The following is a 126,554-nucleotide window of genomic DNA, read 5'->3' on the forward strand; positions in this document are numbered from 1 at the left end:
ATTTGTGTAGTAGGTTCCAGGGAGAGACCCAGGGAAGAAGACAGAAGTGGCAGAGGGCAGTGGATTAAGTCAATGAGAAGTCATCTCTAGAGAGCACACGGGTGACTCCACTTGTCTGTACAATTATGCACGGATGTCTACATAGCACGGAGAAAGTTCACATGCCAGAGGGCCTACCAAACAAGGGGGAGCACAGCCTCCATCGAAAGTGTTTACCTTGGGTGGAGGATGAGGAAAAACACAAGCGACCACAGCAATTTGGAAAGCCAGGCTCCAGCAGGCTGGCCTGATGGTTATCTCCCTGCTCTGGGATAAGCCCTGTCCCTAGCTTTTTCCTCTTCTGTGCAAGGTGGACAGACAGCAAGGTCTTCCCCGGAGCTTGCTGTGGGAGTAAAGAGGAACGTGGCTGAGTCTACAGAGTTTAGCTCCACACTGGGAGCCAGGAGTCCTCAGCAGACAAGAAAGTCTGGAGGCTTGCAGTCACTAGCCTTGTGATTTCTCACAAACTCTATGGTCTTGGTTTTATCTTTTTTCTGACTTTCCCTTCTGTACTAACCTGGAAGTTCCACATCTACATTTAAATTTTACTAGTGATTTTACTAGTGATAGCTATAGAGAATAACAGTAACTGTATTATTCACTCATTCCTTTAGAAGGTTTGAGGATTGGACCCAGGCCCTTGCACTATGCAGGTACTCTACCATTAGGCCATATCTGCAACCCATTTTTAAATTTCTATTTTGAGACAGAGTCTCACTAGGTTGCCTGGTTGACACTAAACTTACTAAGAAGCCAAGGTAAGCTATGAGAATATGATATGATCTTTATGCCTCAGCTCCCCAAATAGGACTGCAGGCTTGTGCCACCAGGCCTAGCTGACCTTAAAATTGTAATGGATCTTAGGGATAGTGATATGGCTTAGTAAGTAAAGGTGCTTGCAGCCAAGTCTGAGGACCTGAGTTCAATCCCCAAGATCCATACCATGGAAGGAGAGAACTGACTCCTCAAAACTGTTCTCTGTCTTCCACAAAACGCATGTGCCCAAATACCCCCACACCAAAAACGTAAATACAATTTTTATTAAATCTTTTTATATCCATGTTAAGAAACAAACCCAGTCCATACACATGTAGGCAGAAACTCTACTGCCGAGTGTCAGGATTTAACAAACTACTTGAACTCAGATCAACTGGGAAATTATTATTTACCAGACACTTGACATTACTTCCCACAATGTGTTTATTTTCGCCAGAGATCCAAGGAAGTAGATGCTGTTTTTGTTCTCACTTTATAGACGAGAAGACTGAGGTTCGGAAAGAAGAGTCAATGGCATGGAAGGTTCATCACAGGATAGATGTGAAGCCACACTCTAAACCCAGGCTGTTTGGTTTTATGGTCCACAAACGTACCAGTATTGAGTAACATCTTCCCTCAGTGTAACCAAAGACCTGGCAAGAAGCAATTCTGAGAGCAGGGGTTTATTCTGGTCCACAGTTCAGGGGATGCAGGCTGGCATGGCGGAGTGCGAGGTGGCTGGTCCATCCCATCTGTAGTCAGGAAGAGATGGATGGATGTGGTTCTGATACATTCTCCCTTTTATCCCAAGGGCTCCAGTCCAGGGAGTGCACCACTCACATTCAGAATGGGTCTTCACACCCTCATAGACGCGCCTCCACAGTGGCTCTAAATCCATTCAAATTGATGATGAAAGCCAACCACCACAGAGCCACTCTGTCATGCCATCTCTGTTTCTATACTGATGAAAATACTCTACACAAAGTAATCTCTTTTTTTTGGGTCACAACACAAGTCTGGGACTTCCAGAGTCAGGATCTCTCCACATGAACCCACCTCAGCTCTGTCTCCCCTGAAGCTCTCACCTCTCAGCTGTCTCCTCTCCCCACTCTTGCTTGACTTAGCTCACACATACAGACTTCCATCTTAATCTCTACTGGTTCTTTAGTTCTTTGTGGCCCAAGCTGGCCCCCAGTGAAAGCCTTTACAAGAGCCTCTGATGTAGGAAATCTGACCAAGTGTACAAAGAGGTTAGATCCATCCAGTACACTAGCTGTGGGAATGTGGGATGAAGCCTAGACTTCTCTGAGCCTCAGATTCTTCAGTTATAAAATCAGATAATCAAGCTCAGGGCCTCATATGAGGGCCAGGAGCACATAGCGCTTAGCACAGTGCTGGATAACTACTAACTACCAACCACCATGTTGTATTGTTATAGCAGGTGCCACGTGGATCCAGGGATCCAGGGTCAGGCTTGTTCTTTTGCCAGGATTCATTGTCATGGAAACAATCAACTCCAGGAGTTCAGCCCTCTGGTCATCATGGACAGGTCAGCTGTGCCTCGGTTTCTCCTCTGCATTGGTGGATTCATCCCTAGCTATAGGTCCAGGGACTAAGCAGGTACAAGATGCTCACTATATTCCATGCTCAGACATCATGATCACATGGGCTTCCTTGGATTCTCCAGGGTTCTAAACTGGGAGGAGTTTAGATTGGCCAAAATCCACATGCAAGTCACCACATCCTGATACCAGCCCAGAAAGTCTGTATTTGTTTAAATGGCATTTGCATTTTCCGATTGTGATAGACAAATATTGTTGCACAATTACAGCATCTGAAAACACTTAAAAGTAGATGAATTCATGCCATTCATTGTCAAGTGTATTTCTAGTTCCCATCTGTGACTATTAAGCCCTTAAAAATAAGCATTTTACGACATACCCATGTTTACTGTAGACAACTAGAAAACTGGATTGGAGAAATTAAAACCACCTGCTTTCTCTATTTCCAGATACAAGTGTGAATGTTTTGGTTTGTATTCCAAACTTTCCTTTTTCTGTGTTTATATTTTTCTTTACAAATGTATATTGATTCTTTGTGAGCCAAAAATTTAGTGTCAGTAGTTTATGAGTGTTCCTCGAGTTGATGAACGTTCTAAAACCCAGTTCATTTGTTCTTTTGTCGTCCTTGTCTTGTTCTCTAGCCTAGACTGTCCTCAAATTCACGATCTGCCTACCTCATGATGTCTAAAGACTGTGTGAAAAAGTATTTAGATTTTATCCGTTGTTCACACTGTTTCCTTAGAACACATTCACGCCACTGTTAGAATGTATTTGCTAATGTGTAGCCTGCAGTTCCCATATATGAGAATTATGTATCAATATGATTTCTAAGTTGTAGAAATGTATTTACTGTGATAGAATGTCTTGGTATGAAAAACACTAAAAGTTTGCTCAATTTTTCCAAATATTTGCCAGAAAGTTGATAACAATATGTACTGCCACCGTGCGAGGGTTTCTGGCTCGTGAAACTCAGTAAATGTTAGCTACTCTTTATTAATTTGCTCCCTTGCAGTTGTGCAATTGTTTGCTTGTTATTCAGGTTGAAAGTAGTTTATTATTATTTAAATTTGTATTTCTTGTGATTGAACATTTCCCCATGAAGTCAGCACTGCTTTTCATGCTGTGCTATTACATTTCTAATAGATTATTTTTCTTTTCCTTAATGGTGTTTATATTCATGTATTTATTTATCTGTTCATTCGTTTGTGTTCATGTGTGTGCCATGTCACAAGTTCTACCTACCTTTTCCCAAATCAGTATAATATTTTTGAAAGCATGCGTTTATCTTGGCGGGTACATTCGTGGCAAGGCGCACATGTGGAGGTCAGGGGACCATTTGCAGGAGTTGTATCTCTCCTTCCATCATGCGAGTCCCAGGAATCAAATTCCAGTGGCAAGTGACCCTTGCCCACTGAGCCATCTTGCTGACTCCCTTATTGGCTTTTTAACAGCCTTTATAGAATATATATGTAAACTCCTTGTTTTCATATACCCAGAAAAGATTTGCCATGTATTTATGTATTAGTACATTTCTGTGGTCATAACAAAATGTCTCAGGCCAGGTACTTTATAAAGCAAGAGGTTTCCTTAGCTCACATCTCTGCAAATCCAAGAGCGTGGTGCTGATTTCTACTCTGTCTACCATGATGAAAGTCTCATGGTGGATAGTGCTAAGATGGTGGGAACACATAAGGAAGAAACCAAATGGCAAGTCAGAGAGATCAGTGAGTCAGGCTGACTCTGTCACTTTGATCAGTTCTTGTGAAAATGATTCACCTCAGACTGTTAGTCCTGTCCTATGACAGTGTCCCCGATGACCTATCACATCACACCACACGCCACCTCTTTTTAAAAACACAAGCATGATTTTGTTTTGAAGTTACATGTGCATATATGTGTCTGTGTGTAGCTATGTGCACTCGAGAGCAGGTGCTTTCAGAAGGCAGAAGAAGCAGTGCCCTTGGAACTGGAGTTTGAACTACAGGTGGTTGTGAGACTCCTGCCATGGGTGCTGGAAGCCAAATATTGGTCCTCTGCAAGAGCGGTATGCTCTTTTAAGCACTGAGCCATCTCTCTAGCACAAGTTCTACCTCTTACACGTTCCAGCATGTTCTAATAGCATTACATTGAGCTGCTTGGGAGACACGTTCAAATCACATGCTAGTCAGAACAGTTCATGATGGGTTTTTTTACACTTTTTTCTAGGTTACTGACATGAGTAAAGGTGTGTGTGTGTGTATGTGTGTATATATGTGTCTGTATATGTATATGTATGTGCCTGTGTGTCTGTGTATATGTATGCATGCATGTGCATGTATGTATGCATATGCATATATGTATGTGTGTGTGTTTGTGTATGTATGTGTGTGCTTGTATATTTGTGTGGGTGTCTATAGCTCTCTGTGTGTATGTATGTGTGTGTGTGTATGTGTGTGTGTGTATACACCATGTGTCTATATCTCTCTGTGTGTATGAATGTGTGTGTGTGTGTGTGTACACCATGTGTAGATCAGAAGACAATATTGGGTATTGTTCTTCAGGTTCTCTCCATGTTTTGTGTGTGTCCCATCTTGAGGACAGCGTGTTCTACTGACACAGGACTCACTGATTAGGTTAGGCTCACGGTTTTGTCCTCACTTCCCCAGTGCTAGGATTGCAGGCTAAGCCACCTTGCCTAGCGATTTTTTGACATAGGTTTTGGGGTTGAATTCAGGTAATCATGTTGGTGACTGAGCAAGCATGTTGGTGACTGAGCTGTTTCTCCAGTTCCCCATCATTATAGCAGAATCCAACAATCTCCCCTTTGTTGGTATTTTTAGAAATGTTTCCCTCAACTTAAGATGAAATATATTTCCCTATACTTTTCAGAAGCTATTTTGTGGGGTTTTTTTTTGTTGTTGTTATATTACTCAGTTTGGGACTTATATTACAAAAGGTACTGTTTTCTTTTGAATAACCAGCTTATTCAATATAACATATTAAATGATTCCTACTTTCTTCTGGTCCTTAATGCCAGCTTTATAAGAAATATGATGAGTTCTCAGTAGGCATGTGTCTCTTTCTGAGATATCTATTTTGTTTTGTTTTGTTTTTTTTCGAGACAGGGTTTCTCTGTGTAGCCCTGGCTGTCCTGGAACTCACTTTGTAGACCAGGCTGGCCTTAGCCTCAGAAATCCACCTGCCTCTGCCTCCCAAGTGCTGGGATTAAAGGTCACCACTGCCCGGTGAGATATCTGTTCTTTATATGAGCATTTATTCGCTTTCTACCAATGTCACATTACTGAATTGTTGCAATTTGTATTAGGCTTTTACATCTGACAAAGAAAAGCCCTTTTAATAACTTTCTAAACTAAACAACAACAATAACAAAAATCCATTTAATTATTTTGTTTGTATGTTCCTAAAGACCTGAGTTCAATTCCAAGCACCCCACGTGGTGGAAAGACTCAACCCCCAAATTGTGGCACGTGTGTGTGTGTGTGTGAAAGTTTTGGGGCTTGGGATCTTTGGTAGAACACTCACACACCACGCACGAAGGTTAGATCCCAGCAAGGCATGACAATAGGCACAGAGGCATCTATTTGCATGTAACTCTAGCAGACAGGGGGCGGGGGGATCCAGAAGTCAAGGATATCCTTGGGTATGAACTGAGTTGGAGTTTAGCCTTGGCACTATCTCCAAAAGAAAAGAAAAAAGGAGCTGGGCATGGTGGCGCATACCTTTAATCCCAGCACTTGGGAGGCAGAGGCAGGTGGATTTCTGAGTTTGAGACCAGCTTGGTCTACAAAGTGAGTTCCAGGACAGCCAGGGCTATACAGAGAAACCCTGTCTTGAACCCCCCCCCCATAAAAAAAAAGAAAGAAAGAAAAGAAAAGAAAGGAAAAGAAAAGAAAAGAAAAGGAAAACCTATGGGAAATCCTTACAGGAGAAGAGAGTGAACCTCCCTTACTGAGCCTTTGTAAGAGCGCTTAGAGGAAAAAAGAGCCCACACTGTAGGGAATGTTATGTAAATTCACAGAGATGTAAACACAAGTAGGCAATTAACACATGGGAAAAAAAACCCTCCCTCAGAAATGTAAACCAAAGCATGAAAGAGAAAATTTCCACCACAAAACTGGCATAGATGGTCGGTAGGGGGTCGGGATGATGCTGGCTTCCAGTATTCTGTGTTGGGGAAAACAATACACTAGAATGGCTGGGATTGCCCAACCCTCCCCAGTGCCAGCTTGGCACAGCAGATTGAGAACCTCAAACATATTCATGCTCTAATAAAGGATATAATGATAGATGTGTCCAAACATTAATCTTGAAGTATATTTATTTATAACTGCAGTACACTGAAAACAACTTGTCAAATAGTAGGGCATTGTTTAAACGGATCCTGGCACACTCAAATGCTGAAATGTGACACTGCCACTGAAAACTGTGGGGCAGAATTATTTGACCTGGGAAAATATTGATCATGTGTTGTTAAATCAGTGATTCTCAGTACATGAGAATTCCCTGCGGGACCTTTTGATGCCCAAGGTCCAGGGCCAAAGATTCTTTTTTTTTTTTTTTTTTTTTTGGTTTGATCTGGGATCTAGGTGCTTGAATCTTTTCAAGTTAAATTAAAATTTGACTTGGAGTCAATTATAGATCCATATGCATTTGTATGAAATGATATGAGCTGTCTTAGTTTCTTTTCTCATAGCCCTGGTAAAAGGCTCACAGTTCCAGATCCCCGGGAATCATGGCAGATGAGCTGAGGTGGCTGGCCACATTGTATCCAGTCAGGCAGCAGGGTGAGATGGAGGCTGTGTTCACCCAGATCCTTTGCTCCTTTTCACTCAGTCCAACACTCCTGCCCATAGAAGGACGCCACCCACGTTTAGGGAGGGTCTTCCCACCTCAGTTAACTAATAAGATTACCTCTCACAGCTGTGCCTGAAGACTCGTCACCTGGGTGATTCCAGGTCCTGTCAAAATGACAGTCAACACTAAGCATTGCACACACACATTCCAGTTTACACCCCCCCCCCATCCCGCCCATGGTAACATCTTGCAAAGCTGTAATGCAATGTCACAAACAAGATATTGGCTTGGGCTCAGTCATGATGAGAAACACTAGCACCATGAAGAAGATTCCTTGTGTTATCCTTACAGCATCTTTTCCATCTCATGTCAGTGCCACAACTCCTGTCATTTACCCTAGGGGACCGCCAATTTGTTCTCACGAATCATTCACATGAACTTGAAATGTACTGAGCTATGTATGCTCTGCTGACCTCTGTAGGGCTTTTGCTCTGTTTACCTGTGCTGAAGACGGGACACAGGTCCTCAGGTATACTAGGCAGGTTCTCTACTTCTGAGCTCCACTCTCATCTCTCAGAGAGGATAGTTTCTGTCCTGTCTTCCACTTAGGTGACACTCTCCTCTGACCTTCCAGCTGCTGAGCTCATCATTTCAGTTGCTATATATGTTTCTTAGTTGCAATATGGTCTCCGTCAGGGTTACTATTGCTGTGATGAAACATTGTAACCAAAAGCAAGTTGGGGAGGAAAAAGGTTGTTTGGTTTACAAACTCAATCACAGTCCATTGAGGAAAGCTCTGACAAGAACTCATACTCTGTAGGAAGGTGGAGGCAGGAGCTCATGCAGAGGCTGTGGAGGAGCGTGCTCAGCTTGCTTCCTTATAGAATCCTCGACCACCAGCCCAGGGGTGGCCCTACCCACAATGGGTTAGGCATTCCCCATCAATTACTAACTAAGGAAATACCTTACAGGCTTGCCTACAGCCAGATCTTACAGAGGTATTTTCTCAGTTGAGGTTCCTTCCCCTCAGTTGACTTTAGCTTGTGCCAAGTTGACATAAAACTAGCTAGCACAAACATGACCCTGTAGGTACCCTTTGTGTCTTTTAGTTCCTTGGCAAGAATTTTTATCCCTTTGTTTCAAGTATGCATGTAATTAATTATTCAAACGCTTTTATTGTAGCTGCTTTAAAATATCAGAAAATTTTGACATCTTATCAATCTATTGATTATCCTTTTGAGACACTCTTGGTTATGGACTAAGAATGAATTTGACTATAGTCACATTTTCACATACTATATTATGAGGCTCTGAGTCTTAATTTTTTTTTTGAGACAGGGCCTCATTATGTTGCTCATGCTGGCTTCAAATTTATAATCTGCCTGCCTGGGTCTCTGAATGCTGGGATTGCATGTGGGCACCACCATGCCCAGTTGGGACTGCAGGTGGGTACTGCCATGCCCAGCTGAACCTTACCTAAACTCTCTGTTTTATTGAAAGTGATCCATGGGGCAGAAGGTATGCACTTCCTTGCCTTTGCCAGGTCAGGGCATGAATCCATGTAGAAGTTCTGATGTGGACCCTAGTGATGCAGAGGGAGGCTGAGGAGGCTCCTGCTGCTGCTGCTTGTTCAGACGGATGAGGGAATGTGAGCTCTGGCTCTCCACACAGTCTCTGCTGAGCAGCAGCCAGTGATTTTGATACCAGCAAGCAACGATAAAATCACTTTCTTTCAGTAGAAGTCTTTGGGTGATGGTGGTGGTCTTGCTTTATCCCCGGGGCTTCTCTGGGGTGGGATGGGTTAGTCTACAGCCTTTTGCTGGAATAAATCAGTTGTTATTTGTTTCCTATATTCTATGCCACTATTTCCTTTTTTTCTCTATCTAGAGTAACAAACTTTTGATGGTGGTCCCTTTGGTCTATGCCAACCCACATTCATAGGATTCAGGTTCTTCAGCCTCTAGTGTGGTCAAATGACGCAAAAGAAAACCCAGGTGTGCTACACCGGCGTTCTGTGCACTGAGCCTGGCTGCTCTTCTTCTCTCAACAGAGATTTATAACCTGCATGGTTGTGCTGCTTACTTTCTGGCACCTTGACTTAAATCAGAGCTACCCCGGAAAAGCAAACCTCAATTGAGGAATCGCCTTCATCGGGTTGGACTGTGGGTCCATCTTCCTGACTGCTGATTGATTTGGAAGGGCCTAGCCCTGGGCAAGTGGCCTTGGATTAACTAAGAAAGCAAGCTGGGATAGCCATGGAACATGCCTGTAAGGAACACTCTCTGTGATGTTTGCCTCAATCCTGCTTTGGCTTCTCTTGATGATGAACTGTAGCCTGTAAGCCACATTAACTTCCCAAGTTGCTTTTGGTCATGGTGTTTATCACAGCAACAGAAAGCAAACAAGATCAGTATTATACACAATGTCTTAAAGTTTGAATGTGTGCCTAGTGGAAGGAATACAGAGAATTTCTACTCTACTTTTCTGAAAGTAAAAGTTATCAGAATGTTTTTAAAGGCTTACCAAGTGGACACACACACACACATATATACACACACACACGCACATATATATATATGTGTGTATTATTATATATAAATAATATAATATAATATAGTGTACATATATGTATATATAATTATATTTATAAATAAGCATATATTGCATCTATTATAGATAATGTGTTAATATAATATATAATATAATATATTATATATTATTATATATTTATATAATAAATAAATTATATAATTATTATATATATAATATATATAATATATTTCACACACACACATATATATATATATATATATATATATTAAGAATTAAGAATCACTGGGGTGTAGGCTTATGTGTTTGTTAATCTTGACTGCCAACTTGTTGGGATTTAGAATCACAATGGAAACAAGTCTCTGGGTAAGACTGTGAAATTAGGTTAAGTTAACCAAGATGGATGGTCATCCTAAATATGGATGGTAGCATGTCATGGACTGGTGTCCTAGACTGAATAAAAAGGGGAAAAGAAGCTGAGCCCAAGCATTCATTGCTCTCTGCTTCATGACTGGACGCAATGGAACAGGCTGCCTCCGGCTCCTGCAGTGCATTCCCCACCATGATGGACTGTGTTCCTTGGAACTGTGAGCCACAGTAAAGCCTCCCTTCAAAGTATAAGTTGTTCCAGTTAGTTATTTTGCTAGACCAATGAGACAAACAGTTAATATAGCATATAACCATTTATTATAAGTTATTACCATGGAATAGTTAAGTCTCAGGCGAAGTCGGGAGGTAGTGGAAAATTCCCTGTATGCCCTCCCCAGAATTCCCTCTCTGCCCCTGTGACATCTCACAGTCTGTTATAACACTGTTAACCCAAATGCAGACACTTAAGTTACATCTGCTTGTGTTATAGGCAAAATTTTTCCCCTCCGGTAACAACAAAACATTTTTACTAATTTGACTCCTAGTTTAATTGTGCTCATGAATTCTCTCTTTTTTTCTTATTTTTGGCTTCACAGCTCCACTCACATTATAAGCACCCTCTACAGGACAGACACTAGAAGGCAGGAACATTGAGAAGTCTTTTACTGTCCCTGAAATTCATTAGCACGACCTTCATTGAATGCTTCCGTGGAGGCCGAATCCTTGTGCAGGGCTGCATGGGATGGGATGTGAATTTCTGTGTGTTCTGATGTTTTGACCTCTTAGAAACCTGGCTCCGGAGTCCCTCTCAGGGGGCGTCAGGTTCTTAGAGACAGAAAAGCACAGCTGCAAGAGCATCTTTGACTTGCAAACCATCTAACCCAGAACCACACTCTTCCCTCTGGCCTGACCCTAGGATGCAAAATTCCTTTGCCTTAAACATCCCAGGGCCAAACAACTGGCATGTAGCACCCATTCTTTTGAGACTACTGAAATTATCCAACCCAGTCTACCCTACTACGGGCTGGCAACATTTGTGGCACTTTGGAGACCCCAAAGGTCTGTAGAGTGAGTTCTTTGGAGGCAGACCCTGAAAAGTGGACTTTTGTGCCAGTTATTTATTGGGAAGTTAATGAGTAGGAGGTGGGAAATGATACAGGGAAGAGAAGGGAGTAGATAAAGGATGCCAACTTGTAAGTGTGAAATAGAATCAGAAGGATACAGTGTATACAGCCATGCATGATGTCACAATGCTCAGTCACTGGACTGCTTACAAACAGTGGTCCTTTAAGACTGTATTGCTTAGCAATATTGTAGCATCTTAAATGTGTAGGTGCTTTCTGCAAAGCTCAAAATGGTGAGGCTGACTACTGATATAAGCCATCTTATGGCTTTTTATATTCCATCTTTATCTTTGTATGCATGATAGAATCTATCATCTACTATTACCGGCCTATATATAAAAAATATGAGAGATGGGCACAGACATATTTATTTGTATTAAAGAGTTGGCTCATATGAGATGATTCTGGAGGCTGGCAAGCCCACTACCTGTGGAGCAGCCTAGTAAGATGATAAGCTGGGGCAGGAAGCAGGCAATCCTGAGGCAGCTGTTCTTCCTAGGGAGACCCCAGGTTTGGCCTTTAGTGGGCTGAAGCTCCCTCGAGCTGAAGAGAGCAGTCTCCTTTCATTAAGTCAGTGGCTTGTAGATGTGATCTGCATCCATCCATGCCTTCATGACCACACCCAGGTTAGTGTTTGATTGAACAACTGGGTGCTACAGCCTAGCCCAGGAGACACATAAAATTAACTGGCACAGCTGTCAAAATAGTAACCACTGTGGGCCCCTGGGCTTCAATGCTGTGGGAGCCTTGGACACACATTGGGATGATCCACCCATATGAGGTTAGGGAAGTGGCATAGAATACATTTATCCTTCTTAGCCTTTGTTTCAGAAGTAGGGATAAGAGGTGGGCTAGAAAAGCAACTTAAAATGCTAGGGGAACCTCCTCAACTAAATAAAGCAAGTGCTGGTAGTTAGAAGTTGGGAGACAAGTGTCCAGAGCAACTGGGGTGAGAGACAGGCAGAGATTTTGCTATAGGAAGCCTCTGTGAATGAAGGGCAGAGAAAGGAGCAGAAAGACATACAGACATACAGGGCAGCAAGACATCCAAGGCAGTGTAGGTCATGTGAGGGTTTAGGTCTCTGTATTGAGTACAGTAGAAAGGCACTGCAGTTATTTTTTTTTCCAAGACAGGGTTTCTCTGTATAGCCCTGGCTGTCCTGGAACTCACTCTGTAACTCAGGCTGGCTTTGAACTCAGAAATCCACCTGCCTCTGCCTCCCATGTGCTGGGATTAAAGGTGTACACTATCACCACCCAGCCCACTGCAGTCATTTTTAAATGCACAAATAAGATGGATACTAGAACCCCAGCATGGGTACCAAACTCCCAGGGTTGTTCATTCCCCTTATATAAAATGGTGTGACATTTGCATATAACCTACAGACATTCTTCTGTATACTTAGCCACTCCATGATGCTTACAATATTACAGTGTAAATGGCTGTTTAGGGACCAGTGACAAGAAACTGAACTTGTCATGGATTCATACGCTATCTTAGCTTTCCATTCAAAATTGTATGGGTTTCCAGATTCAGAGACTGAGGGTCCAAAGGCCACGGCGATCAGCAGCGCTTAAGAAAGTGTTGGGCCAGGCCAGAGGGCTATGGGGACACTTATAAGAGGATGGTTAATTCAAGTTGCAGATGGCACTGTTGGGGAAAACAGAGGCAAAACAGAGACTGGGGATGTTCAGGGCCCTAAAGCAACACATCTTGGTGTTGACCTGGTGTGGTGATTTGAATATGTTTGGCCCAGGGCATAGCACTATTAGGAGATGTGGCCTTGTTGGGTTAGGTGTGGCCTTGTTGGAGGAACTGTGCCACTGTGGGGGGCAGACTTTGAGACCCTCCTCTTAGCTGCCTGGAAACCAGTCTCTCTTCCTGGAAACCAGTCTCTCTTCCTGGAAACCAGTCTCTCTTCCTGGTTACCTTTGGATTAAGATGTAGAACTCTAGGCTCGGCCAGCACCGTGTCTGCCTGCATGCTGTCATGTTTCCTGCCAGGAAAATAATAGGACTCAACCTCCGAACCTGTGAGCTAGCCCCAATTAAATGTCGTTTCTAAGAGTTGCCTTGGGAGCCGGGCGTGGTGGCGCACGCCTTTAATCCCAGTACTTGGGAGGCAGAGGCAGGTGGATTTCTGAGTTCGAGGCCAGCCTGGTCTACAGAGTGAGTTCCAGGACAGCCAGGGCTATACAGAGAAACCCTGTCTCGAAAAAAAAAAAAAAACAAAAAACAAACAAACAAACAAAAAGAGTTGCCTTGGTCATGTTATCTCTTCACAGCAATGGAAACCCTAACTGAGACACAGGCATATGGGCAGCAGAGCACCCAGTCAGGTATGGTGGGGTATGTATGTAACCCCAGTGCTGAGGTATGGAGACAAGTGGATCCTGAGGATTTTCTGAGCAGAGTCTGGCCAAAGGCTCAGAGAGACGCTGTCTGAAAAAATAAGGTAGAGAGTGATTGAGAGAGATAACAAGCATTGAGTTCAAGTCTCTGCATATATACACATGGGCTTTTTTTCTACACACACACACACACACACACACACACACACACACACACACACCACACTACACACACACACACATGATTAAAAATAAGTCTTTAAAAACCCCTCATTTTTAAGTTTCTGGTGCTCTGGCGTGGACCAGAAAGCCCGGGAAGTTGCCTACAGCCAGTCTGACCGTGAGGGTGACCTCACAGTGACTTTGGCTGATCTGTTTCCACATACTGGGATGCTTATTGCATAACCAGAAACCTCCTGTTGAAAATACAGCTGGAAGATGTAGTCAGTGGAGGGTAACGGTGGAAAACACTCGGACCTCTCAGTACCACAGTGAGACCTGGAGAGCAGGGGACTAAGACGTCACACTCCTGACGCCTGTCACCTTGAAACCGATGCTTTTAACCCTCAGGACTTCGTTGTCCCAAACATAGGATGTTTTTAAAGTTCCCACCTGCTTTTTGTGTTATATGTTGTTTTGTCCACTGAGTGAGACAAAGGATAGATTTGCCCGGTGGGGGAGGGGAGAGGAGGTGATCGGAAGAGGAAGGTCACATTAGGACTTGGCTCATTGTTCTTGCTTTTAGGAAGGCAGGTGTGGTGGGACAGCACCAGGTGGGTTCAGTGGCATTTTATGAAGACAGATTTTTTGCACCGATTCTTTCTCCCCAAACCCCAATTCTGAGAGAATCTGTCTCTGGCCCAGATGCAGAACCAGTAGACAGGACTAGATCATTATGACCAGATCATACACATGACAGGGAAGCCTACTAGGCTCCCTTTGCCACTGACATGCCAGAGCCCAGGCTGCATATTGGGTGTCTTTCAGGATGTACAGTTATTATCAACCTAAAAGCTCAGGATAGAGAAGGAGGTGTTGTACTTGACTCCTGGTGATGAACACCATGTGGCATTCATGTCCCAATCTGTACTACAATTGGCCTGCGTGGTAGGCAGAATAACAGCACCCCCAACATATCTAGATCCTAATCCCTTGGATTTAGAAGCCTGTCATACTACATGTAAGAATGAAGGCTGTAGAGGGGACACAATCAATGGCTCTTGAGAGGGAGAATTACCCTGGATTATCCATGTGGATCCAACACAGCCACAAGTGTCCTCAGTGAGGAAGAGGGAGGAAGAAAATTTAGAATTCAATAGAACCCAAGGGATGGCGTCATTGGAAAGGTCAACCAGGGGCTGGGGAGGGTGGCTCAGTGGTTAAGAGCACTTGCTGCTCTTCCAGAGGACCAGAGTTCAATTCATAGCAGCCACATTAGACATCTCACAACTGTCTGTAACTCCAGGGCATCCCATGCCTCTAGCCTCTGTGGGCACCTGGACGCATGAACACAGACATATGCTCATGCAGACACGTGTCATCCTCTCCCAGACCCTGGGCTTTTAATCAACGCCCCTGGGCTAGGTGAGTCAGCACTGTTTCAAAACCCCCATTACGATCGGATCAGCATTCCAGCCTTCCCTGTGCCTACTCAGAGAGGAGTCAATTGGTCACCCTCCGTCACCGCCGCTGACTGTGTCCTGCCGGTGGGTGTCTGCCTACGAGTGTTCTCTGACTGGACTCTTTTGCTCCCCACCTAGTGAATTATGCCTTTACATCAGTTCAAGATTCATCTCAGTCGTCCCCGTGGCACACGTTCTTGAGGTCTCAGGTCAGAAGAGGCACCTACTGTAGTCATCGGCAGAAACCAAAATCCTGACATTGATTGGTGTGTGTTGTACTCAGTCAGCTTCCGGCTGGTCTGCCTCCCGATTCAGGTGGAGATGGAAGCCACCCACACGCAGCACTGCTGCCTCAGAACTCCTTGAATCTGCTTGAGATGAAGAACTTGGGAGCAAACAATACCCTCAAAAACTATAAACCAGGGCTGTGAAAAAAAAGTACTTGCTGTGTAAACAGGAGGACCCAAATGCAGGCCTTAGAACCCGTCTGAAAACGGTATACGTGGAGCTGCACGCTTGCAGTCCCAGGGTTGGGGGATGGAGACAGGTGCCCTGTTCATTGGCCAGAGAATTCTAGCCCTATGAGTTCCATCATCCAATGAGAGACCTTGTTCCAAAAAAAGCAACATAAATAGTTCCTGAAGAAAGACACCTATGGTTGACCTCTGGATTTAAGATGCATATACAAATATGTACATATATACTCCCATACATGTGAAACCACACAGACAGACAGACAGACAGACAGACAGACACACACACACACACACAAACCAGCCCAACAACCCAGGTGTCTTCCTTTCATTCTCCCTCTTTGAGACCTCTCTCTAGGCATTAAACTTTGAGTCATTTTTTAACACACACACACACACACACACACACACACACACACACACACTTTTTTTATTTTGGTTTTTTGAGACAGGGTTTCTCTGTATAGCCCTGGCTGTCCTAGAACTCACTCTGTAGACCAGGCTGGCCTCGAACTCAGAAATCTGCCTGCCTCTGCCTCCTGAGTGCTGGGATTAAAGGCATGCGCCACCATGCCTGGCACCTTTTTTCTTGATTATAACAGTAACACACCATTGTCAAGTATTTGTGTGTGGGGGGGGGGGCAGAGAAATCAATTCAAATGAAAGCATTTGTAAACTGACACCCATTGCTAGCCAGTCTTTAGTTCTGATTGTGCCCCCAGCACTGGACTACACTCTGTGTTTGGTGATTCCACCATTAATCCCATGTACAGAGGAAAAAACTGAGTAAGGCTCAGAGGCTAGACAGCAAAGCCTAGTGCATATGCTTGAATTCTTTTGTGTCTAAACCTAAAGTCATTACTAGGCATTGAGGATGTAATTGTGAGCCTGTGTCCCTTGCTCACCACTGGAAGAAGCCAATGACTCAAGGATAAACTATTCAGGAAAGAAAAAAGATGTACTTAATAATCTAGCAAGCTGAAGAAGATGGCAGCCATCACCAGCAAATGCCATCGTATCTAGGGGTGCAGATGCAAGGACTATAAAGGGTGCTGGGGGGGGGGTGAATTATTCATAAGCAGACACCAGGGTTGTTAAAAGTTTGGCTGGGCTGATTTTCTGACCAGGGCAGCTGTTATCCATAGGTCACCGAGTATTCTTCACTCTATAAATCTGAAGGAAAGTTAGTGATCAAAGCTGTGATGCTGGCACACACCTATGGTCCCAGGACTGTGAAGGCTAAGACAGGAGGATCAGGAGGTCATGGGTAGCCTGGGCTATGTAATGAGAACTTGTCTTAAAAAATGGTTTTAAAGTCACTGGTTAGGAAGTCTTGAACTAAGAATTACAGTTTTATTGTTGTGTTCCTAGGGACAGTTACTTATTGGATACAACATATTGTTGTGTTCCTAGGGACAGTTACTTATTGGATACAACAGTCCTGTTTGCCCTGAGAGTAGGGAAAGGCAGCAAATGAGAGGCTACCTCCTTCCAGAGGAGGGGGGTGGGGGGAAGAACTGATGGAGAAAGCTTCTAACCCATAGGTGACTTCATTCAGAGGAGTCTTTTCCAGAAAAGCTGGTGGGAAGCCAACCAACCATCACACAGATCTGTGGCCTCCATAATCAGTGATTTTCAAAATCAACCGAAAGCAACAGGAGATGAAGCATGTGACATAGATCACACTTCTTATTCCTGAGCTGCTTCTGAGCGGGCCTGTCCTTAACTGCTATCACCTCTCAGCATCCATGGCACGTGGCTCACAGCCACCAGTAACTCCAGCTTCAGGGGGCCTTATGACTCTGTGGGCACTTTCACTCATGTGCACATACCTATACCACACCTACACATCCACAAGCCCACCTGCCCACCCCTAACAACCTTTGTGCTCTCATGTGCACACACCACACACATACACAAAACACTACACTCATGTCCATGCTCCCATATGCACACACGCACGCACACACACACACACACAAAACACTACACTCATGTGCATGTTCCCATATGCACACACATGCACACACACACACACACACACACACACACACACACACACACACACTGCACTTTTGTGCACAAGCCTATGTTTACACACCACACACATTGCTGGACTCATGTCCATGTCCCTCCCCACTTGTGCACACACACACATACACAAACATACACAAACCCATACATACACATCACCCCTCTTGTGTACATGTTCATGTGTCCACATGCATTGCTGCACTCATGGCCAGGTATACACACCCACACTGATGCACACATGTGCACATGCCCACCTGCACATATGCATGCCTCTACATGACTTAAAAAAATAAAACTAAACCTTTAAACAGAGAAAGACTTAAAAGAAAGAGTTACACAACAGAATGCTGACTGAGGCCTCCAGGGGCCAGCTAGGTTTCCAGAGATGACGGGGATCCTGGAGCAGAGTGACCTTGCCCCTAGCTGGCAGCTTAGCTTTTAATCACTTTGTTATTTTGTCATCCTAAAGTCTGAATTTTTATGCCATCAAATCTCTACCAAGTTTTCCTCATGGAATCTGGGCTTCTTGCAGGCCGTTGACAGGCACGTGAACTCCTCTTCCTGAAGCTGGGCACAGTGGCACACACCTACCATCATAACTCCTCCAGAGGCTGAGGCAGGAGGATCACTGGAGCTCAGGAGTTCACGAAAAAAGGGGAGACAGGAAAGTAGGAGAGAGACAAGCTAGGAAGAAGAGTGGCTCCGTGGGAGAGGGGATCCCCAGAGGTAAGAGTGGTGAAATGATAAATATATCATACATCTATGAAAATGTCATAAGCAAACTCATTCTGTATAGATATCACATGCTAATAAAGACAGGAAGGCTTCTTTCCAGTTCTAATTTCTTTTCAGCGTATATGTATACATGTTCGCATGTGCATGGACCTTTGTGTTTGTGGATAATCATCACAGGGAGGTCCCAGGTTGATGCTGGGAACCATCCAACATCTTCTTCCATCTTATTCAGTGAGGCAGGGCCTCTCAATCTAACACTGAGTTTGTTGATATGGCTAGTCTTGATTGAGAGCTTGCCCTGGGTATACCAGTTCTGCCTTCTGAGTTGGGGTTATAGGCAAGCCGCCATGTCCACCTGGCATGTATATAGGCAAGCCTCCATGTCCACCTGGCATGTACATAGGCAAGCCGCCATGTCCACCTGGCATGTATATAGGCAAACTGCAGTGTCCACCTGGCATGTATATAGGCAAGCCGTCATGTTCACCTGGCATGTATATAGGCAAGCCGCCATGTCCACCTGGCATGTATATAGGCAAGCTGCCATGTCCACCTGGCATGTATATAGGCAAGCCGCCATGTCCACCTGGCATGTATATAGGCTCTGGGGACCCAAACTCGGATCCTAACTGGTGCATAGCAAGCACAAGAATTATCCTTAGCACGATGGTTCCTGATCGTTGAAAACTCCACAGACTCTAGATTCACTCATGAGGCCAGCTGCTGGGTGCCTGTGAGGATTCTCTAGGTTAAGGTTAGCCTCTGAGAAGATTCTGGGGGAATGGTCTCCATAGTGTTTTATTTTCTCCTACAATACATTCGGACCACAGCTTCCGAACCCCTGTACTCCTCTCATTTCTCTCCCCCAGTCTCTCCTCCCTCCCCTCTTCCCAGCACCTCTACCTCCCCAGATCCACTGCTCCTCCATTTCCCTTCAGAAAAGAGCAGGCCTCCCAAGGACATCAACCAAGCATAGCATAATACAGAACAACAGGACCAGGCACAAACCCTCATATTACGGCTGGAAGAGGCAACGCAGTAGGAAGAAAAGGGTCCCATGAGCAGGCAAAAGAATCAGAGACACCCCCACTTTCTCTGTTAGGATCCCCACAAAATCCCCAAGCTAAACAACCACAGCATGTATGCAGAGGACCTAGAACAGAGCCAATGCAGGCTTTGTGACTGCCACTTCAGTCTGTGAGCCCCTAATGTGAATTGGTGTGGGAGGACCCTTCTTAACCACGGGGACACCATTCTTAGAACAGGACATCTTGGGGTGAAAATGAGCTAAGTACAAGGATTCATTCATTCCTTCTCTGCTTCCTGACTGTGGACCCGATGTGACCAGCTTCTCAAGTTCCTGCCACGGTGATGTCCCCGAGGTGAGGGACTGAACCTTGAACTCTGAGTCAAAATCAACCATTTCTCCCATAGCTGCTCTTGTCAGGGTGGGGAAGGTGACAGGAAATGGAACTAAGACAGCCAGTTTCACCACTCCTGCTCTTCAGTATTTCATTATTAGACTGATTATGATAACACATTGACTATTAGATCTGTAGTAGTTATAATGGAGAGAAGAAGGATCTAGGTGGAAAACACACAGTAAGGGATTTTAGAAGTGGTTAGAAAGAAGAGATTTTATGTTCATCATCACATACACAGAAATATATATATACATATATTACACACACATGCGCATATACACACTTGCATGCACATACACATGTACTTGAGTGTGTTCGCACACACACATATATACATACACATTTTCATGCATGAGTTTATTGACTAGTCCTTGCAATAAATAGCTTGCTTTTAAGATTCTCCCATTTATTTCTTTCCCTTTCTCAGTGTCTATTCATACTTTTGTTTTTCTCTTTTTGCTTACTGGTATTGTGTGTGTCTGTGGCCTTATATGCACATGTATGTGTGGGTATGAATGCCAGTGCATGCCTAGGCCTTGGAGCAGAATGAACTTCCAGTGTCCTGTGCTCTCAATCTTTCTCCACCTTGTCCTCTTTAAAAAAAAAATCACTTACTCATTTTTATTTTATGTGCATTGGTGTTTTGCTTGTATGTATGTCTGTGTGAAGATGTCCAGTCCCCTGGAAATGGAGTTACAGACCATTGTGAGTCACCATGTAGATGCTGGGAATTGAACCTGGGTCCTTTGGCAGAGCAGTCAGTGCTTTTAACTACAGACTCATCTCTCCAAGTGCCAACCTTGTCCTCTTAAGATGGCCTCTTTCTGAGCCTAGAGCTTGAATTTTTGGCTAGGGTGGCTGGCCAACAAGTCCCATCCATCTCCCTCCTTCCCACCTCTCACCCTAGCTGGGGATCTGAGTTCAGGCCCTCGCGCTTGTACAGGAAATTCCCTCACCACGGACTCCTCGTGCCTGTACAGGAAGCTCCCTCACCACGGAGCATCTGTTTCCCTTGACTTGTTTTTGTGCTCCCCTTGTCCTTGAGTTGAATGAATAATCTGTTCCCTTTAGAACTTGCTTGTTTAACAACATTGTTTAAGGGTAAGCATTTTTCTCTGAATCCCTCCTTAACCCATGGCTTTCTTGACATGTGGATGGTAAGGTCTTTTTTCCCAGAAAACAAGCTGTGTCATGCTAACTCCAGGGGCAGCTCAGACTTTGCAGATTTTACTGTCTCATGTCCCTGAAGCCCCTGGGGTTTCAGACACCATGCCTTGGTGGAGGTACAGGGAGTTCAGAATAGCTTTGCTAGAACCTTCTCTTCTCCAGACATTCTTGATGCACATTAGTGGGAGTGAGCACCAAAGCTCCCTTTCTTTCTCCCAAGCTTCGTTGTGCTTTCAGCTCTTGACCCAGAGAGGGGAATGAATCTCCCTTTACAGCATGATTTACATGGAGCAGAGGAAGGGGGATGTGTGGTAATGGACATTCTTTTTCCACTTGCTCTGAATTGCCCGTTATTCTTCAGAACTTTATGTTGACACTGCTGTTGAGGTCTTTTAACCACAGATGTAATTTATCCTCCAATGTGAAGTGCTTTACTTGCATATCTGGAAGAGTTCTTTTGCATTTTGGGTTGGAAACATTTGTCAGCTTGTTGTTTTGGTTTGATTTTTGAGACAGCATTTCACCATGTAGCCCAGGTTAGCCGTAGGGATCCTCCACCACCGCCCTCTGGATGTTGGGACTGTACTCTTAAGTTGCCACACTAAGCAGGACATACACTCAGCAACAGTACAGGATTTGTTCTCTTTAGAAAAGTGGGATGTGAGTTAAAGTGATGGCTTAGAACAAGGTATGCTAGAATTAACTCACACCCACATGTCCAGATGGACTTAGTACTGAACTAAGGTCTCAAGAGGCCACACTTCATACCTCCATATTCTCAGTATCTGTCTGTCTGTCTGTCTGTCTGTCTGTGACTTTCTCTTTCTGTCCCTCTGTCCCTTTGTCTCCCCCTGTGTTTCTGTGTGTGTCTGTCTCTCTGTCTCTGTCTCTGTTTCTCTCTCTGTCTGTCTGTGTCTCTGTCTGTGTGTATCTGTGTCTCTGTCTGTCTGTCTGTCTGTCTGTCTCTCTCAAGTTTCATGTAGCCCAGACAAGGTGTTATATAGCTGAGGACGACTTTACATTTCCGACCCTCCACCTCCTGAGTGCTGTGCTTACAGCCATGTGCCACTTTACCATGTTTTATGCAGTGCTGGGGATGGAATCCAGGGCTTGTATACTAAGCAAGCACACTGCCATTTGAGCCTTATCCCTCACTCATTAAAAAAAAATACTGCTTTAGGCCTTCCTCCACTGAATGTGTACATTTAGCAGAACTCTCCAGAAATGCCAACAGTCCAGACCCATTTTTCCTTCATTTATCTTGTTAACCTGCTTATCCCTGAACCAATCACTGTTGCTAGAGAAATAGAACTGTCTGGTTGGGTCATCTGGTACCCAGTACATGATTTACATGGTCACCTCATCACTAAAATCATTCTTTAATCGTAGCTAGTCGCTTTGCAGGTGTCAAAGGCTCTTCCCCATCTCAGCCTGACTTTATGACCTTAGCTCCCAGTTCACCTCCTCTCTCCCACACCCTGTGTTCTTGTTACAGCAAGCAACTCCCCAATTCCAAACAAATGTGTACTTGTGTCTCTCAGCCCATGCACATCCTGTTCCTTTTGCTAGGAATTCCCTTCTTCCCCTTACTCATCCTTTAAAAGCTCATGTGTACATTCAGGAGGCACGTGGCCGGGTCAATTCTAGTCTTCTTTGGCCTCCCGCCCATCACTGCTGCTGGCCCTCTTACCTTGGATGATACATAATCCTTGTGTCTCTTTCAAGACATCAGGACTGGACCCTGGAAGGCTAAGCTTATGTCTCAGCAAGCTCAATGGTGTGTCTGCCATGTAAAACACTGAGTTAATGTTACTGAAATGAGATGGATTGATCAGCTCCACTTCACCTATTCTCTTGATTATTTTGTCTTTTTGTTTAGTATGGACTTTTTTTAAAATCCCAAAGCCAATATATCTTTCTCTTCCCTGAGGGGCTGCCCTCAGGCTGCTAGGACCTGCTTTTTCTACTTATCCCAGAAATACAATACCTAGAGGCTCCTGTGTTCTTAAGGACAGCCCTTAACCAGTGACTGACTCTCAGTGGATGTGAAACTCCTGCTCCTAAAGGGACAATACTAGGGTCTGATCTACACTGTTTCTAAGATTTGCTTGAAGGATTGAGTCACAAGTATCCTCTATAGGTGGATACTTGTGTATCGATGTATAGTTCCAAGGGGTTTAGTTCCATGGTAGAACTATGCCTAGAGTATGGAAGGCACTGTATTCCATACCCAGCAACAGGAATACAGAAGGCACTGGATTCCATACCCACCCAAGAACATAGAAGGCACTGGATTCCATACCTAGCAACAAGAATATGGAAGGCACTGGATTCCATACCCAGTACGAAGAATATGGAAGACACTGGATTTCAAACCCAGCAACAGGCAGGCACACAGAAGGCCCTGGATTCCATACCCAGCACAGGAAAGACACCACATCAGTTGCTCCATGTAACTTACATTGCCTTTGATATCACATCCAGCTCGATTGCCTTGCCTTCTGCACCCCACTTGCCAACTCTCTCATCAGTTTTCCTTGGGGGATGTCCTCGTATCCCTTCACACAAGTCTATCTCCCTAGATGTGTATCTGGAGAACCAATCCCAAGACAGAATCTAGTAGATGACTCCTGAACAGAAGGGAAAGGATATTGAAATTAGAAATCAATAAATATCTGTGGATTACCAGCTACAAAGAAATAAGAGCCGAAGACACATGTGGGTATGTGTGTGTGTCTATGCTTGTGTGTAACTTTTGTTTGTTTAGGGGGCAGAGTCTCACTATGTATCCCATGCCAACTGTAAACTCACAAATCCTCCTGCCTGAGCCTCCAGAGCACTGGGGATTCCAAGAATGTTTTACCATGACAAGCTGGGTCTTCTTCAGTTACAATATTTGCATGTGTAGGATAGTAACCAGGGCTGCGAGGATGGCTCAGGCGGTAAGTGCCAGCCGAGTTCTCTAAGAACCAGGTAAAAAGCCTGGCATGATAGCGTGTGCCTGTAACTCTAGCAGTAGGAGATGAAGGTAGGCAGACCTCTGAAGCCCAATAGCCAGCGGGCATGTCCAAATAAATGAGCCTGAGGTTCAGCAAGTGGGCCTGTAAAGGTGGAGAGCAAGTGAGAAAAAAGATCCAATATTGACCTTGGGCCCTCATGTACATTCACACTTGTATGTGTACCCACATGTGTATAGGCATGCACACACCCAACACACACATACCCAACATACACACACCCCCTCACCCTCCACATACACGTCACGCTTACACATGCACGAACACAGGCACACAGCACTCACACACTGCCACATACAAAAGATTTTTGTTTTTTGTTCATTTGTTTGTTTGTTTTATTAAGAAAAAGAACTAAAATATAAAATGAGATGGGCTAAAGAGTAAGCAGGGAGAAGGGCCAGAAAAGAAGCCAGCATAACCTTGGGCAGGTTAGAGGCTGGCTCCTCTCACAAGCGAAAAGGGGAAGGAAGAGATGGTGAAGACAAAGACCTAGAGAGGATGGCAGCTGGACCAGTGGGAATGACAGCTTGAACGCTGGACACAGAGACTTGGAGTCCATTCACATACTCTGGGACTTTATCTCCCATGGCAATGGGGGATTGACATTAATTTATTTATTCTACAAACGTTTAATGAGAGCCTATAACGTGTGGCACACCCAGAGAGGAACAAGATGTACTACAGGATGGGTGTTCCTTCCCTGGCCTGCTTGTTCTGGACACCAGAACTCAGACTGTTATTTGGATCCGCCTAACATTATTGGACAGATCCCCCTCCAATAGTTTTAGCATTGCGTGTATGCCACTTTTCTGACCACAAGACAAAGCATCATCATCATAAAGATACAAACGTTGGACTATGCCCCCTGTCAAGCCGTGTCTTCCACGCAGGTCAACGTCTGCATGTCTTCAGTGGGCTGGGTTTTCACCACCTTGTGAGATCTGTTGGGAGGTAGAAGGCCCCTGAGGTTGGAATAGTCACTATCGAGTTCACTGTCAAGGTCAAGGTTAGACTTAAGCTGGGGTCTGGGGTTGGCATATTGAGGAGACAACAGAAGAGTACTCAGTGTAGCAGGTCAGAACAAGCTATGCTACTGGCACTGGCTGGTGACATCCGGTGGACCTGTTAAGTAAGCATCCTTTGGAGAGCCAGAGGGGCACACTGAGGACTGTTCTGCCAGTTCCCTGAGAAAGTTCCAGAGTGGTGTTTTTATGTTGAGCATTTTCAGAAGGAACTTTAAGCTGGGTATGGTGGCTCATACTTGTAACCCCAGCCTGGAGGAAGCCATGGCAAGGAGGATTATGAGTTCAATGCCATCCCGTTCCTGCTACACAGGAACAATTTGCTTCAAAACAGTCTGTGGATGCCTGAAGAGCTCCTCGCTGCATGTATCATATTTTAAAATAGAGGCAGTGAGGATCACAACACACGGGTTGTCCCCTTTTACAGACACACCGACAGCCCATTAGAGAGCTTGTTCCCTTCATTCTCTCCAACACTAGATATTATTAGCTTGTCTTCTGTAGTCCAATAGATGAATTAATCATGCCAGCAATATCTATATATATCTATCTATATATATATGTATATAGCTTGTATAGTATATATTATTGGTATAAAATACTATTGATATAGTATATATATATTATTGGTTAGTTAAATACATATGCTAATTAAGGGTGTTTCTTCTGGACTGGCTGTTCATGTCTTTGCAGCTTTTGTCACACGTGTCTGCCCATCTCAGTGATCACTAGCTGCTTGGATGTAGGTGGTTGCCTATTTTGTTTAATCCTCCCTTAAATGGTGTTCCAGAAGAAAGTGGTAGTCAGTATTATGAGGATTTTTTCCAGTATTTGTGATAATTTATTCCCCTTATTGTATAAGTAACTCTTGGGGAGAGGGTTCTATGCCCCCTTGTTCTCAAATAACTGCTGGCATTTCTCTATCTGCTCCAGCCCATTTTAACTCGAGATGGCGTTAAAGCTAAGCTGGGCAGGTTCTGAGTTAGTCTTACCCTCTCCAGCTGCCTGTTTCCTAGCCACATGGTCCTTTACCTTCAATCTGAGTCCTTCCCTGGCTCACCCTGGCTCATGTGTGTCCTCATGGAGACTCCCTAGGCAATCTGCTCATGGTGACTCCTCACGCTTTCCATACCTTCCTCTCCTTGTGGTCCTCACCCCCAGTCTCTTTATCTTTCTTTTGGCCCCTGTAGTTATCAAATGCATCCTTCCTTTGCTGGGTTACAGCAGTCCTGTCGTGTCAGGTGTTCTCCATTCACTGGCTCTCCACGTGTGTTCACTTGTCAGATGGCTATATTATGTCCACAAGTTGATTTTCCCAGAATGAGTGGCAGCGCTTTGGGAATGAGTCCTTCCATGTGAGAATGTCTTTCAGTTCTCTTTACGTATGAGTAATATTACATCTCACGTAGACACACCTCCTGGCCTTCCTGCCAGGGAGGTAAGCAGGCTAACGAGGAACAGAGGAACAAATGGCATGACTTAGAAATGAATGGAATTTTAAATGTCCAGAATGTGAGAACAAAGTCCTTAGAACAGACAAATGGTCAAATGTTGGAGGTGATGGATGTGTCAAATACCCCTGATTCCTGGCAGTGCCACTGACAGCTCATGCCAAGTAAAATAGATCGGTTGCTTATGTCCAACAGCTGATAGGCCGTGGTTAGAACACTTGCCAGTGTAAGCACAAGGACCAGAGTTCACATCCCCAGAGCCCAATAAATTCTGGGTGGGTGTGGGGGCCCACCTGTGATTCCAACCACAGAGGGCAGGGAGAAGGGGTCTGCAGCACAGCGCTGGCTATCTAGACTAGCTGTATCAGTGAGCTCTGGGTTTGGGTGACTGAGTGTGCCATTCAATAAGGTGGAAGAGCAATGGACAATCTCTCTCTCTCTCTCTCTCTCTCTCTCTCTCTCTCTCTCTCTCTCACACACACACACACACAAATGGAAAAGGGAAAACAACTTATATATAAACATTACACAATGCACATATGTAGACACTTAATTTCACTGTACTTAAAATATCATATTACATATAATAAATGTGTGGTTAATATCATATGTAATATGTATAAAAATGAATGGAGACAGAAGCTCTGCTCAGGTTTTGGAGGCTCTAAAAGCTAGGAGAGATAGGCTGAAGAGATGTCTCAATGGCTAAGCACTGTTGCTCTTGCAGAAAACCCAGGTTCAGTTCCCAGCACCCACATGGTAGCTCACAACCATCTCTAACTCCAAGTCTAGAGGCTTTGATTTCCTTTTCTGACTTCTGCAGGTACCAGGTATGCATGTGGTGCATAGACATACATGCAAGCAACCCCACCACACACACAATAAAAATATATAAATCTAAGAAAGAAATGTTCAGTTGAAAAGCCAGGACAAAAGGAGTTGCAAGCATCCAGTAAGGGGGCACATGTGTCGTTAAGTCACAGGAAGATGAGCCCTGCAAACATAGTGAGGAGAGCCATAGGAGAGAAGAAAGAAATGACTCCAAGTCCCAGAAAGCCATGCACAGGAAGTCATTATGTCGCACAGCAACAGGTCGAGAACTAGTGGACACTAGTGTGGGAGGAGCTGCTCACCGTTGTTTTTGTCATTGTGGTGCTCTTGGACTTTGCCTCATGGTTGCAAAGTGACTGCTGCAGCTCCATATATCCAACTTGCATGGATGCACAAAGAGAAGGAAGACAAGGACCAGTCACAAGTCAGCCATTTTAGCAGGAAATTGACAACTTCCTATACGTCCCTTTCTTTCCAAGGGACATTTATGTGCCTCAAAAGACTGAGCTGTGGCATATGGCTGCATTATCTCCAAGGAGAGTGGGTGGGGAAGGCAAGTGATGTAGCTGACACATTTCAGAAGGAAAATGGATTTTGACAGGCAATCTGAAGCAAAGCCAGCGTGCAGATGTCATTGCTACCCCCAGCAGAGCAAAACGCAAGCATGGGACACACTGGAATATCTTAAAATGAAGAACTTCTGTCTGTCTATCAAACAGCATCAAAAGAGGGAGACAGCCACAGCAGGCTGAGCTTTGAAAGAGGGGTCTTGGTCATGGCTTCCCTTGCCATAGGCACGCATGGTCCTCTGGACTGGGCTCATACTTGCTTGCTTCAGGTGCATTGCTCTGTGTACACAGCGCCACACAATGCTGCTTTGCTCACCAGGCCGCTTCATAACTTAGAGAAAAGAGCAAAATCACATGATTGTCATCCCATCCTTATTATTCATCCAATGACTTCACAGTGAAATGCCCACAGAGGCTGCAAGTGTGGGTGGGTAGACAGCAGGTCTCCCAAAAGGTGGGAAAGTGGTTTCCACTACAGGCAGCTATGTGCTGGTTTTGGTTGGTGACTGCCCAAAGGATATAAAGGCTGGTGAAGTCATATTTAATATTTTTTTTTAAAAAAGGCTATGGGGCTATGAAGTTTTCTGTTTGGGGCAATTTATTCTAATGAGCTGGCTAGGGCCTGGAGAGATGGCCCATCAGTTCAGAATATGAACAGCTTTGGCAGAGGCTGGGAGTTCAGCTCTCAGTAACCACAACAGGTGACTAACAACCTTCGACTTCAGGCCAGGGGATCTGACAGGTACCTCTCTTGGCCTCTGGAAGCACCTGCACCCACGTGCACATTTCCACTCAAGGCCATACAACTTTTTAAAAATATCTAAACAAAACAAAACAAAACAAAACAAAAAGAAACAAAGAAAGAAACAACTCTCACAAACAAATGATCCAGCAAGTGGAAACCTTGCACTGGGGTCACAGTTGGTCAACAGGCCTTTTGTTTGCAACCTCTGGTTTAGTTGGTTGGGGCTACTCATTCTTGGGTCTTAACTGTGACTAATGTCCCTTCCTCAGCTCCAAGATGCCATCCACACCCAGAAAGAGAAGAAAGAAAGAAAAAAAGAAAAAAACCCAAAACAGTAATTATTATAGTTGGTACATTAATCAGTTAAATACTGGATTTCAGAAATGTTAAAATGTAAAACAAACCAGGGCCCAGAGGTGGCTCAGTCTGTAAAATGTTGTAAGGAGCAAGAGACCTGAGTCTGAACCCCTGAATCCATGCAAATAGGCCAATCACAGTGAAGTGCCCCAGGAATCCCAGTACTGGGGAGGCGGAGACAGGCAAACTCCTTGGATGTCTGACCAGTCATCCTACTCAAGTTGGCAAGCTCCAAGTCAATGAGAAACTTTATCTCAAGCAACAGACAACAGAAAACCAGGATGGCGCCTGAGGAAGAACATCTGAGGTTATTCATTAATTTCCTCGTGAGGCACACACATATGAACCTACACACACACACACACACACACACACACAAACACATACAAGCTCACACACACACATACATGTGTGCTCATACACATAAGCACCTGCACAGACACACACGCAAGCATGCATGCACCTGTACACGTACACATATATATATATATACACACATATGCACCTGTACATACATGCATACGTATGCACACCTGCATGTGCACATACTGACATGCATACACACAGTTACACACACTCACCCATATGAGCATGCACACACTAACATGCACATATAACACTCACAGTATCATAAACTAAACCAAAAATAGCACAAACACTTGCCTGAGAAATGAGTTAAATATATAGCACATTTCTTATTTATCCGTCCGACTATTCTGTTTGATTGTATGGGGGTGAGGCTCGCTGTAGCAAGGCTCAGAAAAGGTCATCAGTTACCCCACATTTATACGTATAGCAGGTGGCAAAGGCAGCGCTCACAGCCAGATTTGTCGACTCTGGATCCCGGCTATGGTAATCTGTAAACAGCAGTGAGTATCACTGGGAGACCAAAAAAAATATTACTGCAGGTTGAGCAGCTGTAACAAATAGACCTGGGCACGCAATGGTGAAGCGAAGGTGCATTTATAGTTAATTAATCCTCCGTAGCTGTTTGGGGGCGGGGGCAGCTCTCCATGCTGTTTATTAGCACATGGGCCACTCTACCTCTCTAGCATGTGAATTTCAAGAGGACTTTTTCTTCTTCTTTTTTTTTTTAAATTAAATTATTTTTTTATTTACATTCCAAAAGTTGACCCCCTTCCTGGTCCCCCCTCACCGAGTTCTTCACCTCCTATCTCCTTCCTCCTGACACTCACCCCCACCTCTGAGACAGTGCTCCCCCACCTGACCACCCATCCCCACCTCACCCTCTTCCCTGGAACATCAAGTTTCCACAGGATTAATCTCATCCTCTCTCACTGAGGCCATACAAGGCAGTCCTCTGCTATACATGTGCCTGGGACCATGAGCCAGCCTACACATGCTCCTTGGTTTTTGGCTTTGTCTCTGGGAGCTCTGAGGTGTCTGTGTTAGTCGACACTGTTGTTCTTCCAATGGGGTTGCAATTCCCTTCAGTTCCTTCAGTCCTTCCCCTAACTTTTCAATATTGGTCCCTACCTCAATCCAATGGTTGGCTGTAAGTATCTGCATTTGTTTCAGTTCTGTCTGCATGCACACTATGGCCTCAGTAACAGTGTCAGGGTTTGGTGTGCTCATGGGATGGATCCCAAGTTGGGCTGGTCACTGAGTGGCCTTTCTTTCAGTCTCTGCTCCATTTTTTGTCCCTGTATTTCCTGTGTCCCTGATTAAGGCAGAGCTCCTGGGAGACCTGTGGATTGTGGGGTGGGGAGAGGGGCAAACCTGGGTGGAGGTGCAGACAGGAAGAAGGACCGGATGTTTTGGATCGCTAGCTTGCAAAGTAGCAGCCATTCGCATTCTATTCGGAACAATCGGAGCCCTACCTTTGGGGCTGGGAATGAGGTGCCACTCACGGGACAGCTATTACTACGGCTATGGAGAGTGAGAATGAATTCTCCATTATGGAGAAAAGCTACTGACTTGACTCTCGCAGAAGCTTATCACCCCAGAACAATATTGAACCACAGAGAAGCTCTGAATTTGGTGCTGAAGAAGCCTCTGACACATCTATGCTCTGGCTGCTGGTCCTCCCCTTCCATAGAAAGATGGCGGCAGTGAACAGTGCTCACTAATGCTGTTCGTTTTTATCCTAATTGGACCACTGATGCTGGGTGTCACTGAACTAGTTTCGCTTTTGATTAATTTGCAAATGTGTTGAAAATGAGAAATACCTATCAGTAGATGTTTACAGCACTAAAGAATCGGCCTGTGGATATGATAGAATTGTGTGAAGGGTCTTTGCTCATTAAAAAATGCCGATAAACATTGCATCACACATATCTGAGGCCCCATCCCCGGGAGTGTTTGTCACTGTGGAACTGTGACAAGACAGCTGAGGAGATTGGCTTAAAAGAGGAAAGGTTCATTTGGCTCAAGGTCTCCATGGTCTCACTCCACAGGCAGCTGCGTTGGTGCTCTTGGACCTGTGGTCAGGCAGAACACTGTGGTGGAAACCTGCTTAGCGCGTGACAACCAGGAAGCAGAGAGAAGGAGAAAGGGTCAGACCAGGGTATGACTCTTAGGGAAATGCCCCTCCTCCCCCAGGCCACCTACTTTTTCTAATCAGGCCCCATTCATCAATGGTCACCATTGCTGAGTTTAATGTCCTTTGATCCAGTTACCTCTGACCACTGCTGCAGGACAGACCTGAGTCTTTGGGGACCTTTCACTTCCAGCCTGTAATTCTGTATGATGGCAGAGTACTGGGTACTTTAGGCTGATGGCAGGTAATCCCTGCTTAGGTCTCAGCTGGTCCCAGGGCCTTTGAGGGAAGCCTGGCTCTGAGGGAAACAGGGACAGGGCTAGTCCCTGTCCCTCTGTTTCTACTGGCTGTGCCCTCAAAGTGTTAACAGGGTGTGTGGGTCTTGCTCAGGGCCTGAAGCTGGTCCAAGGCTGAGCATATCCCTTCCATCTTGTTCTCCTTTGTCACACTGGGCCTTTCTCCAGAGGGCTGAATTCTTAGGTTCCCTGAGTGGAAGATTGTGTACTCCGGCCAAGCTCTCTATTGGCTGGCTGTCACACTTCCTGAGGGCAGGGGGAAAGAGAGAGAAGGTGAGGGCGTCCTGCTCTCCAGAGCCCACATTCTTCCAGGAAACAGCTGGTTGACAGAGGCATTTCTAGGTATTCCATCTGGCTAGTGACGAAAAACTGAATTTGCTTAGGGGTGGAGGATCATGGGAAACCCTTTGGGAGAGGAAAGACCTGGGTAGTGAGCCAATGATGTTTGTGCCCAGAGTCACTGAGGGCCCTGAATGTGTGGTGACAGGAAAATACTTATTACTTGTCACAAGTAAAATGCACATGAAGTGCCCTTCATGCTTCAGAAGTCCAGGATGAAAACCTGACAGTGTGGATGCTTCTGGAGGTGTGGGAGACACTGTTAACCAAATATGGCTCACGGGCTGTCTTCCAGTGTTTGCCCTAAGGAACAAGATGTCACTATCCAGAAAAACATTAGTGTGTGCTGCCTAACAATCTCATATGCACATAGGGACATATTCATGCTCGCTTATTCTAGCACAGCCTGGTAATCAAAGCAGAGTTGAAGTGCTGCAGTTTGGATATGAAGTGTCCCCAGAGAAGGCTCATGTTCGGAAGGCTTGGTTTCTAGATTGGTGACATTACTGAAAGACTTCAGCTCAGAAGGCTCTGACCTAATCAGTGGATGGATCCCTGATTGATTCTTAATTTGCTGGCATTATTGGGATGTGGGTGGAAGCAGGTAGTGTGGTCTGGCTCTAGGAAGCAGGTAACTCAGAACTTGATTTTGAGAACTGCACCTTGTGTTGTTTATATCGGGCATTTTGTGATGGTATCAGAATCCAACATAGGGAGACAACCTAGTTATCTAGCAATAAGAGAAAATTGATAGACTGATTGTGGAAGGGAGAGTAAATAACCTTATTTACCCATAACAATATGAGGGAGTTAAGATCCATAACACAGGAAGGAAGACGCATGATACAGAACACATACATGCCAGTAGGACCCATAACAAAGTACCCTCAAACTCAGAGACAGCAATAAGTGTTTATCATCTTCAGAGTCTGTGTGCATTGGGAGATCAGGAGCAGCTCAGCTGGGAGGTTCAGGCTCAGGAAGTGACAATGTGGTCACTGAAGATGAGCCTGAGGCTGGAGGCATCATTTCCAAGGGGTCCTACTCATGAGCAGCCATGCTGGAGCTCTGGGTTCATTCCTTTATCAACATCAGGGCCAGTTGAGGTCCTCAGTATCCTGGCCCAGCACTCTCAGAGTGAGCAGTGCAAAGTGGAGGTGACAATGTCTTTTATGATGCAAATTTAGGCTTAGAAGCTGCACCCCTGACACTTCTTCATCTGATTGATTACAAGTGAGTTTGTAAGCTTGGTCTATGGCTAGGAAAGAGGAACAGGTACCCAGCTTTCAAAGGAAGAGGGGATCAAAGAACTGGTGGACTTGTTTTAAATTTGAATACACATGGTTGATACCATTTCTATAGTTAAAATGTTCACACAGAGACCTAGGTAGTCAGTCGGAGCTTCCTACCTCCTTGCTGTGGGAATGGTTTTAGGGGTGAATGCATGCTTAGCTGCGGTAGATTTATTTTTGAGACTTTCTGAACTATTAAGATATAAACATTGGACTGTGTGAGTCATTTTCAAAACATTTTTGGATTAAAAAAGGGTGGTGGTATTTTTGAAGTGTGGAGAGAGAGAGAGAGGGAGAGAGAGAGAGAGAGAGAGAGAGAGAGAGAGAGAGAGAGAGAGAGAGGAAGAGTCCCTGGATGAAGATGTACCTGGCCCTCTTTCTCTGGTCTTATCAGTTACATAAAATAACACACACACACACACACACACACACACAGTATACCACATACATACCATGAACAAACACCACATATATCAACACATACACATCACATACCATACATAACACATAAACATCACACATACCACACACACCACACTCCCTCCAACATATACCACATACACTAACACAATATACCACATAAATACCACACATACCATATATACACACCACATATATCAACACATGCACATCACATACCACATGTAACACATAAATATTACACATACTACACATACCACACTCCCATCAACATATACCACACACACCAACACACCACACATACACACTACCATATACTACAAGCACACTAACACACACCACACACATAAACTAACTGACACACCACACACATGCCAACACGAAAACACACTCACACACTTCTTTTCTTCATTAGACAGATAGGTTAATAGGGACAGATGTAGTCCTAGAGTTAGGGTTAAGGCTAAGTTTGGGTCTGTGACAACTGGCCTCAAAGATGGCCCCCAAAGAGTCTTGTCTCCTTATGCTCATGCTCTGGTGTAATTCTACTGTGTTCTTTCACATGGATAGGTTCCATCTATATAGCCAATCCGTCACTGAAAATGAGGACACATGTGCCATGTTTCATTCATGCATCAACTTGTCTGGGCCATGGGGTGCCAGATATTGGTGAAACATTATTTTTGGATATGTCTATGTGGATGGAAGAGAGTCCAGATGAGGTTAACATTTAGATGGTAGGCCCATAGGGTGCAGTGTCTGACCTCACATGCATTGCTGCAAGCCCCTCTACTGAAGACCCTGATACAGAAAGGTAAGAGGAGAGAAAAAGGAGACTTTAGCCTCTCTGCCTTTTTGAGATGAGAAGTTGTCCTTCCCTTGCCCTTAGTCCAAACTCATAGGGTTACTGTACTGGCTCTGATCCTTCAGACTTAGAGTAGAATCCACAACATCAGTTCTTCATGGGCTTGGACTGAAACTATAGCCCCAGCTGTCCCCCAGTGCAGATGGCCAATCAGGGTTTCCCAGCATGCACCATCATGTGTAATTGTGAGCCATTGCTTGGTCCTGCTTTGGTCTTTTAGGAACCAACAATAACACATTTCCTCCTCTAATCTGTTTCTATTTCCCCCCCTTACCTTTTTCATCTAGATTTTAGGAAAAATTTAAATCTATTCATTAGGCTTGCCAACTTGGCTATACTGTCTAGTTAATATTCTACTCACTTAGCTATACCTGCTGTTCTGGGGCTCCTCAAACTCCAGCTCCAGAATATTTTCATGCTCTATGAATTGCTTTTGAGACAGGGTCTCACTGTTGTAGCTCTGGCTGACCTGAAACTTGCTTTGGCTTCATATTCTCAGAGATCTATCTGCTCTGCCTATCTATCTCCTGGGTGCTGGGGTTAAAGGCATGCATGACCACACCTAGCTGGATATTTTCCTGTTGAGAACGGCTTTAGGGATTCAGTAGCCTCCAATCTGTGAAGACCACAGTTTAGATCATCTTCCTTAAATGCTGTCTCCTGGGCAGTAGGATGATGTTCCGGATACCTTTGCTCTAATTATTTCATCCTGTGTCCTTTGGCCTGCTTTATAAATGATCTGATCCTCCTCTGTTTGCTCGTCTTTACAGAAGGAGGCCTGTGTTTGTTCAATGCTGGCTGTTAAGATGGGTTAAACTCTGTTTAAATATTTTTTTTGCTCTGCAAAGGAATGAGGGAAAAGTTCATATTCTGTACATTCACTCTGCCCTATTAAAGACTCAGCAAGCTGTGAAGGGAGGGAGCTTCAAGTCGGGCGGACACGGCGAGGCCTTGCCCTTTGTGACAAACGCTTTTCTTTTATCTTCAAGATTGTTGAACGGCTCAGATTTAGCTGGAGCAATGACACCTTCCTTAACACACGCAGCTGTCCTGATCGGGCCGTGCTTCAGGAGGTCCTGTTTTCCCTACCTTGGCTTTACCTCCCCCCATAAGCTTTACCTCTCCCATAAGATGCACTAGCAATCTGTGTCTCCAGGAGAGCTCATAGACATATTATAGTCATTGCTCCCCCCCCCTCCCTCTCTCTCTGTATGTGTGTGTGTGTGTGCGTGCACGCACTCTCTCACACCGTGTAGGGTAGAGATCAACCTTGGTGACTTCCTCTGTGGCTTTTCATGGTACTCTGTATGTGTAGTGTATTCTCACAGTCGTGTGCAAGGGTGTGCATGCAGATACCAGAGAAAGACAAGGGATTTACTCCTCCACCACTCTCTGTCTTGGTTGTCTTTGAGAAGGGACACTTGCTGGGTCAGTGGACCAGCAAGCCCCAGGGATCCTCTTCTCTTCCTCCTATGTTACAAGTGCCTGTGGGGAGTGGGTGTGGCGGTAGTCCCAAGATGGCGCCTGGGACTGCAACCAAGTCTTATGACTTGCACCTGACTTCCTCATACACCTGAAAATAAGCCACATCCATCGTGAGAGCTGCGCAGGCTTACCATGATGCAAGATCAGGCCATTTGATGAAGGCCAATGAACTGAGATTACACCCACTGGGCTGATGGGGCATGGTTGAGGGGTTATATAAGGGATTGCGATTGGGAGCTAGAGAGAGATTCCTGCTTGCATATTGAAAGGTTCCTGAATAAACTGCTTTGAGTAGAACGCTGTGTTGTCGCTCTTTTCTGCTGGTCGGAGACAGAAGCGACAAGTGGTGACCCATACGGAGATGTTCAGAACTCATCGCAGTCAGGGCAGCTAGCTGGTAAGTTCCCAGATAAGTGGGACAAGTTAAGTTCTCAGATTGAGATGATAAGGTTCCCGGTTTTGGGACAAGTTGCACCAAGCACCATGGGGAATTCAACCTCAGGTCAAACAGTGCGCCAAGCCGTTAAGGACTTGCTGAAAGTGAAAGGAATCGGGCTGAAAAAGGAGGCCCTGGAAAACTTTCTAAAAACAGTGGATCAGGTCGCTCCTTGGTTCTCCGTATCAGGACATCTTACAGGGCCCAGTTGGGAGAAGTTAGGGAAGGACTTGAAGTTTGCAGAAGAACAGAGAGTTCTTGCTAAAGGGGTGCTGCCAGTGTGGAATCTAGTATGGAACTGTATCGAGGATAAGGAAAGATGTGGAGCGGAACTCAAAAAGGGCAATGAGGCACTTAATCAGGTGAGAGAAGAGCGATCCCAAAAGTCAGAGGCAGAAGGGAGTTTTAGTGATGGAGATATGTCTGAGGATGATCTGGAGAGCATAGCCGACAGTCTAGAGAAAGTGAAAATGAAGGTAGAACCTTTGGTGCCAGGGCCACCGTGGCTGCCTCCGTATGCCCCTGACAGAACATTGGGGTGTAGTCTGCATCCAGAAACCTGGAGGGTACTGCGAGCCCAGTGCTTTCTTGTATTTCAGGATGTACAGGGAGGTCATTATCATGAGCCGCTTGATTGGAAGATTGTTCAAAGATTAGCGGAAGGGATTTGTACTTACGGGGTCAGTGCTGCTTTTGTAAGAGCGCAATTAGCGAACCTGCACTGCTACTGCATGACTCCAAGTGATTGGCAGAATCTGGCTCGTGGCTGCTTGTCACAGGCCAATATCTAGACTGGAAGGCATTTTTCATTGAGTTTGCTGCCGAGCAAGCAGCGATCAACACTGGCAACGGCCAGCCAGCCTGGGATCAAGACATGCTTCTGGGACAAGGGAGATTTGTAGCAGCTCAAAATAATTATCCCATCCAAGTGTATGAGCAAATTAATAACATAGGGACTAAAGCCTGGGCATCTCTTCTGAATAGTGGAGAGGTGAGTGGGAACCTGACCAAGATTGTTCAGGGGCTCACAGAGCCCTTTGCTGACTTTGTGACATCTTGTAGAGGCAGGAGGCCATGTTTTTGGAGACCCTGATGCTGTCATGTCTCTACTGAAGCAGCTGATTTTTGAACAATGCACCAAAGAATGCAGGTGAGCAATTAATCCTTATAAGCATAAAGGATTAGAGGTCTGGATGAAAATATGCAGAGAAATAGGAGGACCTCATTCTAATTCTGGTCTGGCTGCCGCTGTCATACAGATGTCACAAGGAAAAGGCAGCCAGCAGAATAATAACTGTTTTAAATGTGGACAGCCAAGCCACATGAAACATCAATGCCCACAATTGAGTGGTGCCAGAAACCAGCGACCAAAAGTGCCCGGGTTATGTCTTAGATGCAAAAAAGGAAATCATTGGGTCAGTGAGTGTAGGTCAGTTAAAGATATTCATGGACAGCCTCTTGTTCCCGGATATGGTGGTGCCCAGCCAAAAAACTTGAAAAGGGCCCCCCCCCCGACCCCAGGGCCCTCAAATATATGGGGCAGTAGCCGAGGGATGGCCCAGTTTGAGGCCACCGATGCAATGGAGTCACCCCAGAGAGCAACAACAGGGAGTGCAGGACTCGACCTCTGTTCCACCACCCAATTCGTATTAACACCCCACATGGGAGTCCAGCTGGTGGACACAGACTTTAAAGGCCCACTGCCAGCTGATACAGTGGGACTGATTTTGGGAAGGAGCTCTGTTACCATGCAAGGATTAATAGTTCATCCAGGAGTAATTGATTCCGATTTTACTGGAAAGGTTAAGATTATGGTATCTTCCCCCTAGAGGCATCGTTGCCATTTCCCCTGGTGATAGAATAGCTCAATTGCTCCTTTTGCCCAGCTGTCACTCTCAATTTCCAGCCAAAGATTCAGAACGGGGAGACAAGGGATAGCTCTACTGGGACCTCCAATATATTTTGCTCTCTAAATCTTGATACCCGACCCCTATTGAAGCTCAGGATTGAAGGAAAAGCTATATCTGGTCTCCTAGATACTGGTGCTGATCATAGTATCATCAGTACCAGAGATTGGCCCTCTGGTTGGCCTAAGCAACAGTCAGAACAAACTCTGAGAGGACTCGGGTACACTCAGATGCCCGAAATGAGTTCCTGCTTCCTATATTGGAAGGATGAGGAAGGACAATCTGGACAGTCTCAGCCATATGTGTTGGCTGTTCCGGTCTCTTTGTGGGGCCGTGATATGATGACTCAGATACGCTTTGTTCTAATGTAGGAGGCTATGGCAGCAAGGCCTGTGACATGATGCTGGACATGGGATATATTCCCAGAAAAGGGTTAGGGCAATTTCTGCAAGGTAGAACCTCTCCAGTGCCAATTCACAAAAAGAATGATCGGACTGGACTGGGTTTTTCCTAGGGGCCACTGAGGGAGCATTACCTATTACATGGAAGACTGAGGATCCAGTATGGGTTCCTCAGTGGCCACTCCCCTCAGAAAAAATTAAAAGTCGCGAAAGAGTTGGTACAAGAACAATTGGAGTTGGGACATATTAGGCCCTCTGCATCTCCCTGGAATACTCCAATATTTGTTATAAAGAAAAAAATCAGGAAAATGGAGGCTTTTGCATGATTTGAGAAAAATAAATAAACAAATGATCTTGATGGGACCTGTACAGAGGGGACTGCCATTGCCTTCAGCCTTGCCCCGAAATTGGCCCATTATAGTTTTAGATATTAAAGATTGTTTTTTCTCTATGCCGTTGCATCCAAATGATATGGTAAGATTTGCCTTTACTGTCCCCTCCCAAAATCATGCTGAACCTGATAAAAGGTGGACAGTTCTGTCACAAGGGATGGCGAACAGTCCCACTATGTGTCAATTCTATGTTGATGCAGCTCTGAAAGGAGTTCGAGAGCGATTTCCAAACGTGAAGTGTTATCACTATGTGGATGATATACTTCTTGCTTGCCTTGCTTGATGAAGCTTATAGCTTTGTGGTAACACAGTTGATGGAACAGAATTTAGTAGTGGCCCCAGAAAAGGTGCAAACGGATGTTGTAGTGAATTATTTAGGAACAAAAATTATGGCAAAATATGTGTCCCCTCAAAAGATTCAGTTTCGCACAGATGGATTATGCACCCTGAATGATTTTCAAAAGTTATTGGGAGATATTCAATGGGTCCGACCCTATCTCTCTTTGACCAATAAACAATTACAGCCATTATATGATATCTTACCAGGCAATACAGATTTAAATTCTCCCAGATATCTTACTGATGCTGCCAGGAAGGCTTTGTTGTTAGTAGAACAGCATATTCAGAGTGCTGCCTTGAAACGCTGAGATGAGTCCAAACAGTTTATCTTGTGCGTACTGCAAACAGAGTTGCAACCCACTGGGGTTATATGGCAGGGAGCTCCCCTGTTATGGATACACCCAAAAATCTCCCCAGCCAAGACACTTGTTTATTATCCTGCCTCAGTAGCTCAGTTGGCTCTGATTGATATACAGCAAAGCATGCAGTTTTTTGGAGTTGCATCTGAAAGTCTAAAAGTACCATATAATGCTAAGCAAATTGAAGTGTTAACAGCCACGGAGGATAATTGGGCTATTTTGAGATGTAGTTTTCAAGGCCTTATAGATAATCATTACCCCAAGAATCCAATCTTACAGTTGGTTAAAGTACATCCAGTAATCTTACCTCGTATTACTGCTAGAGATCCATTGCCAGGTGCTCCTCTTGTTTTTACAGATGGTTCTAAAACAGGACAAGGAGCCTATTTAATAACAGGATCATCCCCAGTTACCATTCAGTTTCCCCCTGCATCTCCACAAGTCATTGAATTGCAAATTGTGATTAAAGTAGTTGAATTAATTCCAGGTCCCTTTAATTTGATTTCTGATAGCCAGTATGTTGTAAATATGCTGCAGTGTTTGGAGATAGTAGGCAAAATAAATTTGAGATATACCATTGGAGAATTAGTTATTAATTTGCAAAGAATTATTTTGAATCATCATTCACCCTTTTTTATTCAACATATTCGTGCTCATACTGAATTGCCAGGATTCCTTGCAGAAGGGAATGATATAGTTGATAAAGCTTCCAGAAAATGCATGGCCTTTTTAATGGCCTCATCTATTGATTTGACACGTGATTTTCATGCACAATTTCATGTTAATTCAAAGACTTTGTCATCACGATTTAAAATTTCTCTAGCGGAGGCGAGAGAGATCATGAAGGCGTGCAAAACCTGTGCCCCTTTATTACCTCAAGTCAGTGTGGGGGTTAACCCCTGGGGATTGCGCCCCCTACATTTGCGGCAAATGGATGTTACCCATTTTTTTGAGTTTGGAAAGTTAAAATATATTCATGTTTCCATAGATACAACCTCTGGCATTATTTTTGCCTCCTTACAGACAGGCAAGAAGGCATGCCAGGTCATTGCACATTGTTTTGAGGCTTGGGGTGCCTGGAGACAGCCTAAAGAACTAAAGACTGATAATGGACCAGCCTACACTTCAGCCTCTTTTGTTTCCTTTTGCAAGATGATGGGTGTCCATCTGGTGCATGGGTTGCCATACAACCCTCAGGGTCAAGGCATTATTGAACGAGCCCATTGTACTTTAAAAGAATGTTTAATTAAACAAAAGGGGTAATTGCCCCTGCTGGGTCCACACCAAGAGAGAAATTAGCCATTGCCTTATTTACTTTGAATTTTTTGAATGAAGATAAACAAGGGTGTGTTGCAGTTGAGTGACACGTTAATCCTGATATTTCTCCAAAAGGCATGGTCATGTGGATGGATGTCTTAACTGGTTGTTGGAAGGGCCCTGATCCAGTGTTGGTTTGGGCGAGAGGGTCTGTTTGTGTGTTTCCCCAGGATCACCAACAACTGCTGTGGGTCCCAGAATGACTGACCAGAGCAATTCAAAACAAGCAGAACGATGAGGACGGGGATATTCCTGTGGCTGGGAATGCACCTGCTAGTGAGAACTAAAGAGCTACATTGGGGAATTATGTCTGTGTTTCCCAAACCGACGCTGTTGACGCATTCGGCACAAGTGTTCCCTCGATTTTTCACATCTAATGCTTCGCTGCAGTTATCCTTTTTACCATGGGATGGGGAAATAGCGCCTGTGCAGGAACCGATGCAGCTTCAGTTGAGGGGATTGCTGTGCTTTCAAATGATTCAAAATATTTCTCAGAAATGTGTGGTTGTTGTGTGGTCTGAATGGTAGTTGCACAGATCTTTCTCCTCTGAATATGCTAGTGGGAGGGGCATGGGGTAATGCAAGTTTTTATTGGAATGGGTCTAGTGTGTTTGAAACCTCTGTATCTCAACTTGCTGGAAGGCGCAATGCTTCCTTTAAGGCTACGCCTGTTTGTTTGTGGCCTCCTTTTGTGTTTATTGTTTATAATGGTAGTTATGAGAATAATGTTGTTAATTGTAGTAGTGATATTTGTTATTATAGTATGTGCTGGAATGCATCTGAATATCATTTAGCTGTTGTGACTAGGATGCCTTGCTTTGCACCTTGGCCTGTTCAAGCTCCTTCTGCTATGACTTTGTTTAGACCTAAGAGGGATTTTTGGCATTACTGCGGCCATTGTCACTGCTATAGCAATTTCTGCCACCGCAGCCACGGCTACTGCCATATCCCTTACCTCTGTGGTACAAACTGCCGCTGCTGTGAGTAATTTATCCGCAGGTGTTGCAGATATCTCAGTACCTTAAGGACTGGCCAGCTGGATCTACAGCTGTCTCCTGCTTGAAAGAGTGGGCCAGAATTGGTGGACTTGCCCTGTGTCTGATATTAATCAGCATCCTGGCCTTTTGGTGCATTTGCCGTATACAGTTTCGTCAGCACAGAACCCAAGCCTTGATGATACAGGCTTTCACAGCAGTGGAGACAGGGCAGTCTCCTCAAGTGTGGCTTGGCATGCTAGAGAAGTAGTCAATGATGGGTAAGACTCCCTGGGCGTGTCACCAACCTAAGCTGTTTGTCTCCCAATGATGGGTAAGGGGCATTGCCACAGGGGGCAACCTAAGACAGGCATTCTCTCTGCCAAAAAGAAAAAAGGGGGAGAAGTGGGGAGTGGGTGTGGTGGTAGTCCCAAGATGGTGCTCGGGACTGCAGCCAAGTCTTATGACTTGCACCTGACTTCCTCATACACCCGAAAATAAGCCATGTCCATCGTGAGAGCTGCGCGGGCGCACCATGATGCAAGATCAGGCCATTTGATGAAGGCCAATGAACTGAGATTATGCGGACTGGGCCAATGGGGCGTGGTTGAGGGGTTATATAAGGGATTGTGATTGGGGGCTAGAGAGATTGCTGCTTGCATGTTGAAAGGTTCCTGAATAAACTGCTTTGAGAAGAACGCCGTGTCGTCGCTCTTTTCTGCTGGTCAGAGACAGAAGCGACAAGTGCCCACACCACACCCAGCTTTTTATGTGGGTGCTGGGGATTTGAACTCAGGAACTCAGAGCCTGACTGAACCATGTGCCCAGGATCTCTCTCATCACTCCTTCTCTTTTCCTTTACCTTCTCCTTTGCCTCCTTTTTCCCTCTTTCTTCTTGTGATAGTCTCACTATGTAACCCAAGCTGGTCTTGAACTCACACCTCCTGTCCCCATTGCCCCAGTGCAAGGATTACAAGCAGGAACTCCTATGTCCAGCCTTTACTTTTTTATTTGGATTGGATTTATTTGCTGACAGTAAGTTATGGCTTGGCAATCTCTGCTCCCAGTATGAGCTAAGTCTGTGTATCTTGCAGGGACTCCTATGTTTTCTAGACTGTGGTAAACCTTGTTAACTCCATTGCAAGGTGGAGGCCTTCCTCTCCTCAGAAACCTGCTGTTGCTCTGTCCTCGTTTTTTCCCTTTCTTAGCCTCAGGCTCCAGCTCTAGCCCTGCTTCCTCCAGGAAGTGTTCCAGGAAGATTCCTCTCATTATAAAACCCAGTGCTGTCCTCTTAGAGATATGTGTCTGCTGATGCTGGAGCTCATTACCTGGAGTTCTCCTGACTTGTCTTCAAGACTATAAACTACAGAGTACAGGCAGTATTCACCCATCCATCATCCATCCATCATCCATCATCCATCCATTCATTAATTCATCCATTCATTCACAATATAGGTCAGGAGAGTCAAGCACAGTGCTGAGTGTTTTCACTTTCTGCCTGGTGCCTGTCACAGCACAGCTGCTGCTGCTTCCTCCTCCTCCTCCTTCCTCCTCCTCCTTCTCCTTCTCCTCCTCCTTCTCCTTCCTCCTCCTCCTTCTCCTCCCCCCTCCTCTTCCTATTATTATCATTATTATTATGCCAGGGTCACATGTTACCCAGGCTGGCCTTGAACTTACTATGTAGCCAAGGATGACCTTGAACTTCTGATACTCTTGTTTCCACCTCCCCAATGCTGGGATTCCAAGCATATACTACGCTGGATTATAAGATGCCAATGACTGAACCCAGGGCTTCATGAATGCTAGGCAAGTACTCTATAACTAAGCTACCTCTCCAGTCCTGTCATAGACTATTAGTAAATAAATTTACAGCCAACTTCAGGGCACCATGCTTGCAGAGGTGGCTGATTCACAGAAAAGGATGTTGAGACCCCAGGGAATGGAACATTGTCACAGGCCCAGGGGACATGATACAGTAACATGACAGGAACTGTGCTTTCCTAGTCAGAGCTGGTGTCCTGAAGCTGGTCACCGGGAGCCACTGGGAAGTCACTCCTGCATACAAGGCCAATGGTAAGAAGTGAGCCAGAGATACTTAATGGCCAAAATGTCTGTTTGTGTTTGTTTTGGTTTTGGTTTTTCTGAGATAAGGTTTCTTTGTGTAGCAGCCCTCTCTTTTCTGGAGCTCTCTTTGTAGACGAGGCTGGCCTTGAACTCGTGGAGGTCAAACTGACTCTGCCTCCTGAGTGTTGGGATTAAAGGTGTGTGTCATAACAGCCAGCAAACTCTCTGATTTTTATTGTTGTTGTTTCTGATATATGATCTTGCCTCGTAACTTTGGAGGGCCTGGCACTCTCTATTTAGACCAAGCTCATCTAGCATGAATGGATATGCCTGCCTCTGGGTCCTGAATGCTGGAATTAAAGGCACCTGCCACCATGCCTGGTGTGGTCTTTGGTTATTCAGTTGGGCACAGGAAAGCACTTTGTCTATGGCTGGCTGCTCTAAGCCTGGAGTTTTGCACAAATGAGTCACTGTCAAGTGTAGTGAAGTCATAAATCTCCATATTTTGTGGTTGGTCTGCAAGACATAAAGGTACTGAAGTTGCTAGACCCTCCCTTTCCTCCCTCCCTCCCTCCCTCCCTCCCTCCCTCCCTCCCTCCCTTCCTTTCTTTTTTCCAGTACAATGGTATTAAGATCAGTACCTACCTGGCAGAACCAAGGGGAGGACTGAGTGTGGTACTGAGTGTGGTTGACATGTCCTGCATTACAGCCAAGGTTTACAGAACGTTGACACTAACTCATCTCAGAATTGAGAAGAGTGAAGCTTTTGCTCCTCTTTGGACATACATAGTCATTCTCCCCAGCCCCTGGATGTGCAAGCCAAAACCAGCACATTGCAAGCGTGTTCCAGTTCTTTCCCAGATATCCCTGTGCCTCGTTGCAGCTGAATCTTCTCCAGCATGCCATGACTGGAGATGAGGCTCAAGGGTACTTATTCCGATGAAAGATGAAAGAAACGTAAGTGGCAGCCAATCTTTTTTAATTGCAAAAATTATACCAGAGTAACAGGTGGTTCCTGGATAGCTTTGATCAATCACAAATGTGTTTATTAAATGCATTATGAGACTGAGTGTACACATGCCTATGACCCCACACACAAGAGGCGGAGGCAGGAAGGTTGTGCTTCGAGGCCAGTTTGTATTACCGTGGGGGAAACAGTTTCAATACAACACCCCCAGACCAACAAACCACATCATATGACATCAAAACCTCAACATATGGCAAATCATTTCACTGTTGTTTGCCTTCAAAAAACCAATAACTACTTCTAAATTGTTTTTGTTTGCGCTCTTTGTTGTTCATTCCTGTTGTTTTTCTAAAACAATCAGTCTCATTCTCCAGACCTGAATGTCACAGGAAACACAGACAGGGAATTGATACCTGTCTGACAGAAAAAAAAAAAAAAAAAAAAAAAAAAAAGACTTGACATACTAAAAGACTAGGGCTTGGTTTATCCATAAAATCCAAGTCATTTTTCTTTCCCATCATCTACAGAAGACATCTTTTGGATATCCTTCTAAACGTAAAGCTAGATTTCGCTAGTAAGTAGCTATCCTTGGGGACCAAGTTGAGCAGACTCTAGCCTGAACCACCTACAAGCAATTTAAGACATCTTCTCCAGACCTAGGTGTCTAGATAGAGCCTTTGTTCAACGGATTGGGCCAACTCTTTGAAGCTGCTCAACGTTCAGGGGGTGAGAGACTATGTTGCCCACAATCCCCTTCAGTGATATACCCTCAAAGATCTCCCCAAAGCCTCACTCCCAAACGCTCTGTTACCAACTAGGAACATCTTCACGGGGATCAAGCTTTTAGCCTGTTGGCCTTTTGGGTGAAGAGTGAGATCTAAATTATAACAGTGCAGCTAGAATGACTCCCAGGTTTTCTGCTTTACTAAGTGGATGAATGAGGGAGAGGCTACCAGCTGATAGGGAGGCTGTCAGGTAGGTGTAGTAAGCAGTAGGAGATATCAAGTCAAGTGCAGAGACTAGTTTAAGACATCTGCAGAAGAGATGTGGGGCTGAGGCTCCCTAAGAGTTACTTAAAGATGCAGAATGAGAATTAAGTCGGGAATGCAGCCTAGAGTGTGGCCCTGAAGATCAAGCCACAGAGAATTGCCTTTGGAAGTGAGCATAGAGGGGATTCCAAGAAAGACGATGTCGAAGGAAACAACCAAAAAAAAAGAAAAAAAAAGATAAGCAAAATCAGGAAGCTGTGTACTACATTGGCTACACCAAGGAAACTCTCAATACACTGGAAATTCCATTGAATTTTAACTACTGAAAAGTGTGTCCAGTCTCATCCATAACAGGCAGAATAAAGAGATCAATAAAGAGGTGGTGTGATTTTTAGGGGGAATGTGTTCAAAATACATTCCCTACTCGTGTAAAAATATCCCAGTGTAAGCCGGCATATTAAGTTTTTTAAGATAAATTTGTAAAATATGTTTTAAGTGAATGGAAAAATGGGGCTGTTTTCAATATTTCCCTTTTAATAATTTTTGTGGAGAAAAATAAAACAAACAGTAAAAACAAAATATGCAAAGAATAGCAGAAACAAGCAAAATCACAAAGAGTACTAGCTTCTTGTTTTGTTATTTTTGCTTGTTTTTGTTTTGTTTGTGGGGTTGTTTTTTTTTTTTTTTTGCTTGTTTGTTTTGTTGTTGTTCTTATGACAAGGTTTCTCTGGGTAGCTGTGGCTGCCCTGAAATTCAGTCTATAGATCAGGCTAGCCTTGAACTTAGAGATCCAGCTGCCTCTGCCTCCTGAGACTGGGATTAAAGGTGTGTGCCACCACCTCCTGGCTTAAGAGGTACCACTTTTTGAAAATAATTTTGAAAGTAGCTTTGAGTTCACAAAGAAGTGGAGGGGATATGGATTTGTCACATGCATCTTGTCCCCCATACACACGCAGACTCCTTCACCCCAATGCCTTACCCAGAAGCACAGTTACTGCAGTTGGTGAACTACATCATCATTATCACCCAAAGCCTGCAGCCAACATTTGACTCTCCCTTGTCTGTATCCAATGGCGAGACAACGGTGGTCTCACTACCATTAAAACCCTCTGTGCTCTGGTATCCCTCCCATCCTTTCTCCCCAGGTTCCCTGGCAGCACATATCTGTTCCTGTTGACATAGCTTTGCCTTTTCCAGCAAGCCACACAGTTGCAGTGTTGGATGGCTGCCTCTTTCACTTAGCTGCAGGCGACTGAGTTTCCTCCATGTCTTTCCATGGCTCGACAGTGCATTCCTTCTCCGAACACTGCTCCATTGTGCAGCTTATTTATCCTCTCAACTAGGGAAGGAGGCTATCCTGATTGTTTTCAATTTTGCTTCCAGCTTGGCAATTATGAATAAAGCTATTATAAATATCCTTGTGTAAATTTTTGTGCAGATGTAAGCTCTTCAACCCACTCAGGCTACTTTTTCAAAAGACCCACCAAGTTGGCAAGAGTGGAAAAGTTTAGCACTGTGCAGGAGAGGATACGGGGAAATGGGTATTCGACAAGGATCAAGGCACACACCCCTTGGCCCCGGGACTCCCCTTCTAGGAATCTATTGAGCAGAAATGCTTACACATGCGTATAAAGAATTTGTTCAAGGATACTGTCACCGCCAAAGACTGGAAACAAATGTCCTTCCTCCACTAGGGGACTCGCATGGTGGCACGGGTCTCTTATCTCAGCTACCCAGGAGGCAGAAGCAGGAGGATTGCAAGCTGAGCCTGCCTGGGTTGCAGAGTGAGTTCAAGTCCAGCCTGTATAACTCATGGAGAACCTTCCATATAGCATACTAGGTGAAAGAAGGCAGAGATTTAAAAATCACCCACACAATTTCATTTATAAATAGTTTAGAAAGGGCAGAATTGCAGGGTTAAAACAGATGAGTGTCCACATTTTGGTCTTTGTTCTTCTTGAGTTTCATGTGTTTTGCAGATTGTATCTTGTATCTTGGGTATTCTAAGTTTCTGGGCTAATATCCACTTATCAGTGAGTACATATCATGTGAGTTCTTTTGTGATTGGGTTACCTCACTCAGGATGATGCCCTCCAGGTCTATCCATTTGCCTAGGAATTTCATAAATTCGTTTTTTAATAGCTGAGTAGTACTCCATTGTGTAAATATACCACATTTTCTGTATCCATTGCTCTGTTGAGGGACTTCTGGTTCTTTCCAGCTTCTGGCTAATATAAGTAAGGCTGCTATGAACATAGTGGAGCATGTGTCCTTTTTACCAGTTGGAACATCTTCTGGATATATGCCCAGGAGAGGTATTGCGGGATCCTCCCATAGTACTATGCCCAATTTTCTGAGGAACTGCCAAACTTATTTCCAGAGTGGTTGTATGTGGACACTTTGCCTCTTCTTAGAATTGGGAACAAAACACCCATGGAAGGAGTTACAGAGACAAAGTTTGGAGATGAGATGAAAGGATGGACCATCTAGAGATTGCCATACCCAGGGATCCATCCCATAATCAGCCTCCAAACGCTGACACATTGCATACACAAGCAAGATTTTGCTGAAAGGACCCAGATATAGCTGTCTCTTGTGAGACTATGCCGGGGCCTAGCAAACACAGAAGTGGATGCTCACAGTCAGCTATTGGATGGATCACAGGGCCCCCAATGGAGGAGCTAGAGAAAGTACCCAAGGAGCTAAAGGGGTCTGCAACCCTATAGGTGGAACAACAATATGAACTAACCAGTACCCCCCAGAGCTCATGTCTCTAGCTGCATATGTATCAGAAGATGGCCTAGTCAGCCATCAGTGGAAAGAGAGACCCCTTGGTCTTGCAAACTTTATATGCTGCAGTACAGGGGAACGCCAGGGCCAAGAAGTGGGAGTGGGTGGGTAGGGGATTGGGAGGGTGGGTATGGGGAACTTTTGGGATAGCATTGGAAATGTAAATGAAGAAAATACCTAATTAAAAATAAATAAATAAATACCCCCAAAAAACAGATGAGTGCTTTCCCAGGATGAGGGGCAAGAAGAACTGCCACAGCAACTCAGGGAGCTTGGAGGAGACTCAAGCCACAGAGAGAAACTCAGGGAGCTCTGGGGAGACTCAAGCCACAGCGACTCAGGGAGAAGCAGCAGCTGCTTTCGTGAAGAGTAGACGACTGATAACTGCTTCTTTTTGCTACTCTTTAGTTATCATTCAAAATGATGGGCCGCATGACCTCTTCGTACATGTAGGTGGTGGCACTCTACTAATGATCACCCCAATCACTTTCTCTTGTGCCCTTCCCCCCTCCTTCTGGCCCCCTCCCTCTCCCAAATCATCTTTTAGTTTCAACGTGATTTATAAAATATAAATTCTATGTGGTGGTATGAATAGGAGTGGCCCCCATTGGCTCCTATGTTTGAATGTGTGGTCATCAGGGAATGGTACTCCTTGACAGGGATTAGGAGGTGTGGCCTTGTAGTCGATGTGGCCTTGGGGAGGAAGTGGGCCACTGGGGCTGGGTTTTGAGGTTTCAAATGTTCAAGCCAGGCCAATATCTCTTTCTTCCTGCTGCCTGAGGATCCAGACATAGAGCTCTCAAGCTACCTCTCCAGCACCATGTCTGCCTGTGTGCCACCATGTTTACCGCCATGACAATAATGGACTAAACCTCTGAAACTCTCAGCCAGCCCCGGTGAAATCTTTTCCTTTATAAGAGTTGCCATGGTCATGGTGTCTCTTTACAGCAATAGAAACACTAAGACGTATGTGGATAACTTACTCATATAATTTAAGTTTATAATTTTTAGTGTGTATATGTGCCTTCCTCCCCCCCCTTTTTTTGAGAAAGGGTCTTCTATTCAACCTTGGGTTAACCTTTCAGCTGGACTGGCTGGCCAGCAAACCCTGGGGACCTATCTGTCTCCACCCTCTAGCCCTGAGGTTACTGACGTGTGTCTCCATACCCTGCTTTCCTGTGAATGCTGAGTACTGTGAATACTTTAAGACCCTTTAGATTTAAATGTAGATACAGAATATGAGAGAAGATATTCTACAGTAGTCTCCCTTGCTCTCATCTCTCTTTCTTCTTTCCCCTCCACTCTCCTACATGACCACGTTTGCCAGCTGAGGACCTTCTATAAGTAGATCAAACATCCAGGAATATTTGGGCATCTTGTTTAGAAGGATTTTTAAAAAGACACAAAATTGGGTGGATAGAGAAGGAGAGGACTAATAAAGACAACTCCATTTGTTTTATAAGAAAATTTCAGTTTTGAGCTGAGTGAGCATGGTGGCACACACCTTTAATTTCAGCACTTGGGAGGCAAAGGCAGGTGGATCTCTGTGAACTGGAAGCCAGCCTGGTCTATATAGAGTTCCAGGACAGCCAGGGCTACATAGTGAGAGCCTGGTTTTGTCTTCTTGTTGTTGTTTGTTTGATTTTTTTTTTAAACCAGAACTAGATTTAGCAAAATCAGATTCAATCTAACAGCCATAAAAAGTCTTTAAACAGGCTGGCCTGGTCTGCAATGTTCAGGATAGGGGCACAGCCTGGTTAATGATGCTCAGAAGCAGGAAATTCAATAGGGTGTGACTGGCAAGAACTCAGCTGCCTGTGTGCTTATGCAGCAGCCCTTGCTGCAGAATCTTAGTATGAGATCAACTGGGTGAAGACTGCACTGTAAGGAGTTGAAAAGTCAGTGGGGTAAAAAGGAGAAGGGCCTATATGGCCATTTCCCACAAAAATTGTCTATAAAACATCTGGAATAAATTTAACCCAATCTCTGTGGTTACCAAAGCAATGCAGATTAAAATGATAATACCACGTTTTATGTGCCTGCTAAAATCTGATAACCTGAGTGCATGGAAGGAATGTTCAGTCTCTATAGAGAGAAGTTTGAAATCAAAGGCCCTCAACACGGGAAGTCTACACTCTTTGATAGACTCCAAGGCACGTACTCTAAGAAAATAACCAGCAAAGGGCAAGAGAGGATGTGGCTGTGCACTAAGCCAGTCTTGTTTAAACAGCTCAAAGTTTCAGAAATCAAGGACCGGCAGAGCAGAATAATAGTTTATTCCCGAATTTGCCAATTACTTTTAACATTTTGTTTTGTTTGGTTGTTTGTTTGAGGTGTTATTTTACTACATACCTAGACTGACTCTGAACTTGGGATCTTTCTATTTCTTCCTTCTTAGTATTAGGGATTAAAGATGGGTGCCACCATTAACAATTTCTAGTCTTTGTCATAATATAGGAGAGGACTGAGTGAGCAGGAGATAGGGACAGGGTAAAGATTTTTGCTAAGCTCTCTTGTCTACTTTTTGAATATTGAGCCCTGAAACTAATTAATTCCATTATCTGTTCGAAGGTTACATTTTTTTAAAAAGGTTTACTTATTTATTTTTATGTGTGTGGATGTGTGCATGTGTGTCTGTGTTAGTGTGTCTGTGTGTCTGTGTGTGAGTGTGTGTATGTGTGCATATATGTATATGTGTCTGTTAGTGTGTTTGTGTGTGTGTCTGTGTGTGAGTGTGTGTACATCTGTTTTGTGTATATACCTATGTGTACATGTGTGTCTGTGATAGTATGCCTGTGTGTTTGGGAGTATGTGTGTGTTTGTGCCCTCAGAGGCTAAAGGAAAACCTCTAGATCTGGAGTTAGAGGTGGCTGTGAGCATTCCAGGGATGGTGGGAACCAAACTCAGGTCCTCAGTAAGCACTCCTAACCTCTGGGCCAGCTCTTCAGCCACAAAGGTTTAAATTTTGATAAAATAAATATATTGATCTAGAGCTATCCATGTATCCATATTATACTATGCTAACATGGATGACAATATAGTATAATATTTAGTGGGAAAATAGATTGTAGGGCAAAATTAATGTACTTTTTGTTGTGTGTGTGTTTACCCAATGTGGTAAGAGTAGCCAAGAGTTAGATATTGATGATCTTTTAAATTTTTATTGGATTTATTTAGTTTTGTGTGTGTGTGTGTGCATGCACACACACTCCTATGCCATGTATGTATGTGGAGGTCAGAGGACAACTTGAGAAAGTCAATTCCCTCTTTCTATTATATAGACCCTGAAGATAGAACTCAACCTTGTTGGCAAAAAGCTTCATCAGCTAATTCATCTTGCAGCCTTAGGCAAAGTTCTTTGGTTCCCATGATTATTATCTCCTTTTATATTTCCACTTTCTAATTATTAAATGAATGAATACAAGCATGGTAGAATTAAAGACATATCCCTTTAAGACATTAGTGGAGAAAACAGTAAAATATTCAGTGTGTTGTGGATGGGCCTGGTGCTGTTTGTATTTTCATGCTAATTCCACTCTCCTAGGAGGGGTTGAGGACAAGGAGTAACTCAGGTGACTTCTTGTGAACCAATTCCCTAATGAATAAAGGAGCCAATCACTGGGCAAGTAGGAGGGACTTCCGGATTGGACAGAGGAAGAGAGGAAGCAGGAGAGAGTTAGGTCCTTTTAGACGGGGATAGCATGAGGACAAGGTGTAATTACTAGTGTCTACTGGTTTCAGTGGCAGATCTGTTAGGATTCACCACCAGTGGATTTAGATTTAATAAAACTTACCAGATTAGAATTTTAGTTGTTGGCTCAGCGATTGAGTTAACATTGTTTCTGAACTAAGTTTGTGTTGTGTTTTCCTTCACATGGTGGCTCGTCTAGGTTCAAGAGAGAAAGGTATGGTGGCAAAGTGTGGGCTTGCCCGAGGTGTATCACGAAGGTTGTGGGGGTTTTGAAGCACAGGGCTGGTGTGGTAACAACCTGCCAGTGGGAAGTTTGCGAGCTGAGTGGAGATGTTTTTGGAGCTCCTGGCCAGAGAGTCTCCAGGAGATAAGAACAGGTTGGCTATTGCCCACCAGTGCCAGTGTATGGCAGCCAGGCCATCAGGGCAGAGGGTTGCCAGCACAAGCATGGGAACATGCCGATTTTTAAAAAAATATTTCCTGCAACATCAGTGTAGACCATTAATGTTCATATCTGTAGTTCAATCTACAGTGTTTTATCCATGCTCATTTCTTTATATGAACAAATACCTTATAGTTTCAGGAGATGGTAACATTAGTATAAACTGATTACAATGTGTATAGGAATCCCCTATATTGTTTTGCAACTCATTCATAATCTCAAATAATTTCAGAACAGAAATGCTTGTGTGTGTGTGTATGTGTGTGTGTCTATGTGTGCAAGTGTATGCCTTGAGTATGAGCAGAGACTGGAGGAGGACATTGGGTGTCTTCCTGTATCACACTCCACTTTATTTCTTTGAGACAGGGTCTCTCATGGAACTTAGAGTATATCACTATTGGGGTAGGGGGGCGGTATGCTAGCTAGCCACAAGTCCCCAGTGACCCTCCTGTCTTCACTGTTCTTCCTTCCTCTCCCAGTCCTAGAGCTACAGGTGTGTGTGTGTGTGTGTGTGTGTGTGTGTGTGTGTATGTGTGTTTGCAGCTATGTCTGACTTTTTACATGGGTGCTAGGAATTTGAACTTAGATCATCAGTTATATAAGAGCTGAAGACCCCAAAAGAAATGGAGCTGTCACAGAGGAAGGGAACTGAGAGAAGTGGTCAGGATGAGTTCAGGTAGACAAGAAGTCTCTTTCTCCAGTATAGGAGGGATATGAACAAAGACAAGAAGGCTTATCAATAATGGTACAGACAGACTTATCTCTTTCATGCAAACCACTTTGAGTTTGCCCCACAGGGTGGAGTCACCTAACCTTCTGAGAGTTAAAGAGTCTAGGAGAGCTTAGAACTATAGGCACCAGAGAACTCTGGGTACTGGTGAGTCCCATAACCCAAGTGACATGAGAAAGCATTATTTTCCAACCGTCCCAGAAGGTAAGACTCACTTCAAACTTGTTAAAATTATGCATCATCTTGTTAGCCTCCAATACACCTCCCGAAAAAGAAAGCCCATGAAAGAGCATTGATAGTTTGTGCAGCGAGCCTCTGGTGGTTTGTTCTCTAAGGATTGCTCAAAGAGCACTGAGCTGAAGGAATGCCAAGCCTCAATCGTTCCAAGCATCTCCAAGGACAGCAGCCTAGATTGCACTCAGAAGCTGGCTAGAACCACACATCTCTCTCCTCATCGAATAGATTAGAACCTGCTTTTCAGGTTTGAGTCATATCACAGTTTGAAAAGCCTTATGCTAAGTCACTGCTCTTGCCAGAATAAGTCCTTGGTTGATTGGCACTGTTATATGATTGCCCCCAGAGCAGCTGATGAGACCATTAGCAGGAAGACAAAGTCTTGCTTATAGTGAGCTGGGTTGTGAGGAAAGGCAAAGAAGTACTGAGAGAAGATCTGAAGTCTTTAGACTCTGGGTCTGGAGTAGGAAGAAGCCATGGCAGAGAGCTGATGAACAGAAAGGCTACTGCAGCTGAGAGATTCAGAGTGGGTCAAGTACAAGGATGGAGAGGAGAAAAGAGTGCAGAAGGAGGTAAGTTGGGAGGTGTCTCACATTCCAGGGAATGCCTTGGGGGGTAGAGACCTACTGAGGAATGAGGGTGAAAGTCACAGAAAGCTGAGGAATGCGAAGACTTGTGAGGTCTCCTGACTGAGTGGGTCATTGAAAGTTCAAGTACAGTTTGCTCAAGATGAGAAATTGCACTTATTTGCTCAGCCACTATTCTTTAGGGGATCCATGTGACTTGGGGGAAACTCACCCAGAACAAGAATGGGAATATAACAGGGACATGGCCAATCACAGTATCCCATCCTCTGAAGACTCTGATTGTTTCACAGTGAGGCACATGGGCACATGACCCATCTGGACCAGTTAGAATTTCTTGGTGAGTCTGAGAGGAAGGATCACATTTTCTTTGACATGTATAAATTATGAAAGTAACATGGGCTGAGGTGTGGGCCAGGCTTTTCCACCCTGTGGAGAGATGTGGTCTAAGACAGACTGAAAGGCAAAATCAGAGAAACCAGGAAATCATCCCATGCTATACCGTGGCTTACCAAACACCTAGTCCTTATGACTCTTAAAGCTAGATACAGCTGCACATTTAAATTAATGGACCACATCTTCCTCTGTGTTTGTTTGCCAAAGCTATATGAACTTGGGTCTATTGCCCCTGAGAAGCTTAATACAAAGGGATAACTTGGCAGTAAGGGCTAGAGTCTTCAATGAACCTGGGTTCTGGTTGATGGGGGATGGGTGTGGCTATGGATGGAGGGGGTGTGAGCAAGAATCAAAAGAAGGTTATCAAAGGCCAAGAGGTTCAAATAGCAGAATTGAGGGTGTGTGTGAGAAGTTCTGAGAGAATGTCAAAAGCTACCTGGAGGAAGGCTTTCAGGTAGAGAAACTTCACTGGAAGCCAGCAGAACCAGTCACCTGAACACCAGTGAGGCCTGGGTTGAGTTCTGATACTGTTTGGGCTGGACATTCCTCCATCATTGAATGATCCCGGTCTCAAGTCCCTGGTCTATCTCTGATCCTGCTCCTCCTTTCAGACTTAGGGTCATGTCAAAGCTGTGTCTGAGTATCTGCTATCTTCTTTGACCTGATAATCTGTAGCCATCACCCTCAAACAGCAAGACTTCAGGTCATAGTTCAGAAAGCCAAATTGTATTTTCCGTCTAGAGATCAACTATCAACCAACCATTAAATGCTCCCATGTGACCAGTTTCTTCACATGAGGAAGGAGGTGATGCAGACACTATCTTTGCTCCCAAGAGGCTCTGTAAGTTCACCAGTTTCTACAAACTCCCCGTCATTAAGGAAAGACATTTTCTGCCTATTCCTTAGATTTTTAAGTAATGTGTGTGCAGATACTCAGAGATCTAGTTTGGTAATAACAAATCAGTACTAGAACTATCAAGCCAACAGCCGAAGGAAATGATTACCACCAGAAATGCCTTTGTTATTTTTTTTTTTCGAGACAGGGTTTCTCTGTATAGCCCTGGCTGTCCTGGAACTCACTTTGTAGACCAGGCTGGCCTCGAACTCAGAAATCCGCTTGCCTCTGCCTCCCGAGTGCTGGGATTAAAGGCGTGCGCCACCACGCCCGGCTATTATTTTGTTTTAAGTTAAAGATAATTACAGATTTCTGTCCTTCTTCTCCTCCTTCCTCCCCTCAACTCTCAGATCAAGAAGTCTCAGAATACACTGTGGTCCCAACAGTTCTTGTGCACAAAACCTGCCTGAAGCCAACACAGAAAGAAAATAGTAGCCTGCCTAAAACAACCTGTAAGTTGCTTTACCAACATCTGGTGTGTGTTAAGGTGTCTGTTAACAGCAGAAACTCAACACTGAAAAGTTCTGCCAAGCGGCTGGAGAGATGACTCACTTGGTTAAGTGCTTACCACTCAACGTGAGGACCTGAGTTCAGTCTGCAGCTCCATACCAACACCCAGGCATGGAGCTGGGGAGATGCCTGCGTGTCAGTGTTTGCTGCACAAGCAGGAAGACCTACCTTCAGATCCCTAGCATCTATGGAATGAGCCAGGTGTGGTGGTATGGAGCTATAACCCTAGGGTTTGAGGGGGAAGGTTAAGGCAGGAAGATCCTGGAACTCACTGGTCAACAAGACTGCCAATGGGTGAGTCAAGGGTCAGTGAGAGACCCTCTCTGAAAAGTTAGATAGAAAGACATAGAGGAAAATATCTAATATTCACTTCTGACTTTCACATGCACAGACAGGTGAGCCTGAACACTATTGTACACATACACATGCATATGCTACACACACACAAATAGAACTAAAAATTCAAACATTGTGATATATAATCCCAGTAATGGGGAGGCAGAGGAAGGTGGGTCTCTAGGGTTCTCTGATGAGCCAGCCTGGGCTAATCAGCGAGTCCCTAGTCAATGAGACACAACTATCTCAAAAACACGGTGGATGACACCTGAGGAATAGCACCCAAGGTTGACCTCTGGTTTCTCCGTGGACATGTGCACACATGTACCTTTACATGAGTATGTAACAAGCTAAAAACACACCTCCACACCTCCACCTCTCCCATACACACAAAGAAAACTCTGACAGTGATCTTTCATGAGCCCGGACCTCAGCAAAGAACCTAGAAACTGTCTTCTTTCTTTTATTGTATTATGTATGTATGTATGTACGTATGTATGTATGTATATGTTTTTATTTGTTATTGTGCTTTTGATGTGCTTGGAGTGGACTTGTGTTTCATGCTTGTTGTGCAAGTGCTCTATCACTATATTGTATTCTCATCCTCTTTTACCTCCCTCCCTTCCTTCCTTCCTTCCTTCCTTCCTTCCTTCCTTCCTTCCTTCTTTCCTTCCTTCCTTCCTTCCTTCCCTCCCTCCTTCCTTCCTTCCCTCCTTCCTCTCTTTTCTAAACACAGGGCTTTGATGTTAGCTAAATTGTAGTACAGGCAATTCCTGAAATTGCAGTCCTCTGCTTAGCCTCCAGAGCAGTGAGCACTGGAGGCCTGAGCCAGAAGACCTGGCTCAAAGTAATCTTATGTAGCACAATTAGAGCTATGTTCTTACCCAATAGCTTGCCCAAAGTCACATAGTTATAAGTGTTACAACTTGGATTTGAACCAGATAGCACAACTTCAGGATTTAAAAGATAATTGTTGGGTAAGTGGGTAGTTGGATAAGTGTATAATGCATGTATATGAATGGGTGCATGGATGGATATATAGATGGTTAAGTGAATGGTTAGGTGGATGGATGGATGGATGCACTGATAGAGATAGATAAATAGATAGATAGATAGACAGATAGACAGATAGATGTGTAGGAGGAAGGATGATGGGTATATTGATTATAGATGAGCAGCTGTAGATTAAAACCCTTATACATTTACTCTGAGGTTGATGGAGGCCAAGGTTAATTGTCTTACAGGACTGGCATTTTCTCACCCCAGTGCCCTCGCTCTGCTTTCTCAGGTCAGCACCTTGATTGCTTTCATGATCTTGGCTTGGGAGCTCCTCCAAGCCAGAGTGGTATGAAAAGATGGCAACGTGACGTATTATAGGAACCTGTCACCATGGAGTAGGGGTGGCTTGAGTTTTCTCCTTCTGGCTTTGTTCCTTTTCCCATTCTCTATCTGTCCTGTGTGTCTGTTACCTGTGCTGAACACTGGAGGCTCTTGGAAAAATCACTCCTTATCCTACCCTCTTCTCATGGTCCCATGCTTTAAAGCTCAGGGTACTCCCTCCCTGTTCAGAATAAGTGCAGAATCCAGGCCTGGTCTATCATGATTTCATTCCTGGACTGCACTGTTTGATTCAGGAAAGGGCCGACGGCCCGAATGCATGAATACAGCTCACTCAGTAAGTCTGGGCTTTGGAATTGCTTAAGGAGAGAATCTGTTTTTCTCTGGGGGTGCTAAGAGGTGACCACATGCTAGTACTATGACATCGTTTTGACACACTGTGTGGGAGACTATGTCTGAGATAGATCCATGGTGATGGAAGGAAAGCCCGGGCGAGAAGAGGTAAAGTGGAAGTTCTGAGCTCGCGTTTGAGGCTCTGCATCCAGCCGTCCCTGATGCTAGAGACTGTTGGACTGTTCAGTGATGAAAGCCAAAAGGTATAGCATTTATTCTTTTCTTAATTCAAACTGAAGTAGGTTTTTGTAATTTTTTTCAGAACAGGTCCCTTACTATAATATTTATTACTTTTGTAGGGTTCAAGTAAAATATTTTTAATAATGTTATTAAGAAGAACAAAAGGCATAGGGGCTCATAGAGACTGGATTGCCAACCAGACCATACATAGGATAAACCTAGCCCCTTACAAATATGTAAGAGTTCTGCAGCTGGGTCTTCATGTGGGACTCCTAAAGTGGGAGCAGGGCTGTCTCTGGCTACATTGCCTGCCTTTGTATCCCTTTTCCTCTTGTCTAGCCCCCATAGAAGATGCACCTAGTCTTACTTCAACTTGATACACCAAGCCTGGTTGATATCCGTGGAAGGCCTATTGGGATGTAAAGCAAATAAATAACTTAATAATATTTTTAAAACTGGAAAAAAAAAACACCCTGGAAAAAAAAGAACAAAAGACAACTGTCCGTCCCTGAGACCAGGCAGGCAGTTAACAAGCAGAGCTGCAGGATAACAGTTTGCCAAACAAATGCTTAGCAGGTTTGACTGGAGATATGAGGAGAGGAGGTTGGGAATATCCCCTGGGAATTTTCCAGAAGGAGGGAGAAGGAAAAGTAACAATTGGGTTGGTTTCATCTGCTCTTCCTGCTCCTTGATTCCAGCTAGACACAATGAGGCTCCTTTAGCTGGTAGCCTGCAATTACAGCACGTGTCTCAGGAATCCTGCTGGTCCAGGCCGCTCTCCACCCTGGGCTGGCCCTGCCTTGGGACAGAAGGGGCTGGAATAGTTTCTCAGTTTGCTGGAATATACTGAAGCCAGAGCTTGGACAGGCAGAAGATGTTCCCAGAGCCCGGAGGATGGAGAGGCAGCTATTTCTCAGGACTGCTTCTCTGGAGGAGGAGGGGACAAGGCAGGAGGTGTTTGTCCCTAGGACACTGCCAGATGCTTCTAAGGGTATCAGGATGCTTTTAGGGCCCACATAATGCCTGTGTTACCATCCACATAATTCTCTCTCTCTCTCTCTCTCTCTCTCTCTCTCTCTCTCTCTCTCTCACACACACACACACACACACACACACAAACACACACACACACAAGCGTGCCCAGCTGTGTACTGGTATGCATATGTGTACAGGTATACATGCTCATGCACACCCAAGGCCAGAGGACCAACCTTGGGTGTCATTCTGTTAGAGCCACCTACCTTGTTTTTGAGACAGGGTGCCTCTCTAACCTAGAGCTCTCCAAGTACATTAGCCTAACCAGCCAGTGAGTCCCAGGGATCTGCCTGTCATCTCTGCCTCCCCAGAGCTGGGGTTACAGGCATGTGACACCATATTTGGCTTTTTTACATGGATTCTGGGAGTTAAACTCAAGTCCTCATGGCTGTAAGGCATGCACTCTGCAGACTGAGCTGTATCTCCAGCCCCTGGGACCTTTGAAGTTGTGCAAATCCACGCTCTGCAGCAGACTTCACAGAAGATTTCTATGGGATCTAACAGGAAAGCAAACACCTACATGCGATGCCATTCAGGACGAGAAACAGCCTCTCATCTGCCAGTATCCATGCGCCCTCTGTGTCTCTGAACACTTCTGCACCCCTCAGCCATCCAGAAGTTTCTACCCTTCTTGGCTTCTGTAATCAGGACATATTGCTTCTGTTTGTACTCTCATTTGTAGTTTTTCTTTAAGTCAGCTCACTTTTTAAGTATACACAGTTACATACATGTATACATACATATATACATACATACATGCATATGAGGCACATATATATGTATATGTGTATATATATATGTATATATGTATGTATATATATGTGTGTATATATGTATGTGTGTGTGTGTGTATATATATATATATATATATATATATATATATATATATATGGCAGGACTTTACTATATAGCCCAACCTTCTCTCCAACTTTGTGATCCTCCTGCCTCCCAAGAGCTAAGATTATAGATGCGTCTTCATTCCCCTTCTTAAATTTCCTTTGAGTATTTTACTGGGGTAAAATTCATGGTCTATAAAGTCAACCTTTGAAGTTCAGAGGCATTCCACACATCCACAATGCTCTACAAACGCTGCCTCTGTGTAGTTCCAAAATGATTTTACATTCCCTAGTGGGAACCCCAAGTCCACTAAGCCATAAGCACCCATTTCCTCTGGGCAGCTGCCAGTCTGTTCTGACTCTCTAGAATTTGCCTGGGTTTTGTTTTGTTTTATTTTGTTTTGTTTTTTGAGTTTTTGTTTTTAAGTTGGGTACAAGCAGTTATGTCTGCTGACTTTTTCGGTTGTGATGATAGCTTTGAAATTCATCCATAGGTTAGTACTTCCTTACAAATGGCATTTAGGTGAGGAAGGGCAATCAGCCTGGAAGGCAGAGGACAACTTGCTGGAGATGGTTCCCTCCTTCCTGGGCTGCTGGGGATTGAACACCGATCTTTAGGCTTGTTGTCAAGCATCTTCACCTGCTGGCCCAATTTGCTGGCCCCACTTCATTCCTTTTTAATGACTGGATGATATTCTCTTATCATCACTGGGAGTAATTTTGCCACTCCTGGCATTTCCTTCTGTCCAGGACATTCTTCTCCAGGATAAATCTATCTGCACAAATGACTCCTTTGCTGCTCTACTTTGAAGACAAAATGTTCTCCATAGGCTCACGCATTGAGTGAGAGCTTGGTATCCAGCCGGTAACAAGACGGGGGTAAAAGGTGAAAATTATAGGAGGTGGGGCCTGATTGGCAACAGCAGGTCATGGGAGTAAGCTTTGGAAGGTGTCTTGTCCCAAGCCCCTCCCCGTCTCCGTTTCTTCTCTGTCTTTCAGGCTTCTTTGTTCTGCCTCACCTTGGACCCAAAGTAACAGATCCAGACAACCTTGGAAGGAGCCCTCTGAAACCGTGAGTGAAAATATGTTTTTCCTTCAATAAACTGCTTCTCTTAGACAACACCTTCTCTGGGGTGTGGTAGCACCTGTGCCTGCCCCTCCCCCACAGCACCCAGGGGTGGTCTCTCCTCCCACATCACTGTCCACTCACTGCTCTGCGGCTGACTGTCCCGTGCCCTGATAGCTTCTCTTTGTTTCTTTTCGTTGAGGTAGAGGGTCTGGGTAGGCAGCCCTCAATCACCAGCCCTGGGATTACAGGCATTCACCACCATCTTGTGATGGCACAGGTGCCCTGATCATGAACTAAAGTGATTTCTTACTTCTGAGAGCTGCTGCATCCGTAAGAGCTTGTGAAGTCACAGGTCTCCATGTGATCTCTCTGTCCCCTTCACCTCTGGTTTCCCCTTTTTAGTTTGTTGGTTTGTCTTCCCTGACGCCTCCTTTTAGCCCCTTTCTTTCCCATCCCAAGGGGCATTTGTCCACCTACCCACCTGTCTTAGTCAGGGTTTCTATTCCTGCACAAACATCATGACCAAGAAGCAAGTTGGGGAGGAAAGGGTTTATTCGACTTACACTTCCATGCTGCTGTTCATCACCAAAGGAAGTCAGGACTGGAACTCAGGTCAGGGAGCAGGAGCTGATGCAGAGGCCATGGAGGGATGTTCTTTACTGGCTTGCCTCCCCTGGCTTGCTCAGCCTACTCTCTTATAGAACCCAAGACTACCAGTCCAGGGATGGTCCCACCCACAAGGGGCCTTTCCCCCTTGATCACTAATTGAGAAAATGCCTTACAGTTGGATCTCATGGAGGCATTTCCTCAACTGAAGCTCCTTTCTCTGTGATAACTCCAGCTGTGTCAAGTTGACACAAAAATAGCCAGTACAATTGACCCCTTGTCAACTTGACACACAAACACATCACTAGTAAGCCTCAACCCTTACATTCTTATTCATCCCCAAGATCTAAATAACTTTAAAAGTCCCACAGTCTTTACATATTCTTAAAATTTCAATCTCTTTAAAATATCCATCTCTTTTAAAATCCAAAGTCTTTTTACAATTAAAAGTCTCTTAACTGTGGGCTCCACTAAAACAGTTTCTTCCTTCAAGAGGGAAAATATCAGGGCACAGTCACAATCAAAGCAAAAATCAATCTCCAACCGTCCAACGTCTGGGATCCAACTCACGATCTTCTGGGCTCCTCCAAGGGCTTGGGTCACTTCTCCAGCCATGCCCTTTGTAGCACACACGTCATCCTCTGGGCTCCAGATGCCTGTACTCCACTGCTGCTGCTGCTCTTGGTGGTCATCTCCTGGTACTGGCATCTCCAAAACACTGCGTGACCCCTTCAGTCCTGGGCCTTCAATTACAACTGGGGTTGCACCTTCACCAATGGCCTTCCATGGCCTCTCACAGTGCCAAGCCTGAGCTGCTGTGTGACCCCTTCATGCCTTCAAAACAAGTACCACCTGGGTGACCCTTACACATTACCAAGTTCCACTGCAGAAGGAGTACAACCTTGCCTATCTCTGGAACACAGCCTCTTTGTGCTTTCAGAAAACACTTCCCAGAAGATGTCACCTCAACGATGCTGGTCTCTTCTTAATCACCGCTAATTTCTTAGCTCCAGCTAACCAGCATCAATTGTCCCAGTAATGCAAAGTTTTTGCTTTAGTAGTTCTGGTATCTTGTTAATCACAGCTGATTCTTCAGCCCCAGCTAACCAGAACTACAGAATCTTCACAATCAAAACAGCAATGGCCCTGAAAAGAGTCTTTAATTTTCTCTCTGAAATTTCACAAACCAGACCTCCATCTTCTGCACTGTTCTCAACATTATCTTCCAAGCTCCTACACAACATCTGACAGAGCTCTTAACAATGAATGGATCTTCAAGCCCAAAGTTCCAAAGTCCTTCCACAGTCCTCCCCAAAACATGGTCAGGTTGTCACAGGAATACCCCACTCTGCTGGTACCAATTTGTCTTAGTCGGGGTTTCTATTCCTGCACAAACATCATGACCAAGAAGCAAGTTGGGGAGGAAAGGGTTTATTCGGCTTACACTTCTATGCTGCTGTTCATCACCAAAGGAAGTCAGGACTGGAACTCAGGTCAGAAAGCAGGAGCCGATGCAGAGGCCATGGAGGGATGTTCTTTACTGGTTTGCCTCCCCTGGCTTGCTCAGCCTACTCTCTTATAGAACCCAAGACTACCAGTCCAGGGATGGTCCCACCCACAAGGGGCCTTTCCCCCTTGATCACTAATTGAGAAAATGCCTTACAGTTGGATCTCATGGAGGCATTTCCTCAACTGAAGCTCCTTTCTCTGTGATAACTCCAGCTGTGTCAAGTTGACACAAAAATAGCCAGTACACCACCTAAAGATGCCGATCTCACAGTCAGAGGTGAGATCCCCACATGAGATGAACACACTGTGTTTGTCTTTCTAAGACCAAATTACCACACTCAATCTGGTATTTTTCAGTTCCATCCGTTTTCCTATGGATTTCTTTTTTCCTTATGGTTGAGTAAAATCCCATTGTATGTATGGAATACATTTCCATTATTCACTTATCCTTTTTGGATTCTTTCTCAAAAATTAGGTGGAAAGCAATTGAGAAACTCACTTGACCATCAAACTCTGGGCCTCCTACACATGCACATCCCCGCCTGGCAAAAGAAGGCCCCTGGATCTAAAGCCAGAGACCAGTGATGATTTCTTCAGGGGCAGCTTCTGAGTGAAAGGCAGTTAGCAGGGGGGCTAAGGGCTAAGCCTCAGGCACTATTGGGTGAGGCTCATGAATTCCTGGCTGTGTGGTTGGAAGAGACATCTCTATGCATCAGTTTATTTGCAAGCATATCCGTGGGGACAGCAATGCAGAGGTTGATGTGTGTGAGGCACTGTACAGAATCTCCAGCAAATACGACCTGAAAATCCATGCCATTCCTTTGGTTTTATATGGGCACACACACAGGTAAATGGTAGAGGTCCCAGGAAGCTTGAGAGAGTCCTTTCTCTCCTTCCACATGTGTATTCCGGAGGTTAAGCTCAGGTCATTTAGCTTGGCAACAAGTTCTCTTACCAACACTGGGCCACCTTGCCAGCCCAATTATTATTTTTCTTATAAGCTTCATACAATTAAATGTCAACACTGTGTTCAGTCCTATCTCAATCTGGGTATGAAAGAGTAAGACGTTATTCCTGTCTCCTCAGAGTTCCTGACAGACATGAGTGGATGAAAACTTATACCAGGGGGTGAACAGCATGCGATGCTAAGAGCTTCGGCTTCTCGGGACAAGGGAAAGCTTGGCAGAGGTGGTGAGGTTTGCACCTGTCCTGGAAGGGTGAGTGGAGAAGGAGAAAAGGTGACACTGTGGGAGTCAAGCAGGCGTGGAGATGGCTGGAGCCAAGAAGTGTGCGCACCCATCTACTAGAGGACAATTAAGCCAGATGCTGCCGGCCTCACCTTTGACACACCCTGCAGCAACTCCAGCCTTGCTGGAAGTGTTCCTGCTGGTGACATCATGCCAGAGCCGGCCAGTTCCACGAATCTAAGGACACAGTCCTCGATTGTCCTTTGAGCCATGCCCAAGTGAGTGTCTGCTGCATGGTCCCTGTCAGCACCAGTTGGAGCCACCAGGAGCTCAGCCAGGCTTATGCCCTGGATGCTTGGCTGCATCAGCACACTCCCTTAGGGGAGTGGGAATGCCATGTCACCTACACTCATCATGACCTCCTTCCTGTTAGCTGACTCCCTGAGAACCAGTGATAGAGGTGGTAACTGTAGGCACAGGCATGGGGATGAGTGGAACCATGTCTTGTAGGGTCCCCACAGCCTCTCTTTCATGAGGGGTCTACCCTGGAATCTACCAGTCTCTGTCCCTGTGTGTCATTGAATCTCTGAATGCAGGTCTTTCTGATCTGTGCATGAAGGACCTCCTTCTAGTCTAGAACCTTGGTGCTAAGCCTCCTTCTCTTTCCACCCCAAGTGACATCAGCTTTATACTTAATGCATGCAGGGATTGCATTTAGGATATGAGGGCACTCATGCCAGCAAAGCAGGCTTCTTGGGTTCAAATCCCATATCTGCAATTTCCTGGCTAAGTCATCTTGAGCAGATAACCTGCCCTAGTTTCTATACACACTTATTGGACTAGCCTAGGACCTAGCAAATGATTTCTGGAAAAGGCCAATGTTTCAATTACTCAACTGTGTTAATTCAGCTTTTATAACAGCCACAAACAAAGTATAAATAAATTGGTATGATTGCTTATTAATAAAACTTTATTTATAAACACTAGCATTTGAATCTTATAATTTTCACAAGTCACAAAATATTATCTTTTTGATATATATGTATATATTAGCTATATAAAAATTATAAACACATACATATATACACATTCATACACACATTCTCACACATACACATACTCTCAGTTCAAAGACAAAATAAAGGGTTGGGCCTGTAGGCTGGTGTTTGTTATGCCCTAGAGTAACTTATGTAAGTGCTTGGTACAGCTCGAAGCATACCACTCGAACTGAGATTATAGGAGTACCATTTGGCAGGAGTGTCCAGCTATACCCTTTAACTGGCCCTTCTCTACTGCCCTACCCTGTTTCAGAGTGAGGACATCTTACCACACCCCTTGTTCTCTCTCTACTGTGCCCTCTCCAAACACGATCCCCAGGCTCTGGGCCAACTGTCTGTCTGAGGACACAGAGGACACCTTGTCCCAGTGTCAATGACTGAGGTCAGCAACCAACTGCTGGGATCCAAGGATGGTGCTAATTTCTTCTGTCACACCCATCAGGCAATAGCTGGCCAGCCTTGCTACCCAAGATCATATGCTTGAGGTACAAGCTGGGCCAGGGTTATTGTGGGCAAACTCCTGAGCTTGGGGCTCTGAAACACCATTCTCTCTCAGGACCCCGGGAAGAGCTCACTGTTGGCCCAGGTCATTACCTTTGGCTCTTTAGCTTATAAGTGCTGAGTCCAGGTTGCAGGATATAGCTCATGCTGGAAGTCATGATGGTTGGGGCAGGGCCCATTAGGTCCTTCTGTGGATTTCCATGCCCTATCCTGTTCACAGCAGGCTGTTAGACATGTATCAAAAGCCAGAACGAGGATAGGAGGACCATTTGTGTCAGGAAGAGAGTCTCCTCAAACCATGATTGTTTTCCAATCCTATCTTAGAACTCATTGGTCAACTGAGTGTCTGTGAGCTGGGAGGAAAAGGCACTGTCCAAGCGCAAGGTATTGTATCTGGGGGGTGGTGTGCCAGGCACCGGAGCCTCCGGGGCTGGAGGCAGGCGCATAGCAGAGGTAAAAGTGGGCAGATCATCGTCCGTATCCAGGGCTGGATTATCCTGACCCTGCTGGCTGGAGGGAGTCTCAGTGGAGGGTGGTGTCCGCCTACGGGCCCACCAATCCTTGGCTTTCTGCCACTGGCGGCGGGCGATAATAGAGAAGAAGTCAATGAAGAAGACTTCGATGATTTCGATGACACAGACGACTGAGCAGCTCATCCACAGGCCGAGCTGTCCACCAAAGTTAGACAGGAGCATCTCAATCTGCAAGGGAGACCATGCTATAGGGAGACCATGCCATAGGGAGACCATGTCATAGGGAGACCATGCTATAGGGAGACCATGCCATAGGGAGACCATGCTATAGGGAGACCATGCTATAGGGAGACCATGCTATAGGGAGACCATGCCATAGGGAGACCATGTCATAGGGAGACCATGCTATAGGGAGACCATGCTATAGGGAGACCATGCTATAGGGAGACCATGCTATAGGGAGACCATGCCATAGGGAGACCATGTCATAGGGAGACCATGCTATAGGGAGAGACCATGCTATAGGAGACCATGCTATAGGGAGACCATGCTATAACTTCCAGATGGAATTTCCCAGGCTGGGAGTGCTGGAACATGCTGGCAACCCAGTACTCAGGGAGCAAGGACAGAAGGATGATTGCCAGCCAATTCAAGGCCAGTCTGGGCTACCTAGTGAGACCCTGTCTCGGTGGGGGATGGGGGGAGGGTTTTTTCCCAATTGGTCTCAGCCACAGGCCTGTCTCTTTTCACTCGGGGCTTCCTCTCTGAGGCCTGGTTGGCCTCTCGAAGCAAAACTACATCAGGTCAGATCCTTACAAAATTAATGCTCCCTGAGACCAGGTAGACAGGCATATTGAAGAACCTGGAACTTGCTGGTTAAATGGACTACTCACACTGTTGGCTGGGCTCTCCATGATGGATCTTTGGTTCAGGTCTTTGTAGAATATCAAGAGTTTGGCCAGGTCAGTCCTGCAGAGATTCCAACAAGTGGGGCTCAGGTGAGTGGGAGGACTTGGCTTCTTGCCAGGTGGGTGGCGCCTCAGCATGGCTGTCATTTCCCTCTGGCCCAAGCCTCTATCATGACCTGTGTTCTGAACTTCCTCAGACTTTTAGAACCTGGTCCCCGGGTCTCTTTCTACGCCTCAGGGTGCATTTCCTACTTGAGCCTTGTACTGGCTGGTTTTGTGTGTCAACTTGATGCAAGCTGGAGTCATCAGAGCAGGAGGAGCCTCCATTGAGGAAACTATGAGGTTCAACTGTAAGGCATTTTTTCAATTCTTGATCAAGTGGGGAGGACCTAGCCCATGGTGGGTGGTACCATCCCTGGACTGGTAGTCCTGGATTGTATAAGAAATCAGACTGAGCAAGCCAGCATGTAGCACCCTCCATGGCTTCTGCATAAGCTCCTGCCTCCAGGTTCCTGCCCTGTTGAAGTTCCTATCCTGACTTCCTTCAATGATGAACAGTGATGTGGAAGTGTAAGCCAAATAAACCCTTTCCTCCCCAACTTGCTTTTGGGTCATGGTGTTTTGTTGCAGCAATAGAAACACTAAGACAGACCTGGATCTCAGGGCACCTATTCACTAAAATACAAAACTAAACAAACAAACTAACAAACAAACAAAAAACAAAAACTGTTTCTCAACATCCAGAGGAAGTCAATTCATCCAGCCACCCTTGAATCATATTTTGACATTGGTAATTGTTGGATTGCAGCCTCAGACTCGTAGAGGAGACAGTAGGTGGTGCACGTGAGAGAAGTGTGCAGACTAAGGTAGTAGTGATCATACGTGTAATAGCATCTGACATCTACTAGGCATTTTCAATGTCACCAAACACTGGTGGAAGACCCTCGAGTGAATGAATGCAGTTCTCATAACATCTCTCTGAGGTAGAGAGCTGTGTTTTAATCATCCCCCTACTATACCAGTGTGGAAAACGAGACACAGGTTGGGCTCATTCACTGCATAAACTGTTGAATGAGCAGGTTCACAGCCAGACCCATTAGGCTTCAAGAGATCACCCTAAACTGCCATTCTAATCTCTCTCCCAGTAGGGCAGTGGTAAACTGGGAGGTTTGTGCCCTTTCACAGCCCTTACTCTTACATAGCCATCTGATAGGATGAGAGGATGGACATTACAGTTCATAGCACATCTCATCTCTCAGAGGAAGCTGAAAATAAAGGACCCCGTTTATGGAGCTAGATTAGGCTAGGGGTCACTCATCTGCAACAATTCGTTGCAAATGCTCAGCCTCCTTCTATTTTCTTGTTGTTTCATTAGTTATGTTTATTTGAGACAGTTTCTTAAGGAGTAGCCTAATCTTGCCCTGAACTCTCAACCCCCCTGCCTTGCCTCCAAAGTTTTGGGATTACTGACGGGCTAATTCTGTCTTTACCTTTACACTGATTGGTCACCTGAATGCTGCCACCTTCCCCCAACAACTCACATACCACTTGGCCCTTAGTGGGATGCTCTGGACTGGAGACCAGATTGGCTTTTACTGGGTAAGACCCTAAGGAGGGACCTAGTGATGGCCAGAGTAGGAATTTATATGCCTTGAGTCACAGAGGTGAATTCAATCACTCCCATCTTTGTCTCTGAAATTCCTGATCTCTGGCCTAGATAATTTTTACTAAAAGAATTTCAGAAATGAATTTCTTTGTGAAAAAGATCCAAGTAGGATTAGAAGATAGAATGTCAAAGGGACTATTTATATAAGGCAGGAAACACCAGCAAGTCACAAAGCAAGTTTTAATGGGCTACGGTACTATCTGCTACATGACTGAGTAGACTAGGCAAAGCTGGGCATGGTGATTCATGCCTACGATCTCAGTACTTGATAGGTAGAGACAGAGGATTCAAGGTCATTCACTGAAACCAACCAAGATCTTGTGAAAAACAAAACAAAAACCCACAAGAAGGTAAAGAAAAAAGACAAAGAAATAACAGAAAAATTGAAAGGCATATTTAAAATGTTTGTTATGATGGTATGGTCACTAACTAATTAGATTAGTGTATGGTGATCAATTAGGATAGAAACCCACACTCCCTCTGTGTCTGTTGGTTCTGCGTCCACATGTTCAACCAACCATGGAGGGGAATTTTTGAAAAGAAAAATAATAACACCTCGATTGAACAGGCACAGACGTGTTTCTTGACAGGTTCCCTGAACAATCTAAAATGATAGCTATTTCCATAGTATTTCCATCACATTGGGCCTCACAGGTACTCTAGAGATGACTTAAACGGATGAGAGGATGTGGTGGGTCATATGCAAACTTGTACCATTTCACATACAGGACTTGGGCACTCAGGGATTTTGGTATTCATGGGGAGTTGTGGAGCAGATCCCCAGAGGGTATGGAAAGACAACTGTAAACAATAGGTTTGGCCAGAGCATTGTGTGTCAGCTGAAAGTCAGCCCCAGTGCTTTGTACATCACAAGGAAATACTGTTGCATGCTTTATTCCACTTACAGACTCAATGGGCCACAACGCAAAATGTATTTCGTATGATGGATCATGGTCAAACAAAAGCCAGAGCAGGGCCTGGTTCATGATAGGAGCTTAGTAAATATTTGTTGATTAAATGATTGAATGAACGAAAAGGGAGGGCTCAGCAATGAGGAAGCAAGCTTAGGGCCCAGAGCCTGTGGCGGACAGAGGCAGAGGGAACTGGGTGGAGGGAAACTTACTTGTTGAGCTTTTTGTTTATTTGCTGGCTTTGGTCCCAGGTGAGAACATTCAGCAACCATTTCTGTGATGGAGAAAGAAATAGTGGGCTTAAGGGTACCCACTGCCCTCTTCTTCAGCCGCACACACACCCTGTCTCTGGCCTTGGCAGTGTAGGTGTATCCACCCAGGAACTCTGTCCCCGCCGCCCCACTTGTAGACTAGCTGAGGACACCAAGGGCTCCAGGGGTGGCAGGGAGTGGAAACAGAGCTTACCTCAGAAGCCTCAGATGGCCACTGTGCCAAGCTGGTGGTCAGTGTCCATTCCTTAAAGCTGTGGGGAGAAAGGCCTAGAGTGAACACAAGCTGCTGGCCTAGCTCGGTCCTATCTGCCCCAACCCTCAGGTCTACTCACCTGCAGGATTGCTTGCACACTGATTGGCAGCCCAGTTCTTCCCGGACAAAGGCCTGGTACAGCTGGTAGTAGCAATACACTGGGGGACAGGATAGAAGGTGGTATGACCTTTGGGGACACACCACCCTTCCTAGGGTCACCTGTAGAGCCTACACTGCCTCATGCTGGTTACTTGTGTGCACACCTTTTACAAATGCTGAGGGTCATTTTTGTTTTTTGGCAAGTGGGGGGATGGGGTGGTTGGGGGGTGGGAGAGGAACCAGTGCTGGTTTGTGATGTCAGGAATTAGATCATTTCCTGGTTAAAAATATGAGTTGGGAGCTGGGTGTGGAAGTGTACACCTTTAATCCCAGCACCCAGGAAGCAGAGGCAGACTGATCTCTGAGTTCAAGGTCAGTCAGGTCTACAGAGTGAGTAAAATCCAAGCCAGGCTTGGGGATAGAAAGGGCCTCTAACACTTTTTCAGACAACAAGCAATAAAGACAGGGGCTCAAGAACATCACAGGATAAGCCATTCATTGACAGGCCAAGCCATTGCTGGGCCAAGTGGATTCCTGTCCTGGGGTGTGCAAGGCTGGGGGTAAGATCACTCACTCCAGTTGGGGTGTTGCTGGTAGTTGCAGTAATTGGCTGCTGGAGGTAGAGGCTGACTGTACTGGGCACAGCCACATTTTTCCACCATCTTCGTTTGGAAGCATGAGTAAAGGCAGATCTGAAAGAGAATACCGAGGAATGTTTTTAACCTTCTTGCAGGGAGAGGCCAGAGCCCTTTCTGACCACACTGTCCAAAACACATAAATATAAAATTAAAGAAAAGGTTAAAAAAAAATTGAAGCCTACTCCCCCGCCCCCCCCCCCACAGATGCCCAGTGTGGAACATTCTAGCCTCCATCAGAACTGAGCCAAGAAGGAAGGCTCAACAAGGGGGATTGTTAGTGTTAGAGGGTCTGCTGACCAGGATCCCCGCTACCATCCAATGGACTTTACCCCATCTCCTCATAGTGAGTTCATGAGAAAGATGCCCTGGTTAAAGTTTATGATAAGGACACATATTTTCATATGATCATGTAGTTCATGCACAGTCTCTTGGAGTAATATTATACTCATCCAAAGAAGGGACAAAGACAACAGAGATTTGAGTAATTTGCCTGAGGTTACACAGAACATAGATATAAATTGACATTTGGGCCAGGTGTCTCAGCATTCAGAAAACAGGCAGGAACATAGCAACTTGGTGGGCCAGCCTGAGCTACATAATATGTTCAAAGATATATTGAACTACAAAATAAAACCCTGTCTCAGGGAAAAAAAACAAAACAAAACAAAACAAAAAACAACAAAAACAAAACCCCCAGATGCTGAGATTTAAACCTGAGTAGCTTGGCTTTGAAGCCCTATACTAGGAGCTTCCTGGTATTGTGGTCCTAATCCCGAGAGATCCAGTGTGGAGGACTGGGAACTGAGGACTGGACCGTTAGGACTGTGTGGATTAGTAGTTTCTCCGCTTTCCCCATTCACCTCGGTGTCAGCCCTCACGTGGTAGAAAGGGCCTGGACCTTCATTTGCTCCATAGGCCAAGAGAGCGTCTAGGGACCCACCTGTCTCTATGTCCCATCTTGCCACTGGTAGGATTACAAGCACATATCTGCCTTTCCCTGGGGCTTCTGAGAGTCTGAACTCATGCCCCCATGCTTTCTGAGGCAAGTGCTTTATCTCCTACGCCATCTTTCTAACCTCCCTCCCACCCTACACCCCCCCATCCCCTGCTTTGGTCCTTTTATTCTGCCAAGCTGCTGTCTGTGGGCTCTCTAATATCCTAATAAGAGGCTGACTTCAGAGTTCCAGCTTGAGAGAGTTGCTGTAACAGTCCACCACTCATTGAACTTAAGGGTTGAAAACTGTAACACCTATAGAGTCGGTGGTGCCTTATGCTATATTGATCAGATCTGTAGATATCAGCTAATCTATAGCTTGTTCAATGTGATGGCTCCTCCCATGGTCTGTCCTGCTGGGACACGGACTCCCAGATCCCAGATCATCACTACTACTACTACTTCTCCTCCTCCTCCTTTTTTGTTTAAGAGAAGCTAGAAATATAGAGTTCTCTTATGAAGTTTCCTAATTTTTAAATGTCATTCTGACTAGAGCAGCCAGCACGAAACCTGGAGGGGTCCAGGAGCTGCCAAGTCAGATCATGCTGATCTCAGCATGACGGGCAAGGGGTACAACTTCCCCAAATCATGGGGCACAAATGTACCTGGAAGCCAACCTTTTGACCCCCTCAGCCAGTGTCTCCTGCTGGAGGTTTCCCTCTGTCTGTCATTTGCCAAAGCCCATTTAGCATCAGACCTGTCTACCTTGTACATTGCGTTCCACACAAACCTCAGTGAATCAATTAAGCTCTGGTTACAGAGGACTGAAGAAGACTGGAATCAGCTGGCGCCGTTTGTACCTGAGGTCTTTGGATCAACCCCAGATATCCTCACTCTAGTTCCTGGTCCCAGACACACCTCAGCATAGATATAACTTCATCTTTTGGAACTAGGCCACACGTCAGATGAGTGCCCCCCGTCAGACCATACCTGGAGGGAATAGGCAGCATTGTAGATGTTTGTGACGGGCACATCACTGCCGTCCTCTGTGCACTGGCTGTAAGGTTCGCTCAGCTTGAAGGATTCTGTCTGCAATGGTAAGAGCACACAATCATCTATGTTGTCCAGATGGGAGGATTCCCTCTGAAGCTAACGAATCGTTTAGTTACTCACCCAAGTTTATCAGTTACCTAGTAGGTGTCTGGGGCAGTTGTAGACACTGGGACAAGTACCTTGCTCTCACTGAGCATATATGCAGGAAGGATAGACAGCCAGATGGCCAGTGAGACACTTTGTCTTACTAGCTTACTCATCAATGAAATGGGGCTGGAGAGATGAGGTGTAGTGGATAAAGTGTTTGGCTCATATGTGTGAAGACCTGAGCTTAAATCCCTCAGTTTGGAACCCACAGAAAGCTGGACACAGTAGAACCTGTGTCTGTAATCCTAGCACCCTGACCAGAAAACGGGAGGCAGACAGAAGACTCCCTGGAACCTTGTGTTCCATCTAGCCTGAAATATTACAGATTCCTGAGGTTGTCTTTGATATCTATGTGTGTCCTGTGGCATGCATATCAGTGTGTCTCGTATGTGTGCCCACACACATACACACTCACACTTATACACACACACAGAGAGATTTTTAAAATGAGATAATTTTAGATAATGCTCAAGGACACGGGGTAGAAAGGCTTAGGGGGATGAGACGGTCAACCTTTTAGACTCATCAGCAAAGCCTCAGAGAAAGAGCCCTTTGGTCGAGATAAAGACCAAAACTAAGAACAAAATTCATTATACTTTAAATAGCCTAACCTCTACTCTCCCATATACCTTATGTGTTACCGAAAAACCGTAAAATTTACTACTCAATAAGATAAGGAAAGGTCTGTTGTCCCCTCAGATATGGGCCTGCACAAGAGCCTTACAGTGCAAAATGAACTAACTTTCCACTTGACTGCTGTAAAAATACTGCTAGTTACCCCTTCTGAGTGGTGCGGACCCTCTCTGCGACCTTACTCACTGTACTTCTTGCAAAGTATTTCGGTACGTTCTCTTTCTCTGCTTTTATGCCCTGGTAAATTCTTTTCTAGCCTACGATGGTTAGTTTTAAATATCAGCTTGCCACAACTTAACAGCAGCAGGGAAGAGAATCTCAACTGAGTAATTGTCTTTACCTGGCGGGTCTGTGGCTGTGAGTGTGGGGAGGTGGAGTAGTGGTCATTGCTTGAAGTAGGAAGACTTATCCTGAATGTATGTGGCACCATTCCCGCGTGGGGCCTGGGACAGCAGAAGGGTGGAGAGGGCGAGCTGAGCAGAGAGCAGGTGGGGAGGGGGAAGCTGAGCAGAGAGCAGGTGGGGAGGGGGAAGCTGAGCAGAGAGCAGGTGTGTGTGTGTGTGTGTGTGTGTGTGTGTGTGTGTGAGCATTTGCTCTTCCCTGCTCTTCACTGGATGTGATGCGGCTCGTGTGCAGGTTCCTTCATTTCTTTGAAATAATATACTATAGCTTGGAGTTAAATAAGCCTTTCCTTCCACCAACTGCTTCTGCTCAGGGTGGGTTTGTTTTTGAAGCAAAGGAATGAGACTGGAGCACAGACTATGTCACCAACTTCCCCTTCATGGCTTCCCAAGGCACCTTTGTTACGTTAACTCAGTATAAAATGGTAGAAGGGAGCTGGCCTTGTGCAGAACAGAGGGCTGAGTGCCAGGCAGAGGGAGCAGCAATGATTGAGGTAGGAAGGTCCATGGGGCCTGAAACACGGAGAAAGAGAGAAATCTCTGGGGCTGGGAATGTAGCTCAGTTGTAGAGCCTTTATCTGGCCTGTGTGAGTTCAATTCCCAGCACAGGGGTCAGGGCTAGAGATCTCTGGCAACAAATCAGAGAAGGAGTAAGGGAAAACCAACACCCTGTTAAGAAACCTGGATTCAGCTTTCTGAATGGTGATAAGCCATCTGCTTATCTGCTGGAAGGGGGGCTGGAAGGTCAGGCAGAAGTGTTACTGGTGTGAGATGCCCAAGGTTCCTGTCCCTGTGGCAGAGCCCATTTTCTTGCCTTCTGGCTCTGGATGTCAACTTTCTTAGAAGAATCCTAAACAGAAATTGTAGCCAGCCTAGAGCGAGGGTCTGCAGCCTGCTTGTGTGTGAGAAAGCCTGCGTGTGCACCCATACACCCATGCACGCTGTTATTGTTGTAGGTCAGGGCTAAAGAGGCACAGATGGCTTGTTTCTAAAAGAAAGAATGATGACTGGGCAAAACAAAGAACAGAGAGGCACCCAGAGGGCCAGAAACAGACCAGAGGCACGGCCACAGGCTACTCTTTCTCTGTTTTGTAATTCATCTGCTGACCCATTAGTCTCCCTCAATTAACTGCAAGTTCCTGAAGGGCAATTGGCCATGCTCACTGTGAAACCTTGGAACAACAGAAGCAAGCAAAGGTGAAAGCAAAGGTGCTTCACTGATGGACAGACAGACACACATGACTGTTTTGCAACCTGTTCTTTTCACTAATGTACTAATAACAAATGAGCTTGTTTCCAGTCAGTGCAGAATCAATGGACTAAAAGCTGAATGGCAAATCCATTTAGAGATTCTGATGTTTGCCAAGGCTGGGCTGAGAAACAAGATACCGACAATCCAAACAGTAGCTCTGTCCAAGGACATCTTTTTTCCTTGTCACCCTGCGGGGTGTTCTGAGCTGCAAGCTCCTTAGAATCTTGGGGGCCAAGAGCTTGCTGAGCCAGTGTGCACAGAGCCAGTCTGCCACAGGCTCTACTTGTGTTCTGCAGCAAGAACACCTTCTGGCATCCAGGTAAGGGGGTCTGTGTGCTTAGGTGGGCTGAGTTAGGTTAGCAAAGGTGGCTGGGACTCGGGAAATCCATAAGTCCTCAAAAAGCATACAAGTCTTAGAATCCAAATGATGTCTCAGGACCCAGTGGTGTCTATTTGCAATGCTGCTTATTCCCATGGGAGCCTTGGGTGGTTCAGGGCTTTCTCCTCACTTATTTCCAATAGGTGGAGGTCTTTCCTGCAGACTCAGCTGGAAGAACTTTGCCAGGTGTGCCCTGCCACACCTCCAGATCTGATTCATACTGACTGGTCCTGAGCTCCTACTCTGTGTGGAGAGTCCTGGCTTTGACCAGGTAAAGGTCTGTGAAAAGAACCCAGGCTGCCCAAGGTGGAGCTGTGTCTCCTGCTGCCTGTCTCAAAGCTGTGCATCACCTACATCTGTCTCAGGGCCCTACAGAAGGTTGAGCAGTAAGCAAACTGGCCTCCCAGCCCACCTAGAGCAAGACAGCAATCTGTTTCCACCGTGTACATTTTAGGGTGAGACTTCTTGGGGATAAAAGATTTTTCTCTTTTACAGAAGGAATACCCTCATCCCACCTAGTCCCAAGAGGATGCATCTGAAATGGCACCCTAGACTGCTCATAGAAGCAGATCCAAGACTTAACCCTGTCTCTGACCATCTCATCTGACCATACACCAAGGGTAGGATTCTGCGCCCTCCTAGGGACCCCTTCTGCACCAACCACATGATGACCAATGGCCAATCATCTCTAAACAAACTGTAGTGACAGGTTCACTGGCTATACAGTCAGAGATAGGGGGCCACAGGGTTGGAATAAATCTGAATTCAGATCCCAATCATGATACCTCAAACTGAATTATTGGTTTCCCTAGACTTCAGGGATTTTTTTTCCTGAGAACAATTTACAATATGCTTTTGGTAATCCCTTACCCGTGATACATAGTTAATTTTAATGGTTAACCTGACAGTATTTAGAATCATCTAGAAAACATATCTCTAGGTACATCTGTGAGAATATTTCCAGAAATGTTTAACTGAGGAAGAAAGATCATCTGAATATAGCCATACCATTCACTACGTTCATCTCTGTGTCATCCTGACAGAGGACAAAATGTGACCAGCCAGTCCTGCCTTCATCACTGCTTCCATAATGGACTGTATATTCAAACTGGGAGCCAAAATCAACTGTTTTATCCTTATGTTGCCTTTGTCAGTTGTGGGACATAAAGCCATGCCAGGAAGTTTGTTAAGGTAGAGCAGGTTGAGACCCAGAGACTCGGGGAGGACACACTCGAAGCTCAGGGGACTCCCAGCTCCCTTCCAGACTCCTGACTTGGAACACATGCCATGGACCTCACACAAAAGAAACATGTCCTATGGTCATGTAGCCCTGAAACAGAGTTCTTCATGCTAATGAGGTACCTAGAGGCCCAAAGGACTTAGCCAATAAGCTTCCCTTCCCGGACATTCCTCCCTGCAAAAGATACTCAATCTCAGGGCTACGCTGAGAAATGGGTATGGTTCATTATGCATCCATTTTCCACCATGAACAAACAATAAACTGTTTAGAGCCGTAGACTGTCACTTTCATCAAGATTCACAATGGGGAGCCACAAAGAAGGCATCTGCCTTCTCTAAGGATGAAGAGAGCACCTTCATAGAGCATTGCACAGGCTTCTGGGGAGGGAGAACAGCCTGCCCTAGTGCCCTAGTGTACAGCCCCGGAATGTCTAAAACCTGTAATCCTTCTGCTTTGGCTCCTTGAAGGCTGGGGGTGGGGGTGGGGTGGGGGATGGAGGATGTGTGCCCCCCCCCAACCTGGTGATTCAGGGTGTGGCTTTCCTAGCTCTCAGAACTTTTTGTAAGCCGAATTGTTTATTTACTTAATTTTACTCTGAAGAAGGGTTTTGGTGCTGGTGCCAAGCCCTGGTCTATGAAGGGAAATGTATTTGATCTGAGATTTTTTTTTTCCCTTTAAAAATGGAACACTTGAGTTTTTGCCAGGGAAAAAACCCTCAATATCATAGTCACAGAGAGCCTCACATGTGGCTGCTAAGAGAGGGCCGTGGTTCCAGTCCAGAGTCCTTCCTCTTTGTTCTCTGCCTCTGCTTACTGGTGTGAGTATTCGTCAAACTCGTGCTAAGAAAGTGCAGAGCACCGAGCTTCGCCACAAAGGTCAGTTTTAATTATTAGAATATGTGTGCTGTCCACTCATGACCCATCTTCTCTCAGCACAGCAGCACAAGCGACTGGTGTCCCCATAGCTGACCTCTAGCCAACAACAGCAACAACAACAACAACAACAACAAACCTTTTATCCTTAAATTGCCTTCACAGATATATTGTCTGCTGAGACCTAATTGGCCACTGGTAATCTTTGCCTCAGTGGTCCACAAATACCGTTCCCCTCCCCCGCCAGGAGCAAGCTGCAACAACTTTAGGTTTTCTCTCACAGCTTATATATCCTAGCAAAAAAAATCTCTGTTTTATAGGTTTCCCTCTTATTTTATTATATTTGTTTATTTATTCACCCTACAACCCAATCACAGTCTACCCTCCAATATCTTAAACATACCATGTCTGTGGGAGTTTGCAAACAATTAGTCAAGTCTTGCCAGCTCATCAAGAGATAAAGTTTGCTGTCCACTGGTTGAATCTGGGTAGGCCACATGACTCACACTTTGACCGATGGTTATGAAGAAGCCTGATCCAAGCAGATACTTGAAAAGTGCATGCACATCAGAATTAGCTTTCTTTTGCTGACCTTGGAGACTGTGCCACCCATGTGAACATGTCCAAGCCAGCCGTCTGGTGAGGAGAGGCCACAGGGAGGAGACACAGGTGGCCCAGCAGATCCAGCACTTGACTCTACATGCTATGAACCACGCTGCTTGAGGTCAACATAGTCTGGTCTGGATCAGAGAAACTTCTCAGATGAACCCAGTTGCACTGTCTACCCCACAGACAGACCTAACACTTGGTGGTGGGTTGAAGCCACTGGTTTTGAGGATGGTTAAAAAGAGGCGAAAGTTAAGTGATACTGTCTAAATCTCAGCTCAGGATCTCCCCACCCCCTATAACTTCCTCATCTTGGCTAATGGCATTCTAGTCTATCCAGCTGTTCAAGCTAGAAACCTAAGTTTCCTTCTGCAAAGGTCTCCTGCATTGCTTTCTGTCATCAGGAGATACAAAGAGGCATCTTCAAGTCAGCTGAGTCCTCACTGTTCTTATTCCCCGTCTGACCTGATGTCGTCCCTCATTGGAAGTATTGAGAGTCACTCATTTGTTCTCCTGGCCCCACTTTCTCTTCCTCCACCACCCTGTACTCACCTATCTAAATTACGGATCTTGTCCCATCAGTGTCCTCACTGCCTGGTGACTCAAGCATTCCTTCACTGGCCTCAGCTCACCTTTCAAATTCTACCTCCCTCTTGATTCACTTCAGTCCAACAGACAGGCCTTACTGCAACAGCAGGGGGCCTTCTATTACAGAGAATGCAGGCCTTGAACTCGTAACCTTAAAGTACACAGAAGGCCTGGGTATGGGACTGCCTGTATCCTAGGTACTTAGTAGGCTGAGGTGGGGATTGGTGGGCTCAAGGTTGAACTGGGCTACATTGTGAGACCTTGTCTCAAAATAAATATAATGATGATGATAGTAATAAAGATATGGGGATGTAGCTTACTAGTAGAGAACTTGCCTAGAACACCAATAAAGTAGAGATAGATAGATAGATAGATAGATAGATAGATAGATAGATAGAACAAAACAGTAACATATATAGTCAGGTTGAAAATGTGTTTTAAAACTTTATCTTGGAGCTGGAGCAATAGCTTAGTGATTAAGAGCTCATACTAGCTGGGCAGTGGTGGCACATGCCTTTAATCCCAGCACTTGGAAGGTAGAGGCAGGCAGATTTCTGAGTTCGAGGTCAGCCTGGACTACAGAGTGAGTTCCAGGACAGCCAGGGCTACATAGAGAAACCCTGTCTCCCCCACCCCGACCCCCAAAAAGTAGCTCATACGATTTTAGCACCTTACGTTACATCCAAGCACTTACATTGGGCAGTTCACAAATGCATGCAACACCAACTCCAAGGGATCTGATACCTTCTGGCCTCCATGAACACGTGCACAACACATACATACATACATGCATACATACATACATACATGTAAACAAATCTTTATAAATAAATAAAACTGTATCTCTATTGCATATGCTGATCCTTTCTTTGACATTACTCTTTAAATCATACAGCATAATTATGTAATATTTACATAGTATTCGTATTTAGAGGGTGTGTGGACTCTATGCAAACACGGGGTCCAGATTGATCATCAAAGATTTCAGTCAATTATGAATAGGAAATGCTGGGCGAGACATATCCAAGAATTTTAATTGAGAATGTGCCCCATAAGATTGGCCTAAAGGCAAATCTGTGTTGTATTCATGTGGGAGGGCCCAGCCCTTTGTGTGTTTTGCCCCCATGGGCTGGTGATTCTGAAGGCTTAAAAAAGCAGGCTGAATAAGCCATGAGCAAGTAGCGCTCCTCCATGCCCTCTGCACTAGCGCTTACCTCCCACTTCCTGCCCTGACTTCCCTGGGTGGTGGAGTACAAGCTAAAAGATGCAATAAAGCCTTTCCACCAAATTACCTTTGGCCATGTTGTTTTATCACAGCAGTAGAAACCCTAACTAAGACTATGCATTTATAATGAACATCTGTAGATTTTTTTTCAGTGATTTACATAGCATTTATACGATATTGAATATTATAAGTTATCTAGACATGATTTAAAGCATATAGGGAAATGTATGCAAATACTGTGCTATGGATGTCAGTATTGAAGAGTCGAAGCAATTTCCTTCCAATGCCATAGGACAACTGTATACTATAGAAACAGAATACCATGATGCCAATATTTATGCAACAAAATTCAATGTTGTCATTGAGACTGGAGGACTATCTAGTGCTACGGTAGATGCTGGTGATATATCTTGAATTAGAGTAACTCAGAAAAAAATTATTTTAATAATAAAAATCAACAAATTTAAAAATTAGTAAAACAAAACAAAACAATTGCAGGACTTTTCCCTAATTGCAACTATGGGTGGCAAGGTGGTTAATTTTGACTGTCACCTTGAGTGCATTTGGAATCACCTAGAAGACACACCTCTTGTGGGTGTCTGTGAAAATGTTTCTAAAGAGGTTTAGCTGAAGTGGGAAAGCCCACCTTGAATGTGGGCAGCAGCACCCTGTAGACTAAGGTCTCAGACTGAATAAAAGAGACAGAGAAAAAGCGAGCTGAGCACCCACGTCCATCCTCTGCTTCTTGCTCTGGGCCCACTGACCAGGCACCTCCTGCTCCTGCTGATGTCCCTTCCTTTGCATCATGAACTCTATCCTCAAATTGTGTGGCCCAGTTAAATCCTTCCTTCTTTATATTGCTTTTGTCTTTATGTTGTGTACGTGTGTGTGTGTGTGTGTGTGTGTGTGTGTGTTTGTCACAATGAGAAAAGCAACTAAAACAGGTTAAATAAAGGAAACTCTTCTCTTTGTATTTTGTGATACATTATAAAGGTTTCTTTGTGTTGCAAAACAATTTGTACTCCCCATTAATGGTGGAAACAAATTGCTCAAAATTTGAAGTTAAGACATTAAAAAATTTTTAGAGAAAGAAATATACTTAGTTTCTGCTTTACATCCTGCAGAAAAGAAACCAAACTGGGTAAAGTATTAAATGAAGTGGTAAATTAACCGGAAGAAAATTCATGTCAGTGTCTGATATCAAAGAAGGGAAATCCTCAATAAACATACTGACAAAGGAGAGGAAACAGAGGGGGTGCTGTGTAACACTCAGTGGTTTTCATTGAAAAATACTCTAAGAAACTCAAAGGAAACACAAACCAGAAAAGATGTTTTTAACAAATACAACTAATTTGTATAATATATTACACAAATATATTATATATAATTATATATATATAATTAGTATTCTTCATTTATGATACAATAGTATACTGTTATATAGTAATATAGACATATATCATCTATGTGTACTTATCTCATAAAAGAAGGGGTTATTAAAAAGAAAAGATAAGTTTTCGCCAACATCTCTGCCACCCCTCCAACAAGTGTCCATATGTATCCGGAGCTGGCACCAAATCTGTTACTACTTCCACCTCCTGAGTGCTGGGATTGCAAGCACTCATTACTGTGCCTGGCCACATCTTTTTTTCTTAAAAACATGCACAGTGTTTTTAAAATGCTGGTGCGTTTTTCTGAGCATTTGTTTGTTCTATGCCAAGCATGTAGTGCACATAACTCAAGTGCCTAGCAGACATTAACTCGCTGAGCTCTCACCAGCCCCAAAGCAGCAGTTTGCTCACAACTCCACTATACAGGCGAGGTCACGGAGGTGCAGAGATTAGAGGACTAACGTGTCAAGCCAGACCCCGTGAATCCTAAATCCCTGAGACATACAGCCTTGTGAAAAGAAGCTATGGGCAACTTGAAAATAGAGGAATATTGTTGGGTTTGCAGTACAGTGAGGTTACCTCTCTGCTCCACGATTCAACCCTACACCTTCACGATGTGATAATCCACCCTTGCTCACTTCCTCTACTCCCATCACTGTCTAACCTATTGTACACCAGTTTCTGTTCCACTTCTTCCACTGAAGGCTGTCCTGGCAAAGAGCGCCAGTGCCCTCTTGGTCTCCAAACTCAGAGAATGCCTGCCTGCTCACCTTTCATCTTGCTTGACCTCTCAGGTGCACGTGGCAAACTTTCCGGATGCTCCCTCCCATTGACCCATCACAGATTCTCCCTGGCTCCTGCTTCTCTGCCTCTCTATTCCTCTGTGTTTTTTGTTTTTTTTTTCTGTTCATCTCTTGAGCAGTTCATGTTCAGGGTTCTGTTTCATGTCTTAGATGATGGCATTCATTTCCAAATATAGAATTATCTCCCAAATTTTCTTCTGAGCTCCAGGCTCAAAGCATCTACTTACTGGATATCAATTTATTAATTTTTATCATATGTGCATTGGTGTTTTGCCTGCATGTATGTGGGTGTGAGGGTGTCAGGTGCCCTGGAACTGTTACTTGTGAGCTGCCATGTGGGTTGCTGGGAATTAAACCCAAGTCCTCTGGAAGAGCATCTGGTGCTCTTAACCACTGAGCCATCTCCCCAGCCCTCCTTACTGGGCATTTTAATTTCATCTGGGTTTACCCTTGAGACACAGCAAGGTGGGCAAGTCTTGAATATTCTCTACTCTTCCTGCTTTAGACCTTAACTTTGAGTCTGGTTTTCTGTTACAGCCTCCTGAATGCTAGAATTGCAGGCATGTGCCACTGTGTCCATCATTTAAGGTTAAAAAAGCTTTACTGTATGGCTTACCATCCTACCCATGACACTGTTGTAACTGCTCTGCTCTCTATTTGGACTAGTCCTTCCTGACATCACTTGCCAGGAACTAATTCTTCAAAAATTCATTGTTCAGGAAGCCTTTTCCATAGCCTTTGTCTGTCTATCCACTCATCCTGTTGCCCACCCATCTGTCTCTCCCTCCCTCCCTCCTTCTATTCACTCATCTACCCAGAAATTACTATGGATATGTTATGTTCTAAGATCTGAGACTGGATATGAGACAGACAGCGCCCAGGTTTCCCCAGACATAAGCACTATGTTGCAAATATATGTTGATTGATCAATTGTCAGTCTGTGTGTGTGCGTGCATGTGTGTCTAGAACCCAGAATATGGTGCACAGTAGGCAAATGCTCTACCAGCAAGCTGTCTCCAAGCCTAGGTGTGTTGTTTTTCCCTTCCTGTCTTAGAGGTTGGGCTCTTCTTTTGATATTCAGAGTCTTGGACATGTTAAATCCTATAGGCCTTTAAAAAACAAGAAAAAGTTTGTTGACCGACTCCCTAAGTCTATCATCTTAACACACCCAGCAATAATAAATAATAAGTAAACAAACAAATAAATGTGAAAAATGTGAAAAGGAAGTCTAGTTTGTTTGGATTTATTCTTAGTGACTCCCTGCTGACCTCTCAGTAATCCTTGTCTTTTTGTTGTTGTTGTTGTTCCACTCGGTCATCAATCACACCTCTGACTGACTGACCTTGCTGTCTGGCTTGGATTTTCTACAGGTGTAGCTGAAAACCCAACCAGATCCTTGTTTATCATCAGTATAGAGAATGTTTGCTTAATAATATGGTGGGTGTTTCCAAGCTCAAAACAGAGACCGAGAGGGCGGGCGGGCGGGCGGAATCCATTTGCTTTTGAACTTCTGCAAGCTTGCTTAACTCAACCATTTGCAGACACTAGGAGAGAGAGGCAGGAGGCAGAAAGGCAGTAAAAGAATAAGGGAAGAAGGAGTTTGAAAGGTCTGAGTCTGTCTTCAGTGTGTATGGAAAACTGCATGGGGAAGGTTGGATGGAAATGGACACTTGTCTTCCGAGAGCTTTTGGCTTGTTGGTGAACAAATTAGTGGTACACCAGGTTTTTCAATTCCTCACTTGAGCTTGCTGAAGACTCAAGACATTTGTCTCCTTGGGAAATCAGCATTCATATAGCCCAAGCTGTACACACTACCTGTCTCTTACATTGGAACAAAGTTTCTAAACAATAAACACTGAAGCAACAGATGTGCTGTGTACCACTGCCATCCTATGTCCTCATCTTTACTGGTGAATCTTAAATCACATTTTCTCAGAGTAGCATACCCTGAACCTCATCTCCCTTGAGTCAGTATCCCAGTCTGATGGTTCCAATATATGTCTTCAAAATCCATGTGTTAAAAATGTAATCCCTAAACCCATGTGTGATTAATATTTGGGGCTGGGATCTTTGAAGAGCACTGGGATACAAGGGCATGAAGGTGGGTTCCTGTGATGCCATTGGTAGCTTTATATGAAGAGGGAGACCAACCTGATCTAGAGCACTCACTGTGTGAGGCACCTGTCCTGTTACAGTGCAGCACAAAGACTCTTTGCCAATGGTTACACCATGCTGTGCTTCCCAGCTCCAAATTACAAGCCAGACAAAAGCCTCTACTTAAAAACAATCCAGTTTTAGGCATTTGAACAGAAAACTGACCAAAACACCCAGGATATGCTCTTCTAAAGACCTCCTACCACCTGCCTCTTGTTTTTGTTCTTTGAGGTAGTGCCTTTCCATGTGGCCCAGGCAAGCCTGGAACTCCTCAGTCTTGGCTTCCAATGCACTAGGGTTATAGATGCAGACCACTATGCCCATCCTCGTTCCTCCTTCAGAACATATGGTGATTATAGTTTGTCATTTGCATCATTTCTCACTGCTGATTCTCTCCTCTGGACTCCCCTGTGTGTAGCACTTGTGAAGTACTCAGAAAATAACTGTTGGATGGCTCAATGACGGACGGGTATCAATCAAATCTCGAGTGGTTACCACATCACCTCCTAACCCCCGCCTGAGAATCACATACATTTCTAAGTCACATTTCCTGATAGCACCAACTTGAGATCATCCCAAGACTTTGACCTTTGGTACACCTTTTAGATTCTAGTTTAGAAAATCTGGCCCTAATGGCCAACTGGATTTGGAAACCACTGCTCTAGAGACTAGGTTTATGAGGCACACGGGCTGGGAGTTTACAGTGAGCCAGTAAGCATAGATACGAATACATAAATAGTCCATAAAGACATTGTTTGTCTAGTTTTTCCACTACACACAAGTAAAAAAAAAATCCATTAAGGAAAAAGGTAAGAAAAGCTACAGTGGATATAATGTCTTCTTGTCATAATGGCAAAGATTAAGAGTGAAATAATAAGCTATGTTAGTTGGTGCCTGGGGTTCATGAATGCTTCTTTTGATAGGCCTGGCTCCAGGTTACAGAACATCAAAGGCTTGAGGGTAGAAAGGGTTCTTAGTAGATGACATGAAATTGCTGGAAGTGTGATGGGCTACAGATATCTGAAAACCCCTTGACTGTATATTGGCCTGTAAGTGGCTGCTGCTGCGGCCTGCTTTCTTTACAAGGCTGACAAATCTATAGTGAGTGTCTGACACTTTGATTCTATAAACACTGGCACTTTGTTCTGTTTTTAACAAGAGAATCTCCCTAGGTTCTCTCCCTAGGTGCCATCCTGTGCTCGCTAACCCATCTAGAAGACGCAAACGCAAACTTGAACGTGACTCCTGAAATAACCAGTGAGGAAGCCATTGGAAAGCCCTGCTCTGTGGAAGATGGTACCCTTTTCCATCAGCTGCACCTCCTTAGAGATCATTCCAAACAGGATGTGGTCCTCCTCTCTAAACACAAGCCAGTGAGTCTTCTCTTACCAGGTGCATTCCTATGGAAGTGGACATTGCTGTCTCGATCTCGGTCCCCACGTCTTCGATGAAGGGGTATTCATTCTGCTGATGGACAAGCACCTTGGCTCCAGTGGATGACACCAGGAAGGGGTTGTATTCATCTTCGTTTATGTATAAGATGACTTGCAGACCTGGGAGACAGAGCAGCTTGTTGTAGTCAAAGGCTAGGAAAAAAAGTCCCCAGAGGTCTGGGGGGCCTCCAATCCAAGACCCAGGGACTTCTAGAACATACTAGGTAGATGAATACCTGACTGGAATCTCTAGATCAGTAGGACTTGTGTTTAATCTGCTTATTGCAAGTTCAAAGTAGTGGTTCACACACATCACAGTCACGGTGCTGGCTAAGAGTAAGTTTCTGTTCAGTGTAAAGGAACTGGCTGAGACATGTAAATATGTTGACAAAGGAAGTTCTACTGGGCATCCAAAGGAACCTGCAGTGCTGTGGCTGCTTACAGAGTGGAGCTGGGGAAGAGCTAAGATTTGATGGTGTATCTGGTTGCAGGTTTAACCTCTCTCCTTCTCCTACTTGCTCTCTAGTAAGACATATTCTGTACCCAGCTGCCAAATGGAACTCTAGAAATTGGAAGTCAGGTCAGATTACTGCTTAAAGCCCTTCAGCTGCATCTCTCTGGATATAGGAGATGCCATCGACTGCCCTGCCTGTCACCATCAAGGCTATGAAGATGTAGCCCGATCCAAGCCCCTACCCTCTACTTATTCCATCTCCTCCCTTTCTGGACCAGCTCCAAGCACACTGCTCTTATGTGGTAGTTTGCATATGAATGTTGCTCATAGGCTCGTATGTTTGAATTTGTTGCCTCGGTTGGTGAAACTGTTTGGGAAGGATTAGGATTTATGGCCTTGTTGGAGGAGGTGTCTCGGGCATAAGCTTTCAAACACCTCCTGCCATTCCTCGTGAGCTCTCTGCCTCCTTCTTACAGTTCAAGATAGGAGCTCTCAGCTGTTGCCTCTGCCATGCCTTTGCTTCACTACCATGGACTCCAATCTACTGGAACTGTAAACCCAATTAGATGCTTTATTTCACACATTGTCTTGGTCATGTTGTTTTATCACAGCAACAGAAAAGTAGCTGATACACCTTATTTGTCTTTCTAGAGCACCTTGGATTCATCTTCTTCTCTAGGTTCCAAACTGTTCCGGTATTTCTGAGCTCCCCTTTCCCCTCACACCCCTCTCCTGAGCCCAGCCACTCTCTGCCCTTGCTGCTTCCTCCCCACCCCACCTAGCTCTCATTGGTATTATAATTAGATCGTGACCCTGCCTACTTATTCATTTCCCAAGTTTCTCTTTCTACAGAAACCCAAGCTCCCTGAAAGCAGGAAGGACAACTGTCTTGTTCCCCACTGCATCCCTAGCTCCTCAAACTGGGGCCAGCAGAGAGCAGACAATCAGTGCTTCATAAAGGAACCAATGAACAAGTGGTCTGTGTGAATTGAAAGATGAGAACCTCAGAGCTATTCTAACGTCTTCTATTTGTAAATAAGGGAACTGAGCCCAGAGAAGGATGTGGTGTACTGGAGGCCAAACAGCAGAGCTAAGACTCTTGCCCTCTTCACTCAGTTCCCAGCCAGCCTCTTACCACTGAACCGGGCTCTCTGGGTCACAGCTTCTTACGGTTCAGGCTTCACAGTTATGATAGTCAGGATTCTGAGTGCAGATTTCCCCTGTAACAGAACCTAGCTATTCCTAACAAAAGCAGATCTGTGTAACAAATTGAATTCTATTTGCATTGAGCTTTTCAAGAATTCCCATTGGCTTGGCATGGTGCTGCAGCATGCGTGACTGTACCGTCAGTATTCAGGAGGCCAAGAGAGGAAGCTCACAAGTTTGAGGCTATCCTGGGCTATCTAGCAAGACTCTATCTCAAAATAAACAGGGGCTGGGAGCATAGCTTGGTAGCAGAGTGCTTTCCCCACCATGTGCAAGGCCCTTAGTTGGCTCCTCAGAAGCACAGAAAAGATGTAGAGGATGTGTTCTTGTGAGGAAACCAAGCCGACCGGCCACAGTCTTACCTTCCTTACCAAGTAGAAGTTAGCAGAAAAGAGAACTGTCATAAAGGATTGTGGTAGTTGTATACACAGTGTGTGTGGCTGGTGTGTGTACCCTCCCTAGACCAGATTCACTGGCTGAAATGCCAGCCTCCATGTAAAGGTATCTGGAGATAGGGCACTAATTAAGGATCAATGAGGTCTTAAGGTCCTGGCTCTAATCTGATAGGCTTGGTATCCTTATAAAAAGGTGAGACATCACAGTATCCTCTTGAGAAAGAGGAAGGGCCATGTGAGGATACCTGCAAAAGATGGCCATCTATGACCAAGAAGAGAAAGAAGTCTTATCTGAATCCACAAGTACCAGGACCTTGACCTTGAATGTCCAAATCTTTAGCATTATGAGAAATTAATATCTATTGTTGATGCCACTCAAACTATAGTACTTTGTTATGGTGGCTTGAGACCTTATTCTAAGAGCTCTGGATGGGAGGGTATGGTAGCTACTGTTATTGTTCTCAAAGGACAATAACCAAGGTCACACAGTGAGAGGCAGACCTGGGGTTTGGCTCCAGAATCTGTCATCTTAACTAAGCTAAAGGTGTGTCTGCCCGCCTAATCTCCTACTCAGCCCATCTGGGTTTAGCCCTGTTTAGATGCCACCTGCCTGGGATTAGTCACCCCAGCAAGAGTGGTTTGCCAGCTGAAGGAAGCCCAGCAGTGTCACTGTAGCTCTCCCAAAGATAAAGAAGTCAGAAAAGAAAACGCCCATTGCGGAGAAAAGAAGGAACACGGAGGTTCGTGCATGCATTGGGAGAGGGAAAGAATGCCTTTGCTTTAGGGCTAGGTGGAGAGGAATTCAGAAAAGAAAACACCCATTGCAAAGAAAAGAATGAACATGGATGCTCATGCATGCATTGGGAGAGGGAAAGAATGCCTTTGCTTTAGGGCTAGGTAGAGAGGGTGGGAGGCGCATCATGTACTGCTGCCATCATGTCTCATGGTTCCCTCCTTGCTGGCCTCCTTACCATACTCACTGCCTCCCATGGAGGTGCTGAGGATGGTGGCGTTTTCTCTGTTGTTGAACGTGTAGCAGTTCCCATACATTGGATGGTGGAAAAGAGTGAAGTTCCTATGGAGGAAGGGAAAGGTTCAGAAAGAGCTGGGCTAGGGTTTGCCCTTGTCTATCTCAGTTGAAGTTAGGAAGCATTCATTGTGTTGATGGGGGAGAGCTTTCCTTTGGGACAATGGATGAGCATGTGACTCACTGGTCCTATTTTCTCTCGGATGAAACGAACCGACTCCTCATTTGCTAGGGTTGGCAAAGCCTTGATGTAGAATTAGACCATGTTTTTGTTCTCTTTCTTAATCCTCTCCCCAGTGTCTCTATTTTGATTTGATATTATTTTGTCTTTGAAATAGGGTCTCATGTGTCTCAGGCTCACTTCAAATTCCTCACGTAGCCAAGAACAACACTGAACATCCCATACTCCTGCTTCCGTCTCCTGAGCACTGGGAGTAGAGGTGTGTACCACCATACCTACGGGTGGAACTCAGGGCTTTGTGTATGCTAAGCAAACTCTCAATCAACTGAACTGTACCTTCAGCCCTGATAAGATATTCTTCGTGTCACATGCTGGTACTCAAAACCCTCTATCCTTGAATTTCTCAGCCAACACTTGGAGCTTTCCAAACTCTCAGCCCTATGAAAATGATCTTCAGAGAAGGAGTCTCATCCATTGGCCATCATGAAATTTCAGGACCTTTACTCCCAGGATGAGAATAACCTAATTACTCAATATTTGCCTGGAATAATATGCATATTAACATATAGAAGGGCCAGAAAGGCTTAGAATAAAATAAAGGTAGTTAAACCCTTCAGGCTGGAGGGATCACCTTGTCATGTCCCATCAACTTCATAGCCACCACCAGGGATCTGATTATTATATTCAAAGCAGAATGATCAAAATATGAACACTTGGCTATCTGCCTCCCGCCCTCTATTCCTTCATCTCTCCATCCCTTCCTCCCTTCTTTCCTTCCTTTTTCTTCTGTATCAGAGTAGTGGCTCTCAGACATAGGTATTCATCACAGTCATATACAAAGCGACATGCATGCTATTGACTACCTTGGGTCATGACAGGTAATTTAATGGGTTTAAAGATATTATGATTCTATGCCAGGTACAGTTTCCAAGTGATCCTGAAACCTAGCTCCCTTGCAAGTGATTTTCCAAAGGGCAGAGCCAGTGTTCTCAAGGCCTACAGGTGGGCTCCAGATGCCTGAAAAAGGCCTGAGCTTGGAGCCTCAAGTCCTTAGAGAGTGTCCCCTCCTGACCTGGCATCACAGGACATCCCATCGAAGAAGCAGGTCACCAGCAGTTCTTCGGCAGAATAGCTCATGTTGATTTTCTTCTCTAGAGGCACCTGTGCCATGATATTCATGTAGTGAAGCTTGTACCACTCCTGGATGGCATTGATTCCTGAGCTGAAGGTGTAGGTGGCACAGTCAGAGGTGTCATTTGAGCACTGTGAAGAAGAGGGAACACCAGCCCGTCAGTCCTAGCGCTATTAGAAGGGCTGACATGAGTGACAGGTGTCAGGGTAGGTCCTTGGGAACAAATTGGTTTCCTCTCACTTCTGGAAGCTTGAAGATGTCAACTTCAAGCCTCAAGGATAAAAGAGAGTGCAAAGTCGGACATTGAGGTCAACTCCTATGGTTTCCTACTACTGTCTGCATTGGACAAGAAGCAAAATCAGTTTTTAGGGTTTGGCTGATTAATGTCACTGCCTTCCTATTGAATGGCGCCATTTCTTATCATAGACACCATCTAGAAATCTGGGTTCTAGCCCAGACTCTGATATTACATCTTTGAAGGATCTCAGACAAGGTACTAACAAGGTACTGTCACTGACAGAATGTTAGGTGGAATACCAACCTACCCAGCACATAGCAAGCCGTTGCAAGGGCTCATGCTTGAAATATTTAATTATGAGGGCTCTAGAGAGAAGCTATGGAACATTCCAGGCATTTTCATTACCCTGGGCTTGGAAGGTCTCCTGAAAGGACAAATGTCCAAAGAATTTGGTATCAAGAGAATCATGTAAATATCCTTTGAATGGAACCAGGAGGATGTTGAGGTCCCAGTAACTTTGATGAGGCTCCTTCTCTTTGTTGGAAATTTGTTTAGATTGATAGAAAACATTGCTAGATTCGAAAGTCTCATCATCAAAGCTATTAAGGTGAGGAAAAGTCCCTGTCATTGCTCTACTGGTGGCATGGAGAGGCACAGTGATGATAGACTTTGCTCAAGAGGGTAATGGAATTCATTTTCAGTGAGTAGCTGCTTCTTATTGTTACTTGAATGAGACTAGCAGGGAGATTAAAGCCCAGCCTTTGGTATCTCCTGGAGGCAAGTACTGGGAACCCTGATGCATTTGCTATGGTTTATTTTCCCCTTTCTGCTCTCTGTGCAGCATTTTCTTTTTTCTTTTCTTAAATACGTATGTATGTATGTATGTATGTATTTATTTATTTATTTAATGTATGTGAGCACACTGTCGATTTCTTCAGACACACCAGAAGAGAGCATTGGATCCCATTACAGATGGTTGTGAGCCACCATGTGGTTGCTGGGAATTGAACTCAGGACCTCTGGAAGAGCAGTCAGTGCTCTTAACCACTGAGCCATCTCTCCAGCCCCTGTGCAGCATTTTCTTTGGGGCTTTGCAACCCCCAGTCTATCAGAGAGTGATCAGGTACTCCCTCCCCCCACAAGCTTGGCTAAGTGGAATCCCAAGATTGAATCTGCATCTTGGGCATTAGCAGAAAGAGTGAGAATGGCCTCTGTAATTCAGCATCAGTATCTGAATGAATCCCAGCATTTCTTGCTCCCCGATCGCTAGGTCTTCCTAAACTTCTGTCCTTTAAAAAGTACTTATGAGTCACTTGCTCTTTCCTAAGACTTTCCACATGCTGAAGCCAGCTTGAGCTGGTTTCAGTTGCTTGCCACCAACTCACCCAAATAACGTATAAATCTTACAGTTGGCCTATTGACTGTAATGATTAAGAAGAGACTGTGAGACTACCAGCTCCCCGATCTCCCCCACACCAATGAACTGTGAAGAAGTGGGTCTTACCAACTGAAATCCCACCAGTTTCTTCGACTCATGAACGTGCATGACATTAGAAGCCTTGTGTATGATTTTCCCACTGATTTTCCGCTTCCGACCAGTGAAGAAGTCCCTGGCCTTTCCCTTCTCGTTCTCATTGAAGACCAGCAATGGGATCAGGTTGAGGAATCTGGGTGGTGTGCCTTCCCACGTGGACCATATGGATCCTGCTTCCCGGCGTTTCCGAGGTGTACTGTCTAGAACATCTTTGACCCCATACAAGGACAGCAAAGCCTGTTTTGTCTCACTGTCCAAGTCAGTCAGGAGGTCACTCACAGCACTGTACCTACCAAAATGGAAAGAAAGTGTCACGGAGAAGAAAGACCCCTAGAACAGTACTTTAGCTTCTTTATGTTTTCCATCTTGCTGTGTCAGCCCTATGTCTCTTGACCAGTCCCTTGGCCAAAGGGATGAGGGCTCTCACCATTTGCTCCATTCAAAATGATCCTCATCTTTGCCACTTCTATTTACTCATTCTTGGTCAATGCCCTCAGTCAGGATCTCTGGAGTGTTGACTTTCAGGTGCCTCCCATAAAGTAGCAAAAGTGAGGCTACCTTAATAATATGGCTACATTGCTAACCTTACAGGGGCAGGCTCCATTTCCATCCATCACACTCTGTCTCTGCCTACTGGACATCCTCCAACCAGGGCTGGGATACAAGGGATTGATTGGGCTGTCACCTCGACAACACCCAAGCTCACAAAAGAACAAGAGCTGACTACATGAAGCAAAGCATAATGACTTTTTTTTTTTTTAAATTCATCACTATACCGGGCTGGAGAGATGGCTCAATGGTTGAGCACCATCTGCTCTTTCAGAGGTCTTGTGTCCAATTCCCAGCAACCACATGGTGACTCATGACCATCTGTAATGAGATCTGATGCCCTCTTCTGGTGTGTCTGAAGACAGTGACAGTGTACTCACATACATAAAACAAATAAATCTTTAACAACAACAACAACAACAATTTGTCACTATACTAAATGATCCCAGCCTCTCTTGTAACTCTCCCCTCCCTCCCCCCTTTGCTTTCTGTAGAGGTCATGACATAGCATAGAAGCTAAGTATAACAGTTTCAGAGTCAAACTTTCTGCCTCGTTCAAGTTCGTCCTCCTAATCCAGACTCTGTGACCCTAGATAAGTGTCTTAGCTTTTCTGTGTCTCAGTTTCCCAATCTGCTTATTTGGTAGATGAAGTTTTTTACAATTTGTAAAAAAAAAAAAAAGTTGGGGGGCGGAGCTCAACTTGTTTATTATAAGTAAAAGAAATATAGCTGGGTATGGTGGCACATAGCTACAATGACAGCACTTGGGAGGCTGAAGCAGGAAGATCAAAGTTCAAGGCCAATCTGGCTCTTTCTCCAAGTATATAAATAATGTTAAAGTTTTCAAAGAAATATATACGCACATAGGTAATTAAAGGGCCACTATTATTATTTGTAGTAGCATAAATATATTTGTTAATACTTTACTCCCTCATCGTATAAGCTCCACTAGGGCAAAGAATATGTTAGGATTATTCTGTACTGTGCCCTAGAAACCAGAAAAAAAAATGTCTGACAATTTGCAAAGGCTGAGTAAATGATTATGGTTTGAATATCAGTGGAGAAAGAAGAAAGGAGAGCTGGGAATGGAGAGAGGAAGGAAGAAAGACTTTGAGGAGACTTTAGAGGTAGGGAACGAGTCTGAGGCTTGCTTTTGGCTTTGACCTTTGCCTTCAATACATGTCTCCAAACAAATCAAGCCTCTGGCCAGTCTAGCTTCTCCTGCTCTTCCGTCTCTGCACCCCACTGTCTGCGCCCGCCCGGCTCTGACAAAGTCTGCTGTATTTCTGACTGCTCTCTTAGATCAGTTTCCCATAATTCCAAGGACTCTGATGACCCATTTAGAACAGGTCCTACCACTGACAACAGGGCAGCACTAAGGGTTGATCCTGTCCAGAGCCCAGGGAGCTCAATTACTGGGCTGGGTTCTCTGAGATGAGGGGTCAGGGCAGCAAAGATGCTTCCGGAAGTCACCTGGGTGTCACTTCTGAGTCAGCCTGGCTTTGGGTGAGAGTAAGGGAGTGAACTTGGGAAGGCTCAGCTGGACTACGTATGTGTCTGGGGGAGGCAGATGCTAACCTCATTTCAGGCCCAGTCACTAAATAGAATTGGTGAAGCAGCCTCCCCTGCCTACCTGCCATAGACACAGCCATTGAACTGAAAACATGCAGGTCTGAAATCGATCTTGGCGATCAAATCAAATTTCGAAAGCCTGTGTCAGCAGCTTGGAGCGGCGCTGGTACCGCCACACTGGGGGAGGGGCTTTGGCACCTATGAGAGGCCAGATTTCCCTCTCTCAGATGCCAGGGCGGTCTCTTACTTGTAGGGGTTGATATTGCAGATAGTGACGGCAGGGAAATCCAGTTTTTGGAAGTGGACTTTGATGGAGACAGAGACGGTGTAGAAAGAGAAGACGAGGAGGGCGCACTGCCAGATAATGAGGGCCACTGCTGTCAGCGTGAACGCGATCCACAACAGGCGCCGAAGGCGGCCTCGGGACACCACGATGCGCCGGCAGCCGTGGGTGTTGGTGTTCAGGCAGTACCAATGCATCAGGTCCTTAATGGTCGGTGCCTGGGGGCCTCGAACTGGCAGATTCTTTTTGATTTTGGCTTTGATCTTCTCTCCAGGAGCCATGGTAAGGACAGGACTTTGCAGCCTGCAGAGTTCTGAAGGGACAGAGGAGCCAAGTAAGGTTGCTAGCAAGCACAGACCTGTCAGCCCATCTCTGGAGCCCGCGACTGGGAAACACTGAGCCCACGTGTTCTTTTTTTTTTTTTTTTTTTTTAAGATTTATTTATTCATTATATGTAAGTACACTGTAGCTGTCTTCAGACACTGGAGAAGAGAGAGTCAGATCTCCTTATGGATGGTTGTGAGCCATCATGTGGTTGCTGGGATTTGAACTCAGTACCTTTGGAAGAGCAGTCAGTGCTCTTAACCACTAAGCCATCTCTCCAGCCCGAGCCCACATGTTCTTAGAGGCCTTTTTCTTCTATGGGCCGGACAGGTTGCATTCTGAGCCCTTGGCCCCTTCTCCAGGATATTTGCTTTGGGCCACCACAACTGCCTCCTCCTCTTAGGGCCCCCAGGCCTAGTCTTGTGGGGGCAGGGCAATGTGTAACCTGCACATACTGGCTGGACTGGCTGAAGGACCTTTCCCTGGAGTTCCAGGGGCAGGCGTACTTGGAGCAACCCAGCCATACTTCTCTTATCAGGCAGAGGCACTGTAACCCGTGCCTTATCGCTTCCACTAGCCACTTCTTGAGGGCAGCCCTCCTGTTTTACGATGTCTCCTGGTGCCTAGTGAAATGTTCCTCCTGCATAGAGAACAAGTCAGGCAGGGTGTCTCTGGCTGATGACATCTCCCACAACTTTCCAGCAGTGGTTATAGATCTTGTTCTGACCATGTTTTCCCTGCCCCTCTCCCATGCTGCGTTCTTATAAATGAACTGATTTCTGTTTCATTTCTCCCTATCACGGTCAGTAGCACCTGGAGTCACATCAGCCCCGTGACTGCTGGCCTCTCCATACTTACAGGCACCATGCCATTTGACCTGATTTTCCCTAATTTAGAAAAGGCATCTTGATTCAATGGTAGCCTTTGGGGTAAGTATTGGAAAATGAATGAACACATTCACATGTGTGTGTTGCATCTCAGCTGCAGAAACAGCATGCCATGAGTTCATTTTAGCAATGTACAGTACATTGTACATTAGAGCACTGTACTGTGTATAGAATCACCAGCCTCATAATTATGTAATCTCTATATATAAATATACAGTAGCTTATATATTTTGACAATTATGTGAGGTAGATATACTGCTGTATCAGAGAGGTGGAGTGACTTCCTAAGGATACACAGCATGGCTCCTATGTCTACGTGGGGTCTGCAACCAAGTCAAGGACTTTGATGACCCCATCAATTTTTTCTTTTTCTTTTTCAAGATGATGAATAAAATAATGGAGTTTTTAAAATGTCATTTTCATACATACGTGTCATTAAACTTTGTTTCAATTTGCCTCTTCCCTCATTGCACCTGCTGGGCCTCGTCCTCCTCCCAAATATTTCCCCCTTCTGCTTTCATGACACATGCATTTCTGTCCTCGGACCCTCCCCCCCCCCCCCCCCCCCCCCCCGCTTACAACCTCTGTCTACTTGCTCACAGTCCCCCTTTTCATTCCTCTCGCTCTCTCACTTAAATCTAAGTTTTACATATGAGAGAAAACATCTTTTTGAGAGTGGCTTAGTTTGCTTAACCTAATGATGTCACCATCAAGTTCTCTAGGCAGGATTCTGGGCCACCAGGCTTAGTTTTCTTCCAAACTGAATCAATGGAACGTGGTCCAAAATTGGGGGAAAGTTGTGGGGCAAGGCTCTCAAGTTTACAATGCTTGTGGGCTTAAGGATTATATATAGTACTAAAGAAGGAAGCCCAAGAGCATAGCACAAGAGAACAGAGGCCAGGGGCAGCCGACCGCCCCCAGTAACCTGCCCTACCCACAGACTTACATGATTTTTTTCTAGGTTGAGAAAAACTGTCTCTTATTGACAAAATTATTAGCCCCCTGGCAAGCAGTGTGATTTACTTTATTTATTTTGAATGTTGTCATCCTTTAAAAAAAAATGCCGTGGAGCATGATAACACACACCTTGGATCCCAGTACTCAAATGGCAGAGGTAAGAGGATCTCTGTGAGTTTAAGTCACCTTGGTCTATCAAATTATCAAGTTCTAGGCCATCCAAGGCTATGTAATAAGACTGTCAAAAAGAAAAAGAAAAAGAAAAAAAGAGAGGAAGGGAGGAAGGAAGGAAGGGAGGGAGGAAGGAAGAAAGAGAAAGAAAGAAAGAAAGAAAGAAAGAAAGAAAGAAAGAAAGAAAGAAAGAAAGAAAGAAAGAAAAGAAAGAAAAGAAAAGAGAGAGATGGTCCCTCTGTCAGATGTTTGTCAAAAGGTGAATTCTGGATTCTTGGAGTTCCCATTCATCTCGTCTGCAGAGGATCAGCCAGTCATGTGAGAGGAGACTCCAGAATGTTCACATAAATATTTCAACTCTAAGGCAAAACAAGATTGTAGCTCTACTAGATTATGGGCCTTGATTCAACCCGGTGCTGCTAGAGGACTTTGAAGCTGATACACTCAGAACTCATCTCAAAGGTTAGCTCAAGAATGCTCTCTACAGTCTTCTCAGGTAGATATCATAATTTCCCTATTTCACAAATGAAACAGAGACACACAGATAGGCTAAGTAGCTTGCCCAAGGTCATAATAGAAAGTGTCCAGGCTAGGATTTGAACCCAAGAACACATACTAGTTATGTTATTGCTTAAATAATGATAGTGGTCTCAGACGACAGCTGCTGCAGAATAATGGCAGACGTCAGTTACAGCTACACTGTGCCCAGGGTTCCTATTCCAACATTTGCACCTAATTTAATTCTCACTAGACTAAATAAGGTGTTATTACTATCCCCATCCCACAGAGATGCAAACGGAGGTGTAAAGAAGTTAGGTAATCTGCCCAAGGCCACACAGTATGAAAGAATGAACGAACGAATTCTTCGAAATTCCAGGTCCCCGTTTTTTCTTCCTGACACTTCTCTATTCCCTCACCTGCCCCCGAATCTTGCCTCTGTCCCTGTCAGGAAACTGAAGCTTGGCGAGGAGTGACAGTTTGCAAGGCTCTGTTCATCCTAGAACTTGGGCACGAAAGCCTGGGTTCAGGCAATGTTTTGATTCCCGCCATGCCACGGTGCTATTCGGAAATAGGTTGAACCTCCGAAGCCAAGACTCAAGGCCCTGGGACACAGTTACCCTCACTGACTCGCTGCAGTCTGGGAAGCGACCTGGCGTAGTTTTGCGGCAAAAGCCGTCTGCTTCGTGCCAGCTATCGCAACGCTGCAGTCAAGGGCTCCACTTTCAATCAGCCCGCTTCAAGTGCTTGATTCTTTCTGCAGCAGGCACCTCTAAAGAAAAACTTTCCCGCGACTGAAAGAACAGTCGCTGTCAAACGCATGCTCTTCAAGACTGGGAAGTGGGGTGAGCTAGGCAGAGAAGATCCGAGATGCGCTCCTCCCACGCACACCGGCTCAGAAACGCCTGTCGCTCAGCTCTTGTATCACGAGCCAAGCTCTGGATGTCTCAGCATCCCGCCACCCGTGGACAGAATAATCTTTTTCTTGGAAGCCACCACGCCCTGTGGCTGCTCAAGTACCTGGAACCCCGGAATCGAACTGACCCCACGCGGCTGGGCTTACCTTTCTGAACTGAAGGGTCACGGCTGGCCTGTGTACAGTCTGGAGACGCTCCTCTTCTTCTGGCCTCATAAAGCCAAGCATCTCCAAGTGGCACGGCCAGGAGCGCCAGTGGGTCAGGCTCAGACCCCGCCCTTAGAGTTTCCTCCCCACTCAAACTCCGCCCACACCTGCCCAGGTGTTTTCCCCGGGCCACCCCCGACTTGTCTTAGCCCGGAGAAGGCCGCGACCCCGCAGTGCCATCTGCTGTCCAGAGTCAGCTCCGCGCCTCAACCCGGGCTGCGCTTCTCGCGGTGGCACCGTGCAAGCTTGCTGCCTCCCGGAGGCCACTCTGCAACCTGCATTTCCGCTGGGTCACAGCCCCAGAGTACTTTGTAGATAGAGTAAACTCATTCTGACCCAGGTCACAGGAGGTCTCTTATCTCAGTTCCAGCAGACGTTGCACACAGCCTCTTACCCCTCATCCTTCCGACCTGGTCTGGATACGCAGTTGCTTCGACATCATCTACAGTTCCGCTGTGGGCAACAGGAGCTATTTAACCAGATCACTTATTCTTTGGGCCTGTCATTGTCTTTCCATAGGGACTCACACAAATTGACTATTAAAAATAAGTTTAGACCGCTGAAACTGTGAGGGAATCCAAGATAGGTATTCAAGTTAGAATCCCCTTGAGCTGGGAAGAAACATGGCCCCACAAAAGACAGGGTGTCACTAAGTATTCAAACATTTTAGACATAAATGTGTTCATATCCACCTACAGACCTTGTTAAAATGCAGGTTCTTTAAGTTGAGGATGTAGCTCAGTCGGTAGAGTGCTTGTTTAACATAACCAAAGCCCTGGATTTGATCCCCATTATCATATAAACTGGATGTGGTGGCTCACGCTTTCAGTGCTTGATCTGGGGTTGAGGGTGAGACAAGAGGCTCAGAAGCACGAGACCTTCCTCAGCTACATAGTGAATTTGAGTCCAGCCTGCGCTCTATTTCATCAGGGGGGCCTGGGTCTCAGAAGTCTGGACCTCTGGCTTTCCATGAGATACCTCTTCTGCCTGACCAAAGATGACAACTTTTGGTGGGTAGAAACATGTCAAGCATTATTGAAGATCAATGTAAAGAAAAAAAAATCCCCTAAAATTCCTAAGCAGTATTTCTTGCAATCAATGCTTACTGTGAAGAATTAACAGTCCACCTCCCTCCCTAAATAAGTTAGTAGAATCATTGTGCTGGCTAGTTTGTTGCTAACATGAGTTAACACGTTAACTCTTGGAAGAGTTTCAGAAAATGCCTCCACAAGATTTTCCTGTAGGCAAGCCTGTGGTGTATTTTCTTGGTTGATGACTGGTGGGGGAGGGTCCAGCTCACTGTGGGTGGTGCCATCCCTGGATTGGAAGGAAGTCTGGGTGCCACAAGAAAGCAAGGGAGCAAGACGTGAGGAGTAAGCCAATAAAAAGCACTCCTCCGAGCCGGGCGTGGTGGCGCACGCCTTTAATCCCAGCACTCGGGAGGCAGAGGCAGGCGGATTTCTGAGTTCGAGGCCAGCCTGGTCTACAAAGTGAGTTCCAGGACAGCCAGGGCTATACAGAGAAACCCTGTCTCGAAAAAAAAAAAAAAAAAAAAAAAAAAAAAAAAAAGCACTCCTCCATGGCCTCTGCTGCAGTTCTTGGCTCCACGTTCCTTCTCTGCTTGAGTTCCTGCCCTGATATCCCTTAGTGATGAACTGTTATCTGGTGGTGTAAGCTTAAATAAACCCTTTCCTCTCCAAGTTGCTTTTGGTTGTGGTAGTTTATCATACTAGAAAACCCTACCTGACAATTATTATTTGGAATATATACATATATACATGCACATGTATCAACTATATATTAAATATGATGAGGGTTTTATTTTTAAATTTATTTTTCAAATTGTGTGTGTGTGTCAGAGAGAGAGAGAGAGAGAGAGAGGAAGAGAGAGAGAGAGAGAGAGAGAGAGAGAATATTCACATGAGTTCAGGTTCCTGCAGAAGCCAGAAAAGGCATAGAATCCCTTGTAGTTATAAGTGGTAGGAAACTACCTGATATGGGTGCTGGGAATCAAACTTGGGTGGTCTACATGTACACTGTTTCTAAATATATCGAGGTTTTTTTTTATAAAATGACATTACATGGTCTGCTCTCATATTACAGAAGAGCCCTGTCTTCCATCTCCTGAGGTGTGGGGGCATCTTTCTAAGCCCCTAGGCACATGTACTTAAGCCCATCAAATTATTTACTTGCTCAGTTCATTGCTATGTAAATGGTCTCTAAGTATTTACTAATATAAATTATTCCTTATATAAAATCTTGTGTATATCTCTAATTAGGTCCTCAGAAAAAATTTCTGCTAATGGAATTTTCCCATGTTAATGTACTCGGTCAGTGTAGTTCACATACCAAAAGGGATAGTTAAAAGGTAGAGGTATAAAATAGTATATACACCATAATAATAGTAGATTCTGTATAACTGTCATGTAAGTATGTGTTAAAACATACATGTATTTAAGAATATATGTATTCAAAAGAGGTTACTTCTCAATATAGGTTTTCAAGTGTTTTTACCCATTTTTGTTATTTTGTTTTGTATATGGATAAGTGTTAGCAAGGCAGAATGGGTCACACCTATAGTCAGTGTTTTGGAGGAGGCTAAGGCAAGAGAACCACCATGAATCTAAGGCCACCTGGAACTACAGAGCAAGTTCCAGGCCAGAAACACAACAACAAAAAAATAAACTATTTTAAAAACTAAAGGCTACAATGAAAGGATGTCTGTACTACTTTCTTTCTTTCTTTTTTTTTTTTAAAGATTTATTTATTTATTATATGTAAGTACACTGTAGCTGTCTTCAGACACTCCAGAAGAGGGCGCCAGATCTCATTACGGATGGTTGTTAGCCACCATGTGGTTTCTGGAATTTGAACTCTGGACCTTTGGAAGAGCAGTCGGGTGCTCTCACCCACTGAGCCATCTCACCAGCCCTCTGTATTACTTTCTTATTGCTGGGATAAAGCACCATAGCCCAGGCAACTTACAGAAAAAAAGTAGTTTATTGGGGCTTATACCTTCAGAGGCAAGTCCATGACCATCATAGTGGAGAGCCAACGTCGGCAGGAAAGCATGTAGTAGCTGAGAACTCACATCTTGAGACAATCACCACCAGGAGGCAGAGATAGCTACTTGGGAATGGCATGGGCCTTTGAAACCTCAACGCCCACCCTGTAACACAGCTCTACCAACAAGGTCACACCTCCTAATCCTTTCCAAATTCTGGGGACCAAGTATTCAAATATATAAACCTGTGGACATGCGCACACAGGCAGGCAGGCAGGCATGTGCTAGCCAAAGTGCACAGTGGGAGTCAGAGGACAGCTTTCAGAAATAGGTTTTCTCCTTCCACCATGTGGATCCTGGGAACTGAACTCAGATGATCAGGTTTGGTAGCACATGCCCTTAGTTGCTGAGCCCAGTTTCCTTTGGTACTCACCAATATCAACAGTCTCACGGAGGTCCTCCATTCCCCTGGCTTCTCTGATCTCATGGGTCACCTTCCCTAAAATCAATACCACCTGAAACTCTTTTCTACAATAGGTATAGAGGTTTGAGGTAAGTGTCAGGGTCTCAAGAGATTACAGGAACTACCAGGAGAGCCAACGCTTCTGGCGAATCAGAAGCAACACAAAGATGTGTACGGTTGCTTAGACAAGGATTTCGACATGAGTGTGGAAACTCTGTTGGATAAGGAAGCTTGCTCCCAAGCTGGCTTCTTCCTTGCTCTAGAACAATGAATGGCCTTTGGTTCTTGTGAACACCGTCTTGTGTCCGAAGGATGAGAGCAAGTTTATCTGTTCAGTCTTGTTCTTTGACGACGTCTCTTTTAGAAACTGATTACTGGGGAGTCAGGATCAGGGTCTTTGATTTTTAAAGTATGTTCTTATTTATTCTATTTCATGGGCATGAAAGTGTTGCCTGCAACTATGTCTGTAACCACATGTGTAGCTGTACTACGGAGGTCAGATGAGGAGGGTATCAGATCCTCTGGAACTAAAGTTACAGAAAGTTGGAAGCCACCATATGAGTGCTTGGGACTGAAACCCAGGTCCTCTGGAAGAGCAACGACTTCTCTTAGCCACTGAGACATCTCTCTAGTCCCTTATTTATTTTGTGTATGTGGACACTTAAGTGCTATCTGGAACATTTGGGGAGGTCATATTACAATTTTCAGAATGGGTTCTCTTCTTCTGCCATGTGGACCCCAGGGAACAAACTCAGGTTATCAGGGTTGGCTGTAGGTGCCTTCACATGCTGAGCCATCTCACCAGCTCTGGACTGGGGCCTTCAGATTCATCGTGTGGATGCTGCTTCACCCGCAGGAGGCGGGCTTTAGGCAATCAGCACCGTGGACAGCAACCAGGCAGCTTCCAGCTTCTCGGGACTTTTATGCGGGGGGGGGGGGGGGGGGGGGGGGCTCTAAACAGTTGCCAGTCACCACAAAATGGCATTCACAATCTGAACACGGATTCGATGAGAAGGATGAAGGGGCTGAGCTGACACCCTCCAGTCAGCCTATCAAGTCAATATAGATAAAGTCAACCACAGCTAAGCTGCCTATATAACTAGAAATATGTGATCATATTTCTTTCGCTTGGGTTGTCTGTCTGTCTGTCTGTCTGTCTGTTTTGAGACAGGGTTTCTCTGTGTAGCCCTCAATGTCCTAGGACCCACACACTGTCCTCAAACTCAGAGATCAGTCTGCATCTGTTTCCTGAATGCTAGGGTTAAAGGTGTGTGCCGCCACCACCTGGCTGTGCCATCAGTTCTTAACTCTCCGTGCTATTTAATGACCTATAGAGTTGCCACACATCGATTGCCAATACTGAATGATCTCCCCAAGGTAAAAATGTAGAGCTTTGTTGCTGAAAGTCTCTGGTGCAACATTCTCATCAACTAATCCATACATGACTATATACAGTTGATTTGCTTACACTGAACTCAAAAGGACCTGGAGCACAGCTCACTCCTGAATAAAGTTTACATAATATATTTTATTGGCAAGCAATATCGTTATCTTATAGATGCACTTTAGTGCCATCTTTTCATAGGGGTAGGCATTGCAAGCAGCGAGTGCATGGATAAAAAATAAACAAAACAGCAGCAGCAGCAACAACAACAAAAACCCCAGTGGTGATAGTGAGACTATAAAAGGAACATTTGCATATAGTATGAGAGTTGATGACAAGATGACCCCCTTTTGCCCTCTGTCAGGAGAATGCATGCTGCTCTGTGCATCTCCCTATGAGTACCTCAGTACTGGTTTTAGAGTTACACTTCAGTGGTTAAAAGAATTTGCAAATATGGAAGTTGTGGGTAATGAGAATTGATTTTATTGTCTAGTCCCTTCCTAAACACTTATTTATTTTGTGTCTGTGTTTGTGCTGGGGTGTCCATAACAGCATGGTGGTCTTTTTTTTTTTTAAAGATTTATTTATTAATTATATGTAAGTACACTGTAGCTGTCTTCAGACACACCAGAAGAGGGAGTCAGATCTTGTTACGGATGGTTGTGAGCCACCATATGGTTGCTGGGATTTGAACTAAGGACCTTTGGAAGAGCAGTCGAGTGCTCTTACCTGCTGAGCCATCTCACCAGCCCCCAGCATGGTGGTCTTACGTGGTGCATCCGTGGAGGTCAGAGAGTGACTTGGAGGGGTAGGCTCTCTTTTTGCACCATGTGGGTTCCAGAGACCAAACCCAGTTCCTCAGGCTTGGTGGCAATGAGCCACCTTTCTGATTCTTGTTTACTTTCCTTTAAACCAGCAGCCCTCAACCTTCCTAATGCTGTGGCTTTTCAGTGTGGTTCCTCACGGTGATCCTCAACCATGAACTAGTTCGTTGCTACTGCACAACTGTGATTTTGCTACTGTTACGAACCATCATGTAAATATCTGATATGCAGGATATCTGATATATGACCCCTGTGAAAGAAAGGGTCTTTCAAACCCCCTGCAGTGGTAGAGACACACAGGTTGAGAACCACTGCCTTAAACCAGCTGGACTTGTTCCTCTTCTCTTAGATTTTTTTCCACTTTAGGTGTGAGAAGAAAGAAGATAGGGTTTACAAAAGCCACAGTCCTTACAATGGCCCACACAGCCCTATACATCTTGTGGGGCCTTCCTTTCTCCTTGTGTTTAGGGTAGACAACTACATTATTCATTTGCAGTCTTTATTTGCTTTAGTGTAAATGCTCACAGCGGTAAGTCTTCTAATAACTGAGCTACATCTCATTACACCTGATGTTTTGTGTATTCACTTTCACCTGTCTCTAAGTATTTTCTAATTTCCCACGTGGTTTCCCCTTTGATCTAGATTGTTTGGGAAAAGCTTCTTTATTCTATATTTGTGCCATTTCTGGATTTACTTCTTTGAATTTCCACTTTTATTCCCTTGTGATTGGAGAACTCCTCCTGTGGTTTGGGTCAGTGCCAACAAAGACCTGACTGTTAAAGACTAGGTCTGGCTATGTAGCTAATTTGAGGCCATACTGCACTGCATTAGACTGTAGTTACAGTTTGGAGAGAAAAGGCACAGCTGAATAGAGAGAGGTGGGTACTGTGGGAAGGAGGATGAAGCAGGGGGCAAGTAGGGTCAGCAGAGTGGGGGAACAAGAAAGAGGGACAGGAGGATGGAGAAGATGATGGTTAAGGAAAAGGTTGTGGTTGGAAGAGAGTTGGGAGGGTGGAGGATGTGGGGAGATGCAGGCATTCAGGAGGTGGGACTGGGAGGTTCATTTTAATGGAAAGAAAAGTGGCTAATTGCTCTAAAAAGCACTAACAGAGGCTACTGGGCTCAGGCCTTCTTAACAAGGAAGGATCAGAGCGAGACTGTGGCCTAGAAAGTTCTAGCCCTGGAGGAAAAACAGTGTCAGAGAACACTCATTCCATTGCAAGTGATTTGGTTGGTTGGTGCTGGGGTGGGGAGAGGGGTGTTGACTAGTTGGCCACATATATGTCATATCGACATACATAGTGTGCACATGTGTAACATAAATGGCATATATGAAATCCCTGGATTGTTATTTATCTCCTCATGAAGCTGATGGAACTCAATGGTTTGACCAACAGTTCATTTCGCAATAGCTTCACCAAGTTTTGTCACGTTTTGAGGTGATCTCTTAAAGAGATATTAATTCAGATTATCAAAAGAGAGTTTTGCTATTCTAATCAATATTGATGTTTTTTTCAACCATCTCTTTTTTAGGCTTAGATTTTTCATTTTAATTTGTGAGGAGGGGCACACACCACAGGATATGTGTAGATGTCAACTTTGTGTAGTCAAGTCTTTCTTTCTACCTTAATGTGGATTCTAAAGGCCAACGATCTCAGGCTGTGCATCAGACATTTTTAACCACTAAAACATATTGCTGGCTTCCATGTTTTAAAACATTGAAACACACTTGAATTTTTAAAATATTTCCCCAAATCTTCTTCTCTACAGATATTCATTTATTTATATTTTATGTATGTGGGTGTTCTGATTATATTTGTGTCTGTGCACCTGATGCATGCAGTATCCATGGGGGCCAGAAGAGGGCGTCAGAGCCTCAGGAATTGGAGTTACAGGTGGTTGTTCTGTCATGTAGGTGCTGGGAGTCAAACCCAGGTCCTCTGCAAGAATAGCAAGTGTTATTGAGTTTAAGTCATCTATCTTTCCATCCTCTGTACTTGAATTCTTTAATAATATTAATCATAAAATTCCTAACAATTAAGACAAAATCAAAGTATTGCTTAATTAGTATATGCCCCAATACAAATGACCTTACTAACAATTTTATCTCTTATTTTAGACCTTAAAAGTTGTTATGTAAATAATATTTTTATTACCTAAGCAAGCTCATATTTTTCTGAAATTTTTAAATTTATTTACAAACTATGTGGTCGTTCTATGGAAGTCTGTGAATGTACTTTATTCTTTGTTTGTGTGTGTGGTGTATGTCTGTATGCATGAGCACATGTGTGTGAATATGTGTGCACCTACATGTGGAGACAAGAGGTTGATTTCAAATGTCTTCCTCAGTCATCCCTGCTTTAATGTTGAGGCAAGGCAGAACCAGACCATTGAGCCTCAGGGACCCTTCTCTCTCGTCCCACTCCTCAGGGCTGGGGTTATAAATGTCTTGTTCTTTTTAACAGTCATGTAACATTTCCAATATTTCTTTCTTTATGAAAAATTTTTGAGCTGGTTATGGTGGTGCATACCTTTAATTCCAGCACTTGGGAAACAGGCAGGTGGATCTCTGAGTTCAGCCTGCTTTATAGAGTGAGTTCCAGAAAAGTCAGGGCTACACAGAGAAATCCTGTCTTGAAAAATTGTTTTTGAGATTATGTCTCCTGGAAATGTCAGAGATGCTACCTGGAAGTCCTACCAGCATGCCTGCCTAAACGTGGACTGAACAACTGCACCATCAATGGACATGCTAAATGGAAGGAGGAAAGCTCAGGCCTGGAGAGATGGCTCCGTGGTTAAGAGTACAGGCTGCCCTTCCAGGGGACTCAGCACCCACACAGCAGCTCACACCTGGCTGCAACTCCAGTTCCAGTGGATCTGACACCTCTGACACCCAGGGGTCTGACACCCAGACATGTATTCAGGCAAAACACCATCGTATATAAAATAAAACTAAACAAGGCTTCAGTCCCAGAGAAAGAACTACAGGCAACAAAGGCAAGCTGAGAGTGGGAGAAATAGCCTTTCCCAGGGAAAAACACACAGTTCTTGTTTATCTACAGATACTTCCCTTCTCCCATTCAGCTAGTAATTTCCCATGAGAACATGATATAAATGAAATTATGTTGTTAAAGTGAAACTTCCCAGGTTTCCTTCAGGTCATCCTTGTTAACTTCTTTTCCCCTCTAACTAAGTTCAGATAGTTAACAGGGGCTCTCGTGTTTTCTCTTAAGATTCTACACCACAGTGCTTTTATTGGTGCCCCCTCCATGTTGCACAGGATACAATTAAGACACATTTAAGCCTCGTATGGCAGTGTACACCTTTAATCTCAGCACTTGAGAGACAGAGGCAGGCAGATCTCTGAGCTCAAGGCTAGCCTGGTTTGCAAAGCTAGTTCCAGGACAGTCAGGGATACATAGAGAAACCCACTCTTGAAAAACAAAACAACAACAAAAGACTCCATTTGTCTCTGGTTAGTTGTATCTAAGTTAAAAATGCACCTGGGAGATGCCACTAAGGCTTTGTGTAGTGGAAATTTATAGCACTGATGGACATATTTTAAAAGACTATTTCCAGGCAAAGATGCAGAAAGACTGTACCTGCTACACATTGCTGATTGCAATACAACATGATACAACCTTCCTGGAAAAGAGTTTGGCATTTTCTTATGAAACTACACATGTGCCTGTACAAAATCCAGCAGTCATATCCCTGGGCAGAAAAGTGTACATGTATATTCAGGCAAATGTCTGAATGTCAATGTTACCAACATCTTTAATAACAGTAAATCATGGATATTTCAGGCATCTTTCAGTAGGTAATAATTAACCAAATTTCAGTATGATAATGGGTGTGTGCTGGCTGATTTTGTGTGTCAACTTGACACAGGGTGGAGTTATCACAGAGAAAGGAGCTTCAGTTGGGGAAGTGCATCTGTGAGATCCAGCTTTGGGGCATTTTCTCTGTTGGTGATCAAGGGAGTAGGGACCTTAGTAGGTGGTGCCATTCCTGGGCTGGTAGTCTAGGGTTCTATAAGAGAGCAAGCTGAGCAAGACAGGGGAAGCAAGCCAGTAAAGAACATCCCTCCATGGCCTCTGCATCAGCTCCTGCTTCCTGACCGGCTTGAGTTCCAGTCCTGACTTCCTTTGGTGATGTACAGCAACATGGAAATGTAAGGGGAATAAACCCTTTCCTCTCTGGCTTGCTTCTTGGTCATGATGTTTGTGCAGGAATAGAAACCCTGACTAAGACAATGAGATACTAAGTCAACAACAAAAAGTACGGAATATGGAAGTAAAACATGTAATGACTTGGATAGACTTCAAGAATACGTGCTTGGTGGGGGTGGGGTACAACTCCAAATGTTATCTAATCACATCTTCATTTATATAACATTCATTTTGGTATGTATATTTGTGTGTGTGTGTATTCACTTGTGGGGGAAGCACACGTGAGTTCACATGCTCATGTACATATATGTCAGAGGTTGGTCTCAGGAGTCTTCCTCAATTGAGCTCCATCTTATATACTGAGGCAGCATCTCACTTGAACCCAGAACTCTACAAGTAAGCTACTTTAGCTAGACACTATTATGTGGGGATTGCCCATCTCTGCCTCCTGGGTTCTGGGACTTCAGGCAGGCACCATGCCTGCCCGCCTGGCACTTATGTGGGTGCTGGAGATCCCAATTCTGGTCAAACCTCTGACAAAACCACAGAGATTGGTGGCTATAAGGTCCCGGAATGGAGTCCAGAAGGGAATGGGCGAGATAGGAGAGAACTTTTTTGTAGAGACAAGCCTGTTTTGTGTTTGGCTGTGGAATGATTACAGAAATCTCCACATATTTACAAAGTGTGCACACTAACACTGTAGAATGACTACAGAAGTCTCTACATAGTTAGAAAGTGTGCACACTAACACTGGTGAAAACCAGGGATGAAAAGATGGCTCAGCAGTCAGGGGCACCTATTGTTCATGCAGAGGACCCAAGTTCGGTTTCCAGCACCCATACCAGATAGCACAAGGGTACCTGCACTAATGTGTGTACGTACACACACACACACACACACACACACACACACACACACACACACGCAGACACATGCATACATACATATACAACTAAAATAATTCTTTTTTTTAAGATTTATTTATTATTATATCTAAGTACACTGCAGCTGTCTTCAGATGCACCAGAAGAGGGCATCAGCTCTCATTACGGATGGTTGTGAGCCACCATGTGGTTGCTGGGATTTGAACTCAGGACCTTCGGAAGAGCAGTCGGTGCTCTTAACCACTGAGCCATCTTTCCAGCCCCTAAAATAATTCTTAAAAAGAAAACTGTCGTAGTCAAATAGGACCTGAGTTTGGTCAACAGTATTGGCCAACATGAATTTCCTGGTTAAGAGGTTTTGCTTTACTTGTGGGAGGTGTTGCTGTGGCTGGAAGATGAGAGAAAGCTCAAGACGCTCTATGTGCTAGTTTTATAACTGTCTTTCTAACCACGAACGTGGGATGTCCCTCTAGCTACTTAGGTTTCCTTCATTTCTCTCTGCGGTGTTCTTAGTTTTCAGTGCAGACCTTATCTCTGTCTTTTCATATCTATTTCTAGTTATCTGACAGATCTGGGATGATGTCTGGCCTGGGAAAATATGGCCTATAGGTCAAAAGTGACACAAAGGTGGTAGTGGCCAACCACTCTCTGATTGTATTTTAAAGTCTTTCATTTTTATCTTACTACTGCCTAGAAGTCAGTGCGATTGTTCAAAAGTGTTACAGAGAACCTGTCTCCTGTTTTTGTTGACTCTGATGCTCTTAGCATGTGATTGTCATCTTCGGGATCACAAGATGGCTATTGTATTACCAGGTCTCAAAAAGGAAAGGAAGAGGAAGAAGGAAAGGAAGAGGAGGAAGAGGAGGAGGAAGAAAGAGATGAGGAGGAGGAGAAGGAAGAGAAGGAGGAGGAGAAAAAGGGAGAAGAGGAAAAGAAAGAGGAAGAGGAGGAAGAAAAGGAGGAGGAGGGAGAAGAGGAGGAAGAAGAGAAGGGGAGGAGGAGGAAGAGAAGGAGGAAGAGAAGAGGAAATAGGGTAGAGGAAAGGTAGTATGTATAGTGCGTGAACCAAAATCAGAGAAAGAAAACCCTCAGTTGATGACATGACATACTTTAGAGGCAGAGGCAGGCGTATCTCTGTGAGTCTAAGGCCAGCCTGGTTTATATAGAGAGCTCCAAGACAGCCAAGGCTACATAGACAGACTGTGTCTCAAAAACAAGAATGCTTTCCTAGAATCCCAGAATTTTTTGTGTACTTGCATTCCATGTCAGTCACTAGTACTGGGTCTGGCTATTCCTGTAAGTGAGGAATATGAAAAAAAAAGACTCTCTGCTGGGTACGTTGCTCTTTCAAGCACAATCAATACTCTCCTGGCAAGCCATGAAGAGGAACTGGCACCAAGGAGGACCGAGTACCAGCAGGCTGGCGTAGAAAGCAGTGCATCTCTTTCACAGAGCTGTTTAAGGTGGTGTCTGATGTAACTGACCATGTAAACATTCTACCACATTGATCTGTGTCGTGTGCTATAATCACATTTTTGTCTCTTGTTAAGCTCCTGCACTTTCCTTAGGGTTACAATGGATTGCTTTTGTTTGCATGGTTTTCTGTCACTGTACTCAATTCTCTCCAATCTGTTCAACAGTATTTAAAAATTCTGCTAGTTTCTTTTTTGTGTGGCCAGACGCACTGTTCCCTCCTTCCCTACCTGATCCATCCCTCTTACCATCTTCTGGACTTGCACACAGTCTACACTGGTGATTCCTCAGGCATTCTGCACTTCTCTTCAGCCACTCTGTTGGATTTTCTGTATCCTGGCTTTCTGGGTAGACTTAAAAATTAAGCCTTTCAGTTCAGTCAACTCTGTTTTTCAATAGCATTTTGATCAAGAGGTCATGTAAAAACATGTGTGTTGTATGCATGTAGTGCACATGTGTGTGTTGATTTTTTGGGGGGGGGTCAGAGATAAGTATTGAGTGTCTTCCTCTGTACTTCATTTTCTGGAACAGTCTCTCGTTGAATCTAGAGCTCATGGCTTTTGTGAGATTAGATGAACAGCAAGTTCCCAGGCCCCACCTGTCCCTGCTCCCTAGAACTTGAGTTTCAAATGTGTGCCATAATACTTAACTTTCATGTGGTCCCTGGGGACCCAAGCTTGTGTCCCCACACATGAGCACGTTCTCCACTGGACCATCTGGGTAGCCACAAGAACTACATCTTTTGAGTCATCGCACACAAATAACTTTATTTTAGCCTATGCTTAGTTGCTTGCTTGGAAATAGTTTTGTTTCTTTTGTCTTGTTTATTTGTTTGGGGGTTTGTTTTTGTTTTTTGGCTTTTTGTTTGTTTTAGTTTTGAGACAGAGTTTCTCTGTGTAGCCCTGGCTGCCCTGGAAGTCACTCTATAGTCCAGGCTGGCCTTGAACTACAGAGATCCACCTGTCTCTCCTGAATGCTGGGATTAAAGGTGTGCACCACCACTACCCAGCTGGAAATAGTATTCCTTTTTATTTTGAGGGCATGGTTTCATTGTGTTTAACTTTCTGTTTTGTTTTTAATGTTGATGGAATTCTGATTTTTCATTTTGTATGTGACTCTTTGGCCTCCTTTTTATTGTAGAGGTGTGTGTGTGTGTGTGTATGTGTACTGGTGCATATGTATTGGTGTGCATGTACCCATGTACATGAGCATGTGTAGGCCACAGGACGTCCTTGGGTGTCATAAATGCCACCACTTCCTTTAAGACAGTCTCTCAGTGGTTTGGAGCTCAACAATTAGGCAAAACTGGCTGGCCTGTGAGCTACAGGACCCACCTGTCTGTGCCACCCTAGCACTGGGGCTCCATGAGCATGGCCACCTCCAGCATGGGCATGGGTCCTGGGGATGGAACTCAGGTCCCATGCCTCTGAGGCAAGCACTTCACTGACTAAACCATCCATCTACCCCATCTGCCTTCTGCTTCCGATGATCCCTTGTAGAATCTCTTAGTCACTGGTCTCATTTCTTTTTATGATTCTTTGTGGCTTTCTATCTTCTTTCTAGTTTTCCCTCTCATCCTGGTAAAATGGTGTGGAGGAGAAGAAAAGGCATGTGTTGGATTTGTGTTACTAGCACTGTTCTCCAATCTTACTTCTTTTTTTTTTTTTTTTTTTTTTGGTTTTTTGAGACAGGGTTTCTTTTTATAGCTCTGGCTGTCCTGGAGCTCACTTTGTAGACTAGACAATTACCCATAGCCCTTTACATCAGGCCTGAATGGCGACAGGCAGTCCCTTCTCTGTGTCTGCTGGCTTTTTGGTTTTCTGTGCTTCTTACAAACCTGCTGTACCTGACACCCCAGGTGCCCCCTGCTCCTTGTCTCAGGCTATCTTCTACTTTGACCACACCGGTTAGCTGGCTTCACTTGATGATGCCAAACTCATTCCCAACATAGTCCTTTTGTATTTCCTCCTGCCTCTGTTGGTAGTGGTGGTTTAGGTACCCACAGCAGTTTCTGGTCCAAGTGTGCCCCTCACAGAGATCTTTTCAATGCTTGATGCTACTATTTATTTTTAGTATCTTTAGTATCCCACAGTCACATCTCTGACCCATAATTGTTCCTATCTGAAAGAATTACAGGGATGGAAATGGAGAGGAGCCTGAGGAAAAGAAAGTCCAGCAACAGACCCAAAGTGGGATCTAGCTCAAGGGGAGGTCTCAAGGCCTGACACTATTACTGAGGCTATGGAGCGCTCACAAAAAGGGATCTATCATGACTGCCCTCTGAAAGACCCAACAAGCAGCTGAAAGAGTCAGATGCAAATATTTGCACACTACCAATGGACAGAAGGAAGATGGTCCCTGTTGTTGAATTAGGGAAGGCTGAAAGAAGCTGAGGAGAAGGCCGATCCTGTAGGAGGACCAGCAGTCTCAATTAATCTGGACCCCCAAGATCGCTCAAACACTGGACCACCAAACAGACAGCATACACCAGCTGATATGAGGCCCCCAACACACATACAGCAGAGGACTTCTGGGTCTGTGTTCATTCAGAGATGATGCACCTAACCCTCAAGAGACTGGAGGCCCCAAGGAATTTAGAGGTCAAGTGGGGTGAGGAGTGGGGACAGCCTTGTGGAGACAGGGAGTGGGGAGGAGGTATGGGATGTGGAACAGTTGGAGGGTGGATGGGAGGCAGGGAATAAAATATGGAATGTAAAAAGAAAACTTACATTGTGTTACACGATCTAAGGTGGTTGAAGGGTTGTAAGATGAGGCAGCCCAGCTCATTACAGTAGTACAACTCAGGTATAATGCGGTTCGGACATATTGTTTAAGGTTCATTAAGTGGGAACTCCGGGGGACTTGCAGGATTTGAAACGTGGACTGTTCCTAGAAGCCATAGATTTTATTAAACAAAAATTTCAGGGGGCTGGCGAGATGGCTCAGCGGTTAAGAACGCAGCCTGCTCTTCTGAAGGTCCCGAGTTCAAATCCCAGCAACCACATGGTGGCTCACAACCATCCGTAATGAAATCTGATGCCCTCTTCTGGAGTGTCTGAGGACAGCTACAGTGTACTTACATATAATAAATAAATAAATCTTTAAAAAATAATCTCAGTGCCAAAATTTTTTTTTTACTGACTTTGCTCAAGACCTGTTTATTTGCTTGCATGTGTCTATGTGAGTATACATGCAGGTGCAGATACCTGTATGCAGGTGCAGAAACCAGAAAAGATACCAGGTATCTCCCTCATACACTCTCCCACCTATTCTTCTGAGGCGGGGTCTCTCCCTGAACACGGAGCTGATGTTTTCTTGGCTAGGCTGGAAGCCAGCAAACCCTAATGATTCTTCTGTCTCCTCTTCCCCCTCAGAGCTGGTGCTAAGGATGTGCCCAGGGTAGCTGGCTTGTTATGGGGATGCTGAGATTGGTACTCCAGTCCTTATGATTGGGTAGCAAGCAATGCTAACTGACGAGCCATCTCCCCAGCCCTTCATTTATTTTTCCTCCAAACAGTTATCAGTAGCTAAAATGAACACTATTTATTTGCTTATATTCTGCTGTTTATCATTAAAAAGGAAAATACTTTGTATTTTCATGGCTGCACATTGGAATCTTGAGCAGGTACTGAGGCGAATACTTCAGTGTCTGCTGAGAGCTTGCATGTGAATGATTCTCACAGTTTTCTTATTTGTGCAGAATCTTTATGTTTCCTCTTCACGTGAGGTTTCAGTGTCTCTCAGGCAGATAGAATTCTGTCTGACCTTTGGAAGATTCTAGAAGAGCAGTTCTCAACCTGTGGGTCACAACTCTTTGGAGATGGAACAACCCTTTCACAGAGGTCGCCTAAAACCATTGGAAAACACAGATATTTACCTTGTAATTCTTCAGAGTAGCAAAAGCACAGTTATGACATAGCAACGAAAATAATTTCACAGTCAAGGCTCGCCACAACAGGAGAGTTGAGAACTGATAGTCTAGAAGTTTCAGGTGTGTAGCATGTTATTCCTGACTCCTGAGATGGTCTCTGGAGTACCAGGAGGAATCCATCCTTTATGACTTCTTCTTACCACCGTCCTCTTCCTTTCTGACCCGTGTGCTCTCAGAGACCTTGGTATCCTCTCACACCCAATAAACATATCAATTATCTCTGCAAATGCCGAGCGGTGATGCTGCCCCTCCTCCCCCCAGGAATAAATGCTACCCGAGTCTTTCTCACGGTGTTTCGCTTATTACATTAGTTAACAGTATTTTGGAATTTACCATTCTTTTAAACATTAAATGTTTTCTTTTAATGTTTTGTTTCATTTAGTTATTTTTTGTTGTTGTTTTAAACAGGGCCCCATGTAGCCAGGACTGAACTCAAAGCTGCTTCATAGCTAAGGCTACCCTGTAATTTCCGATCCTCCTGCTTCTAACTCTCATGTACTGGGAGGAACAAGCAGTGCTTCTTCTATGCCTGGCAACTAATGTATCTCTTTTCTAGCCAAACAGTCTGCTACTAAGTTGCATCCTTGACCCTGTTTTCACTTTGACTTTTGAGTCAGAGTGTCAACAAGATACCCACGCTGGCTTCAACTCCATCTGCATCTGCAGCGGTGGCTGGCCTTGAATTTGTGATCCTCCTATCTCAGCCTCCTGAGTATTTGAGATTACAGGCAGGCAACAGCAGGCCAGCTTAAGTGCATCATAACGGACTTTTTATGTTGCAGTCATTTTATATTTGCAAAAAAGAACACAGCAAATTCTTATATTCTCATTTCATCTTCTTCTAGTATTAATCTCATATAACTATATGTCCTAATGGCTTTAACTGTCAACTTGAGAGCATAGAAATCACTTGAGAAAAGCCTCAATGGGGAATTTCTTAGATCAGAATGGCCTGTGGGCATGTCTGTGGGGAACTTTCTTGATTGATGATGAATGAATGAGGTCTCAACCCACTGCGGGTGGCACCGTTTCTTTGGCAGGTGGGCCTGGTCCCTATATAAAAGCTAGCTAAACATTAGCCTATGGGTCAGCCAAGAAGGATTTCTCTATGGTTTCTGCTTTAAGGTCCTGCTTGAGTTGTGGTTCTGACTTCTGTTATCAATAGACTGAAACAAACCTCTTTCCTCCTTATATTAGTCAGGGTTCTCTAGAGGAACAGAACTTATAGTAAAATATATATATATATATATATATATATATATATATATATATATATATATACACACACACACACACACACAAGATAGGGATTTCTTTGAGTGGCTTACAGGCTGTGGTCCAGCTAGTTCAACAATGGCTGTCTACAAATAGGAGTTTCAAGAATGCAGTAGCTGTTCAGTCCACAAGGTTGGATGTCTCAGTTGGTCTTCAGTATACACTGGAATCCTGAAGAAGGAGGTTCTAATGCCAAGGAAGGAATAGATTTGCTATCAAGGGCCAAAGCAAGCAAGCAAGCAAGCAAGCAAGCAAGCAAGCAAGCAGAGAGAGAGAGAGAGAGAGAGAGAGAACCCTTCTCCTCTCTTCTTTATAGAGACTGCCAGCAGAATGTGTCATCTAGATTAAATGTGGATCTTCCCACTGCAAAAGATCTGGATGAGAAGTGGGTCTTTCCACTGCAAATGATTTAACTTAAAATCCCTCACCGGTGGTCCAGCCATTTGGGCTTTAGTTAATTCCAAATGTAGTCAAGCTGACAACCAAGAATAGCCACCACGCTCCTGCAAGTTGCTTTTGGTGAGAGCATTTCACTGGAGCCTCAGGAATATGACTAAAATACCACTGTACCATGGTCCACTTGTTAAACTATGAAATTCACACTCGTCTAACATTTATAGTTTGTTTTGTGTTGCCATAGAGAATATACGATGTTGGGCAATGACTATGCACACAGAAGGGGTTTAGTTAGCCCACAATTCTGGCGGCTGGAAAGTTCTAGCAGTATAGCGGCTGATGGCAGACCGTGTCACAACATGGCAGGAAAGCAAGAAGCGAATCATGCCATGTGTGGAGCCTGCTCTTGTGAGAACTATTCCAATCACACAAGCCACAACCCAGCATTTCCAGAGAGGCATTGATTCATTAAGCCCAGGTAACCTCCAATGACCTCCATAAGGCGCCTCCTCCTAAGGGTTCTACCCCCTCAACACTGCCACACTTGGAACCAAGTTTCCCTAACAAGAACCTTTAAGGGATAAATCAGACTCAAAGCATCACAACACAAATAGCTACATCCTAGATTTTTATTTATATTTCATTCAGTTTTCACTAATGCCCCTTTCTGTTCTAGAATATAAGTCTGAAAAATGTGGTGTATTGAGTTCTTCTGTTTCCTGGTCTTCTCAGACAGCCCTGTGATGGTTTTTCAGGCTTTCTTTGATTTTCCTAACCTTAGCAGGTATTTTGAAGAGTGTCTCCAGATATAGATTTTCCTCTTATCTGCCCGGGCTTATGGTTTGGGGAAGAGAGCATCACTAAGGTGAAGCAGCATCTCTATCATTTCCTGCAGGGGTCCTTTGATATCACGGTCCCTTTGGCTATTCATGTGAATGTTGCTCTCTTGGCTCAGGCAGGGTCTGCCAGGGCTCTATTATCAAGCTGTTCTGTCTCCCTTTTCACTGTTAGTTCTTTGGTAGTGAGTCATCAACTGTAGCCCACATCTCAGGAATAAAATAAATATATTTTAAGAGAAAACTTCCCAAGATGACAGCAAGCAGAAAACTGGTGTTACTATAAATAGAGGGCAAATGTAAAAGTGGGTAGAGAAAGACAAAAGAATGCAATTAAAATCTCTTATAACACCTGACTGCCATGCATAAGGCCCTGGGTTCATCCATAGCATTGCAAAACAACAACATAGTATTGGGGAGATGGCTCAGTAGTTAAGAACACCTGTTATGGGTTGGAGAGATGGCTTAGTGATTAAGAGCACTGGCTGCCCTTCTAGAAAACTCCACTTGGGGTTCCACTCCCAACAGCCACATGGTGGCTTACAACTCCAGTTCCAGGGGATCCAACACCCTCTACTGGCTTCCAAGGGTTCTGAATGGACATGGTTCACAGAGATACATGCAGACAAAGTAAAATGAAAACCAATAATAGCTACATAGATACCTGTAGTGTTTCGAATAGGCATGCCCCCCATAGACTCTTGTGTTTGAATGCTTGGCTCGTGGGGAGTTGCACTATTAGGAGGTATAGCCTTGTTGGAGTAGGTGTGGCCTTGTTGGAGGAAGTGTGGCACTATTGGGGAGGGCTTTGAGGTCTCCTATGCTCAAGCTCTACTCAGTGTGGAATATAGTCATCTTCTGCTGCTTTCAGATTAAGACTTAGAATTCTCAGCTGCTTCTCCAATACCATGTCTGCTTGGATGCTGCCATGCTTCCCACCATGATGATAACAGACTAAACCTCTGAAACTGTAAGCCAGCCTTAATACAATGTTTTCCTTTATAAGAGTTGCAGTGGTCATGGTGTCTATAAGACTCCCCAGACAAGGGAACTAGAGCAAGGTCCTGGAAAGAGTTCCTGCATCTTAACTATGCAGAGAGCTCTGGAATATGAGTCACCCATCTGAACTTGTCTCAACTGGAGAAAATGAAGATGTCGTCCACACTCCTGTATCCAACATCCAGTGGCTGGGAACCCTCAGGTGAACAGGCCTCTTTTTGGCTCCCCATGCAACCCTTCCTTAGCTTGCCAGTAGCCTACAGGCAGCACTCAGAAGAGACATGTTTGGTTATCAAAAGGAAGCAAAGTATGCAGGAGCTGGAGGATGGATCTGAGGGAAAGTGAGAAGGCTCTCAGAGGAAGATGGGCACAGCTGTCACATCGGCTGCAACGTGAGGCACAGGACATAACTTGGAAGGAGAGGCGCATGAACTGGGGACACCAGTGAGAGTTCCAATTGAGGAATGCGTTTAACTCAGTTCTGTGGTCTTGAGCCAAAAGAGATGACAGAATAATAATAATCATTCTTTACATGATTTCACTAATGAATTAGAAAATCTAGGACATTTTCTAGAAAAAAAATTAGAAGGACTAAAATTAACCTAAAAGGAGAAGGTGGAAATTTAGATATGATAGTATCTTAGACTTAGAAAACGTTTCGGAGAACTGCCACGCTGTTCAAATAAGTTGGGTGAATTCTCAAAATCTTTGAAGATATACTGTTTCAATGATTCTCAGTCAAAGAAAATAGGGATACTTCACAGTTGGGTTTTTAAAGAACTAGCAAAATTGAATAAAACTTGCCAAGGATAGTAGACCAACAAGCAGACAGTCCGCCATAGACACGCACCAACAAGAAATAGGCTCCCCTCCTCCACCATGTGCATGCATGCGTGTGTGTGTGTGTGTGTGTGTGTGTGTGTGTGTGCGTGCGTGCATGCATGCATGCTTTACCAACTGATCTGGAGAGATATTCCCAGCCTAAGCTGGCTTTTTTATATGGATATAAAATTATGATTAAAAAGATAAATATATTTAATGTTATCAATAAGGCATCCTACACTAAATTTGCCAATTTTGGTTTTCCAGCAATGAGTAGTCTGCCTTTAGGGAAGCTTCACTGGAGGTGGGGGACACTATTTTCTCTATTGTGACGGCTGGGGGGAGGTGAGGCTCTCCTCTTCAAGTCCCAGCTGCTAGGGACCAGACCTAAGATTTCCTATCCAAAGTGTTGCTTCCTCTTTGGGTTATACTGAAGAGGCTGCAAGAGTTCAGAGACAATGGCAGATCCTTCAAGGGTATTTACAGAGGCTTCAGAATCCACAGTAGGACTACACTCTATGACAGTGCATCTTGGTGGCATCAATTTCCTTTACAGTCCAACAATGGCATCTTAAGCAGCAATTCTGAGTCCTGCCTGTGCTTTCTTCTTTGGATTTGCAAGTCAGATTTTCAAGCTTTTCTAACAGTTTTATACATTCTTCCAGTGAAGTCCTAAATCCAAATTAGTAAAAGCAACTTAAAATGTTTCTGTGTTAGCTACTGATTTTATTGCTGGGACTCAACACCTGACAGAAGAAACTTAAAGGAGGAGGGGTTTGTTTAGGTTTGTGGGATGTAGTTTGTCACGGCATGGGAGGCATGGTGCCTGGGCTGTGGCTCCAACTGTTGCATCTGGAGCTTATGGCTTGGCTTCTTCTCATTCTGGCAAATGAAGAAGTGGAAAACTGGATTAGAAGTGGGGCTAAGCTGTAACTGTCAAGGTGGGGCCCTACAGTCCTACAGCACTAGCTACTTCCCAAAACAATGTCTCCAGCAGGGGATCAGGTATTGGAACACACACAAGAGCCCACACAAGAGCCATTGGGAGACCTTTCTTGTTAATCCTATCTGCTGTTTGTACCTCTGATGGCTATATAATGTCAAAGGAAATGGGAGTGCAAACTCGGGTTTTATGAACACACAGAAGGCGTTTGATAAAGTTTAAGATCATTTCTGATAATGATCCATTCTGAGTAGAAATAAATGGATACCACTTTAAGGCAATAAATAATATATATCAGCCCCAAACCAGCAGGAGCTTAATGGTGAAGTCCTGGGAGCACGGCCATTAATGCAGGCTCTTTTTTTTTTTTTTTTTTTTTTTTTTTATTGTTACAAACAGAGCCCTGGAAGGACAATTAGGCAAGAGAAAGGGATGGATGGGCTTTAAGAAGAGGTAAGATTATTAGCTCATGCATTCATGTGAACTCCTGAAAAACTCATGAGTCAACTGAAAATTATGAAAAAGAACTCAAGTTTACCAAAGGTGGCTGTTTAAATGTTGATAAACATCACAAAATGTCCAGTTTATGATAGTGACAAACAGCTGTCATATTGTGTGGGACCTATAAAGACACTGTGTCTCTAAGAGAAAGGTCCCTGTAATGGTTTTCTTTTTTCTTTTCTTTTTTTTCTTTTCCTAATTGTTTGGCAGCGCTGGGGCTGGCACTCGGGGCTGGGCTGAGGAGATGGTTGAGAAGGCAGAACACTGCTGTGCACATGTGAGGATCAGAACTCAGATCTTCAGAACCTACGTGGATGCTGGGTGGACACAGCAGCCTGCTTCCAGTTCCAATGCATGGAAGGTGGAGCTGAGGAATTTCAGGTGCAAGCTAGCTAGGTAGACTAGCCATGCCATGAGCTCTGGTTCAGTTTAGAGATGCTACCTCAGTGAACCTGGGGGAGAGTGACTGAAGAGAATACCAACATCAGCCTTCACATGCACAAGCATGTGTGACTGCACACACATGTGTCCACATTCATGTAAAAATGTATACACATGTGTATACCACAAACACATATATAGTGCTGGGCAATGTTCTACCACAGAGCCACATCCTCCCCTCCTTCCTCTATGGTTTTAAAAAGACATACGTCTTTCTCAGATAGGTTAGAAACTGTGATGACATGACTTCTTCCTAAATTTATCTATGTAACTTAGGCCCCAAATGATTAAATTGATCTAAGAGGCTGAGTAGACTGATAACTAAGGGAGGATGGCCTAGTAAATATTTCAATATATCCTAAATCAATCTTACTCTGGAATATAGACACATACTGATAGCATAAAGCATTTCCCCAAAGACAACAACAACAACAACAACAACTAGTGTTTAAGTGAGATGAAAGTGGAGTTTTAAAGCAATGGGGAGAGCTGTGTTATTTTAAAAAAATGATGCTGGGCCATGTGGAACAGAGCAAAAGGAAGATTCTGTCTTAGAATTTTTCTTTTGTTATAACAGAATATTCGAGTCTGGGTAAATTGCAAAGAAAAGGGATTTATTTGGTTTGTTTTGGAACAGCGGCTACCCTAGTCTGCCTTTGAACTTGCTCTGTAGTGGAGGATGATCCTGAACTTTTGGCACTCCTGACTCCACCTACCCGGTTCTGGGATTACAGGAGTGTACTGCTTCATGTCCCTGGTTTATAAGGCATTGGGATGGAACCCAGGGCTTCATGGATGCTAGGTATGCACTATATAAACTGAGCTGCATCCTTAGGGCTCTCCTGGGACCTGGAATGTCTGAGATACGTTGTCAGTCTCTGGTGGGGTTCCCATGCTGCTTCAGCTTGAAGTAGAAGGGTGAGTGGGTTGTGGAAGAGAAGCACATGGAAGCCAGAGAGTCCACACTTGGTTCAGGGCAGCCTGCTGTCATGGGAACTAATCCAGTCTTATAAGAACAAGCAGGAGCTCACCCGAGAATGTACTCAATCCCCGTGTGGGCTCCATGCTTAGGATCCACACCCTTCCCACTGCCCTCCCAACACAACCATGCTGATACCAAACTTCAACACACAGCTTACCATTCTTGCCATCTCAGGGCAGGGAAAAGCTGTTTGTCTAAGCATGACAAGTAACCGTCTTTATAGAAGAGATGGATCAATTTAAATACATAAAATAGTATATGTGATATGGAAACACTGAAACGTGGTCGTAAGGTAACTAAATGATTCAACATAGACAAAGCGGGTGGTGACACATGCCTATAATTTCCGTATGTAGTTGAGGCAGGAGGATCACCATGAAGACCAGGCTATCCTCAAAAATTGAAATATCAACAACATTTCATATGCAAATTACTATTGTCTACCAGCTCATATAGAAGGAAAGGAAAATGCAAATGCCTGTAGGTAGCTCACCCCAGTATACATTTAAAAAGTGCTAATTAAAAGGCTTGATTACAGACAAAAGAAACTGACACCAGCTAGTTTCAGCAATAAAGGAGTTTATAGGAAGCCTATCAGGTTAGCTCACAATGAAAACAGAGCTGGAGAAACAGGCTTGGGCAGAAACTCAGGGAGGCAGATACCAGTAAGAACTTGCCAGCAATGTGGCCAGCAGGACACTGGCTGCAGCTGTGCCTGGCATTATCCCTCACTGATGCTATACTGCTGAATGCATAGCTATGGGGTTTCATGATCTAAAGCATTACCTCCAACTCACATGGTTTCTACACGTTCAAAGTCTGAGACGGGGGGAGACCCCTGACTGGGCTTCATTAGGTCCCTGTCCTGGGTTCTAGTTGACAGGGGTGGGAAGGGGAACAGATGCTCCCTAACCCCTGCTCTGTTTCATTTCCCACAGTGGAAGCTTGAGATCTCTTCCCTAATTTGTATCCCTTCCAAACTGGAAGTTGGTTTAGGACCTAAAAGCCCAGCTTGTATTCAAGATCATTCATCTCAAAGCTCAGTAATATGCCAGCTATAATCACCCCACTTCTTTTCCTGTTTGTTAAAATATATTGCTATCTACCTGGTGACTCAGTAAAGTATGAGACACTTTAATACACTACCAGATATGTGACTATCCACCCAATGTGAAGATAGGCATCAACAATCCTTTCCAGAGGCGGGAAGCTCATTCTTAAAGGAACAGAATTCCCCCAAATCTCTCCAGTTGCTCAAACCTGGCCTTGTGACGCCTAAGAATGGGGAGGCCATCTGGTTTGTTCTCTCCCTCTCCTGCTCCCCATTCCCCCTCCTTCCTCTCCCCCTTCCCCTCCCCCCTTTTGTTAAGTCAGCACCATCTCCTCGGTGGGAACTGTGTTCTCTACTCATTGTTTGCCAGGTAAACCTGTCCTGAGATAGACTTGACAGTATGTAAAATGCACAAGCTCCCTGACCTGGGTTTCAGCCCAAGGATAGTTACAAGATTAATGAGAGTATAGACGAGGATGCTCCTTACTGTGCTCTTGTTTCTCATTTGTGTTTCCCTTGGCAAGTGCAAGGGTGGGGCAGTGTGATATTTATTGTGGAATGCTTCAGATAAGTCTTAAGAATGAACATACTGGGCTGAGACTGGAGTCATAGGCATTGGCTGCCCTGTGGGTGCTGGGAATTGAACCAAGGTTCTCTCAATGCACCAGTGTTTATAAAGACTTCCAGTACACTGCACATATATGATGCATAGATATACATTCAGGCAAAACATATTTATACACATAAAAATAAATAAAATCACTGGCAGTGGTGTCACACACCTTTAATCCCAGCACTTGGGAGGCAGAGGCAGGTGGATTTCTGAGTTTGAGACCAGCCTGGTCTACAGAGTGAGCTCCAGGACAGCCAGAGTTACATAGAGAAAACCCTGTGTTGACCAATAAACAAACAAACAAACAAATAAAATCATAGTAGTAGTAGAAGTAGAAGAAGAAGAAGAAGAACAACAACAACAACAACAACATATTAGTGCTCCAACAAGGGACTCTTCAAAGCCTGTTCTTGATAAGCCAGGATTGGATGGTTTGGGTGTTCCTAAAGACCAATAAGTCTAAACTAGTAGGAGAAGCTTGGAAAGGCAGTTCTCAGATATTCCTCCAGAAACTCAAATGTAATTTAGATGTTTTCTTGTAAAATAAGCAATCTTAACTGAGTATCCTGAAACAGTAAAATGGGAGAGGGTCTTGTAGATCAAGCCTGCAGTTTACTGAAGTCTGTGGTGGCTTGAATGAAGGTGACCCCATAAGCTCACGTATCTGAATGCTTGGTCCTTAATTAGTGGAACTGCTTTGGGTTTGGGGAAGAAGTAGGAAGTGTTGCCTTGTGTGTCACTGAGGGTGAGCTTTGAGTTTTTGAAAGCTCACACTAAGCCCAGACTGGCTCTGTCTTTGTTTTTGTCTCTGTCTTTCTCTTTCTCTCTCTGTCTCTCTGTCTCTGTCTCTCTCTCTTGCATGCATGCACACACACATTCTTGTTCTTGCTCTCATTCTCTCTGCCTCCAACCTTTGGGTGAGATGTAAACTCTCAGTTACGGCTTCAGCATCATCTCTGCCCACTTGCTATCCACAATGATGATAATGGACTAACTCTGAAGCTGTAAGCAAGCCCCTAATTAAATACTTTCTCTTACCAGTTGCCTTAGTCGTGGTAACTTTTCAGCAATAGAAAACAACTAAGACGGTGGCTCATTGTCTGTTGAATTCCAAAAGGGTCAAGTTAATGGTATGGCCAAGAGGTTCTAAGAGAGTCTGCAGGAATGATGCAATTAATGAAGGCAAGATTTTAGAGATGAAGAGAGGCAAACTAAATGAGGAAGTTCAAGGAAAGATACCTGGAGCAGATGGGTCAGCTTGGGTAAAGGTTCACAGCTGGGATCAAATCGCTAGAAGCAGCAAGCATGTGTGCAAAGGTGGAGGGCCACAGGCTTCAGTTTCTATTGTGATCAAGTGGCATTCTTTCTGATGCTACAAAGAGCCCAAGGTACAGCTAAGATAGATGTTTTAATTAGGAGGTAGAAGTGGAGGGGATTTGAGCCTATTCAGAGCAAACCAAGAGCATCATTACAGGATACCATATTTAGTATTGAGTAGAAATCTAGAGGCCAAAACTATTTGCTTTGAGATGGGTGTAGGGTGGCCTTTCTATCTTTAAAATGTTATGGGCTTTCCCCCCCCCCCGTTATCTGTTTTTTGCAGTAACGAGGGCGCAGGCTCATCTCTTAGCAAAGAGAACATACAAAGAGAAGGTCAGAAACCAGTGGATTTTGAGTAGAAGGCAGACTTAATGCACACTGTTCTCCCATGCAGTTTTTTTTTCCTTTTTAAAAAATTGAACCAACATTTAAAAATAGAATTTCCACCTTTTCTCTAAAAATCAGCTGATCTGGCAACACTAAGCCCTCATTCTCACATAGGAACAACTGACTGGAGGTGAGCGAAAGCCATCTCTTTAGAAGAATGTTAATTAGCAGGTTGCCGCTGTCCACAACATTTCTTCTATTCCCAAGACATGTGAAGTATGACCTGATCAGCAGATGACCGACCCTTCACCAGGATTCTTTGTTCATTGTTATGACCTCTCTAGCCTCTGTGATAGTAGTGCATCTGTGACCCTGTTTAAAGGTTAAGTCTTTGAGC

General features: G+C 44.6%; 1 protein-coding gene and 1 long non-coding RNA gene across 2 annotated transcripts; one reads left to right on the forward strand and one right to left on the reverse strand.

Moving 5' to 3' along the window:
- The first annotated feature begins 13,162 nt into the window (after positions 1–13,162).
- Positions 13,163–66,009, forward strand: LOC110299121 (uncharacterized). Its single transcript, XR_002378432.2, has 5 exons — positions 13,163–13,227; positions 18,207–18,400; positions 56,447–56,548; positions 61,724–61,796; positions 64,995–66,009. It is a non-coding gene; the product is annotated as an uncharacterized LOC110299121 (long non-coding RNA).
- Positions 66,010–66,082: 73 nt separating this feature from the next.
- On the reverse strand, positions 66,083–99,557 carry Scnn1g (sodium channel epithelial 1 subunit gamma). The gene is made up of 13 exons (XM_021168623.3): positions 99,457–99,557; positions 95,521–95,869; positions 93,123–93,441; positions 91,321–91,511; positions 90,012–90,115; positions 86,942–87,105; positions 73,799–73,897; positions 71,811–71,928; positions 71,217–71,295; positions 71,078–71,135; positions 70,825–70,886; positions 68,021–68,096; positions 66,083–67,355 (listed from the first exon to the last, which is right to left on the reverse strand). Exons 2-13 carry the CDS (start codon positions 95,835–95,837, stop codon positions 66,975–66,977), a joined length of 1,968 nt encoding a protein of 655 aa, XP_021024282.1. The 5' UTR covers positions 95,838–95,869; positions 99,457–99,557; the 3' UTR covers positions 66,083–66,974.
- Positions 99,558–126,554: the final 26,997 nt, after the last annotated feature.

The sequence above is a fragment of the Mus caroli genome, unplaced genomic scaffold (assembly GCF_978045245.1).
Source record: "Mus caroli unplaced genomic scaffold, Mus_caroli_1 scaffold_8, whole genome shotgun sequence".
Classification (NCBI taxonomy): Eukaryota; Metazoa; Chordata; class Mammalia; order Rodentia; family Muridae; genus Mus; species Mus caroli.

Bases quoted from the DNA above. Each gene is read 5' to 3' on its own strand.
- Scnn1g (XM_021168623.3), bottom strand. From the start codon at position 95,837: ATGGCTCCTGGAGAGAAGATCAAAGCCAAAATCAAAAAGAATCTGCCA. The intron at 71,136-71,216 runs GTGAGTAGACCT...TTCTCCCCACAG, and splicing joins GTGTGCAAGCAATCCTGCAG to CTTTAAGGAATGGACACTGA. The intron at 67,356-68,020 runs GTGAGTAGTCCA...TCTCCCTTGCAG, and splicing joins TGGAGAGCCCAGCCAACAGT to ATTGAGATGCTCCTGTCTAA.